At 53.6% G+C, this 104,888-nt stretch overlaps 8 protein-coding genes across 26 annotated transcripts; 3 read left to right on the top strand and 5 right to left on the bottom strand.

Moving 5' to 3' along the window:
* Nucleotides 1-862: 862 nt before the first annotated feature.
* PDE4DIP (phosphodiesterase 4D interacting protein) lies at nt 863-30,123 on the top strand. 10 transcript variants are annotated; one of them, XM_083867655.1, is made up of 44 exons: nt 863-921; nt 1,107-1,285; nt 1,731-1,841; nt 2,261-2,337; nt 3,073-3,196; nt 3,270-3,424; nt 3,697-3,814; nt 9,770-9,889; nt 11,466-11,585; nt 11,826-11,918; nt 12,033-12,248; nt 12,755-12,913; nt 13,294-13,407; nt 13,621-13,758; nt 14,041-14,220; nt 14,453-14,647; nt 14,964-15,107; nt 16,096-16,174; nt 16,690-16,778; nt 16,961-17,077; nt 17,542-17,679; nt 17,997-18,112; nt 18,833-18,960; nt 22,805-22,893; nt 23,015-23,163; nt 23,264-23,579; nt 23,671-23,839; nt 23,960-24,076; nt 24,157-24,631; nt 24,863-25,098; nt 25,323-25,374; nt 25,611-25,828; nt 25,970-26,164; nt 26,688-26,909; nt 27,073-27,204; nt 27,319-27,438; nt 27,515-27,692; nt 27,776-27,900; nt 28,109-28,210; nt 28,380-28,567; nt 28,808-28,951; nt 29,024-29,162; nt 29,272-29,318; nt 29,556-30,123. In XM_083867655.1, exons 1-44 carry the CDS (start codon nt 915-917, stop codon nt 29,586-29,588), a joined length of 6,363 nt encoding a protein of 2,120 aa, XP_083723781.1. In that variant the 5' UTR covers nt 863-914; the 3' UTR covers nt 29,589-30,123. The 10 variants fall into 10 exon arrangements, with proteins under 10 accessions (XP_083723781.1, XP_083723780.1, XP_083723775.1 ...); XM_083867654.1 differs by lacking the exons at nt 863-921; nt 1,107-1,285; nt 1,731-1,841; ... (2 more) ...; nt 3,270-3,424; nt 3,697-3,814 and adding exons at nt 4,831-4,866; nt 5,393-6,353; XM_083867653.1 differs by lacking the exons at nt 863-921; nt 1,107-1,285; nt 1,731-1,841; ... (2 more) ...; nt 3,270-3,424; nt 3,697-3,814 and adding exons at nt 5,190-5,294; nt 5,393-6,353.
* A 191-nt stretch (nt 30,124-30,314) lies between these two features.
* Nucleotides 30,315-38,249, bottom strand: PRKAB2 (protein kinase AMP-activated non-catalytic subunit beta 2). 6 transcript variants are annotated; one of them, XM_083867671.1, is made up of 8 exons: nt 38,193-38,249; nt 35,373-35,550; nt 34,961-35,127; nt 34,045-34,138; nt 33,362-33,482; nt 31,906-32,039; nt 31,539-31,607; nt 30,315-31,200 (listed from the first exon to the last, which is right to left on the bottom strand). In XM_083867671.1, the coding sequence occupies exons 2-8, from the start codon at nt 35,532-35,534 to the stop codon at nt 31,123-31,125; spliced, it is 825 nt and encodes a 274-aa protein (XP_083723797.1). In that variant the 5' UTR covers nt 35,535-35,550; nt 38,193-38,249; the 3' UTR covers nt 30,315-31,122. The 6 variants fall into 6 exon arrangements, with proteins under 6 accessions (XP_083723797.1, XP_083723798.1, XP_083723795.1 ...); XM_083867672.1 differs by having other exon boundaries at nt 33,368-33,482; XM_083867669.1 differs by lacking the exons at nt 30,315-31,200; nt 31,539-31,607 and adding an exon at nt 36,473-36,597 and having other exon boundaries at nt 31,922-33,482; nt 38,193-38,212.
* A 505-nt stretch (nt 38,250-38,754) lies between these two features.
* Nucleotides 38,755-43,159, bottom strand: LOC310912797 (flavin-containing monooxygenase 5-like). Its single transcript, XM_083867658.1, has 8 exons — nt 42,908-43,159; nt 41,614-41,802; nt 41,370-41,532; nt 40,627-40,769; nt 40,210-40,409; nt 39,771-40,120; nt 39,303-39,375; nt 38,755-39,212 (listed from the first exon to the last, which is right to left on the bottom strand). The coding sequence occupies exons 1-8, from the start codon at nt 43,040-43,042 to the stop codon at nt 38,855-38,857; spliced, it is 1,611 nt and encodes a 536-aa protein (XP_083723784.1). The 5' UTR covers nt 43,043-43,159; the 3' UTR covers nt 38,755-38,854.
* Nucleotides 43,160-43,674: 515 nt separating this feature from the next.
* Nucleotides 43,675-48,934, bottom strand: LOC310912798 (flavin-containing monooxygenase 5-like). Of its 3 annotated transcripts, none has more exons than XM_083867660.1 (9): nt 48,728-48,934; nt 47,231-47,450; nt 46,841-47,029; nt 46,597-46,759; nt 46,229-46,371; nt 45,686-45,885; nt 45,039-45,388; nt 44,644-44,716; nt 43,675-44,421 (listed from the first exon to the last, which is right to left on the bottom strand). In XM_083867660.1, the coding sequence occupies exons 2-9, from the start codon at nt 47,360-47,362 to the stop codon at nt 44,076-44,078; spliced, it is 1,596 nt and encodes a 531-aa protein (XP_083723786.1). In that variant the 5' UTR covers nt 47,363-47,450; nt 48,728-48,934; the 3' UTR covers nt 43,675-44,075. The 3 variants fall into 3 exon arrangements, with proteins under 3 accessions (XP_083723786.1, XP_083723785.1, XP_083723787.1); XM_083867659.1 differs by having other exon boundaries at nt 47,231-47,387; nt 48,728-48,930; XM_083867661.1 differs by lacking the exon at nt 48,728-48,934 and adding an exon at nt 47,824-47,954 and having other exon boundaries at nt 47,231-47,387.
* A 1,793-nt stretch (nt 48,935-50,727) lies between these two features.
* On the bottom strand, nt 50,728-53,969 carry PLPP6 (phospholipid phosphatase 6). The gene is made up of 2 exons (XM_083867675.1): nt 53,312-53,969; nt 50,728-51,528 (listed from the first exon to the last, which is right to left on the bottom strand). Exons 1-2 carry the CDS (start codon nt 53,709-53,711, stop codon nt 51,158-51,160), a joined length of 771 nt encoding a protein of 256 aa, XP_083723801.1. The 5' UTR covers nt 53,712-53,969; the 3' UTR covers nt 50,728-51,157.
* A 255-nt stretch (nt 53,970-54,224) lies between these two features.
* Nucleotides 54,225-60,107, top strand: FAM78B (family with sequence similarity 78 member B; the record flags this gene model as incomplete). Of its 2 annotated transcripts, XM_083867674.1 has the most annotated exons (3): nt 54,225-54,487; nt 55,917-56,448; nt 59,010-60,107. In XM_083867674.1, the coding sequence occupies 2 exons, from the start codon at nt 54,225-54,227 to the stop codon at nt 56,437-56,439; spliced, it is 786 nt and encodes a 261-aa protein (XP_083723800.1). In that variant the 3' UTR covers nt 56,440-56,448; nt 59,010-60,107. The 2 variants fall into 2 exon arrangements, with proteins under 2 accessions (XP_083723800.1, XP_083723799.1); XM_083867673.1 differs by having other exon boundaries at nt 55,917-60,107.
* Nucleotides 60,108-61,417: 1,310 nt separating this feature from the next.
* PRDX6 (peroxiredoxin 6) lies at nt 61,418-69,594 on the bottom strand. Its single transcript, XM_083867676.1, has 5 exons — nt 69,415-69,594; nt 67,336-67,492; nt 63,381-63,527; nt 62,609-62,755; nt 61,418-62,034 (listed from the first exon to the last, which is right to left on the bottom strand). The coding sequence occupies exons 1-5, from the start codon at nt 69,504-69,506 to the stop codon at nt 61,903-61,905; spliced, it is 675 nt and encodes a 224-aa protein (XP_083723802.1). The 5' UTR covers nt 69,507-69,594; the 3' UTR covers nt 61,418-61,902.
* Nucleotides 69,595-69,621: 27 nt separating this feature from the next.
* TADA1 (transcriptional adaptor 1) lies at nt 69,622-89,021 on the top strand. 2 transcript variants are annotated; one of them, XM_083867663.1, is made up of 8 exons: nt 69,622-69,729; nt 70,011-70,102; nt 70,944-71,009; nt 76,902-76,999; nt 79,082-79,315; nt 80,285-80,436; nt 81,307-81,469; nt 82,436-89,021. In XM_083867663.1, the coding sequence occupies exons 1-8, from the start codon at nt 69,656-69,658 to the stop codon at nt 82,586-82,588; spliced, it is 1,032 nt and encodes a 343-aa protein (XP_083723789.1). In that variant the 5' UTR covers nt 69,622-69,655; the 3' UTR covers nt 82,589-89,021. The 2 variants fall into 2 exon arrangements, with proteins under 2 accessions (XP_083723789.1, XP_083723790.1); XM_083867664.1 differs by having other exon boundaries at nt 79,106-79,315; nt 82,436-89,019.
* Nucleotides 89,022-104,888: the final 15,867 nt, after the last annotated feature.

Raw genomic sequence — 104,888 nt, 5'->3', positions numbered from 1 at the left:
GATTCAGGGACACAGTCTTTGGGGACAAGGTTTCTGGGGCCCCTACCTGTGGCTTGTGCCACAGGAACATGCTGGCCCTCCTTGGCTGTTGGGGCTCAACCTCGTGCGTGTGGGCAGGGCATTGTGCCCACACTGATGCTGGGGAAAGTGCCCACCTCCCTGCTCATGGGACCCCACCAAAAACCTGTCAGGCTTAGAGTAGAAAAGAAACATTCTGGTTTCTTTAAAAGAAACAAACAAACAAAGAAACAAACCAACAATCTGGGGTGGGATTTTTTTTATTTGTTGGAGTCACCAAAAACCTGTCAGGCTTAGAGTAGAAAAGAAACATTCTGGTTTCTTTAAAAGAAAAAAAAAAACAAAACAAAAAACCAACAAACCAACAATCCGGGGTGGAATTTTTTTTTATTTGTTGGAGTTTCTCTTTTTCTTTTAAATCGTGAAATGACTCACTTCTGAGCTGAAAATAAAAGCAATTACGAGATGGTGAGCACGACAGCACACAGGCATAGGGTCCCTCGGAGAGCAGCCAGGGCCTGCTTCATGCCCCCCGATCCTCCCCTGGGGGCTGTGGGGGTCTGCTGTGGGGGCTCAGGTGGCCCTGACAGGGCCGCTAATGGAGCTAAAGTGCTGCTGTGGGGACACTGCCATCTGCACAGCTCCCAGGGCCTCCTGTCTTTGCACTCAGAGCTGCTGCCCAGCGGCTGCGGGGACACACACATGTGTCCCCACGTGTGTGCAGACAGCAGTGGCAGCCCCCATCACCCTCCCCGGTCCCTCCAGCACAGCGTGGCGTGGCACAAGGGGCCCGCCCTGGACCCCCGATGCTGTGTGTGACACGGCCGTGTGCCGCTCTCCGCAGGGACCCCTGCAGCAGTGACACTGTGCCAGCCGTGGTCCCCGGAGCCAGACACATGGCAGGTAAGGTACCTCGAGAATCCCCGGTACCCTGCATGCCCCGTTCCTGTGCTCTCATTGCCCCAGGGATGGCCAGCAGCTTTCTGGGCCCTGAGGAATCCCCCTGTCTCTCCTCTCCTCGGAGATACACGAGTTGTGGAGCAGCCACTTTGCTCGTCTGACTGCTGCTCGCCCTTGCTCCCTGCCAGCTTCCCAAGAAGGGCTGTGGGGTGAAGGTGATGAGGACCCTGTGCCAACCGAGCCGAGGGCATCCGGTGGCCCGCCGGGTGCCCAGCCCCAGCCTGACCCCTTGGTGCAGACATGTCTCCTCCGGGATCTGGAGATGGGTCCCCTCGCCCAGACACAGACCCTGCGGGACTTCGAGCAGGTGAGATCATGGGGCACTGGGACCCCGCATGGCACCCCAGGGCCCTCGCGACACTGCCGGGTGATTGCAGGATTTATGCCGTGTCCCCTGGACACACCAGCGGGGTGTGGAGCGCAGGAGGGGTGGCGGGGCAGGTGGTGGGGGCAGAGCGAGAGAGGCCGAGCCCGGCCGGGCGCCATGCTCCCCTCACCGGCCTCAGGGCTGCGGCGCGTGGGGCCTCCGGGGCTCGGGTTTCACCAACCCGCTGTCCCCGCTCCAGCGATTCCTCAAATAGCTCTGGGAGGAGGAAAAAAAAGAGGAAAGGGAGAGCAGCGGGGCCAGCGACGGGAGCTGCGGCCGGGCAGGGAGCCTAGCGCTGTGTCCCGGCGGCGCCATGTGAGGGGTGCCGGGATGCCCGCCCCATGGAGCGCTGGCCATGGCTAACGGGTACCGCACGCTCTCCCAGCACCTCAATGACCTCAAAAAGGAGAATTTCAGCCTCAAGCTCCGCATCTACTTTCTGGAGGAGCGCGTCCAGCAGAAGGGCGAAGACAGCCGGGACGATGTCTACCGGCGGGTGAGTGTCTGTAGGGGACGGGGTGTTCCTCTCTTTTCTGGGAGGGAATGGGGTGAGGGGAAGTGCAGCCAAGGGGGGATGCCAGGGAGGGCTTCGAGCACTGGGGCTGGGAGAGCTGCCGTATAGGAGTTTGCCCCTCGTTTCCTTTGACAGGAGTGGGGAGAGGGTTGGGGAGGGTATCCCCAGCCCGGTGGGGTGCCCAGGCTGGGTGACAGTGCAAGTTTTGGGAGCGGACAAATGGAGTAGGCATACCTCGTCCCGGCACCAATGGGCAAAAATACTACCTGTGCCACTCACCCAAAGCCCTGCCATGGCACGGGGGTCCCCCATGCCACTTCTGCTTCATTTCCATGGGCAGTGGGGCTGGGGTGTCCAGGCAAGCGTGAGAGCATCCTACCGACCTCCTTCCTGCTCCATAGAACATTGAGCTGAAGGTGGAGGTGGAGAGCCTGAAGCGGGAGCTGCAGGAGAAGCAACAAGCCCTGGACAACACATGGTGAGTGGGGCTGGCCAAGCCCCTCGCCCCGGGGCAGACATGGTGCCCATGCCCCCCCGCCTGTGGTGGATTTGTGGGCACAGGGACGGGGGCGTGTCTGCTTGCACCCTGCCCATAGCAGGCAGTAGACAGGCCTGCAATGGGGCTGGAGGGGGTTGCAATGGGGCTGGGCACCCACAGGACTCCTCTTACAGCCTTGGCGCCAGCCAAAAATAAAGGACAGCACCTGTTTGGTGGGGGAGGGCAGCGTTGTGCCCAGGGGCCATGACATGGGTGTCTCACTATGGGGCACTGATGTCAGGGGGGCCAGTGGCACAGCAGCTGGTGAACCCCTGATTTTAGGATTGTATGGGGGTGCTCTGGTGGGTCAGAGCCTAAACATGGCCTGGTGCTGACAGAGGAGCTGTGTCCCCAGGGCAGGACATGGGAGGAACCAGGCTGAGGGCACCTAGAGTGGTACAGGTCACCCAACCCAGCTGGTTTGTGGTGGAGGCTGTCACAAAGGCTGTGCTATGCCATGCTGTGCCATGCTGCACACTGCTGAGCCGTGTCATGCCATGCCATGCCATGCCATGCCATGCCATGCCATGCCATGCCATGCCATGCCATGCCATGCCATGCCATGCCATGCCATGCCATGCCATAGCAGGCTGTGGCACACCGTGCTGTGCCAGGCCAGGCCATGGGAGATGCCATGCTGTAGCAGGCTGTGGTACACCATGCTGTGCCTGGCAGGGTGGCTGCAGAGAACCAGACAAGCCGCAGCCAGGCCGCGCTCCGGCAGCAGTATGAGGAGCGGCAGCGGGAGTCAGAGCACGTCTATGAGCTCCTGGAGAACAAGATCCAGCTCCTGCAGGAGGTGAGTCAAGGGATGGTGGGGGCCAGGGAGGAGCCAGGAGCTGCTGCCTGGGGCTCACCTTGCTGCCATGCAGGAGGCCAGGCTGGCACGGAGTGAGGCTGAGCAGGCCACAGCACTGGCTAGAGCTGAGGCAGAGAGATGCCGGGAGCTGACAGGGAAGCTGAAGGAAGCAGCGAGGACGAAGCAGGAGGACAGGAGCAACAATGGCTGTGGCTCTATGACCCAGAGGTACATGTGTCCTCTATGCTGCCAGCCTGTGTACTGTGCCAGTTCTTGGGGACTACCAAGGGGCTCCTTGTGATGTGCATGACTGAGGGGTTGTGCATATCTGGTGGGGTGCAGGTGTCACCCCAATGGGGGAGAGCTTGGCTGTGGGTAAGGGGGAGCAGTCCTGAGGCTCCTCTGCTTTGCCCCAGAGACTAATCTCTGTCAGTTGTCCTCAGTGTCATCCCAAGGCCAGCCCAGTCCCTGAGCATCTCATGTCCTTTTGTCACTTTCAGGAGGATCAAAGAGCTGACCCAAGAGCTGACTTCCAGCAACCAGCTTGTGGAAATGCTGTCAGCAGAGAAGCATGACCTGCAGCAGTGCCTGGAGGGGTCTCTGGTCATGGAGGGGCAGGTAAGTGGGCAAGGGTGGGGAAACCCCAGGGAGGAGGACATCCACTCAGGGCTTGGCTGGTTGTTGTCATCCCTGTTCCCTTCTGGGACTGTGGCCAGGGCTGTGCCATGTTCAGCTTGGCAGGTCAGGTGGTTGCCAGGAGCTGGGAGGAGAAGGGGGGCTCAGAGGACAAGGTATGAGCTGTCAGGGGACAGGCCACCAGCCTGTGCAGTCCTTCTGTGGGTGTTGGTGCCACTTGCTCCTGTCTGCCATTTAAATCCTAAGTCTTAAAATACTCCTGGCAGCCTGGCATGGTGCCAGGCAGGATTTCGGGGCTGTGAGAGATCAGAGCGGCATGTTCCTGGCATCTGCGCAGCTCTGGCCATGCCGCATGTTGATGGCACAGCGCTGTCCCCAGCAGCCACAGGCCATCCGTGCGTGAGCTGCCTGTGTGGTGGTCCTGCAAGGACCCTGCTGTTTGCCCACCGGGTGGCATGGGCTGCTGTGTAGGTGCTGGTGGCACTGTGCTGTGGGGACATGCCCACCCACACTGCCTGCTGGGGCTGGGCACTGGGACATGGGGATATGGCACTGGGGTGAGGATCCGGCACTGGGACAAGGATCTGGCACTGGGACAGGTGCTGACATTGGGACAGGACGTGGCACAGGCACTTGGGGTGGGGACCTGGCACTGGGACAGGCACTGGCATTAGAGGCAAGCACTGTGTGTGTGTGTGTGTGTGTGTGTGTGTGTGCGCGCGCGCGTGTGTGTGCGTGTGCCTCTGGCACTGAGACTAGACCCCTGCGCCGTCGCGATCGATCGCTGTCGTTATCTCTGTCGCGACCCCCAGCGCCGCCCGTGTGCCCGGGCGTGGCGCGTGCCGCCACTGCGCATGCGAACGCGGGCGTGGCAACTACATATCCCGGTAGGCGTTGCGAGCACTGCGTATGCGCGGCAGGCAGGGTTCTGCCGCCATCTTGAAATCTGAGCCAGAAGCCGGGCGCTGCCGTGGCAGGAGCATCATCGGCTCGGGACGGTGGGGCCGGGGCGGGACGGGCCGGGGCAGCCCGCGGTGAGGGGCAGCCCCGGGGACGGGGACTGTGAGGAAAGAGGGGGCAGCATCGGGGGGGTCGAGCTGTGAGGTGAGGGAGCAGCACCGGAGGGGCGGGGGGCAGCCTGGACAAGGGGGCAGCCCAGGTGTGGCTGTGAAGATGTGAAGGACGTGGTGTAGGGTGGGATGTTGAGATGTTTCTGTTGCATCAAGAGTCCCGGCGTGTCACCAACCTAAAAAGAAGAGATTGGTGCGGTGAGACGTGCCAGTGGGGTCAGGGATTGAGGGAGATGTGCTGACCTCGGGAAGGTCTCCTGGGAGCCGGCAGGAGTAGGTTTGGGTGCCGGGAGGGAGGGAGGATGAAGGAAAACTGCCGGATTTGCGGCCGGGAGCTGTGCGGCAACCAGCGGCGATGGATCTTTCACACGGCGGCCAAGCTGAATCTCCAGGTGCTGCTCTCCCACGTCCTGGGCAGGGAGCTGTGCCGGGATGGCAGGTCCGAGTTTGTTTGCAGCAAGTGTGCCTTCATGCTGGACCGCATCTACAGGTTCGACACCGTCATCGCCCGCATCGAAGCCCTCTCCATCGAGCGCCTGCAGAAGCTGCTGCTGGAGAAGGACCGTCTCAAGTTCTGCATCGCAAACATGTACCGCAGGAACAACAACGACTCCAGCACAGAGGACAAGACTGGGGAGGGGACTGTGGACCTTTCTAACCTGCCTGACGCACGGTATGCTGCCCTCCTCCAGGAGGACTTCACTTACTCTGGGTTTGAATACTGGATGGATCAAGAAGAGCATGGTCTGGAGCTGCACAGCTGCCATGGCTCCGAGGGAGCAGGGAGCCGCCCACGGCGCTGTCGGGGCTGTGCCGCCCTGCGTGTGGCCGACGCCGACTATGAAGCCATCTGCAAAGTGCCCCGAAAGGTGGCCAGGAGCATCTCCTGTGGGCTGTCCAGCCGCTGGTCAGCCAGCATGGGCAACGAAGAGTTGTCTGTGTGTGATGTGGCTGAGTCCACCAGCTCCAGGGTGGCTGTGGATGGGGACAGCATGGAGGAGGGCACGCCTGCATCCTCTGTTGAGTCTCTGGACACCACCGTGGAGGCCAGCCCTCCACAGCAGAAGGATGAAGATGCAGATAAGGGGGTGAAAGGGAATGGGAAATGTGACGATTTCTCGGATGATCGCATGACCCCAAGCTCTTCACTGAGTGGGAACAGGCTGGAGCTGGCCCTCAATTTGATCAAGATGTTGGACTACAAACCCCTTCAGAGTCCCCGAGGCAGCCGACTACCTATTCCTGTGAAGTCCAGCTTGCCCTCTCTCAAGCTCAGCCGTGACTTGGCAGATGGCAGTGCTTCTTCTGGCTTAGCATGTGCTAGTTCTGCCTTCCTGAACACAGACAGAAAATCGTTTTCCAGACCTCCTTTGGGCCCTCCCCTGGAAATTTCTGAACTGCAGGAGCTATGGGATGACCTCTATGAGGATTATATGCCGCTGAGGGTACAGGTAGAGGTCACAGTGCTGCCCTTCCATTGAGCATTGTCCTCATGGCCCAGTGCTGAGCCCACTGGGGATTCTTCTGTGCTGAGATAATGCAGACAGCCACGTGTGGCTGAATGGGGGCTAAGAATAGGCAGCTCGGTCCTTTTTAGGTGTGCTGCCTCTCTCTGTCATTCTCTTGTCTCCTGTTTCCTCCCGGTGTTCTGGGAAATGAACCTTCCCTCCCTCCATCAGCCCTCCCTGACAATGCAGCCTGCTAGGTGACTCTAAGCTCTTTGTCATTTCCGTGCTGAGAAAGCACCAGTTTGACTTCGTCTTTAAGCTTAAAGTCGGTGTGGCTTTTATCCACAACGAGAGGGAGTATTTTAAGCTTCTGGGCATGTGTTTCCAGCAGATGTGTTTTCTTTGTGCCTGAGTAATGGTTGGAGTGTGAGGAACGCCTGCCTCCAGCCCTGCCTCTGCAGGTCAGGCCTCCAACCTGCCAAACGTGCAGAGCCGCCCAGGCATCTGTGGCGTGTGCCCTGAGGAAAAGGTGTTTTCTTTGCAGGTGGATTTGTGCCAGAGGATGACTTTAGGGTTGGTATTCAAGATAATTGGTTTATTTTCTGATCCTTTGTAAAGATCTATCAATTAGTGGCAGGTATTGCTGAGAGGGGATGAAAGCTCCTGCTTTCAGGATGCTGTTATCTGTCTTGATAGCAGTCCTAGCTCCAGGTTGCCTCTGTTTCGCTGGCTTTAATGAAGTGTTCTTCAGTATGCAGTCAAAAAGCTGAACTTGTAACTTCTTTACTGCTTTCCATAATGAATAGAAGGCCTCAGTCACCTTCAATTCAGGAATATGCATGTCAGCCTAATTGCATTCCAATTAGCAGCCTTAGTGCTGCTTAATGCTGTAGGTAGCTTGGGGGATTAGGAAAATGCTCGTTTATTACTATGGCAACTGTGGCAGTGCTGAATTGCCCTTCCTCTTTAGCCGGCTGCTTGCTGCCCCATCTGCTCGGGCGTTTCCCGGAGCTGTGTGCTTTTTTCCATAAAAGTCTGCTCGAGCAATGATGCTAGGGAGGAACATAGGAAAACTAGTTTTCATCTGGAGCACAAAGGCATCGCGCTGGCTGCCGGCAGCTGAGGATGTGAACCAGTGCATCGTGTCGTTTGCTGATGATTTTCACTGCTAGGCGTGTGTTTGCAGGATAAAAACAGGCTTTCTCTAAACAGCGTGGCGTGTTTACAGGTTGGCTTTGTGTCACACATGGCCGTCCTTATCTAGGAACTGTGTTTTGAGGGGTTTCTCCAGCCTCTGCCATTCGACCCGCCCTGCCAGGAATTTATCCTGCGGGATTTTTTTACTGCCGGTTCCTCGCCGTGACAGCAGCAGCTCTTCGGCACAGGGTCTGGCTGAAGGGGGAACCCAGCCTTCGTATGGCTTTAAGAGCAAAAATGGGAAGGCAGATGCCGCTAGTAGGTTGAATAGTTCTTGCACAAATGATTTTTCTTTCAGTTTGTAAAAGCAACGCCCTTCTATAAGCCAGGTGCCGCTGCTGTCCAGCAATTCCTGTGCATAAATGTGAAAGGAATATCTAGCATACATATCTAGCACAGTTCTCTTACTCTACTTTTGCAGTTCTTTAAATTTATTCTGGTGTCAGGGCATGTGAGCATGTTGGTACCATCTTCCTGGGGGTTTTCTTGAACCAAAAGTTCCTCCACTTCCCCAGCACAGCCCCAAGGAAGTGGCACCAAACGGATCCTTTGTGAGACACTCCCACAGCTGCCTGCAGTGCCCTCCGGACAGCCGGGCTCTTCCCCACTGCGCTTGGTAGGCTCAGAGAGTGCCATGATTACTATTTCTAAAGAAGTGTTCTGTTGGAGTCAGTGTGTATTGACACTGCTGGGGCTGTGCTGAGGAGAGATTGGCAGTAAAATGCTTGTGCTGGAGAAGTCGCCATGGCTGCAGGGAGGCACGAGGGAGACAGCTTGGGCTTTGGAACTTTGGACTCTCAAGATTGCTTTGCTGTTCCCCTCCCTGCTCTTAGCTCTTTTCAGGTTTTCTGCCTTTCTTCTTTTTTTTTAATGTGAAAATTGAGGAAATGCGTTTTCCTTTTTTTCCCCTGTTTTAATCAACCTATTTCAAAATAGCAGCTGTGACAGATTCTCCCTATCTAACAGCAGCTCTCCCTATCTAACTAATCCAAAGCGTTCTGGCAGAGAGAATTTGTAATCACCGTGACTGTAAGTTTTCACTGAAATCCTAACAGAACATCAGGGTAAAGGGAAGTGTTATTTCTGTCTGTGAGAGGCAGTGCACAGATCTGAGGGGGCTCCCCTGTGCTGCATGGCTTCCCCACAGACAGCCTTTCTGAGGCTCCTGAGAATGAGAATTCAGTCTGACAGAGCTAATTGGAACTGACTGTTCTGGCTGTGCTGCACTGCCTGGAGCTGGTGCTTGTGTGTGTGCTCCAAAAGCCCTGCCACATTTCCATGGCCTCCGAGCTGCATCCCTGCAGCGCTTTCCAAGGCTCCCACCTGGAGTAGGCTCCAGTGCAGTCAGTCTTGCGTTGCTGATAATATTCAGGAATACTGAAGGAGCCCTGTGAGGGCTGAAGAGGGTGGCTGGGTTGCAGTGCTGCCCTAAGGAGTTAACTCACTGGACAGGAGACAGCAAAATTGTAAGGAGGGATGACAAGGGATTAGTGTTGTGCTCAGCCAGCCAGCTCTGGCAGGCCACGTGTCAGAAAGTAGGCTGTTCACGTTCCCAATAAATGGGTATGTGTCATGAAAAAAAATCTCAGCTGTGGCTCTGAATTTGTTCCTGTTTGAAGAGCTGCAAAGTGGAATGGGTGCTGGAGCACGAGAAGTCATGAAGGAGAGCCCAGAAAATTACAAATGGAGGGGTTCAGAGCAGGGGGTGTCTGCTAAGTCATGGCAGGAGGGGAGCTGTTGGGAAGGATTGAAGGTTGTAGGCTTGATAAAGTTCAGCAGAACATGGGAACCATTTCAGTGCGGGTTTTGAAGCTTTTTTTAAAATGCCAGCAGAGCACATGGGAAGGAGAGCAGGTTTCAGGGATATGGCTTCGGTGTGGGGAGAAGATCCATCATTAGCCCACAGACAGTGGTTAGAGCTAAACAAGCTGCTGGGCTCGTGGTGCAGCAGTGAGGAGAGACAGGGAGCCCAGTCAGAGCCTTGGGGCCTCGGGGCACTTGTGGCAGATGAGGCAGAGAGCTGCCAGGTGCCAGCCTGCCACCCAGGTGAAGTGAGAAGGGGCAGAATGATGTCTCAGAGCCAGTTAGAAAAGCACATGGGGTGTGTTTAAACCCATGCTGCTGTGTTTAAACCCATGCTGCTGATGGCTGACAGCTGAAGAGAAGAAACCAGTGCAAGACTTGAGCCATTCTCTCATTTTTTACTGTTTTTCTCCTTTCAGAATTTGCAGGATGAGGATCAGCAGCCAGCTGCAGGTAACGCTGCAGCAGAGGATCACGTGTCTGATGTACGTGCAGCAGAGCTGCAGGGCAAAATCCAGCACTTTGAAGCTGCCAACAAGGTATTTCTTCATGAACAGCACATCCAGTGCTAGTGAGTCTGATGTGGTTAGTGTCAGAGGGTGCCTCCTGGCCTGGCTGGAGGCAGGTACCTGCACCACTTTCCTAGCAAGGGTGTGTGCTGGTGTGTGATTCTCAGTGCTGTTGTCTGCCAGCTTCAATTAAAAGCATTTGCCTTTTTTTTTTTTTCCTGGTGCTGGGCTGTGTAAATTTTTCATTTTCAATTATGCAAATCGTTATTTTGAATGAACTTTCTATTTGCCTGGTGAGCCTTCCAGGAGCTGGTGAAGGAGAGATGCAGAGGGCTGTTTCCCTGTCTCTTGGATTTGTGTGAGCTGAGCCTGGTGTAGGAAAGAGGGAGTCCTGATTTCATTTCTGTTTTTTTTTCCAAGCCGCAAGGGAGATCAACATAGTGGGGGTCCGTGTTTCATTTCTGTTTAAATACTTGGGAAGGAAACATGTATCTAAGTTCTCTTGAGGCAGATCAATATTAACACATGCTGAGAAAGGTATATGTTCTTAATTGTCCTCTTGAACTCTAAGGTAAATTTATATCCTCTGGAAAAACAAGTTAAATGTGGGAAAAAAAAAATGGGATGAAATATTTATTTAAATCTGGGGATGGCCATAAGGTGCTGCAGCTGCCTGGACTGCAAAGCTTGATGGAAATAAAGACCCAATGCTCAGCAAATGCAGTTAGTGTTTAAACAGGTTAGGGGGAGTGTCTCAGAGAAGAGATAACAGGACAGGTGTGTAAACTAATGAACAACAGGAGGAAATTACATGGCAGCACCAGCTCCTTCAGAAGTTGACTCCTGAGTAACTTCATAGGAAGAGATGTATCATCCAACTTCAAGAATGCCAACAGGCAGCATGTTTAAAAATGCTAATAAGCACTTGTTTAACTGCACAGCATGTGCTGTGTCGTGAGCTTTATGGTGAAAGCAGCAAACTGCCTGAAACTGTTTGAGTGGGTGGTGTTCTCTTTAGGGTGAGAGTGTCAAAGGTTTCTGAGGTTGTAAACCAGCCATGGAGACTGGTGAGACGTTTCCCTTTGCTTTGCAGTCGTGCTGTTGGCACACTTGCAGTGGCTAGGCTCTTTTATGCTGAAGCCAGAACTTAATGCTAAACAAGCCACTGATTTGATCAGTGAATGTGTAGCTTTTTCATGCTGATATTTTTTTTTTCAGATTTCTGGGAGGATTTTGGGCTGAAGCAGCCCCTTTCCTTTTGAGGAAACAGAAACAAATGATAGACTGGGAGGGAGGGCTGCTGGGCAGCCTGAGTGAGGCTCTCCTGGAGCATGTGGGAGGCAGTATGATCTGTGAGCCCAAGCCTGAAACCTCTGCCCTGCACCTGAGGGAGCAGAAGCACTGCAATAAGTCCTGTGAAAGACCTTTGTATTTACTCACCGGTCTCCACCCAGCTCCAGCGGTGTTTAGACTCTGGAGGGAGCCACGTTGATCTCGATGTGGTCAACACCAGGGCTGTATGGAGTAAGGAGTGGAGGGAGTCTTAAGGGTGTTTACATAGAGCATTAAGCAGGATTAAATAAACCCAACCTATTTCTGTCTTCAGTTGTTACAGGAAAAGCTGAATGAATTGAATTTCGAATTAAAATCTGTTCAAGAAACATCACAAAGGCAAGATCGTACAATCCAGAGTCTGAACGAGGCCCTGAAGAGCAAAGAGAATAAGGTAATAGTTTAGGGTGGGCAGGGTGGTGCTCCCCAAACCAGGGAACTGTGCTCTAGCCCTGTGGGCAGTGGCTGAAAAGGAATGCTTGAGCCATTGCTTGGCATCCTGCATCCCAGTAAATTATTTCTTGCAAAGCCTCTTTCACATGGTGCTGAGGTGTCGTAATCCAGGCTGGAGGCTTGGGATGGGAGAGTTTGTGCTTGGTTTGCCACTGACTGGGCTTCCTGTGCTTGGACTCAGACAGAGGAGCTGTACCACATCATTGAAGGGCAGAATGAGACCATGGCCAAGCTGCGCGATATGTTACACAGAAACCATCCGGGACAGCTGCAGGTATGTCAAGGAAAACCTCAAGATACATCAGATTTCATTCTGAAGGGATCCTGGTTTTTAAATCCCTCACATGAAGAGAATCTCTGAGTTTCTCTGAACCTTGGTTTTTGGCAGGTGTCAGAAAGCCCACTGTCACCCCAGGAGCAGCAAATGTCACTGCTCAATCTTCAGAACACACTTTTCTGCACCAAACTGGAGGTACAGAAGCTGAAGAGAGCTCAGCGTCAGAAAGAGCATCAGCTGACTGAAGCCAAAAGAGCAACCCAGCTCCTGGAGACCACGATCCACGAGGAAGAGCAGCAGAAGGAGGCAACCTGGAAACACAATCAGGTATGAAGGCACTTAGCCTGTAGCTTTCTAGTTTTACATGACTAAGAAGCACTGATGTAGGCAATATTCTGCTTTCATTCTCCGTTTCTGCTGGCAGCAGACGAGGCACACTTGCCTAACCCTTGTCACATGTGGCAGGGAAAATTCTTCAGCCTCCTTAGTGTCATAGCTGAGGATTAAGAATCAGCAAAGACCCTTGATAGTGGATATGTTGCCACTTGTACGTCATTGGCTGGTGCAAATGTCCATCTCTTTTTGTGATGTTCATGTCTCCTGCTGCACAGCTTAGTTTGATTGACTAAAGCTCTGCCTGTGGCCAGAGCAAGGGGTTTAGATGGATGGGCGATCAAATAAATTCAAGCACCATGGCAGTGTGTTTTGAGATGTGAAAGCTGTAGCATTGCAGAGCATTTTTAGTTGTTCCCACAGCCCATTCTCAGATTCGCCTACTGTTTTATGGTTGTGTTGAGGACTGAATTCCAAGGTATGTGCTTTTTTCTTTGCAGGAGCTGCGTGCCGTGGTACAACAGCTGCAGGCAGAGCTGCAGGACAAGGCTCAGCAACTCCAGACTTTGGAGTGGGAGAAAAGCCGTGAGGTGCAGGCCCAGGAGCAGAGAGTTCAGCGTTTGACTCAGCAGCTGGCTCGCAAGGAGCAGCTTCTGCAGGTGAGATGCAGAAAGATCTGAGTTGAGCATTAAATGGAGTCCCTGATCCTCCTGTGGTATTTGGCCACATAAAAGTCTGTCTGTAGCTTTCATGCATGCCCTTTGAAGAAAGGGAGGAAGGAGAGGATTCTGGGCTCCCAAGGTGAGGAATAAGGCACAGGTATCCACGTACCTCAGCCCACAGCAATGCCTGATGAGCCCTGGGAGGTGCTAGTCAGCCAGCCCCAGGTGCTGGGACTACCACCCTGTAATGTGAAGGCTAGAGCAAACATTGGGTGGAGGTAGTTATCCTAATTCTCCTGTGCTGCTCTTGGAAGTGAGGGAGGTTTTTGTACTGTCAGTTGTTCTAGGAGGTGTGTGTGTGTGTGTGTGATCTCTAGGAGTCCAGGGAGCTTCTGCAATGCCAACAGAGCTTGGAAAAGAGCCCTGCAGCCATGAATGCCATGTTGGAGAAACTGCAGCAGCGTGTCAGTGACAGGGATGTTGCTCTGGAGGTGAGCACATATTGTAGGCAATGTTTCAGTTGTCCCTGAGGCTCAGCCTTTGGCTTACCGTGAGCCCAGGGGTGAGCATATCTTCTGCATGCTCTTCTTGGCTCATCCTCTGAGAGGAGTCCCCCTGGCAGGGGGAGCTGAAGTCCAACATACAGGGAGTGTTGGCTGCAGAGCCCCATCACCCTGTGCTGAATGAGCTCCTCTGTCACACAGCGAGCAGTAGATGAGAAGTTCTGTGCCCTGGAGAAGAAGGAGCAGGAGCTGCAGCAGCTGCGTCTGTCAGTGCGGGAGTGCGGCAGTGACCTGGAGAGGCTGCGCAGCGTCCTCTGCAGCAACGAGGCCACCATTCACGTGAGTGCTGGGACCTGTGCCTGCCCTGGCCTCCATGACTGTGGGGACCTGGTGTTAGACACACCTTCTGTGAATGCCCTGGGGATTGTCTGCAGGTGTTGGGCTTCCTCTGGCCTTGTGTGTGGGGCAAGTTCCTGGGTCACTCTTGTTTCTGGGCTGGGCATAGAGGAAACCTGGAGCAGATGAGTGAATCTGTGTGACTCTGCTAGCAGTAGAGACTGGTATTTCCAGTTTTGCTTAAGTTTCTGTCACTGGTTGAGCTGCTTCTGTTGTGGTACTCAGAGCCTGGAGAGCCTCCTGAAGGCCAAAACCCTGGAACTGGAGCAGGTCTCAGCAACCTGCCAAAACCTCCGCTGGCTCAAAGAGGAGATTGAGGCCAAATCTGGCAGCAGGCAGAAGGAGCAGGAGGGGATCATCCAACAGCTGCAGACCTGCCTCCATGACAGGAACAAGGAAGTGGAGGTAAGGCCTTAGCTTGGCTTCCTGAGCCTTCAGCCAGTTTGTCCATAGAGACAGCGGTCCCAAACCAGAGGCTGTTGCCTGCATCACCTGAAGCTGTGCTCAGTGTTTGGAGATTGGCTGCTTTTGGCATTTGAAGACATCTGTGCCAGCTGATACTGCTCCCTCAGCTACACCCAGACTGGAGAGTCCTTGAACAACTTCCAGTCTCTCTCCTTTGTTCCCCCTTGCTCAGGAACTTACAGCAACTCTGCTGTGCAAGCTGGGCCCTGGGCAGAGTGAGGTAGCAGAGGAGCTGTGCCTGCGTCTCCAGCACAAGGAGAAGATGCTGCAGGATCTCCTCAGTGACCGGAACCGTCAAACCATGGAGCATGATGCTGAAATTCGGGAGCTGCTGCAGGCTCTGAGCACCAAGGAGCAGCAGAGCAGAGTGAGTTTCGTGCAGTGCCACAGTGGGAGGCTGAGGTGGGTGGCCCTGACTTTTGTTAAGCAAAGAGAAGCCCCCTGAGTGGGCTCAGTGATGCAGAGGAGTTTGTTCCTCTGTACAAGAGAGTCTGGTGAGCAGGGATGGGAGGGCTGCACTGGAGTGGGTGTGACTGGCCAGGAGCAGTAACTGCCAGCTTGGTTTGCAAAGTCTCCATCTACAAATAAATACTGAGATGATTTCCCTTAGTCTATAAGGAAGAAGAGGGACCAGGATCCTACCCCTGGTCACGGCCCTATCCCTAATTTTCCCCCTCAATCAGGTGGCTGCAGAGAAGATGGCACAGGCTTTGGCTGAAAGGAGCTGTGAGCTACAACTGCTGCGTCAGCACATGTTGGGGAAGGACCCTGTTGGGACCCAGTCACCTGGTGCCAGGCCACTGAAGCAGGACAAACAACCCATACAAGTAAGAATCATGCACTGTCTTTCTCTTTCTGTGGCCTTGGGGCTTCAGAAAGAACTGATTGCCACAGAAGGAAATCGGAGAGAGAAGAGCACCACAGAGAACGATAGAAATGAAAGTGGGATTACCAAAAAGACTTCCTAGAGGAGGAGAAGAAACTGAGGAGCAGGAATGCTGCCTGAATGTTCTGATCTTGATTTCACCAGCCTTTGTCACTCAGTGTCTCTTTTTGTTTTGATGGAGCAGTAATTGAATCCTGGGGCACGTGAGAGTATGAAAGACATCCACCCTTTGACCTTCCAGCATTGGCACACTCCTTCCTTGGGATGGGCTGCCTTGCTGTATTGTAATCCCCTCCCTGACATTGTCACATTCTGGAGGGGACAAGAGAGCTAAATTTAGGTCCCACTAATTCTTAGCAGAGCCAGCTGGCTGTTTGCTGTCTCTTCCACAATTGGAGTTGATATTTTTAAAGCAGCTTCACTGAAACCCCCTTTGAGGTTGAACACAGCTCTAAGGCTGCATATGCCATGGTTCCTACTTGAGCAGTTGTTAATGGTTTATTGGTGAGCTGTTGAATGTTTTTAAGCAGCTGTAAACAGGTTTCTGTTCCCAGCTCTAGAGACTTCCAGGGATGTGTTTTCCTTCCTGCATGGTCTCTGTGCCATGTCTGAGATAAAGAGGAGTCTCAGTTGAAAGACGGTCTTGCTACAATTGAGTGAAACCTGTTTAATCTTCACTGTGAAGACAGTTGCTGGCAGTAGCTTCTCAGTGCCAAATTAAATAAGGCCAATGCCCTCTTCCCCACACATACAATTTCTGGGTGCAATTCACTTGTTCCTGCTGCCTTGGCTAGATCCCCTTCTTTTTTTCTTCTTCATATTTTAGAGGTGTCAACAGAGCAGCCAGCAGCTTTGCTGCAGTCCTGGAATTCTGGGGAAGCTGTGTGTTCCCCATGAAGATGCAAACTTGCAGACTTTTATGTTTTCAGGAGATACTGCAAAGAGCTTGTGAAGCTACAGTCATTGCTGGATCCCGCCAGGAGGACAGCAGCTGCAGGACAGAGGGAGGTGAGTGTGGGACAGCTTCTTTTGAGGTCCCCAAATATGACTGGGGCTTTCTGATGTGAGGGAAACACAATTACATAGAACTGTGGAAGAGTAGAGAACTTTGAACAAGAGAATTTTGAAATAAAGCTCTGCCTCTGTTCCGGGTGATGTCAGAGGATGGGAGTAAGGGAAAGAGAAAGGTTGCTGTTGGGTTTGAACTGAGCTGTTTCTACTCAAGATCTGGTGACACTGGAGAGTTTTTGACTTGGTTTTAGGCTGAGGTGAGACAAGTTTTGGCTTTTGCCTTGGGACCGGGCCACTTGAACTTTGCCAGGGGCAGGACATCAGGCCTGTGATATTGCCATTGCTTTTGGCTGCTGTTGAAAGATCAAGCAGGGAAGAAAAGCATTTACTAAGAAACAGTGTGATAGGGAGCACAAGCATCAGGGCCCTGTCTTGCCAGAGAGGGACTGTGTGTGATCCTGGGGTCTGAACTGGCACATGGTCTTCCTGCAGTAACCAAGTTGTCTTTGCAGTTACAATGTCAGCAGCAGAACTGGAGAAGGATCTTGTCAATGCCAAAGAGGAGCTGGAGCTAATGGCAAAGAAGGAAAGGGAAAGCAGGGTGAGCCTGTGATGGGGCCTGTGCTGATCTCCTTTGCTTCTGGGAGATCTTATGGCTGTCCCTCATTGGAGGTTTTGGCCCCTACTCTTGTGAGGGTACCCCCAGTGAGGGAGATGGGGCAGTGTCCTGCAGGGGAGTGTTGGCTTTCAGAGATCTCTGAGGGGTTTCCCTTCCCTCTGCAGCGGGAGCTCACTGCTCTCCAGTCTGTCATCGCCACGCAGGAGGAGGAGCTGCAGGTGCAGGCCTCAGATATCGAGTCCTTGACCAGAACCATCCAGATGAAAGAGGACCTCATCAAGGTGAGATGCTGTGCTAGGCTGGATGAGTTCCACCTGGGAAGGCTGCAGAGCAGTCTCTTTATCCCAAACATCCTCAGAACAGTGTGGCTGGCTGGCTGTGGATGCTGTTCCTGCTGGTTGGCCTACAGCTCTCTGAGTTCCTTGGGTCAGAAGGCAAAGGCCCAAAACCCCCAGACTGTTCTTATTTGGTGTTTTGCTCTTTCTGTACCAAACACCCTCCTTCAAGTCCTTTAATCAGAATGCACCCCTCTTGGGTCCCTTCTTGATTCTTACTGAGCACTGTGGTCTGTGCCTAATCCACTCTTGGTGGATTTGGGCATTTTTTTCTTAGAAGAAAAAGTTTGGATTTTTCCAAACACTGGAAACTTCTGGCAGTTGCATTCTAGGCAGGTTTGCAAAGGTCCCGCTGTCTTTGTTACTGATCCCTTCCTCATTGAGCTCTCCTGTTGTTTGTTGGGTTTCAGGATCTGCAGATGCAGCTGGTAGATCCTGAAGAAATTCCAGCCATGGAAAGGCTGACACAAGAGGTGCTGGTACTTCGGGAGAAAGCGGCCGTAGCGGAGTCCCAAGGACAGGAAGTTACTGGAAACAGAAGGCAGCAGGTAGCGTGCCAGTGGGGCAAGCTTGGATGTGTTTGTATTTCTGCTGGTGCTCTGAGGCTTTGTTTTCAGCCTTCAGATATGCCAGGATGTGCTTGTTCTTGGAAGCTGGCTGTGTGTGGTTCTGGGAATACAGAGAAGGTCAGTTCTCTTTAGCACTTTTCCAAAGGGCAGAGTCTTTTGGGAGTCCAGGGATGACATGGACCAGCTTGGACACAGGCAAGAGAGGAAAGGGAACCCCCAGTTTGTCAGGGACTACTAGACACCTCTCTTGATTTCTCTCTCTGTTTAAGAGCGCCACCTTGTCTCTTCTCTCCAAGCAGTTGTTACTGATGCTGGAAGGGCTGGTGGCTGAGAGGAATCGGTTAAATGAGGCTCTCCAGGCAGAGAGGCAGCTCTATGGCAGCCTGGTGAAGTTTCACACGCACCCTGACAGGTAAGTGAGGCTGCCTTGGCTCTGTGCTGCCCTGCTCTGCTGCCAGGGCAGACGTGGCTGGTCCAGTGGGACAATCCCTGAAGCAGGGATCATTCTGCAACTCTGAGAGTTTTCAGTGGGGGAAGAGGGAGTCTGGGCAAAGGATCAGCCAAATACTTCTTTGAGAGTCCTAATTTTAGGCTGCCTTTTTCCCTCTAAGAGGCTGCACTGGCCAGCTTTAATGGCTCCCTAAACTCCCTCCACTGCCATGGAATTTCAGTCTCTGTTCTTGCCTTATCTTCTCCCAACTCAGTTTCCCACCCACACTTGGCCACCTTTCAGAGACTGCTGTCAAATTCTCAACCAACTGTTGGGTTGATAAGGATCTCTCTAGGTGCTTATCCAGGCTGTTGCCTGTCCCCTGATTTAATCCCCTGCCCTTCACAGAGCTGCAGCCTCTGGGATATTTGAGCTACCTGATAGCAAGGGAGCACATAAGTGGAGTGCTTGGGAAAGTACTGCAGGACAGCTGTGATTCCGAGGCCCCTGCCGCAGGCTGGGGCCTTTTTTGGGGGTGGCTGTGCTCTGGGGAGGTTCGAGGTGAGGCAGGAGGTGGCTATGCTGCCCGAGGAGCCCGCGGGGCTGTGCCCCGCTCGGTGCCCCTGAGGGCGGGGCCGGAGCGGGGTGCGCCAGCTGCAGCCTGTCTAACTCTCTTCCCTCCTGCACCGTGTGACCGCTCAGCGCTGCCAGAGACCACGCCCTGCAGCTGGAGTTGGAAGGGGTCCACGAGCTCCGGGAACAGCTGGAAGAAGCTCTTGGAAGAAGCCTGGAGTGTTTGAGCAGGCTGGAGACACAGGGCGCCATAGGAGGTGGGGAACAGGAGCGTGTGAGAGTCCTACCCCAGCATGCCTTCTGAGCACTGGCGCTCGCCCGCCTGCCACGGAAACGGTTCACTAACCTGTCTCACTGACTCTGAGCTTTGGTACTTAGTGATGGTACGATAGAACTGGTGCAGGGCTTTTTTTGTTGTTTTTTTGTTTTATTTTTGAGCTGCTTTGGAATCGGCGATCAGTGCAATCCACCTGTGTCTCGTGTATGTTCCTGTCTGACCCACCCTGGTGGCCACTGATGTATTTGCACATTCAAATCATTCCATTTTAGTTATTCCGCTCTATCTCCCTTCTCTTCCCACCACCATGGGCCAAATAAAGATTCCCTATCTCTGAAGGAAACCCCAGATGTTTTCTATCATCTCCCAAGTGCATGAGTGTGAGTTTTTGTATTCCCTCAGCATTTTTCTCACCCAGTAACATCTACCCCTTGCGTTAATGACAGCTGGCCCAAAGGGAGACGGTGTATATGGAAAAGTGTGTTCCAGAGACGGAGAATTCAAGACCTGGGGACACTTGCCTGGGCCTTTTGCGCAAGACTTGAGCATAGAACCAGAAATTCAGTTTATGCTTAAACCAAATCCTACTCGAGTGCTAATGATTTTACTGACTGGCTTTTTTTTCCTAATTGTAAATTGTTTCAACCTAACTTGCAAATGCCTTCATGTGAGAGCTTCCTCCTCTTTTTGAAAGATGGTTTGAGGGGGCTGAGACCTGTCCCTGTTCCCAGGGTCTGGGCTGAGTCTGCTCCCTCACTTGTATGTGCACATACCCCTTACAAGCTCCACATGCCTCTTGGGCCATGGACAGGACCTTCTTTCTGAAGTGCTGGTGTCTGCCCCCTTGGCACCACTGCATACCTTTTCCATGCCCTCTTCCACCTCCTCTGGGAATGTGGGAGCTCATGTGAAAGCTGAAAAACAGTAGCAACAACCTTCCACTGACCAGGCTTCCCATGCACAGTGGGCTGTGGATCTGCTGTCTTGTACTCAATCGCTTCTCAAAATGACAGAAGCAAATTTTGCACCTCTGACCATCTGTTTGTGCTTGCTGGGGAGGCTGAACTAGGGGCAGGCAGAGTAGAAGAACTCTGTGCTGGGCTGCACACCTGGACCTGTGACTGCTCTGCTGCATGGCTCCTTGTAACTGCTTCAGCTGGCACCGACTGTCCCGTGCCTTGTGCTGCCCTGAGGGCTTCTCCTCCCTGTGCCACACGGGGATGGCAGGCAGCAGAGCTCTCCCTTTGCACGAAGCAGGTCAGCACTCAGCTGCACCGTGACCACAGCAGTTCCCCGTGGCTTGAAGGGACACAGCTGGGAACTGATGGGCAGCTCTGGATTTTGTTAGCTTTTCCATTCTTGTGTTTCATCTCATTCCCTCCCTCTCACTTCTCTGTGTAGTACCATCTTCTCTACATCCTTTTATTTCTCACTTTGTAGAAGCCTTTGTGTTCCTGTTCTTACCTTTCCACTGTCCCTCTGCCATCCTGGCACTGATGCCCAGCTGGCCCCCTGGTTCCTTGGGTACCATGGAGCCCCAGACCCAGCCCAGACTCATTGCATGGCCTGATAGGAGTCTTGGTTGGTGCTCAGGTGTCTGCCTTCTCCACCTGTGTGTGTTTTGCTGTAGATCTATCCCTGCCTCTGTTAGCATCACTGCTGAGAAGTGCCCCTTAGGGGCAGTGTTATCCTAGGCTCAGGTGCCCCAGATTTTCTGGCCTGTTCTTTAAGGCCTCGTCTTATCCCTTATAGTCCCGGCTGAGCATTCCCTGCCTTCTATCACCCTCTGTCAAACTGTGAAGTGCTTTGTGCTGTCTCATAGCTCTTTGTGGAAGTTATTCCTTCCTCTCTGAATTTCCCCAAGGACCTTGCTTCCTGTCTCTTGTTCCCAGCAGTGTGAAGGTTCTTGTGTAGCCAGTGTACCTGGGTGTCCCTTGCTTGTGGCCCATGTACAATTTGCAAGGATGTAACTAATTCTCTGTGCCTTCAGGTGGGCTAAAAACTGGGGGAGTCTGTGGAAAAGTAGAGCTGTGGTTGCATCTCTTGTCTCCTGTGCTGGTGGCACACACAAAACTGAGCAGCCTGGTGTGCTCCTGCTGTGATGGGGGGTTCAAGCACATGGTGACCACCAGCCTGGGTGCAGCTGCCCTGTGTGCACACATCTCTGCTTCTCAGCACCAGCTTCCTGTTCTGCCCCTTGTTTTTAGTTGGTTTGGGGTCCTTCTTCCTTGAGAATTTGGCTCCCTTTTACTCCCCAGCCCTGGAGTGCTGGGAGCTGTGCAGAGCTGTGGGCAGTGGCAAGAAGTGGGATGCTGTGCCCTGGCACAGGAGCTGGTTCTTCCATGTTCCTAGAGCAGCTGTGTGTCACTCTGCTGTGGTCCCTTAGCCATGGTGACTCACCTTGAGAGCCTCAGGCCCTCAGCAAAATCTGCAGCCGACCGTCTGCATCCCCTCACCCTTCAGGGCCCCACAGGTGCTGCTGTCGCCCTGGCTGCTTCAGCAACCAACAGGTTCTGTCCCTGGGAGCTCACAGGGCTGTGCTTTGGCTGTGCCGAGTGCCACCTACAGAAGCTGCTGCTTCCCTGCGGTGCTGCTGTCAGAGCAGTCGCTGAACGTTTTGCTCCCAGAGCAGCATTTCTCCGTGATGGCTGTCTTTGCTCCCTGGGGCAGTGATGGCTGGCTGTGCTCCCTGGGGCGCGGCTGCATCCCATGCAGTGTGATGTCTGCCCAGGTTCAGCAGTGAGGTTTTTCCCAGCATTTTTACCACCCCATGGCACACGTGGGTCTCCTGAGTGTGTCCCCATCTATGAGCACAGTGCCCTGTGCAAACGCCTGCCCTGCTGCAAGGCACGTTCCTGGCTATTCTTTCTGAGAGCCAGATGCATCCCTGCTGGCTTCCCCTTCACCAGGGCTGCTTGGCATGTCTCCTGACAGCATCTCTCTGTTCCCCTGCTCTGCGTGTCTGCCTTACCTGGCAGCTCCAGAGTTGGTGGTGATGGATTTGGCCGCAGGCAAAACAGTTATCTCTCCTTTGGTGCACAGGCAGCTGCGGAACCTGGCCCTTCATAGCCCTAGGAGATAGTCTTGGGCCCTGTCTAAATGTCTCTCCCCCTGGGGAGAAGAGGGATTGGGGATACACCCATCTTCCAGCTCCCCAGACAAGGGGTTTGAGTCCTCTCCCAGGGTTTGGCACCAAGGGGACAGGAGCAGAGCTGTGTGCAAGCAGAAATGCATGACCCCCGCTCTGCCCAAGCCCCCCATGCACTGTGGTACAGGACACAAATGTCCCTTTACCTCTGCAAAGCCAGCACAGAGCTTGCAAGGAGCCCCAGGCCGTGCTTGGGCACTGTGGGCAGGGTGGCTGCTCCCGAGCTGCCCCTGACTGAGCAGGTGATGGTGGGGTGTGCACCTCAATCCTCCCACCGGGTTGGGGCAGTCCAGCGAGGTTCCCTGGCCCTGCTGCTGCTGGCTGTGGCTTGTGAAGTGGCTGCAGGGTGGGTGGTGCATCTGTCTGTGTGTCAGGCAGCAAACACGAGGTGTGGATGGGACAGGAGCCATTGCTGTGCTCCCATCCCCGGGGCTGTCAGCTCCCTCAGAGATGGGCCAGCACAGGGTCCAGTGTGCAGGGAGGGGGTGGCAGCACTCAGGGACAGCAGGGAAAAGTCGGTCCAGCCGGGGATATCCCAGCACCAGGTGTGTACGAGAGCAGACACCTGCCCTGGGGCTGCCTGCAGTGACCATGGGTATCAGCAGGGAGGAGGAACAGAGGCAGTGCTGCCAGTGCCGCTGCTCTGAGCGCCTTGTCGTGCTCTGCTGTCCCCTAGGCCAGGCCGCAGGTACACACACCGATGCCAGCACCAACTTCACCGACAGCATGAAGGAGGAGGCAGCCCGTGGATTGGCAACCCAGCAGGTGAGTCGGGGCAGCGCCACGCCGGGAACAGGGGTGACGGAGCTGGGCATTGCGCCACCACCAAACTGCGTCCTAGCCTCTTCGGAAACGACCCTGTCACCCTCTGTCTTTGTGCCTCTAGAGCAACCCCTGGGCCCGCAAGGAAAATGAGGGCACCGAAAGGAGCACAGGACCCACCGTGCCCGAACGGGAGCTGCGGGCTGAGGAGGAGCTGCGGGAGCTGAAGGCACAGCTGGAGGAAGCCGGCTTCTCCTCTGTCTCCCACATCAGGCAAGAGCCCTGGGGCGCTGGAGCCAGGGGTGGCAGTGGCGGGAGGGGACACCCTACATCCCGGCCTCTAACTGTCCTTTACTGTGCCTTGTGCCCCCAGGAAGGCGATGCTGAGCCTGTGCCTGGAAAACGCGGAGCTGAAAGAGAGGATGGGTGAAGCCACGTCGCTGCTGGAGAGCGGGGAGCAGGAGGAGCCTGGGCTGGGCAGCCCTCTGGCCCCCGAGCCGCGTAGGCTGCAGCGGAAGAGCCGCAGCTCCCTTGGGGACCGCCCGGCCGGAGGCAGCGGGGATGACCTGGGGTTCTCGGCAGAGAGGGGAACTGTGCCCACCAAACGCCCAGCGCTGGAGGCTCGATCCCAGGATGACATGCCCAAGAGACCCTGCCCTGGCAGCCCGAGTGGAGGGGATAGGAGCCATGTAAGTGCGCGGGGAACCGGGATGGAGATGAAAATAGAGATGGGAATGAGGGTGGAAATTGGGGGCTGACAGCGCATCTTCCCTCCTGTAGGTGGAGGGCTCGGTTCCCGGTGGGGGCTGGCCGGGGCTGGGCGCAGAGCTGCGCTCCCAGGTGGCACAGGGCCAAAGGCAGTGCCAGGAGCTGCAGGACAAGCTCGCTGCCTCGGAGGCCACAGTGAGGGCACAAGCTGAGCAACTGCAGAAATACCACGTCCTGCTCCGTGAGTTAAAAGCCAGGGTGGGGTAGGGGTGTGTTCTGAGCCCTGTGCACTGTGCTGTGCATGGGGCAGGCATAGTGAATCCTGCCCAGGGAGCCCTGAGCTGATGGCACTGCTCAGCAGGTGAACCTCAGACACAGCAGCTCAGCAAGCAAGTGCAGGTGGACTTCCAGGACCTGGGCTATGAGACCTGTGGGCGAAGTGAGACTGAAGCTGACCGTGACGAGACCACCAGCCCTGGTAAAGAGAGCCAGGGCTCCAGGGATCCCTGTGCTTTTGCCCTTCTGGTATAGAGAAGTGACACACTGTGCCCTCTGCAGAGTGCGAGGAGCCAGATGTATTCAGTGAGACCAGCCTGGGTGAGGAGCTGGGATCTCCATGCCAGCCAGGGATGTCCAGAGCAGGCAAAACTGCCCAGAAAACCATGGCCTTGGAGGATGTGGAGGCCCTGCACCAGCACATCCAGGACCTCAAGGCTCAGCTGCTCAATGCCAACAAGGTGATCCATAGCCTGCAGCGCCATGCCCGCTCCATCTCTGTCACCAGTGGCTACACCTCGAGCGCTGAGCGGCACCTGCCAGCTCCCAAGGCCTTTGAGTCCCCAGCCCACAGCCTCACAGACGAGGATGAAGGCTGGCAGTCAGATGGCCATGGCACACTCTGCCCACCCGCCCTGCGGGCACACCACGACCTGCAGAGCCTGGTGCACCGCGTCGCCCTGCTCGAGGCACAGCTGCCCGCAGCCAAACATGGAGCCTCTTTGCCCAAGGAGCTGCAGTCTGCCACTTGGCCAGGGTATGACCCTGGGGACTGGGACCAGATGGGGAGATATGGGGATTTCCAGGAGTTGCGTGAGGCTGGTGGCTCCTTGTTGCATGGTTTCCCTGCAGGCAGGTTCCTGGGGTGTTTATGTGGTGGGGCAGAGTCCCAGCCGTGGATGATGCACAGACTCCCTCCACAGCATTTCATCTGTGTTCTCAGGGGTCTAGCTGCCCTATGAACACCCTGCTTGCCCATCTCTCCTAGGAAATACAACTCTTTGATCCAGGCACAGGCTCGGGAGCTCTCCCACTTGCGGCAGATGCTGCGGGAGGCCCGCAGGGTGAGCCGCAGCCTGGCCCAGCACCTGCGGGACACCCTGCGGTCCTTTGAGGATCTCCTTCGTGGCACTGACATCGACTACTACCTGGGCCAGGGCTTTCGGGAGCAGCTGGCCCAGGGCAGGCAGCTGGCTGAGAGGCTCAGCGACAAGCTGGGCACTAGTAAGTACCTCCGGAGGGGCAGTGGGGCTGCATGTCATGAGTGTGTGATGAGTCAGGAAGGGATGCTTTGATGGGTGAAGAGCAGTAGACACTGTCACATCATGTGCTGTGTGGGATACCAACTTTGAGTTGGGCTGTCCTGTCTTGCTATGGCTCTATTTGGCCCAGGCATCCTGGGGCATGGAGACACTGACTGGTTCTTCTCTGGCTTGCTTTTTCAGGAGGAGATCAACAAGATGGGGAGGATAAAACCAGTCATGAACTCCTGGCACAAAGGTACCTGTTCCCAAGGAAGGCTTTGTGGGATGTGTTTGGGCACCCTGAGGCACCTATCACTGCTCTTGGGGTGGGGGCACAGGGTGCCCTTGGGGTCTCTGCCTCAGATGGATGTCCTGGGGCTGCCCTGTGGGCACTCTGTATCTCTGAACAGTCTTGTGGGAACTAGGGGGACATGGCATGTAGGAAAGGGCTGTGGGATGAAGGTCAGACCTGGTAACGGGTCACCTCTGCAGGCTCAGCCGGGAGCTCCAGCAGAAGGAGAAGGTGATTGAGAGCCTGGAGGTGAAGCTGCAGGAGCGCTCTGAGTCCCCAGGCAGCAGCTGCCCACCCTCGGAGTCATCCCACTCTGCCAGCAGCTCATCCTTCACCTCCGAGGGGCTGGAGCCCTGCTCTGATGGGGATGTGGCCAGCGAGTACAGCCAGTGCCACGAGGAGCCTGCCGCACACACAGGTGCTACCTGTAGTGCCTCTGGACACAGGCACTTGGCTTCTTGGGATGTGCCAGGGCCCCCAGAGCCCCAGGAGAAGGGCTTTCTGCCAGGTTGAGCCAGAGCCACCGTAACACCTCTCTCCATCTCTCTCCTGTCTCTAGGCCTTCACTTTGACTCCTTGTCCAAATCTGTTAGTGCTCCCCTGCCTGCCCTGGCCCCTGGGCTGTCCCCCTTCCTCCCTGCTGGGCCCCCTCCTCCTGCAGCCCCACCACTCCTGGGCTGCTGCGGGAATTCTGTCTGCTCCCTGGCTGAGGCACAGCAGGAACTGCAGGTGCTCCGGAGGCAACTGGGAGAAAGTGAGCACGCTGCCTCTTGGCTCGGGTTTGGTCCTGTCTGTCCTGCATGCTGTCCTGTAACACGTCATCCTCCCCCCTCTCTGATCTGCATGTCCTGCCCTTGATCCTTCCCAGGGCTATGGCTTGGAGGTTGGGTCCCACAGCTCTGGCTGGGGAACAATGGGAACATGTGGCTCTCATGTAGAGAGGACCTGGTGGGTTGGATGAACCCATCCAGAGACAGCATTGGCCCTAGGTGTAGACACTGCCATATCCCAGGTCCTCTAGGAAAGGGCTGATTTAGTAGGTGTTGTGTAGGAGTGCAGCTGAGACCCTCCACCTTGTGCCTTGTAATCATCAAGTCCTGGGAGAGCCCCTGCTCCTCACGGGGAATAGGTTTGATTGGGGCAGGAGATCAGCGATGGAGGACACTAGACTGCACTGTTGCGCAGAGCAAGAAGGAGGGAAAAGATAGAGGGATTGTGTTGCCCCATTCTTCCTCCCTGCTCATTGTCCTTCTCCCCACTTTGTCCTGTGTGTGTAGGTGTGACACTGCCCAATGCACCAGCAAAGCCCACAGTCCCACTAGCCCCCCTTGGAGAGGGCAGCAAAGCCCCAGCACTGTTCTGCCAACACGGAGCACTGCAGGGCCTGGCTGAGCTCCCCAGGGCCACCGACACCTGCACCCTCTGGGATGTGCCCTCACCCGGCCAGCTGCTCTGTGGGGCCCTGCCACTGGGGTACCCCTCTGGCCAGAAGCTGACAGGTATGGTCTGTTTTGGAAAGGCAGGGGCATCCCACCTGCCTGTGGGGGAACTAGGCGGTGATCTAGCACCACACCAGCTGTGGGACAGGGCTCTGCTATGGGGATGGCGAGGGGCAGGTGGTACAGCCTTTCCTGTCCTGAGCTGTGTCCCTGGCTGTGACAGGGGCAGACCTGCTGGAGGAACACCTGGTGGAGATCCGCAACCTGCGCCAGCGCCTGGAGGAGTCCATCTGCACCAACGACCGGCTCCGGGAGCAGCTGGAGCGCCGCCTGGCCTCCACCGGCAAGGCCAACGGTACGGCACTGCACGGGGCCAGGGCTGCCGGGGGCCAGGCCTCTGCACATCTCTCTGCTCACCCCGTACACAACGGGGCATTGGGGAGAGACTCAGCACTGGTCCCCTTCACAGGATTGCCCAGTGATGTCTATGCCCAGACACCGGAGCTGGGGCTGCAGCTGAGCAGGGAGAACCAGGCTCTGCACGAGGAAAACCGGACCCTGCGGCTCCAGCGTGACCACCTCTCCCAAGGTAGGGCTGGGGCTGACTCCCAGAGGGCACTGCCTGAGTGAGGTGGCAGTGACACTTCAGTGCTTTCTGTCCCCAGAGCTGGCACGGGTGCAGGAAACACTCCTGGCTGCCTGCTCCCGGGCACGGGAGGCTGAAGCAGAGCTGGGCCAGAGGTGTGGGAAGCAGCAGAGGCTGGCAGAGGAGCTCTCCGAGTGCCAAGAGTGCGTCCAGCAGCTCCGGAACGAGCGGCGCTCTCTGCAGGAGGAAAACAACAGGTAAAGTTTGGGGCATCGTGGCCTTGGGGCCACAGGACTGTGAGGGATGGCTGGCACCAGGGACCCCCGTGTCACCTCTGCAGGCTGCAGCACTCAGTGACGCTCCTGCAGCAGCAGAGTGAGGAGCAACGCCTGCTCCTGCAGACCCTGCGTGCGGAGCTGCACGTCTACGAGAGCCTCTCTGGCCCCTCTGCTGAGACACAAGCAGGTATGGGACCTATGCACAGCATCCCAGCCCAGCTCCCGCTCTTGGGGTGCCTGGCCTCCCTGCAACCCTTGGGTAGTCCCAGACACTTCTGTGGCAGCAGGTTGCACACACTGGCCCTGCTGGCAGGCAGAGAGGGAGGGCAGGACCCCAGCAGCCCTAGGTGTGGAGCCACATCTATCTACAGAGGCTCAGGTGTTTCTTGTTCCAGGCTGCTTCCCATCTCCTCCAGTGCGCGATGTTGGCACTAACTCAGCAGCTCCCCTCCTCTCCCCATTGCTCTCTGGCACGTCGGTGCTCCGACGGATGGATGGTGGGTACCAGAGCCTGCCCATGTACAGGGGCTGCTGAGATCTGATGAACTCGTGGCAGCACCCTTGCTGAGCAAGACTGGAGAGCTCAGGGCAGAATCAAGTGCCTGGGAGGGACAGGGTGGGTCATGAGGGGAGCGAACAGTGGTCCTCACCCAGATTGCTCCACAGAGCCACGTGGGGCAGATATGCTGGTGAGGAAGAGTGAGGGACTGATGGGGGCTCATGTCGTCGGCCGCCTGGACACATACCAAGCCCTGGAGCAGCACATCGTGGAGGGAAAAGCCCTGGCCCGGGAGCTGATGTGTCTCACACGCCCAGCACTTGGGCTGCCCAACTGCCTGCTCTCAGGAAAGGAGGTAAAGCGTGGGCAGGACGGGGTAGGCAGCAGCTGGGGGCCAGACCCTCAGTGCACTGTGTGTTACTTGGCTTCCAAGCCCAGAACCAGCCCTGAGGCCTGCAGGGGCAGCTGGAGGCAGGGAGCATTCCCTAATGCTGCCAGCACTGCCCTGCCACGCTGGGCTGAGCACGGCCACTCCCCGGGTGCAGCGGGATGGGGGTGCCCCAGCAGCACCCGCTCCCGCACCCCTCTCCTGCAGGCCCTGGGATGCACAGGCACAGGGCAGAGGCATCTGTGGGGCAGCGCCAGCACCCTGCATGGCATCCTGGAGGAGTGTGTGTCTCTCCTCACTGCCTTCTGGAGCACTGTGCTGCCTGTGAACCCTTCCCAGCACCAGGGCAAGGTGAGCAGGGGCTGGGGGCTGGCAGGGCACGAGGGCTGGGCACTCACGGCTCATCACACTCTTCTGTCCCAGGAGCAGGTGCTCCAGGATGAGATTGCAGCACTGCGGGCCCGGCTCTCCGAGAGGGAGGATGCTCTGCAGAGCACGGCCAGGCAGCTGCGCAGCACAGCCCAGCTCAAGGACAGCATGGAGCACTTCATTGTCAGCCAGTGTAGGTGCTCTGGTGGCACAGCCAAGCTGGCCTGGTCCCCACATGCCTGAGGTGGTTCTGCAGCACAGGGACCTCACTGACCCCATCTCTCTCTCTCTCTCTCCTGCAGTGACCAGGACCCACAATGTGCTGCGCAAGGCCAGGACGAACCTGGAGGTGAGTTTGCCCTGATGGCTAGTGTGGGTTGGGGTGGGTGAGCCAGTCCAGATGCCCTGGGGATGGAGACAGATGGCACACACCCTGTGGTGGCTGTCATGGAGTGCTGAGGCCTAGCTGGGTGAAACATGTGGGGGACACAGGGACACATTTTCCTTGTCTGTCCTCAACCAGCATGTCTATGTCCCAAGGGCACAGCAGTACTCTTTCTTACTGCCATGTGTTGTCTCTTACCAGGTGAAGGCCCAGCAGGCTCTGCCTGTTGCGTGAGCCCCATGCAGGGCAAGCAGCAGCATGGAAGAGCCCACTGGCTGCTGAGCCATGCCGTGCCAGAGGGCTGGAGAGGACCCAGTCCCTGCTGCTCTGAGGGCTGAGGTGGAAAGGGGTCTAGGGTGTCCAGTACTACACAGTTAGTGGGTTTGGGCTGCTGTGGTGGTTGCATGCCCTCCACCAGCCTTTGCTTGGCATGGCAGCAGCAGCTGCTGGCTTGGGCTTTGTCTGGCCCCTGCTTCAACACTTTCTCCCTTCCACCCACCCTCAGTGATCAGAGTGGGGCGGCACAGCCCTCCATGCTGAGCACCCCTTGCCCTGGGATCTAGTCCCCTCTGTAACCCGGATGAGAGTCCCTGTCCCTGCTTGTGGATGTATGTATATGTATATAGACAGAGGTATTGGAAATGCATTTTGGGGACTCCGGACATGTCAGGGCCCCAGTGCAGGAGGAAGATGTAAGAAATGCTATATTCTGTTCAGTGGCTGAAGAATCCCCAATAAAGGTTTCCTTTGGGTTGTGGTGTTTCTGGCATGCCGGTCTCTGCAGCCGTACTCCCCCTCCCCAAACTATCTGCAGCACAGGGTGCCAAAGGCACTGGCTGTCCCCAGGGTGCTGGCTCTGTGCCCTACCCTAACAACCCAAGGGCAGCTCAGTGCTGCACTGGGAGCTCCCTCTCCTCCTCTCCCTGCTCAGGACCCCCTCTCCAACACCAGGCAAGCAGCACCGCGAACAATAAATACTGTAATAAATAGAGAACCCCGTCTCACGGTACTGCTGCAGCAGCAGGTGGTGCAGCTGGGGTCCTCGAGTGCCTGGCTGGTGCCCCTCTGGCTGTGACAAAGTCAGCCCTGTCCCACAGAAGCAGCTGATGTTGGGGACAGGGCGTTGCAGTCCTTAATGGTGCTCTCACAGAAGCAGGCAGGACTGGCCATGTCCAGCTGTACAGTCCATCATGCTGGCTCGACGCTGAACCTCGCAGAGGGCTGGGGTTGAGAGCCCTCCTCAAAGCTGGGGGGCAGCCCCACAGCCAGGACTGTGGGACAGAGGGCAGGTGCCAGGCTGGAGTGTCACAGAGCCCCTAGCAGACAAGGTGGCCTGGGAGACTCATCACCAGGGCAGCAGTGCAACCTTCAGAAGAATACAATGTGTTCCTGAAGCCTGGACTGGGTGCAGCGCCAGGACCACCTTAAGGCCCTCACAGGCTGGAGAAGACAGGCAGGGTGAAAGCCCTTTTCATGTTGGGCGTGAGGAGAGGCTGTTCCGGTGAGCAGCAAAGTGGTCCCAGAGACTCACAGAAGCCAAGGGAAGCTGCAGATGGGTGGAAACCAAGGGCTGAACCATGGGCTAAACCATGCCAGTAGGATGGGACAGCGTCACAGGCCCCAGTGGCCCTGAGCTTGTTGCCGGGGCCCGTGTCCCTGCCAGATTGGAGGCTGGAGCCAGTGGCCAGTTGTCACACAGTCGTGTGGCCCAGTGTGTGCAGACAAGCAGCGTTTGGTGTCCTGCGTGGGGAGTGCGTAAGGCCCTGGCTCAGATGGGCTTGTACAGCAGCGTGGTGACGTACTTCTTCTTGTAGCGGTGCGTGGCACTAAGCACCATCACGCCGTCCTGTGGGAGGTACAGCATCAGCATGTGGGGCCAGGGCACCCCTGGGGCTCAGGGAGCTGCTCCAGCCTGCTCCTGCTCTCCCCAGTCCCACAACAGGGCAGTGGGGCAGAGCAAGGGCAGAGTCTGATACATGCTCAGCTCCCCCACGCTGCAGGCAGGCAGCTGAAAGGAATTGTCAGAATTGTCAGACTCTGCCCCTGTGCACGCCATGCCTCACCAGGCAGCCAGGTCCATCTCCACCCACCAGCTGAGCAGGTTCTGCTCCCTGCAGGTGCTGCAGGCTCCTGGGAACCACAGCAGCCCTGCACCTGCAGCCTGGCAGCAGCACCTGCCCTTACCTTGATGGAGAGTGCATAAAGATGATTGAGCATGACGTGGTTGGGCTCGGGCAGCAGTGCTGGATCACACTAGGAGGAGAGGAGTGTCACAGGGGAACAGCAGAGCCCTGATCCCCCAGCCCCTGCCAGCACAGGGAGCTGCTGCCTCAGGCAGCTTGAGCTGCCACTGCCTCTGGCTGTTCTGAACAGGAACAGAGCTCAGCTAAGCACCAGCAGGCCAAATCAGTGTGGTAAATGGGAAAAGTGACACTTTTCCTAGGAAATGCCAAGGGCTAGACCCCAGCCAAGGGGAGCCCACGCTCCCTGCAGATAGGACTCCCTTTCCAACCCCAGTGTGGCTCTCTGTGGGCAGTATGCTGTTACACACCGAGATATTGGTGTCCTTGTTGAGGATGACCTGGAGGAGGTGAGGTGGGAGGATGGGTGGGGATTTGAAGCGCTCCTCAGGCCGGTATATGTACATCTCTTGGCCATAAGGTCCCGGTGGGGAGCTGGATAAATCTAGAGAGGATAAAGGCAGAGACATGAAGTGACTGAAGCAGAATGGGTGAGCACAGGGCAGCTCCTAAGAAGCTGAGAAGGATTCAGCAAGGTCTTTCAAGCACAAACATCCTCCACAAGCCATGGGCAGGGATCTATTCTATAGAAACAGCTCAGCCTTTTCACAGCAGAAAAGGCAGCTGGGTGAGCCTGTGGCAATTCCAAGCAGAGCTGTAAGCTGGTACATGCACTGACACAACACAACAAGCACCCCATGTTACACATCACAAGACCCCTCATGCACAACTCTTGGCACAGCCAGCAAGGTGTCGCCTGGCACATTCTCTGCCCTTTCCCAATGCTTCCCCATAAAGCATGACTAAGTCCAGAGGAACCAGCCTCTGAAACGACATAGGAGATAGAGGTGTGCCTTTTGTTTTAGGAGATAGTCTCCACTCTTCCTGTTCCCTCCATGTAGTAAGCAGCTGGCTTGCTCCAGAGCTGTGCCCTCAGCAGCAGGGGCACAGGGAGCAGGTTGCTCTAGGTGCTGCCTGATGAGGAGGTCCAGGGAAGGCAAATAGGAACTCTACACTGAGCAGCTGTTGCAAATATAGGAGGGACCTCGGGAGCTTGTGGTCGCTGAAAGCTGGACTGGCAACATCTCCCAGCTACATCTGATCTGAACATTTGGGAACAGCCAGCCCCCAGAAGGGCTCCATGTCCTTGGGGTGCTGCTGCTTGCTGGCTTCTCTCCAGCAGTGTCTCTTGCCTGGGCTGGGAAAGAACATGGAGCTGAGCTGTATCTGAGATGGGGCTGTACCAGGGACAGAGACACGACTGAGCTTCCTGCCAGCATTTCACACTGAGCCAGCACCACCAGTGCCTGTGTGGTAACCTAACCTGCTGCTGTAACACAAGCAGACAGGGAGGTTTGCAATGTGCTAGCACTGGTACAAATTACCTTGGCATGAAAAACAAGAGTAGCTGCTGAAAATAAACTGGATCCTGCTATCACCTAGCTTGTACCCCAGATCAGATGACTTACAGTTGACCAGACAGAAAGGGCTGATGTTCCTGGCACTTCCCAGTCCGAAATGGCTCCTTCAGCCACACACTGCAGCAGTTCTGCTCTGGGATGGTGCTAGCACACAAAAAGTTACACCAACACAGCCCCTCCAGAGGGACCTCAGCTGTGGGCTGGGGAGGACATGCTGCCCAACACTCCTCATCCCCAGTGCAGGGCCACACCTCTGCCCAGGGGGGCTGTGCCCCCAGAGCAGCAAGTCTCAGAGCAGAGGAGGTGGAAAACAGCACATGCAAAGCTATAATGCCACAAAACTCACCCCGACCTGAGGTTTCTGAGCTTTCCAAGGAATCCACCTTCAATGCATCAAACACCTCAAAGTCAGACTTCTTGACATGGATGAGGTTGTTTATTGTCCCCATCTGGCTGGTAACCACAGGCTGGAAAAAACTGGGATGAGAATGTTCTGGTGCTCACCTCCAACTGAGGCACATTCAATGCTTCCTAGATCCTCCCAGTCCTAGCTGTCTTTGCTGCAACACTACCTCTGAACAGGTGGCTGGTGTCCCTCTCTGCCATGCACTTGTAGATCTGTGCTGTTTCCCTTGAGAGGATTTTCCTTTATCACAGGCTCCTACATCACCTCCTATTTCCATCCTGCTACATGCCCATGGGTAGATGTCTTGTCCTTCCTATGTTGCTCCTGCATGATTCAGTTTGGAGGAGAACCTGTGAGTGCTGACCTCATGGCCCATCTTCCCATTGCCAATTTCCAGTGGGTCTTGAGGGCTTTTTGGCATTTCCCTGCCCTTTCCAAATGCTTCCCCATAAACCATGACTAAGTCCAGAGGAACCAGTCTCTGAAATGACTCATGGGATGGAGGTGTGCCTTTTGTTTCAGGAGATAATCTCCACTCTTCCTGTTCCCCCTCTGCTGCAGTCATATCCTGTCTACTTCCCTGAAGAAGACAAGATCTGGAGGGATAAAGCTTGGAGCATTACCTCAGATGGATCATGGACCCACTGGCCATCCACAAAAAATTTGTATTGGTGCTCTCCTTCTGGAAGGTCCAGGATAGCAACAAAGTCATTGTGGCTGTGCAGAGAGAACAGATATGCAACAGCATCACTCTGTTAATGCTCTGAATGCTGCTCTTCAAGGGGCCCCAGGAACCATCACTGCCAAGCCCCTCTACCCCAACACCTTCATGCAGGGCTAGGCTTGCTCATCATCAGTGAACCAAGGCATGGCCACGACAGGCACGAGCATTCCAAGCACCAGCATGGCTCAAACCCCTGGCAGGCAGCTGCAGGTGGCAGTCCAGCCCTCATTGGCACAAAAAGTGGATGTGACAGACACCCTGTGCAAGACAGGCTAAGAAGAACACATGGACAAAGCTCTTGCCCTGTGCTGGCACAGCAGGACAGGAGAAAGTGGGACAGCTCTGTTTGTCAAGTCTGAAATTGAGATAAACTCATTCCAGATTAATTGCTAGAGTCCTACATGAGCTTCCATGTAAGTCACAAATGTGTTGCAGAACAGCGAGACCACCACTAAGGCAGGAAGATACATGAGGGACAAACAACTAATGCTCACTGGCAGCAGTACAACTAGGCATGGGGTAATGCTGCAGCCAAGCAAGGAGCGGACAGCTTCCAGAGGACTGCTGCATACCTGGGCAAGGCTCTGCTGCCAGCACTGGTTGCTGCATGACATCCAGCTGGGCAAGCAAAGTGGCCCATCCTGTCCTGTCCCTGTTTCACAACTTCCCACTGTCCCTGTAGCACCACTCAGGGAAGGAGCTGTGTATTTGTCTCAGCTTGAGTAAACACAGAAAAGCCAAGAGAGCAAAGGAAAATGTTCTCTGCACTGGAGCAGACATGAACATAAGAGTAAATGACTTGAGGGACTGGCTACCTCTTGATGAGTGGGATCTTGGTGCTCCAGTTGTTGAAGGATCCGGAGATGAAGACCTCCTTGCCTCCGTCAGCCCAGCGTATCACAGTTGGACGAGCCTGTTGGGATGGCTTCACTGACTCCTCCAGATCTGGCTGCCATGACACAAAATCCTTGTCCCCAGGAATCTGGGCAAAGAAAACCAGAGAGATGTGACTGAGACACAGAGACAACTGTTAACACATTCACACAGCTGGCCTCTACACCTGGCCTGTACAGACCACCTGCACATCACACACAGGAGCACCACAGAGCTCCTCCAGCCTCCCAGCTCCCCAGAAACCCCTCTGGGCACAGCTGGGAACACAGCCCCACACAGGAGGTGTGTGGAAGCTCCAGAGGGCAGGCAGGGAAGGGAGCAGCCAGCCCCTACCTTGGAGTCATGGGAGCTGAAGACACTGGGGTCGTCGGTGCTGCCCACCATGATCTTGTGCGGGTGCTCCTTGGCGGGGTGGGCGGCGCCGGAGCCGTCTGAGCGGTGGGACTTGGAGCCATGGCGCTCCCCAGACACCCGCTCGCTGGTGGTGTTCCCCATGGCAGCTCAGCAGCCCCTGAGAGGGAGACACAACAACACTCTGCCTTTGCCCACGGGCTCTGGCAGCACGGAGAGGAGCAAAAGAGCTGTCTCCCAAATGTTCTTTGCCAGTGGAGACAAAGAGCAATCCTAAAAAAGGCTAAAATTAATCCCAAGTTAATTTCCACTACCAAGTTTGGGAGCTGAATTGGAATACAACAAACAAGACAGCTTGACCTAATTGTAAGAACCATCACTCTAGTTAAGCTGGTATTTGTTAAGACTGCAAAACCAATACAACTTCACCTGTGCCCCACATCAGCCCTTGGCAGCCAACAGAGTAGAGCTAATGGGAAAAATAAAGCAAACCTTTATTGGCAAATCAACTGCCTGGCATTAACAGAGCCTCTTTCACAGTCCTGCAGTCAGGCTCTATAGACAACCCCTGACATCCAGCAAGAAAACAGCCAGGGAGTGAAAGTAGCAGCTGTTTTACAGTCCCCAACAAGTCTCCAAGAGCGTACAGGCAGAAGAGCAGAGCCTTGTGCCTCCAAAGGCGACAGGGAGCATTTAAAGTGTCCGAATGGAATCGCCCAAGCTGGAGCTTGTCCAAGGAGTGGGGCTAATGCTGTGGTGTCTGCAAAAAGCTCAGCTCTCAGCAGCATTTACTTATGATTCACCAGGCAAGTCACCATGTCAGCTGCAGCACAGCACAGCAAGGAGGACCATTTGTTGTGACCTAGCCAGCACCTGCCCAGCTGTCTGGAGGGACACAGTGAGGAAAGGGCAGCCCTGGCCACCTCAGTGTCCCTCTGCAGCTGCAGATGGGCCACCATCCCCAATCTCACCCAGCTCAGAGAAAGCAAAACAGGAGAACTGACCAAGCCATCAACAGCTACACATATTTTAGGATAAATAACAAAGCCACTGCAAGCTACACAGGACTTTTCAGGCCTTACCCTCCTTCCAGGAGCCAAGATGGATTTGGGTTCTTGCCCACTTGCAGGTTTATTTTGCAGCTTTCGGCTTACTGTGGGCTCTGCAGAGCAACCAAGGGGACAGCCAGCCTTGCTTCATGTGCTCACTTGTGACATTTGGAGGTTTGTTTAAAAGATCAAGTTATACAAAGGGTGCCAAGCGAGGCTGCCAGCCAAAGCCAGGCTTTAGAACATTATGGAGCAATTACTACAGTATTTCTTAAATCCAGAGGGCTAAAAGGCAGCTCTAGTGGGCAGCTAATCCATACCCCCACCCCTCTCAGTGCAGATGAAATATACCTGAAGATCCAGGTCAGATGAGCTACACCTCTTGCTCTGACATCTTCCCCCTCTGCTCTGAGGAGGCTCAGCTCCTCACAAAAACTGCCCCTGTACCACCAGACCTGCTGTTGAGGAGTTTCCTCTCCAGTATCTTCACTAAGGCTCCCTTACTCCTCATCTACAGGGAGGAAGGGGGGAAAAGCTGAACTGCCTTTGTAGCAGGACAGACCTGGGAGATATGTGCAGGTGTTAACACGTGCAAAGCTTCCCCCTCCCTTCTCTAAAAGGATTCCAAGTCCCTCTGTCCCTTACAGGTCACACTCCCCAAACACTCCCTGAGGTTTATCCCAAACAGTGGCTCCTGTCTGGCGGGTACCATCTGAACCCCCTGCACCCCACACAGGCACCCAGCCTGTGCCAGGACAGGTCTTTGTGCACAGCCTGCAATACTTGGCTTTGCTGAATTAACTTTTACAGCTCAAACCTTCCTGCATCCAGAACAGCCCTTGTAGCATTGGGAGATGGTGTGACACAGGTACATCCAAGTCATGGATGGAAATGCTTCTCAGACCAGAACCCCAGCAAACCTCCACAGCATCTCAGCACATCCACTCCCAGTCTGGCAGCAAGTCCCTGCCAGCCACAGCCCACAGCAATGTGGGTGTCTGCTTGCCCCATCACCAGGGTCCTTGGGCTCCAGACACCCCTCCCCCTTCTCATTTGGAAAATGACAAGTGAATTATACCCACTCCCCTACCCGGGATGTGCCATGCTTGCTGCCTCCCACCCGGCCAGTGCCCGCGCTGGGAAGCAGTGGCAGGCAGCCCGAGGGGCTTGTGCAGGAGGGACGGGTTCTCTGTCCAGCAGCACCGGGAGCACTGGCAGGCATTCCCAGGAGGTTTGCACCTGCGAGGGACGGGGTCCAGCACCTCGCCGGGCTGACACCGCCCGGGGCTGCCGTGGCCCGGGGAAGCCCGATCCGCCCGGGCTCTCCCTCTTTCAGAGACAGGAACCAGAACTGAGCCCTGATGTTGCCGTAAGGTTAAGGGGATGAGCTGGGAAACATTTTCCGGGAGCGGAAAACCCCACTTCGAGCACGCAGGGCTGGGGCTCGGGCTCGGCTCGGCGGGGGCGGTGGCGGGGCTGTCACGGTGGGTTCGACCCGCGGGCACCCGCGGGTCTGCCGGGGCCCGGGGGAGGAGCGGGACACACCGGCAGGGGCCGGGTCCTCCAGAGGGGCTGCCAGATGGGGTCTGCACCGCTGCAGGGTCCGGGACACCGCTACACCGCGGGGACGCGCAGCCACGCCTCACCCACCGCCTCTCGCACCGGCGCCCGGGGAGCCGCCACCCTCACACACACCCACCCACCCGTGACACCCACCCCGCCGTCCCCGGGCCCAGGCCCGGTCCGACCCCACCTGCCGCCGCTGCCGCCCCTCTCTCCGCCTCCGTCCAAGATGGCGCCACCCCCCGCCGGCCGCTGCGGGGCGCTCTGACCCGCCCCCGCCGCGCTCCGCGGCCGCGCCCCGCCTCCGCCCCGCGGCCCCGCCGCCGGGCATCCGCCATGCTTGCTGCGGGCAATGGCGCGGGCGGGCGCTGCATTGCCTCAGCCGCCGGCGGCCATGTCTGTTGCGGGCAGGGCTGAGGCCGGGCGCGGCGCGGCGCGGGGGGCCAGCGGCCGGGCTGCAGCCCGTGGGCCGGCGGGATCCCCGGGACCCCCAGGATGGCCCTCACAGACTGACGCAGCCAGGACCTGTGGTCTCCGATCCCCGCGGCACGGGGACAAGCTTTATTGCCCTTTCCCGAGGCGCCCCGCTTGGGCACGTTCCCAGTTTCCCCACCACCTCTGTGACCTAACCCATAGACAGAGCTTGTGGGGCTGCCGCGCCAGGATTTAGGGAGCTGTTCCCAGAGCAGCCCGTGACCAGACTTGGTGGTAGCACAGCGGGAAGGCGCAAAAGACACAAACCTTCAAGGAACGATTGCCTTCCTCCTCCGGCACAGCTAGAGAGACACAACAGGCATAAACCCAAGGGAAAAGGAGATTGCCGGCAGGACCTGCTGTCTCCTTCCCCTTAGGCTAAGGAGAGAGCGAGACGTAGACGAGAGTGGCCACGATCATGCCGATGCTGAAGAGAGCCGTGAGGACGTGTGGCACGGCGCTGGAGCGGGCAGGGCGGCCGCCGGCCCGCGGCTGCAGGGCCCGGACCACCCGCTGCTGCTGGGTTAGGATGGCGGCCCTGGCGCCTGCCCAGGCGCCCGGGCCCCGCAGCCGGTACTGGTACGGCGTGCAGGGACCGAAGGCCACCTCCATGGCCAGCTTGGGGTCTGTGAGGAACAGGGTGAGCACCTTGGGCTTGACCCCCAGCTGGCAGGCGAGCTCGTCCATGTAAGGGATGTAATCCACCTGGATGGTGTGCCGCTGGCTCTTCACGTACCTGTGGACAGGGAGGGAGGGAGAGCAGGAGGGTCTGACACGGGGGCAGCGGGGGTAAGGGTGGCAGGGCGGTGCTGCGCACGGGCCTTACCGCTCAGCCATTCTCTGCTTGGTTTGTGTGATTTCAGCCAGCATGTCGGTGGGCGGCGGCAGGCCCTGCAGTCCTGGGCAAAAGGAGACTGGAGCTGGAGGGTGGGCTGTGCTCCTGCCATAGTCTGGATGGCTCTGCAGCCCAGCCTGGCCTCTGTTTGCACGTAGGGCTTTTGGGGTGTGCTGCCATGTCAGGAGCAAAGTGGGAGACATGGGCAAAGAAAGTGACAGCAGGAAAGGAAAGGGAGAATGTGGTTGCAGGCAAGAGGACCAGTTAGTGGCCTCCACAAGAGAAGAACAGTACAAGAGTCACAGGAAAATGCAACGCAGTTTTTCCTCATGAAGAAGCAAAAGGAGGATAAAAAGCTGTGTGTGGAGAGGCAGCATATGACGGAATGCCACGAGCAACAACTTAGTCTTGGTGTGGCTGAGAGAGCCCAGCTGCATCCCCCAAACTGCCCTGACTTGCCTTTGAAGACACGGGTGGCCCAGCGACACTGGAGCTCTGAGATGGGCATGATGGCACCCAGGGGCTGGATGAGGCCGATGAAAGCCAGCGTCGGCTTCTCCAGGTCAGGAGGGAACACAAATTTGTATAGAGGAATCTGGTTCTCCACCACCTTCACGCAGCCCTCAAGGAATGGGAATGAGAAGCTGTATCCCGTAGCAAAAACTACCGCATCAATGTCTTCCCTGGTGCCGTCCTCAAAGATGGCAGACGTCTCCGTGAATTCCTGGATGTTCGGCTTCACCCGCACCCTGCCCGAAATGATGCGGTTGGGCAGGTCATCGTTGATGGTCGGGTGCTGGTCAAGGACCCTGGAAGGCACACACAGACCTCATTCAGGCCCTGGCAGGGGGATGGGCATTGTTGGACCAGGTACCTGGGGTGCTGTTGGGGCGCTCACCGGTGCCTGGGCTTTAGGCCATAGAGTGTGTGGTCAAAGCGGGTGTTCAGCTGCCGCTCCAGGAAGAAACTGCAGATATTTGGAGGCAGCAGGTTCTGGAGGAGCTGCATGAAGCGACTGATGTAGCTGAAATCAAAGGGGTACCCACTGCCTGCCACCCGGTGCAGCACCCAGGACCCACGCCTGGTGCTGAGGAAAACCTGGAAGGAAGGTGATGAGACGTGGTGGCATGGCAGCATCTTCAGACTGGGCTGGGCCTCTGCTGTGCTCTGGGGACACCGAAGGCAGCACAGCTGCTGGGGCCACAATAGCCACCCCCATAGAGAGGGGACAGGATGCTTGTGGCTGGGTGCTGGAGGGAGGGGAGCCCACAGGGGATGGTGGGGGATCCCATCCCTATGAGCTCTCCCAGCACACCTGCTTGGCTGTGTGGCTCAGCTCCACTGCGATATCGATGCCTGAATTCCCAATGCCAACCACGACCACCCGTTTTCCTAAAAAGGGCTGAGGGCTCTTGTAGTCCCGGCTGTGCAGGTACTGGCCATCAAACTTTTCCAGCCCTGGAAGAGAAAGGGAAGCCATGCTGGGCTGGGATGTGGAGCAGGAGGGTGACTGTGCCTTATTCAGACTGGTGGTGTGTTTTGGGAACTAGCTAGGATCAGTGTGACCAACAGGAGTCTTGCAGCCCTGGGGTAGTGCCCAGAGAGGTGGTGGCATCATCAGCATGGAAGATTGTCAGCATAGCCCTGAGCATCCTGCTCTGGCTTTGGGACTAGTCTGGCTTGGAGCAGGGCTTGGATTGGAGAATTCCATGCTTACATCCCAAAATTCTGCTGCAAGTGGTGTCTGGGGCCATGCATTTCCAGTAGAGGAACAACCATGGTCTGTGCCATCTTGCCAGACCCTGGTGACAGTATGCTCCTGCCTGTTTCCCAGCCAAAGAGAGTCTCCACAGCTGAAAGCTCTCCAGACATTTTACTGTGGCACCCAGAGGCAAGACCACCACCACTGCTGAGCCCTCCACCCTTGGTGAGGAGGTGGAGAGCCCTGCAGGTGTCTGGTCAGCAACATGGAGAGGGAGCCTGTCTCACGTAGGAGCGGCACGCTGGCAGCAGGCATTTAGGGATGTCAGGGAGCAGCGAGCAGCCCACAGGCAGTACCTGGGAAGGAACTGAGCGGGAGGTGTGCGTCGGTGTGGTGCCCACTGCACACCAGCACAGCGTCGAAGACGGCCGCCTCCTGCTTCCCCTCGCTCTCGGTCACCACCTCCCACTGCCCGCTGCTGGCGAAGTCGGGGCGCTTGGACACGTGGCACACACTCGTCTGGGCACAGGGGGAGCAGTGTCAGGCACCCCGTGCCCCACGTTCCCGCTGCTGCCTCCCCCTCGGCGCCCCGGCTCTCACCCTGAAGCGGATGTGGCGGAGCAGGTCAAAGTGCTGGGCGTACATGCGGAAGTACTCCATGATCTTGGAGTTGTGCATGTAGTTGGGGAAGTCCTCAGGAATGGGGAAGTCGCTGAAGCACATCATCTCCTTGGAGGTGTTGATGATGACGGAGCGGTAGATGCTGGCACGGCCGTCCTCAGGGTGCTCCTGTGGGAGCGGGGCACAGCTCAGTGCTGGGCCAGAGGAATGATGGGCCTCCTGCCTGCCCTGCCTGGCACCTCCCTCGTGGGTGCAGGATTAAGCCACAGATTGTTATAGCACCCATTCCTGCACCCAGCACTCTCCTATGGTTGAGACCTCCCACCCCAAAAAATAGGGATGTCGCTCTGGACTGGTGGGAGCCGGGCAGTGGTGACAGTGGGTCATGGTGGTCTTGTGCCTCAGTTTCCCCACTTCCACTCTGCTCCTATGAGGCAGTGCATTCCCAAAGCTCCCGTGGTGCCATTGCCCTGGCTGCCATATTAGGTCTTGCTGGTTGTGGAGCTAGCTCCATGGTTCCTGCTGAGTGGTTGCTCTGCCTTACCAGGTCTGTGCCTGGGCAATCGGATGCTTCTGCTCTGGTTCTGCCCCACCAGCCCTGTCCTTAACCTATCACAGGTTCCACACCCCACTCTGGCATAGTGCCATCTGTGTCCCCCCAGGGGTCTCCCACATGCATATCAGGGCATGGTGGGAACACTGGTGATCTTGTTGGTGGGTCCATGGGATAAAAGCAGCCTCATTAGGTGGGGGTAGAGACAAGCTCCAGGATTGTTCCAAGGCAGGGAGAGCCAAGGCACAGGGAAGACAGCATGTGGTGTGTCTGTGTGGGCAAGTGGCACAGAAGCAGAACAGGAACAACCATGATTCCAGGAAAGGGCTGGGCAGGACAGGGACAGACAGTGGAGTCAGATAGGACAAGATAGGTAGGAAAGGGGTGAGAGCGACCAAGAGTAAAACAGAGAAAGATGTGGATGAAACTGGGAAGGGAGGGATGGGAAAGGGGAAATCTGAGCTGGGGGAGCAAGTCATGGAGTGAAGTCCTTGGGGAGGCTTTATTCTGCTGGTGAGCTGGAGTTGAGTCCTATAGGCCTGGCACACCAGTTTGCACCACGCTGCCAAATCAGTTTTATTTTCCTGTGGTTCTCCTTGTTAACCTGCCTGCTTTTGCATGCATGCAAAGCAGGGGAGTACTGCGTTGTTCTCTGCCAAGGGCCAATCCCAAACCCATCTGTGCTGCTGCCACAGAGCAGGCTGGCTGCACAGGGCTTACCTCGAAGCGCCAGAGCCCCCCGATGTCCTTGCTTCTCTCAAAGCAGATGGGCTCCAGCCCCTCATCCAGGCAGCATTTCAGAGCGCACAGGCCAGAGGCACCGGCACCAATGATGGCCACTCTCTGGGCAGCCATGTCCCACAGTGTGGTGGTGGCAGGGATGCTGGAAAAGCTCTGGCTGGGAGTTGCAGAGCCAGGTGTGTCCCTCAAGGGAGGCTGCCCAGTGCTGCTCTTTTTGAGGGTGACTGCCCCTGTGCTTCCTGTGGGCGGCTGAGGAGTCACAAGATGTGTTTCTTCTAGACATGATCTACAGGTTTCCTCCACCACCCTGCCACACCTCCTGCCTGCGCCTGACCTCTGCAAGAGGCACATTAAGTTCTGTAAGCGCTTAATAATGCTGACATTGCCCCGGGACTTCCTGGGCAGGGCAGTGATGTGGCTGTGCTTCAGATTTCAGCAGGTTGTGGCATGGAAAACAAACCTAGGGGACCAGACCAGGCATATGATGGACAGGGCCCCCATTCTTTACCCACTCTAGGTCTCCAGCCCACCCAGCCACCCTCTGGAGGGGCTGCGTGCAGGTGACCAGGGTGGCACTGAGCTGTGCCACTGTGACTGCCAGGACCCACTGAGCACTACTTGAGAGAGGCTGTCTTGCTTTGGAACGTGTGTGTATGTCAGCCCATGTAGTGGACCAGTGCTGCAAAGTCAATCTCAAACCCGTGAGCATTCCCACAGCACACAGAGGGTTGTGACTGTGTCAGTAATAGGACAGACGGTTGGCTGTTTATTGCATTTATCCACATAGGAAGTGTGCTGTGCCTTTGCTGCTTAGCTCTGGTGCACGTGTGGTGAAATTGGCATGGCTGGGTTACAGGGGACAGAAAAGCCTGGAGCACAGGCTGGCATTTAGCCTGCAGTGAACTGGTTTTGTCCTCTGTCCATGACAGCACTCCCCAAGGGGAGGTGCAGAGCAGGAGCCCAAGCATTATTTTGGCAGCTGAGGAGGTTCTGTGCATCCCTAGCTCATGGTGTGGCCACGGCTGGGCTGTGCCAGGCAGGAAGCAGGTTTCTGCCACCACTGGGCTGCACAGGCTGCCAAGGGGCAAGGGTGGCCAGCCAGTCCCACGGGATATTGCAAAGCCTCCCTTCCTGCACTAGCAGGGACCTACAAGTAAGCAAAAACAGCTGCCAGGATGGCCACGGCGCCGACCAGCTTGAAGATGAGGGGCACGGCAGGGGCTGAGGTGCTCTCTTCCACATGTCGTGTCTGCAGGGGCTTGAGGATGCGCTGCTGCTGGGTGAGGATGGCCTCCCTGGCGCCCACCCATGCGCCCGGGCCCCGCAGCCGGTACTGGTACGGTGTGCAGGGACCGAAAGCCACCTCCATGGCCAGTTTGGGGTCTGTGAGGAACAGGGTGAGCACATTGGGCTTGACCCCCAGCTGGCAGGCGAGCTCGTCCATGTAAGGGATGTAATCCACCTGGATGGTGTGCCGCTGGCTCTTCACGTACCTGTGGGCAGGGAGAGAGGGTAGGTAGGTGCTGGAAGCAGAGCTGGCAGATGCCCTGCACAGCAGGAAGGCAGTATTGGACAGACTGGACTGTGGGTAGTGTGGCCAAACACATCCCTGCCCTCTGTTGGCACACACAAATGTGCCAGGACGCATGCATGGACGGATGCCCATAAGCAGCTGTGCCGAAGGCAGCCCCTTGGTGCTCCTGCAGGGATCTTACCGCTTTGCCATCATTTCTTTCTTCTGCTCAATGTCAGCCTCCATGTCATGCTGTGAGGGAAGGTCATTCAGCCCTGGGGAAGATGAGACACACCAGCCACTGTGGTGCTGCCCTTGTCTGGGTGCTGTGCCTCTGTCACCACCACCGTGGTATGTGGCCTGGCACCTGAGGCGTGTCTGAATGCCTCAGGATGGGAAGAAGCAGCCCGTGGAGCTCAGGGTATGGATGTCCCTGTGCCTCTCAGACAAGTGGCCATCTCACCGTGACAGCCTCAAGGCAGCCATGCCATCACCATGGCCAGGAGGGCACAACCAGCTGCTGCCTTTTCAACACAGCTGGGCACCATCTGCCCTCACTCCAGGGCTGCGTGCACACGGCAGGTTTGCCTGACTTACCTTTGAAGACACGGGTGGCCCAGCGACACTGGAGCTCTGAGATGGGCATGATGGCACCCAGGGGCTGGATGAGGCCGATGAAAGCCAGCGTCGGCTTCTCCAGGTCAGGGGGGAACACAAATTTGTAGAGGGGAATCTGGTTCTCCACCACCTTCACGCAGCCCTCAAGGAATGGGAATGAGAAGCTGTATCCCGTAGCAAAAACTACCGCATCAATGTCTTCCCTGGTGCCGTCCTCAAAGATGGCAGACGTCTCCGTGAATTCCTGGATGTTCGGCTTCACCCGCACCCTGCCCGAAATGATGCGGTTGGGCAGGTCATCGTTGATGGTCGGGTGCTGGTGAAGGACCCTGGAAGATGCAAGGAGCTGTTAGGGCAGTGGGAAGGGAGTGTTTCAGCTCTGTGTCCTACTCCAGCTGCTGCTCCCTGCTCTGCGAATGCTCATCCCCAGGGATGCTTGGCAGCTGCCCCTGCACTGCTGTCTCCAAGAGTCCTGGAAGGGGCAGTGGTGGCTCCCTCAAGCATTGCCTGGGCACAACAAAACTAATAACCCAGTCCAAGCACAGGGAGCATGGAATGGCCAAGCGGGGCAGGACACAGAGGGAGGCAGATGATCCCTTCTGGGCAGGGGGACTGTTTGCTGATACCTGTGCTTTGGCTTCAGGCCGTACTGGGAGTGGTCGAACCTGGCATTCAGCTTCTTCTCCATGTAGTCACATGCCATGGATGAGGTGAGCAGACCCTGCAGGAATGTCTTTATGCGGGTGGTTAAGATGGTGTCAATGGGGTAGCCCCGATCTCCAACGCGGTTGAGGATCCATGCACCCCGACGGGTGCTGAGGAAGACCTAGACAAGGAAGGAGGAAGAAGAATCGCTTCCTGAAGGCAGTGATGGTCCTGGGAGGGCTGCCCTGCAGGGGACACGGCCTTGCCCTGGGATCACTCTGTTTTTTGCTACCCAAGCACTGGGTAAAGACCCAGAGGGCAGAGGGAGCTGGTGAATGGCATCTCGCTGGGGAGTGGGACCAAGTCTCAATGGCCTGGCAGCTGGGATTGGCTGGAGCCAGCATTGCCAAACACGTGCAGGCACGGAGCAGTACCTGTGCAAATGCCTTGGTCCTGGTGTCCCTGCAGAGCTGACAGTGTCCCACAGAGGCAGTCCTGCCCACTGGGACCCCACTCATACTTACCTGCTGTGCTGTTTGGCTGATCTCCACAGCCAGGTCAGACCCTGAATTCCCAATCCCGATTACAACAACCCTCTTGTTTGTGAATGCCTGAGCATCCTTGTAGTCTCGGCTGTGGAGGTAGTGGCCCTTGAATTTCTGAATTCCTGTGAGCAGGAAGGAGGGATGCTTGGCTTCCTGGTGTCAGGTTGGTGGACACCCCCCTAATGACTGGAGATGCTCCCTTGCCCCACCAAACCACTCCTGGGGAGCACAGGAGAACTCCTGGAGTCAGAGCAAGGCAGAGAGGGGCCAGGAGGGAAAGCAGCAGGGAAAATAGGGACTGGCATGGACCAGCTTTCAAGAGTGTCTTGAAATGTACAGGCCACTACCTGGGAAGGAACTGAGCGGGAGGTGTGCGTCGGTGTGGTGCCCACTGCACACCAGCACAGCGTCGAAGACGGCCGCCTCCTGCTTCCCCTCGCTCTCGGTCACCACCTCCCACTGCCCGCTGCTGGCGAAGTCGGGGCGCTTGGACACGTGGCACACACTCGTCTGGGCACAGGGGGAGCAGTGTCAGGCACCCCGTGCCCCACGTTCCCGCTGCTGCCTCCCCCTCGGCACCCCGGCTCTCACCCTGAAGCGGATGTGGCGGAGCAGGTCAAAGTGCTGGGCGTACATGCGGAAGTACTCCATGATCTTGGAGTTGTGCATGTAGTTGGGGAAGTCCTCAGGAATGGGGAAGTCGCTGAAGCACATCATCTCCTTGGAGGTGTTGATGATGACGGAGCGGTAGATGCTGGCACGGCCGTCCTCAGGGCACTCCTGTGGGAGCGGGGCACAGCTCAGTGCCGGCCGGGGGAATGATGGAGAAGGATGGCTGGGGCTGGTGAGGTGCTCCTTTTCATGGAGCTCCTGTCTCATCCAGAGGATCCCACTGTGGCTGGTTGCCACCCCACCAGCTATCACTGATCCCTGAGGGTCACTTGCTGACCCCAAGCAGACCACGTGGCCAGGAGGGTTTACCTCAAACCTCCAGAGGCCTCCGATGTCGCCGGTCCTCTCGAAGCAGACGGGCTCCAGCCCCTCCTGCAGGCAGGCTTTGATGGCGCACAGCCCGCTGCTGCCCCCGCCGATGATGGCCACCTTCTTTGTCATGCTGCGCTTCACCACCAGTTTCTGCCTGGGGACAGCGTCGGACAGCGGGGCTGAGCAGCCAGGGGTGCGACTGTGCAAGACTTTAACCCTGGTGCACCAAAGAGGTCCCAAGCAAGAAAGGCAGCCCCTCAAAAGTTTGTCTGGGTTGCAAAGCCACTGCTGTCCCCCACCAGGTTTGGATCTGATCAGTGCGGAGTTTTGCACTAGTGTGGTGTACTGGGGGCCTCTGGATGCCCTGAGGAGAGATCCTACCGAGTGTCAGGGAACCTCAAAATCTCCCTGCCCATGACAAGTCCCGGCGATGGAGGTGCCCTGGAATGCTGTGCCCTGCTGTGGGGACCGACGGCTCCTTCCCGTGTGGGTGACAGCCCCTCTGCCTGTCCTTTGCCCTCTCCCTTCCCCGGGAAGATTCCTGTTGTGCTGTCCCGGTGCCGGCAGCTCGGGGGACACCCTTCACCGACCTGCGGCCGTGGGATGAGCAGCCCAGGGAAGGCTGGCAGCAGGCTTGGAGCCGTGCGAGGGTCTCTGCCGGGGGGCTCCGAGCCCTGATGCCGGACCGCGGCCTGCCTTTATGGCGCGCAGCGTCCGAGAGTGGGGCCTCCCCCTCCGTCACTCCTCCCACTGGGAAAGGAAGCCAGAACCCGCTCCTGGCCGCCTGTGTGCCTCCTCCGGCAGCGGCGTCCTAAGGAGTCATCCCAGACTCTGCGCGGGGACTCGGGCACACAGCCGATCCTTGTGGTTGCGTGCTTGGTAAACAAACACTGCCCGGGACTTTTACCCTAGGATTATCAGGATCAGCCCACGCCCAGTTGTCCTGGTACCCGGGGTGACACACGGCTCTTGCTGCAGTGGCAGCCGGCACTGTATTGCCTGCATCCCCTGTGCCCCTGGGCTGGGCATGTCGGCACAGTGTCCCTATAGCCACGGCTCGTTCCTGGGCTAGCAGAATCCCTGGGGCAAGTGGAACCCCGGTGCAAGGAGCACCAGGCTGTTGGGGTGTCCCTGGTGTGAGGGTGGTGGGACCAGTAAGGAAAAGGTTGTCCCTCACAGCAGGAGGCACAGACCAGGTGGATCCAAACTTGCTGCTGGCTCCTGGCACACTCGCAGCCCCTGAGACCTGGAGGGGAAATTTGCTCTTCCATATCCAGATAACTTTGCTGTAGAGCTGAGCAAGGCATAGGGGCCAAGCTCTGCAGCTGAAATGGTTTTAACCTTCTAAAACTCATGGTATGTTTGCAGTAAGCTTAATAAAGCTCTTTCTGTCTCTTGCTGTTGGCAAGGGCTGATCTCTGCCTGGGGCAGAGGTGCTGAGCTGCCAACCCACACTCTGTGCCTGCCTGTCAAAAAGCATCAAAAGCATCTTACCAAGCAAGGGATCAGCACAGGAATGGAGAGGTGGCAGCACTGGTAGTGCTACTGTTCCTGCTCTGTTGTCAGCTGGCTTCTGGCTCTTTTGCAAGCTCTGCACAGACTGCCCAAGGGCAACAGGTACAGGGACCTCTCTGAACTCTCCACCACACTGCTGTGCTATGAGACCTCTGTGCAGGTTGCCTTTGAATTTATCCTTCTCCCTAGGGGCAGCATAGCCCTGGACTTTACCCCCCTGTAGCTGGACTCATACCACAGACAAACTGTGCTGCCAGGCACCAGGGTCACGCCATATTTTGGTCTAGGTTGGTATTTGGTTGATTGATATATATGGAAAATCCCATTCCCCATACCTGCCAAGCACTTAGGATGTAGAGTGTGCACAGCAGTATCTGCTGTACAGTGTCTACTATGGCCTTCCACAGTGGACAGAAATGCTGTGGGACAAGTGGAGCAGAAAATTCCTCTGTCCAACAGTAAGTTGCATCCATGCTTGGAGGAGGAGTGACAAGTGACAAGCACAGAAGGAGAGCAAAGGTCTCTCTGGTGGAGCTGGAGAGAAACAGAAGAGGTGAGAGGGTGGCCAGGCAGCCTGTGACCCAGCAGGGCTGTGCAGTGGTCATGGTGGCTGCTACCAGGACCTCATGGAATGTCATGCAAGTGAGTCAAGAGCAACTTTTTGGCACACATGTGTGAGAGCCACAGATGCACAGGTTGCTGCTGTATCCTCCATGATGTAGAGAGGAAGAACAGCTCTAAGAACAGACTCTCAGACAAAAAACACACTGTGTTTTGGAAAAGGTAGAGCAAAGATGTTTTGGCACAGCACAAGCCCTGCCCACCCACAATGTGCCACCTGCCTGTGCTCCCACACCACCACAGGGCTGGTCTCTGCCTTGGGGCAGGAGGGCTGCCAGAATGTCCTGGTGCTGCTGTGCAAATGCTGGACTGGCCCAGCTGGCTGCCAGGCATGCAGGCAACCCAGGGGATTATTTTTTGGTTACTGCAGCATCAGCCCAGACCTGGAAGCTTCATTGATTCACCCTGGTGGTCAGGGGGTCAGGGCTCAGCTCCAGAGGAACCCTGTCAAGCACTTCCATTTCAGCCCCTGTACAACTGACAGTGACAAGGTGGTTGCACCAGCAGCCATCAGGCTGCTCCTGCACACTCCACCCAGGAGAACAGCACGCTTAAACACTGCCTGGTCTTAATATGACTTAATTGCTGTTTTCCAGAGCCTGAGTGCACTAATAGACCTCAGTGACCACAAAGAGCTTCACCTGGGCCCAATCCCTCTACCCGCATGCCAGGAACACTGTTTAAGCTGATTATTTGAGTTCAGTCTAGAGCCCCCACTCCCTGCCTGGCTGTGGTCCCTGATGAAGTGTGTTCTATGATTTTCTGGCTCAGTCTCAGCCCTAGCTTATTATAGAGGCTCCTTGTGGTGTCCTTCTGCCAGGGACCAGCAACCCTCTGTGAAAAATAGGCTGCCAGTAGTGCCAAGGGAGGAGAACCAGCCTGCCTGGAGCACAGGGAGCTGTGGCAGTGTTTGGCAGAGCCAGGGCCTCTTGCTGCAGGAGGTACAAGCAAGGCTCAGACCTGGGACTGAGGGTATTTCTGGGCTGTGGGAACGGACTGGCTCTGCAGGACTCTCTCTCTGCAGCCTGGAACATGCTATCAATTGCTGTGAATGCATTGTACACCTTGAGAAACTGAAAACCCTGTGGAGAGAAAAAGGAACTGGGAAGCTCTGGACAAGAGCTTCAGCAGTAGACTGTTGCTGGGAGCTGCTCACCTTGTTGCCCACAGGATGATCAACCCTTCAGTGCCACTATCTCCACTCTGGGAGCCATGTGCTTGACATCAAGCCTTAGTACAGCACTTAAATTGAGAGCAATAGGGAAGAGATTGCTTAGGGAGCAAAGCTCTTTCTAACCCCGAGGAGAGACACCCATGGGTCCCCTCCTGGCAGGTATTGTAGAGAAGGCTGTGCAGGGTACGTTTACAACAGCAGCATGATCAGTGTATTTATGGGATACAGATACAGGGGTGATTGTAGAGAAACCTCTGCAAAGCCACAGCTACCACATACACCATGGGCTATTGCAGGTGCCCAGCGAGAACATGCAGATTCACAGTATTAGCAGCGAGCTGCCGGATGGGTGTGCTGAGCCCTCCCCAGGCTCTGCAGACTGGTTTTGGTCACCAGAGAACAGTCAGCACAGACCCTGCCTGACAGCCGACCAGGAGGGCAGGACAGCACCAGACACCTGAGTGCAGGCCCTGGAGCCTGCAGCACCGCTTGTGTAGAAGCCTTGGCCGGACTGATGGGGTTTAGGATGCCAGTTCAAGTGCCAGCGTCCCCTCCCTGTGCGTGCCCAGAACACAAGCACGTGGCCCCTGCCTTGTGCCAAAGGCAGCAGCCGGTCAGTGGCTCCAGAGCGCGAAAAGGGTGGGCGCGGAGGCCGGGGACAACCAGCAGTGCTCCACCACGCCGTACAGCGCGTAGCCCAGCAGTAGCCCAAACAGCACGTCTGTCATGTTGTGCCTGCCCAGCATGACCCGGGAGATGCTGACGATGAGAGCCCAGAGCACCACCAGCACCCGCAGCGGCACGGCCAGGACCAGGTGGCGCAGGACGAAGCGGCAGACGAGAGCGGCCCTGGTGGCGTGGCCCGAGGGGAAGGAGTACTTGTCCACAGAGATGGTGACAAACATGTCCATCTTGTTGTGCGTGGGCCGCGGCCGCCTGACCAGCCCCTTCACCACCGCCACCATCACCAGGTCCAGCAGCAATGCTGGGAGAGACAGGAAGAGGGGGTTACTGAAAGCAGAACCATCAGCTAAGGGAGCACTCAGCCTGTCAAAGCCGCCTGGAGGTGATGTTTATCCCCATGGTTGCAAAACCCAGGCAGGGAGAGCGCAGCATGCAGCTGCTCTTGGCCTTCTGCAGCAGAACAAGCGCATCCTCAACCTCTACTCCTCTGTGCACACCCCTCCTGCGCCACCAGACCCTTGGTCTGCCTAGCATGCACTGCAGGGCTTTTCTCTCTGTGCCAAATCTGATCTTGTCATGACTCGGGGCTCAATCTGCTCCTTAATCTGAAGGCAGCAGAGGCATTAAGTCCCCACAGCTCCCTTCCTGGCACTGCTGATTCTGCATTGCTGTCTGCCCTGGTGACCGGGGTCAAACCGACTGGGTCAATGATCAACCCACTCCACTGTGGCACAGGTCAGTGGAAAATGCTCAGCTGGTGTGGTGCCAGGGCTGTGGTGGTCCAGCTTCTCCCTGCTGCTGGGGTTTGGTTTTCAAGAGATGAATAAAGGATAATTTATGGTGCCTTGCCCCCTGAGAGCTAAAGGCAGTAAAGAAGAGGCAAAGTACCTGTGTTAAGTGTTCAGCCAGTATTTGGCAAGAGCAGCTTCTCATGTAGGGCAGAGGGTGCTTTCTCCATCCCTGTTAGCTCAGCTTAGAACAGCACTCATTGCCAGGGCTACTTGTTCCAAGGATCTTGTGTAAGAGACAACTTCTGTTTGTCCTAAGACTTTTTTCTGGACACCAAATATTTGGGCCACTTCAGTTCATTTCCTTTGGTTAATCATTTAAGAGCAAATTTTCTTTCTTTTTCCACATGTAAAACTAGATCAATTGCTTTTTCTCTTTCTACACAGGATTTGGGAGATTCAAGCTGGACACAAGGGAATCCTCCTTTCCCACATGGATGCTGCAGGTCTGGGGCAGATCCCCAGGGAGATGGGTGGCTCTTCCCCAGAGCACTGAGGGCTGGACAAAGCCCTGGTGCTAGGACAGATCTCCTTGGAGCAGAGGTTAGGCTGGAGGCATCTAGGTTCCTTCCCACACCTGTGCTGTGGGGCTCTAATTTAACTATGTGCTGCTAGATGACAAAGATGCACAAAGCTATGTTTCCCACCAAGCAAATGTCAATCCAAATTCTAAGTGTGAGATCCTAATTATTTGCAACTTAATACAAGAGTAACAACAGGGAATCTGAGAAGGTCTGGTGCTCTGCAGCTATTACAGATTCTAAATAAGCAAAAATAATATACCTAGGCTACTCTGTGTGTGTCTGTGAAATACACCATGCAGCACTAAAATTCGTGCTTTAAACCAGGTTTCCTCACTGGCTGGTACAGAACAATCCACGAAAGCCCTGCCTGCAGGGAGCCAAGGGTGAACGTCTGTGCACCAGAGCAGCTTTTCAGGGAAAGGGCTGGTGTCTCAACACCAGGCAGATGCACCTGGAATGCGCTGTTGTAACAAGCTTGAGGAGCAAAGAGAGGCCTCAGCCGCCAGAGTTTTGTAACTGCAGGAGCAGTTTAGCTGTCGGGAGTTTCCCAGTGCGTGGTTGCATCGGTGATAGATGAGTCGTGCTGATGCCACCACGCCCTTAAGTTGCAGGGTCACTCCCTTTTGCTACCAGGTATCCCAGAGGAGCCGGCACAGGTTGCTCAAAATCAGCCGGTGCTTTCGGGGCTCCGGCTTACCCAGCTCTGCCCCATCCCTCGGCTCCCCTCCCCAGCCGCTGACTGCACAGCCCCGGGGCGAGCCCCCCGCCTCACCGAAGAGCAGGTTGAGCAGCACCTCCCTGGCCGCCGAGCTGTCACTCTGGCAGAGCCCGTAGAAGGTGCCGAGCAGCCATGGGATGCCGTGGCCCGACACCTCGATGACTTTCATGAGGGGGCGGGCGCTGCCCCAGGCCGAGCCCTCTCCAGCGCACACCCCCAGGCGCTTGGAGGCCCAGAGGTCGATGGCGAGCAGGGAGCTGAGCGCGATGCCCAAGAAGGACGGGTTCAGCTTCATGCAGTCCTCCTCGGGCAGCGGGGCGGCCGCGGCGCCGGCGGGCTCCTTGCGGCGGGAGGGGCTGTCGGGGGCGGCGGGCCCGCGCTGGCTCAGGGACAGGAACTCCAGGCGGCCGCCGCTGCCGCCGCGTCGCTCGCGGCTGCTCCGGGGGCTCGGCATGGCGACGGGAGGCGGCCTGCGGGAGGCGGGCGCCAGTCACCCGCTGCCGGGCCCGCTCGGGACCCAGCATGTCACCCTGCCCGGGGGCGCCTCCCTCTCCCCCTCCCCGCGCCCTGCCCGTTATCCCCGCCCCGCGCTACCGCACCGCCGGGGCTTGGTCCCCCCGCTCTTAGCGTGTCCCCGGGGCGTCCCCAAGGACGCGGCGGGCGAAGCGGGCCCGCGCTTCCCCCGCTACCGGGCGGCGCCGGCGCCGCTTCCGCTTCCTGTTCCGCTTCCGCCCGTGACGCGCGCGGTGCTCCCGGCGCGCCCCGCCCACCGGCGCGCATGTGCCCGCCCCGGCCGGCGTACGGCGGCTCGCGAGGGCCGGAAGAGACGCGGCGACGCCTTCGCCCTGCCGGCGCCTGTACGGGCGCCGTGCGGGCGCCGTGCGGCGGGCGGCGATGCGCGGCGGGCGGGCGGCGGCGGGACCGGCCGCCCCCCCGGGCCCGCGGTGACGGCGGCTCGGCCGCGGCCATGGGGTGCCTGCAGAGCGTGGCCTGCAAGGCGCGGGTGCGCCGCGAGCAGATCGTGGTGTCCGACGTGTCGGCCACCATCGAGCCGGCGGCCACGGCCATCGAGGAGAGCTCGCCGGTGGTGCTGCGGTACCGCACGCCCTACTTCCGCGCCTCCGCCCGCGTCCTCATGCCGCCCATCGCCCGGCGCCACACCTGGGTGGTGGGCTGGATCCAGGCCTGCAACCACATGGAGTTCTACAACACCTACAGCGACCTCGGCGTGTGAGCACCCCGGGCGGGCACGGGGGGATGGCCCTGGGGGCACGGGCGGGCCCGGGCTGTGTACGGTGTGGGCTGCCGGTGCGGGCACCTGCCCTGCTCCGCCCGCAGGCACCGGGTGCTGCATCCTCGGCACCGGGAGCTGCACTCCCGGCATTGGGTGCTGCACTCCCGGCGTTGGGTGCTGCACTCCCGGCGTTGGGTGCTGCACTCCCGGCATTGGGTGCTGCACTCCTGGCGTTGGGTGCTGCTCCTCTACCCCACCTCTGCAGCCGCAGCCACAGCCATGCACGGGTAACACCTTCAACCCAGCCCCCGACCCCACAATTCCTGCTCCTCGCGCCCCACAGAGGCTCCTGCACCATCCCGAGGTCTGGACCTCGCCTTTCCGAGGGCCTTGTGGCCGCTGTCTCCCACCAAGCCTCATTTCTTCTTTGGGATTGGGACTCGAGCACGGGCAGTGCTGGGGGAGTTGCCCCCTTGGGTTGTGTTAGAAGAGGGAAAGGATGCGGTGCTGAGCAGAAGTGGCAGCCGGAAAACAGCCTTTCCCAAGGCTGGGCATACGGGGCATTTGTGGGGATGCCAAAGGGCAAAGCTGTTGGCTCTGTGTCTGTGTTTTCTGACTTTGGAAAGGAATGATGCAAGAGGGGAGATGTCCAGAAGGGTCTGCCTTGCAGCTCGCTGGTGGGCTCCTGCTGCTGGTGCCACAGGTCTCTGGGTGCTGGGGGAGCAGCAGGTCCTTGTGCTGCCTGCCTACATCCCTGTATCATGACAGTTTGGTGTGCGTAGGGCACTGGAGCACTTGGGGATGTTGGAGTGAGTGGAGGGATGGCAGAAGTGTAGCCCTAGCCCTCTGCTACAAAGCTGCTCTCTTGTTATTGCCATGCAGGCCTCACCATAGCCACACTGTGTTGGTAGCGTGGCCAGCAGCAAAGATTTGGGCTGAATTCCCCTCCCTCCCAGCCATATTGCAGGAATTTCATCATGCCAGTGGTAGGCATCATTATGGGATTTCATTGTTGTATGTGTCTGCATTTAAGGCATAAAAGCTGCAGACCTCCTGCAGGATGGGGGCTGCTGATGGGCTGCGCCAGTGCCTTGGTCATGGTGCTGCAGATGGTGGGCAGGTAAGGCTGTTCTCCAGCAGAGGAGCTGATTAAGGAGAGAGTGCCCCAAAGAGACTCAGCAGTGGGTTTTGGCCCAGTCAGTTTAATTCCAGGTTAATTAAAATGGCATTGTGTTGGCAGAGCAAAGGCTTGAGCTGAATGTTCAGTTCCCTTTATGGCACCAAAGCTGAAATTGTTCTTCAGGTTGTCTCTGAGAGTTTGCTGCAGGCAGGCAGAGGGTCCCTGTGCTGCTGGCTTCCCCATCCCTTGCCAGGAACTGCTGCTGCTGCCATGTTCCTGCTCATCTTTCTATTCTTCTTCACTAGGTCAAGCTGGGAGCTGCCCGACCTGCGAGAAGGACGAGTAAAAGCCATCAGCGATTCGGATGGGGTGAGCTACCCCTGGTATGGAAACACCACAGAAACCGTGACCCTGGTTGGGCCCACTAACAAGATCTCCAGGTTCTCGGTGAGCATGAATGACAATTTCTACCCCAGTGTGACGTGGGCCGTCCCCGTGAGCAACAGTAACGTGCCGCTGCTGACCAGGATTAAAAGGGACCAGAGCTTTACCACATGGCTCGTGGCCATGAACACCACCACCAAGGAGAAGATCATCTTGCAGACTATAAAGTGGAGGATGCGAGTGGACATTGAGGTGGACCCCATGCAGCTGCTGGGGCAGCGGGCCCGGCTGGTGGGCAGGACTCAGCAGGAGCAGCCACGGATCCTCAGCAGGATGGAGCCCATCCCACCAAACGCACTAGTGAAGCCCAACGCCAATGACGCCCAGGTCCTCATGTGGAGACCCAAGCGAGGGCAGCCCATAGTGGTGATTCCTCCCAAGTAGGGTGTGCAGGTGAGGACCTGGGTGCCCCCAGCCTGCTGCAGGTGAACAGGGTTTCCGAGCCAAAGCAGACTTCTCGGGTTCTCCTGCCTTTGTTGTTGTGGTTGGAAATGTGGCTCCTGCTCGGTCAGAAATAGAGCCTGGCTGGCACAAGGGCACAGAAGAGGGTTTGCTGAGCTGGAGGATTTCCCAGGAAGCAGAATCGAGTACTTGCAGCTGGCACAGAGGCTGTCTGACATAAAGGACTCATCTTTCCTTGCGGGGCAGTGCGAGGAGCATGAGTGTGGTTGAACTGTGCCCGTGGCAAATGCTGCTTCCACCCAGCTGGAGGGAGGAGAGGAGGCTGCTGGCAGTGGGGGCTGTGGCAGTGCCTGTCTCTGTGTCCCTGCTGTGTCCATACCTATGCATTTCAGGTTCATAATCCACCCCTCACCTGCCCGCTGGCACCGGGCGGGAGGGCTGGTGGTGGGGTGGGGAGGGGCAGTGCCAGGGGGCTGGGCAGAGCCCGGTGCTGGCTGGTGCCACTGCCCCAGAGGGGTTTTCCACAGCCCGGGGGCAGCAGGACATGTTTTGCATGCATCTGGGTGTGTTTGGAGTAGTTGTGAGTGTAGGAGATGCCATATCTCTTTTCCGTCTTGGAGTGAGGTCTTAAGAGCAGGTTAGATGTCCTTTTGTTTTAAGGTGCACTAAGTCTTTGCAGCTCCTCAGCCTCCCCTCCCGAGTCCTGCTGACCTTTCTCTTATAGAAGCAGAACCAATTTTCAGACGAGTGAGAAATCAGGAGAAATCTCCCAGCCCAGGTGCTCTGTGTGTGGTGCCCAAACCAGCTCAGAGGTACTCCTGGACTCACTTTACTTCACTGCAGACCACGTTCCCTTGGTAGAAATTGGGTGCTTGCTCATTTTCCACGCAAATGCTGGCTTACATGGAGACCTCTTCCCCAGCCACCCATGGAGCAGGGTGGCTACTGGCTGGGCCACCAGTGGAGGGGATGGCACACCTTGCAGTAACTCCCCAAGCTCTGTGGAAGGCAGAAATTGTGAGTGGAGGCTGTTCAGGGCAGGCAGGGGTTTGATGGTGAAGGAGGAGGTGAATGTGCTGACTGGGGGCTGCCTCCTGCTGCTGGCATGCTTGGGAGGGGTTACAGGGGAATTTATTTGCCTTTCTCCTCACTCCTTGCTGCCTGGATAGCTTGCATCGCCTGGTCCAGGGGGCAGCACGGTACTGTGGGATGCAGCTGGCAGGTCCCAGGCTGTTACCCTGGAGTGGCAGCAGAGGCATGAACATGGCTGTGCTGCTGCTGCTATCTGAGTGCTCCATCACTCCTGGGGAGGTGGTTACATCTTTTGCTGCTTTCTCTGCTCTGTCCTCCCCAGCACGAGCCCTGCAGCTCTTCCAGCTCGCAGCCCTGCCTTCTTCACACTGCGGGGGGATTGTGCTGCCCTGGGGATGCAGTTCATTCCTGCTGGGATGGTCCCATGTGCCATCCCTCTGGCAGGAGAGCCTGGGGAGGAGCACTGGGTGACACTCCTGTGCACCCTGGGCCCTGTAAGCACAGGGGCTCCTGAGGCATCTTAGACCAAAAATCCCTGTGAAATCCCCGTGCTATTTACTGCCCTCAGCAGTGTTTGCTGCTGATCCAGTTCTTTATTTGTTTCTCATATGGGAGCGTTTCCTTTTGATGCCTTGGCGCCTTTCCCTGTGCCAGGGCCTCCTGCTCCTCCCGCCCAGCCTCGCACTGGGATGGGAACCTGCTGCTTTCTGTGCCTATGTCAGGGTTTTGCAGGGGCTACAGCCTTGCTGTGGGGCAGGCTTGGAGGGAGAGAGGGCTTTGAGCTTTGGTTTGCTGTGTTTGCTGCAGCAGAGCTCCCACAGGGAGCTTGCTGGTGTGGAACGATGTCCTGCTCTTGTAAGACTGTGGTTTTGTCCTTGTGTGGGACCGATGGCAGCTTTTGCCATCACTGATGTTTCGTTTCTCAAAAAGTGTGTGTGAAGAGGGGTTAGAAACTTGAAATACAATTTTCCTTAAAGACTGGGGGAGGAGAGGTAAGTACCTTTTGGTTTGAAGTAAGGCAGGTGTATACTTTTGACCCAGGGGGACAGGAATGTCTCTGGCAGCATCAGAGCTAAAATGCCAGAGGATGGGGTTCACCAACAAACAGGTAGCTCCAAGGTGGGCTTCCTGCTGGGGGAGGATGCTGTGTCCAGAGGCTGTGTGAGTCAGCTCCCCAAAACCCATGGGAAATGGCTGCATGCTGCTGTCAGCCCAGGGATCTGCTGTGGCACCACCATAGCTCCAGTTGTCTGGGAGAGTGGGGACACTGCTGCAGGGATAATGTTGAATTCACTGCCACCTTTTGGGATTTGCTGGACAGTCTGAGCCTTGGCACATGGCTCATGCCATGACACTGAGACAGCAGTAGCTGAATTTCTGCCCATGAATGTCTGCAACATCCTGGTGCCAGGGTCAGGCTCCGTGCCTGGCTGTAGCTGTGTGCCTGACCCCAGGGCTGCCCCAGCCTGCAGGCAGGTGTTGGCTGAGCCCCGGGGCAATGCCTGTGTTCACCTCTCCAGGGTCTGCCAGGCTTCCATTCCTGCTCCTCTGACGGCTGGATTTGATGCACTTAACTTGGTTTGGTGTGTGAGTTGTCTTTGTGAACATTTCCCTGTTAAAAAAAGAAGGGGGGAGAAGAATTTTGCAAAAATTGTTTGCAAAGAAACGCACAAACAGTGTTTACAGAAACATGCAGGCATTTTGCATGTTGGCAAAAGGTGTTCACTCCTGGGTGGAGGTGGAGCTCTGGGGCTGGTGGTGCTCAAAGGAAGGACGGAAGGTGATGGGGGAGAGCTCTCATGTATGAGTCTGAGTTTGGCTCATTCCCTGTGGCTGGATGAGCACTCAGACCGCTGGGCTTTGTCCCATGGGATGCTTTCCCTGTGCCCCCCTTCCCCATTAGCACCCTCTTATCTCAGGGAGGGGCCCTGAGAATGCCCACCCTCATGCTCCCTGTGCCCTGAGCCTCGGGGTGCCCCTTCCCCTCCTTCCCATCCTCGGGTCACTTATTTATTTATTTATTTATTTATTTAAGTTAGTTATTGGTATTTATTGACAACTGGAAGTCGGGGTGGGGGGTCATTTCTGCTGCACATTGGGGGCAGCTGGGTCTCCCCCACACCCAGCCTGCTACATTTTGGGGTGCTGCTGGGAGCACCTCTGGGGAGGGTGCTTGTGGGTCCCCACACTCCCATCCTCTTTTTGTGAGGGAGACGAAGGAAGAGGAACCACACCAGTGCCTGCAGGGAGGGCACCTGGTGCTTGCTCCCTCCCTGCAGAAGTTTGGAGCCCCGTGCTCCCTCCTGTACCCATCCCTGTTTACTGACCCAGCCTCCTGGTGCTTCTCCCGCTGGATTTGCTGTTCCCAGTTCCCTGGGAGGGCAGGAGGAGCCAGGATGGATGAATGTCACTACGGAGAACAGACCAAACCAGGTATTCTGCTGCCGCATGGGGAAAATCAGAAAGAGAGGAAAGCTGGTTTTGCGGAGTGCCTTAAACACAAATGACTTTACCGAGTAGGGGGCTTGGACTTCTGTCTCTGGATGTTATTACCAACTCAAAAAATGTTGCATTTCACTTCTCTGGGATTAAAAGAAAACTACTCGAGCTGTACTGGAGCCAAACCTTGTGTTTGCTTGAGTCTCTCTGGGGCCATGGCAGCACTGTGGAGAACAGGTGGGAATTCATGGAATTTCAGTCAGCCCCTGCCTGCCTCAGCAGTGGCACCAGTGGCTGTCCCTGCTGTTTTTAAGCCCTTGGGTCTGGTGACAGGATTTGTTCCACTTTGTCCTGACTTGGAGGTGGCTTCTGTAGTGTCCTGGAGAGGTTGTGCTGGCCCTGCAGTGCTCTTGCCGTGGGGCTGTCTCCTCAAGCTTCCAGAAAATTGGGCAGTTGGTTGGAAAGCTTGGAGGGGGCAGGCGGTCCTTTTTCCTTTAGGAAACCAGATGAAAGTGAGGGAACAGCAAGAAACCCAGGAATTTGTGCAGCCCAGCCATGGGGACTAGGATAGCTGCCCAGCTTGATAAAGCTCAAAAGCTACACAGAAAAAAGATGTTTCCCTTTTGAAATTGTAGATTTCCCCCTCCCCTTTCTTGCAAAGTGGAAGAGGGAGAACAAAAGTTAGCCCAGAGACCAACTGTTCCTGTCTTCCAGTCAAAATAATACATGAGGATAATATGGAGTTTCATAACAAAGGTTCATTTAAAAGCCATTTGGGGAAATACACCAATATTCACTGCATAGTTCCTGAAGGCAATTAAAAATTAATAAACCCCTTTTTAGCAGATGGGAGAGGTAATGAAGAAGGCTTGTGGGTGCTGCCTTAGGTTTAGTCTGGAGGGGGATCTCATTGCATCTGGTGCATTGCTCACCTTGAACATCAAACCTCCCAGTCCCCACTTGCTGGGGGGGTAATTTGTGCCCCAAGACAGCTGATTTCTTTAACAGCTGCTCCTTTTGAGCCTTGTCGGCTGTGCAGAGCATTGAAGGATGCTGGCAGCCACCCTATGAGCTATTCAGTGAGCAGCTTTATTTCCTACTGTTATATTAAAACATTGCTCATCTCTTGACAAATCCCTGAGATGGAGGCGTGGGAGAGCAGGTCAGAGTTTGCACGACTCCTGTCGCACCTGCTCATGCCCTAGGAGCAGGGAAGGACCCTCCACCCAGCAGCCAAGGGCAGGCCAGGCTGAGGCACATTCTTCCTTCTCAGCAGGGGAAGCACAGCAGCTTTGTCAGAGACCATGTGCCCTGGGACAACCTGCCTTTCCAAAATGCCTTCCTTGCAGAGCCAGGACAAGGGCAGTCTGTGCTGCTGCCACCCCCCTCCAGAGCCTGGGCACAAATCCCAGCTGCGTGCCCTCGGGGAACAAGGAAATGCTGCAGGGTGCTGTGGGGGCCAGCAAGGACAGACAAGGGACACAGCGCGTAGTACTGAAAGTCAGTTTATTTGCTGGATTCCCTCCTCCACAAAACCTGGAAACAATCACCTTCCAGCAAGAGATGAGAAAGCAGTTAAGAAGTGAGAGATCTGGCTCTGCAGCTCCTCCGCTACTCATGGGACCAAGGTTAGATGGCTGCTCTGAAAAGCACACAGCAGCTCGGAGCCCCCAAAGCTCTCTGTCCAAGCAAGACACCCCTTCTCACCATGCCTCTCGGAAAAGCATGGCTGGGACCAAATGGGAGAGACACCACAGCAGGAGCCCTGGAGTCTCCACTGCTCTGCTCATCTCATCCTTTCAGGGCTGGTCTGAGGCAGAAAACACCTGGGGTTTAGTTCTGAGGGGATGTGGGGGTGAAAGGGACAGCAGGGCTGGTTTAGCGCTGCACCAGCAGTGTGACTGTTCAAGACTGTGGGTTGGAGCTGGGCTCGGGAAGGCTCCGGCATCCCAGCAGCACAGACAGACAGAGCCCTCACTCTGGCTGCGGGGTGTAGCGCAGGTACTTCTTGCCTGACGGGAGCTCCTTCGTGAAGATTCCTTTGGGGAAGAGCTTCTTGGCTTCCTCCTCAGGTAAGGTGGGCACCACCATGACGCTGTCACCGGGCTGGGGAGCAAAAGGGGACAAATGGGCACCATGAGCAGCTGGCAGGGTTGGACAGGAGTGGCACTGCCTCCCTGTGAACACTTGGCCCTTGTGCCCCAGGCATGTCCTGTGTCTGGAGCCAGCAGTGAGGGCAGAGTGGGAGCTACACCAGGAGACACGGACATGGGAGGTGTCCAAAGGGAGAGCTGTGCCATCTCCCAGCCCTGCAAATGGCATCCCACAGCCATGGCACTCCCATGGGAACAGGGACTGAGGAGGGGGAATTTGAGCCTCTCTGGGATGCTGGACTGGACAGAGCACAGCTTGCCCTAGTTTGCTCATCCCTTCCTATTGTTTAGGCATCCCTGGACGGGTGGTGCTGGCTCCCCCTTGATTCCAAGCCCTGGGGCAAGGTCTGCTTTCCTGGGAGGTGGGTGGGCTTTCCCAACCCACTGGGATCTTATGCTGCAGGAAACAGGAGCCTTCAGAGGCAAGGCTGCCTCCAGCTGCTACTTCCCCCACCCTGTGGGTTCCTCTCCAAGGGAGGCTGGCTGCCATTTCCATGCCTGGCTGTGAGCTTTGGCCTGCTCCTCACCTTCCAGTCCACGGGGGTAGCGACCTTCTTGTATGCTGTGAGCTGCAGGGAGTCCACCACTCTCAGGATCTCATCAAAGTTTCTCCCGGTGGTGGCTGGGTACAGGATAGAGAGTTTCAGCTTCTTATCTGGGCCAAAAATGAACACCTGAGCACAGAGAGACAGTGTCAGGAGCTGGGCACATTTGATTCAGCTCTTCTGGATCTGCTGAGCTCTGAGGCTCCTTCCTTTCCTGGGAGCTGCTTGATCACAGGTGTTGGGACAGGGGAGACACCATGGAGGTGATCTAGAGAACAACTGATGCCCAGGGAATGTGATTTTGCTCTGGGAGCTCCTGTGTCCAATGCCAGCTTGTTTTGCTACCTGTGCCCTTCTAGTGCAAGCACAGGAGGGGAGAGGGGAAGTCCAGCAGATCAAGCACTGACAAAAATTAATTTGAGACAGCCACAACCAGGATCAGTGGGTCACCATGATACAACCCATGGCTCGAGCCCAAGGAAATCCTCCTAGCTCCTGAGGATGGCCATGCCCATCCAGGTAAGCTGCCCCACAACCACAGAGCAGGATGGCAGGCCGTGGTTCTGTACTGCTGGGCAAAAGAAACACGTACAAACAGTGTTTATAGAAACATGCAGGCATGGCGACCTCTTCTACAGAGAAGAGGTGGCCACTGAGCAGAGTGGCTACTGGCTGGGCCACCAGTGGAAGGGACAGCATGCCTTGTGGTAACTCCCCAAGCTCTGTGGAAGGTGCTGTGAGGACAGGCACTCACCACACGAGCAGTCAGGGGCATCCCATCCTTGTCCAGCTCATCTGGGTCCAGCATGCCCAGCTTGACAGCCAGCTCCCGGTTCTTGTCAGCAATGATGGGGAAGGGCAGCTTCTCTGCAGGCTGCTCCCCGTTGTAGGCATTGATGTCCTGCAGAGACAAAGCCATGGGACGTTCCTGTGGCACCACCACAGAGGCACAGGCCAGGCAGAAACAGGAGCTGCAGCTGCTCCTGACTTGCTTGGCCCAAAGGTCTCAGGCTGGGACACCACAGCCAGGGGCTCATGGCCTTCTAGGAAGTTTACAGAAACCAGGTGACAAACCAGAAACCTTTGTGCCAGGGTAGGCTGTGCCTTGTTCTTGGACGTCAATTCTTAGGCTGTCTGTGCTCACACCCTATGAAGCAGCTGCTTTGGCCAGGCAGTATGTATGGAGCAAAAGGGAATTCCTGCCCACGTTAGTGACACAGAGAGGTTTAACCACCTTTCACTGGGAACTGTGCCCCTCTTCCAGCTCTCTCCCAGTTTGGGATCTAGTGCTGCTGACAGAAGTGTCGGTGTCACAGCTGAACTGGACTGTGCTCCTAAGGAATTGTTTCTCTAGTGGCAGACCAAACCAGCAGTGCTACAGCGGACAAAGAAAGGTCCAACCCTCCACAGGTCTTGTGCAAGGGACCAATTCCAATCAGTGAGTCACTCACAGCTTACTTAACTAAAGGCTCTCAAAAAACCAGAGTGGAAGCCTGAGTGTGGGTGCTGGGACACTGCTCACTCCCTTCTGAACCATGCCTGGGACAGAAAGCCATCCCCCTCCACAGCCCTGCAGGCTCTCCCCTGTGACCATGGTTTATGAGGTTACTCCCTGTACTAGTCCAAACTGGGTCTGCTTCACAAATACACAAAAAAAAAGTATTTTGAGCATCTCCAAACCTGGCCTGGACTCAACCAGAGCATTTAAATTATCCCTAAGTCTGCAGTGCCACCCTCACAGGTCACACAGAGCCCCAGCAGCACTGGGAGGAGCCTGCTCAAGCATCAAAGAGCAGCTGCCAGCACAAAGCAAGTAGAATTCAGAGTTCCTGCCCCAGAACAGGCCAGCCTGTTCCTTACACACTTTTCATGCTACAAAGAGACAAAACTGACTGCAATGCTGCTGTGCCGCATTATCAGCTCAGCTGATAACCTCAATGTACAAATCCCTCTGCCTTCCCAGGCTTTGAATGTGGGGGAGCAGGCTGGGCCCTGCACCCCTCCTCAGCCCCCCATGGCTGCTGGTGCTGACAAAAGGGGCTGTAGCCCTGCCCCAGCTGCTCAGGATGCTGCAAGCAGGTCAAGTGGTGCACATGTGGCCAGATGTTTCCAGCTTTTCTCTTTGCTTGTTTCCTCCCCAGCCTTTCTGTGTCACCATGGCTCTGCAAAAAGGGGCCACTGATCATTGATCTTGGCTGGGTTGTGGTCAGGCCTGCCTTGGAAGGGAGCAAGGCATCGGTTCTGTTGTCCTGCAAACCTGCCTTGTCAGAGCAGAGCAGGGAAGGAAAGCAGAGCTGGAGAGTTCAGCCGAGGAGAAATGCTGCTGAATGCTCCACAGAGTCACAGCAGGCTGCAGATGGACATCAGCAAATGAGACCCACCCACCCCTCTCTTTAGAGCAGGGGCTGGAGGATGAAGAGAGTTTCTGAGAAGTAATATCTGAATCCTACAGACTATAACTCGTTCCAACATGCACATAATTTCATGACCTGGGGAGCCCAAGAAAACAGCCTCACAAATCACACTCTGTTGCAATAAAACACCCACAACTTCTTTCCCTAGTTACTAATTTGCTTTCCTGAGTCCAAGCTTAGACCAGACATCATTGGAGTGATTTATTCACCACCAACTCATCAAGGTGCAGGCATCAGCGGCCAAAGAGAGCACTGAAACCTCTGATGTGCACAGCATGTGCCAGCCAGGCCAGCTCAAGGAGCTCAGGCATTTATCCAGCCCTTGGAGAAGCAGCAACCTCCTGACTGGGCAGGTCAGAGGGTGGGATCAATCCCTGGCTGAGCTACAGCTCCCAGCCCTGGACAAAGCCTCTGTTTTTTGGCCAGGGATGGCTAAGAAAAGCTGTGACATCTCTGGTTGGAAAGCAGGGCTGCACTAAGTGACATGAGGATTATTGGCTGCACTCTGGCCCCACCTTTCCAGCCCTATCTGCCCACTGAAATTCTGGCAGCAAAGCAAGCAGAAACTTCTTCATTGTTCCATGCAGGATTTCAGCCACCCCTCTTGCCAACTTGCTTCCTTCCAGGCTGTGCTCCAGGTAAAAGCAGCTTCATCCAGACAGAAAGCAGAGATGTGTTTGGGAATGCTACACAGAGGGTTCTGCCCGAAGTTTTGCTCACTCCTAGGACTTTTAAGTTTAATCCAGTGAAACACAGGCTGGTTGGAACACTCCAGCCTTCTGCAGATTTGTCCTCACCAACGGACCTTTTCCTCTGGAGGATTTTCACCTCTTTCTTTCTGACAGGTGCTGAGCTGGCACTTCCGCACCTCTGTCTCCAAGGCTTCTCCCAGCCTCACAGAAAGCTCACCACAGCTTGAATCACTGCCCTCTCTGTGTTTTTTCTGGAAGGCTTTCCTGCTCTGCCTCCCCTCAGCCAGCATCAAGAGGCTGTTCTGCAACTTCTTCTGGTTTCACCTGAGGTTGTGCAGAATAATTCCATAGGATCAGCAGAGTCAGCTCATTGCTCATCTCTTTTTCAGATCACCTGACTCTGCTGAACCCCACACATCCCTGCAGGCCCTGAGAGAGCTCAGCACTTCCCTGCCTTGCCACAGGTTACTGCTTTCCTGCAAGAAAGAGCCTGCCCTTCACAGAGCTGACTTCACTGAAAAGCTTCTTGCAAATTCAAAGCCTTTGTAGAAGTCAGCACCACCCAAACACTTTAGCTTTAGCCACCCAGCAGATGAGTCTCCCTTACAAAAGCACAAAGCAAACTTTCTGTTATGTCTAATGATATGTTAGTTGCTAATTTGACTGCTGATTTCAGCCAGTTTGAGCAGCACAGAAATCTCATTTACTGGGACTTGTACATTGCTTTTCCCAGGCCTTTCTGAGGCTTGCTGGGACACTGGCCATGCACCACTCAGGTGCAAAGGTCGATTTAAACAATAAGGCAATTAGCTAATTTCTAAAGCCAGTCAGTCATGAAGTAATGTCCAACTGAGTGTAGAAATTTCCCACCTTTAATGCCTCTTATTGCATGTACCTCTCGGCCCCGAGATAATATGTGAGAACATGCACAATTTTAAGAGCTAAGAGAGTGGCAAGTAATTTGCCCAAGAATTTTTACACTCTGGCCATTTCTGTCTGAAATATTCAGTTTAGGTCCCTACCACCTTTAGCCCTGGAATCATTCTCCCTGGCAGCACACACAGGCTGCTTTTGAAGTTTTTCCTTAGTTCCTTGCAAGTTCCTTCACCGAGTTATTCCACTCCCATCTTTTTTTAATACTTCCTCACGTTCACTTTACATTTAACATTATCCTACTTGTGGTTTTATGTTTAACATATCTCTGTTTGTCCTCTGTTTTCTCCTCCCTGCCCAAGCACAAACTGCAACTGCCTTCTCACTTCTGATGCCTCTTTTCCTTTCCTGTTTTATTACAGAACTTCCTGAGGGTCTGTGGATAGGTTGCCTTCCTCTGAGGTTTTCCACATCTTTTAACACTTTCAGCTAGTGGTGGGACAGCAGTAATATTGTTTTCCTCTTGTATCAAAATGCATCAAACACCCCGGACTTTGTGGGGTGCTCCAGGAAGATGGGGAAGACCTTTCCCATTCCTGCTCTGAATTTCAGCACCCCCACGCTTTGGGATGTGACCTGTGTACCTCCAAGCCTGCGTGGGCTTCTCCCATGGCCTTTGGAGTGAGGCAGCAGCACAAGCTGGCCCCTGACACCTCCCCAGAGCCTGTACCTTGCACCAGGAGAGGTGGTCCTGCACGCTGTCGATGGAGAGCGCGATCATCTTCACGTTGCGCTTGCTGAACTCGTGCGCCAGCTTGGCCGCCCGGCCCAGCTCCGTGGTGCACACAGGGGTGAAGTCCCGAGGGTGGGAGAACAGGATGCCCCACCTGCAAGGGGAGGGAAGGAGCTGCTGTGAAGGTGAGCTGTCCTTCTGGTTTGAGCTGCAGACAAAAAGCTGTGCAGACTGCACAGCATGGAGTGCGGGAACAGCTCGTCTCCCTGATAAGGAAATCCTGCCCTGGCAACTCTTCCTTCCCTATACTAGAAACCTCCATGAGATAAGCCCTGCTCTGAGAAACTCCCTGCACGTCTCTTCCCACTCTCCCTCCAGGATCCCATAGGAGATGCTGGAATAGCCCACGGTTCTTGACATGGAGGTGGATGCCATGCCATGTGAGGAAATTTGGGGAGCCATGTGTACGCTCAGAGTCCCCACGTGTGAGGGGATGCAGGTGCCAGCCTGCCAGCCAGGTTATTGCAGAGATGGTCACTACCCCTACACCTCGTCTCCACGAGGAGACACACACAGGGCATCATGCAACTCAAAAGAATGGGACAGGACCAAGCCTTAACCCAGCTGCAGCTGTGAGCTGCTAAATGCACTTCATTAAAAGGTAAGAATTCATCAACTAGCAGGGGAGGCCAGAAGTTAACATCACATTGTGGCTCCTGTTACCATGACACAGCCACCATGCTTTCACTCACAGCTTGGCAGCAATGGATTTTAAGTCTTTAGAGCAGGCAAATGCTAACCCTACACCTCACAGGTATGGTAAGCAGTTCACAGAGAAAGGCAGCAATGCAGCTCAGCAGGCAGCAGGACTGGCTCGAGCAACAAAGTCCTCAGGACTTCCCAGGGACTAAAGCAAAGCTACTCCCAGCACTTCAAACTCCCTGCCAGAGACTTGTTGCACCATTTCTCAGCTCAAATTGCACAGATCTTCATGCACCGATCTTCACCTGGCCCCCAGCACCACAGCAGTGGTGGGAAAGTTCTGTCTGAGAGATTTGGGAATGCAGCTGGAGGGATCAAGTGAGGCCCGCTGCAGCTCTGCCAGAGCCGTGTGACTGCCACGAGTCACCAGGATTTACAGGGCAGTTACCTGGCCAATGGTGTTGTGGGGCTCTTCACACAATAACTACAATCCTTGAATAAACAGCAGCAAACAACCAAGGAGAAAGGTGCCACGCGTGTGATCAGGCCGGAACACCCAGTTTCGGGCGGCCTGAAGCTCAGAATATTCTTTTTCCCCCTTTGCTCAAGCTCACCATGCCGACAGAAGGGGCTGATTCGAGCCTGCCAAGCGCAGCCGGGAGCGAGTCCCGAGCACGCCGTGCTTGTGTTAGGAATAGAGCAGCCCAAGGCTCTGCGGGAACGCTGCCCGAGGCCAGGCGGCTTCCCAGCTCGGCCTCCAGCAGGAGCAGAGACCTTTGTCACCGCACACCTTGGCACTCCCGGGATGGATGTGACACCCGAGCTGGTCTCCAGCACGGCCCTGGCAAGCCCGGCTTTGCCGTGCCGCGGGCTCTGCCTCTCACCTCTCCTCCGGGGAGGATGGAGAGGACGCCAAGGGAAATAAGGGCTGAATGTTAGGAAAAAGTTTTTTACAGAAAGAGTGATAAAGTCCTGGAATGGTCTGCCCGGGGAGATGGTGGAGTCACCATCCCTGGATGTGTCTAAAAAAAGGCTGGATGCGGCGCTCGGTGCGATAGTTTAGTTGAGGTGTTGGGGTATGGGTGGGACTCGATAATCTTAGAGGTCTCTTCCAACCTGGTGATTCTGTGACTGCCTGCTGCGCTCCCCGGGAATCCCGCTGTGTCCGGCCCCCCGAGCTCCCTCCCCGGTTCCACGAGAAAAACCCACATTCGGGAGCACGCCCTGGCAGCGTGCCGCGTGCCCGGCGCGGCGGCACGGGGCTCGCCCATGCGGAAGGAGCGCGGTGAGCGGCCCCGCTCCGCCCCTGCTCCCCGGGACCCCTGGCGGCACGGACATCCCGCCCCCGCTCCCGCCGCATCCCCCAGCGCTCACGAGTCTCCCAGGAAGTCGTGGAAGCGGATGCGGCCCTGCGTGGTGTCCGCCTCGAAGTTGGGCGCCTCGTCCCCCAGCAGCAGTCCCGGCATGATGGCAGCTCCTGGTGCAATTCCCGATCCAACTCCCGGCGCTGCTCCCGGAGCTGCCGCCGCCCCCTCTGCGCCTGCGCGCCGCCCCGCCCCCTCGGCGGGCACGTGACCGGCGGGCACGTGACGGCCCTGAGGCGGCGGCGGGCGTGATGGCGACTTACGTGAGCGAGCTGGAGGCGGCCAAAAAGAGCCTCAGCGAGGCGCTGGGCGAGAACGTGAAGCAGTGAGTGTTTTCGGGGAGCGGGGGGTGTGGGGCTGGACCCGGCTGGGTCGAGGCTGTGCGCCCCTCACGGCCCCTCCCGCTCCTCGCATTTCTGCCGAGTCCGTGCAAAACCCGCTGGGTGTGGGAGCGGCGCCTTTCCTCCGGTGTCTGCTCGTCACCAGAGGTGCTCGAGGAAAGGGGCCCTCAGTCAGGTTGACACAGTGATGTTTATAGGTTGGACTCGATCATCTCGGAGGTCTTTTCCAACCGAATTGATTCTGTGGTTCCCTGCTCTTCCCGAGGTACTGGGCCAACCTGAAGCTCTGGTTCAAGCAGAAGATCAGTAAGGAAGAGTTTGACCTGGAAGCGCGCAGGCTTCTCACGCAAGACAATGGTAAAATAACACCTGGTGTTCGTTCCCCTGCCCTGCCAGGCCTAGGAAGCTCCTCCAGGCTCGCGGTGCTTCCCGAACGGGGAAGGTGCTTGTGAGGAAATTAGCAGTGGCCGGGGCTGCGGCACCAGTGGAGTTAAAATGGTGGGAGGTGTCCCGGCCTGCGTGGGGAAGTCCCTGTGTAACCCCGGCACTGACAGACAGTTCGGCGTTCTGTGAACGCGTTGAAAATTAAAACATGCTGTTCGAGCAACCAAAAGGCCTTTTTTTAAATGTCGCTGTGGAGACATGCTCCTTTTTGTACTTTTTTGGTGCTCAGACTCCAAAGAGGATCCTGTCACCCCTTGATCCTGTCTCTGAAGCTGCTTTCGCTTTCTCTAGTGCACAATTACTCTGTGTTCCAGAAAATCCCTGCAATGAACTCTGTTATTAGAACCTATTTGAGTTGACTTCATCTTTGTGGGGCTGATTCTCGTTTTGGTGGATTTTCCAGCAAAACCAAAAGCACTGCAGTGGGGTGCCTGCGTGGCAAGAGGGACAACTCTGACTTGCTGAATACACCAAATTTGTCAAGTAGCTGTAACACACTGTGTGTGTGTGTGTAACACTGAGAAGTGACCTAGTTGTTTCCGTGCTATGTGTAGTATCTTTTGTGCTGTTGTCACAGTGTAGTAGATTCTCAGCCCAGCAGAAGAAAACTCTCAAAAAAACTTAAATTGAAAATTAACTGAGCAGGTGGGAAGAAGACAACAGTGGGAAAGCTTAGGGAGCTACTTTAGGATGGCTTTGAGGAGGTGCCTCTGGACACTGATGTGCTGCTAATGAGCTCTCTCTCTCCCTACAGTCCATTCTCACAACGATTTCCTCCTGGCTATTCTCACCCGATGTCAAATCTTGGTTTCTGCCCCAGGTGAGTCCTGAGAAGCCTTATTAAACACTTGGTGTAACACTGTGCCCGCCACTTGTGTGTCTGGGGTGTGTGTGCACAGTACCCCACTGTTCTCAGCCTTAATACTCGTGGGATTTTTTTGCCACACAGGTAAAAATGTAGCAAAATAGTGTTCCAGCTGATTTCAGCAGAGATGCTTCTGTGACTAAGCTGTGTATGCTTGGTTAGAGGCTGATGCTGGATTGCTGCCTGTGATAACCTGATTTGATTTCTGTGTTGGGTGTCTGCTGCAGGCTGAAGGGTAAAGGCAGATGCAGCTTTCTCTTTGATGTGCCTTGTTTACGTCTTTCTCTCCCCTCTGGACTTTGTTCCTGGTCATTGTGGGGAGCTGAGTATTTCTGACTGATCTTGATTTCCAGTAGATATCTGATAGAAAAGTGCTTACAGGGAGCCTTGGTTGAGCTATGACCAATTAGCCCAAACTTCTGCAGATGGTTAACATTTTAACTTTGTTAGCATCTAGACTCTAGATGCTAACAATTTAACTTTGTGAGTGCCTAGAATGGCTGTCCTCTGGAAGGGTTGCAGGGTGTGCTTTGTTAGGTCTTCAAAAGAGCTCAACCAAGGGTTGTGGTAGCAAGCGCAAAATTGAGCTGTAATTCAAGATCTGGAACTGCTGTGTAGGAAGGGAGAGAAAATTGTTACACCTCACATGGGCTCAGACCTGAGAGATGAGTTTTTTGAGAGAATACCTGTTACTGAGGGGCCTGCTGTAGCTAGAAGAAATAATGCCTGCGAGATTCATGGAGCCCACAGGTTTTTGTGTTGGAGCTGGTCCTTAACTCTACCAGCTGTGCTAATTAAATGTTAATTGCCCCAACCTCCAAACTTGCCTTGTTTGCTCTTGATTGAACTTCAAAAACCCCTTGTGTGTACTAAACTTGTTCCCTTTACGGGTCTGGACTCATGTAAATCAGAAGACTTACATGAGTCTGAATCTGCTGCTCCTGGCTTTTAACTTTGAGTAATTAATTACAGCTGGATTATGAAAGGAATGCACAGGGAACAGTGATTCTCCTGACTTTCACCTGGAGCAGCTGAGCTAAATGAGCAGGAGAGGGAGACAGTGCCTGTTCTCTGAGCTCAGCAGTGAGCTGCTGTGAGTGTTGGGGTGGAGTTAATAGCTCAGAGGTCTTTTGAGAGGTAGTGGTCAGGCTGGAGCCTCTTGCCATATGACTGAGATTGGGCTTTGCTTTTCGTGCTCTAGGCTCAGCTGTACTGAATGTCATTTGTCTCTTTATCCAGTCTCTTTATGCCACTTAGTTATGGCAGGCAGTCTGGCCAGGACTTGTCAGCAAACTCCCAGGTGTCCCTTTTTCAAGGCTGTTTAGGATTGTGTGATGGTAGAGCCCCAGCCCAGAGCAGAGTGCTCCACAGGTGATTTCCATATGCACATTTTTTCCTGCCTGACCTCTTTAATTTCAAGTCTGGAGGTAGTTTTCTCTTGTCCCATTGCAGCTGCTCTCTTCAGAGCCCTCCAAGAGAACCCTGGTTGTAGTGGTTCAGCAGGTCAGTGGCAGCATGTGGTGATCCAGCTGGCCAGGATCCTTTCCCAGTGCTGGTCACCTCCAGGGCTTTCAGGCAAGCTTTGCCTGGCACTGTGTCCACTGATTGCATAAGCCAGCTTGAAATAAGTCAGTTGAATCACCAGTGTGTGGTCTTAAAGATGTGGTTTGGTGCTCTGGAGCTGAGAGTACATTCTGCTAGTCCCTTCTAGAGCCTCAGTTGTGCTGTCCACAGGTCAGTGCAGTCTCCTAGTCATTTGGGAGCTGGTCTGTGGTCAGGTACCTCTTTCTGGACCACTGACTTTTAGGTCTCTTACAAGCAAGATCTCATTGTCAGCTGTGTGTGGTGGAGGGTTGTACATGCAAGCCCAGGAAAATGCAGTATGAGTGGAATATTAACTGTTAAGATCTAGATTTCTTTTTCTTCCCCTAGATGCCAGTCTTACACCAGCTAGTTTTTTTGTTGTGGTTTGGTTTTTTCCTCTCTCTCTCTTTTTTTTTTTTTTTCCCTCCATGTAAGAATGGAAAGCTAACAGGCTTTTGTCTCAACCACTGTCTTTTGGGTAGAAGGTATTTACTTCATGATTCATGGAAATAAGTAACTTTAAAGAAGTGTTTTTGAGGCACTTGATACGCTCTCACAAGGGTTACTGAAGCATGTATTTTCCACCTTCATGTGAAAGACAAAGGGAAAGAACCATCCTTAAAATGTTATTTTTCAGGAGCGATTGTAGTATTTGTTGAACCATGCAAACAAACCCATCTGATCCCAATTCTGTTGCCTCTTGTAGTAGTGGTTTCACCTGGGATTTAAGGGGGCACTTGGTGATTGTCACCCTTTTTGAGGGCTCTTTGCATTTCCCCCTCTCCTCTGCTCAGGCTGTTGGTCACCCAAACAACTTCAAATCCCAGTTGCACAGCCTCTCTGGCATGGGACATTTAAGGCTTGGTGGTGCAGAGGGAGGGAGGTGTGTTGTCTATTCTCATGTGAAGGGTGACATTTGGGGTCAGCTTTTTCTGGCTGTGTCCCCTCCCCAGTCCTTGTGCACTGCCTCGCTGGTGGGATGGGTGAGGAGCTGAAACACCCCTTGACTCTGTGCTCTGCAGGAATGAAAACGTCCCTGTGTTACCAACGTTGTTCTTAGCACACATCCAAAACATAGTCCTGTGCAAGCTACTGTGGAAAAAATTAACCCCCTTCCACCCCAAACTGGCACACTGGGATTTTTTCTTCCCCAAAAAATTCCATCAAGAGGAACTCTGGTTTAAATTCTTTCTTAACCTTGCACGGACTTGCTCACTAACCTGACCTTGTTTGTTGGACAGTTGCAAGCACTCAGGGTATCAAGGTTTCTTGAGTTAATGTGTATCTTACCTGAACTGTTCCCTCCTTTCTTAGCTAAATGTTAGCGATAAAACTGAGACAATTGCAAACACTTGAGTTAGTGATGTAAGGATTTAATTTATTTTGTAGTAGTCTGGAGCCAATTAAAAGATGGTTCAGCGAATTAGAACTCGTGGAATAACAGGAGCATTTTATTTTGTCAGGTTTGTTCACATGCTTTGCTCAGAGGGCTTTCAGCTGTGAGATTGGCTCAGGTTGCTTGTGTTTGCTTCTCTCCAGAGTACTGAGAAGGGAGAATAAGTAAGAAAATGGGAGTGTGAGGTTTTTTTGGCAGAGGGGAGTCAGCAGAATATCAACCAAATATCAGCAGAATACCTGACCAAAACCCTTGTTCCTGTAAGAAGATTAAAATAAACAACCCCTTCCGAACTGAAGATCAAGTAAACAGGAAATGTGTGTTTTCTCTGTCTGCTTCTTTCTGTGGTGACTTTCTCTGTATCATTGTCCTTTCCTCATGTAGCATATCAGGCTCTGTCTGTTGCCATCATGATGGTGCCATGCAGAGATGTGGCAGCTGCTAAAAAAATGGTTTTTGTCTGTCACTGATCTTTGAAGGCAAAGCAGCAGCCATTGCTGTGGCTTGTTAAGGTCTGATTTCTTTGATAGCAAGATTAAATAAAAGCTGCAGACATCTCTGAAGCCAGCCCAGCCGTGTCATTTGTGGCCAGGAAGGCCAGTACTGGTTTTCTTTGAATGCTAGAGGGAAATTTTGCTTTCTTCATCTAGTACAAGTTGGGTTTGGTAATATGAAAACTTGGAAAAGGAACCAAAAATTCTGCTATGGGCTCATTATGGTGGGGAATAGGGGATTGTATCTCACCTTTTCCTTGTTTTAAGCTGAGTTTGGCTAAGTTCTTGTTAAATGTGCTCATCGAGATTCAATTAAGTTGCATCTTTCAGATCTACTGTCAAAACCTAAAAATTTAGTTGCCATTTAATTTACCAGCTACTGTATTATTATTTAAAATAAGGTATTTTAAAAATTCCGACTTGGCTGTAACCTATTATATCTGTAGAACGTTGTCAGAGAAAAGGGTGTTTTCAATTTCCATCTCCATCCATTGCATTTTGTCTGGTAATAACTGAGGCTGTGAAAGAGCTGTGTGAGACTTTGTAGTTCTCCACAGTGGTTTCCTATGCCCCATTATTAGGGCCTCTCCTGTGATGTATTGATGAGCAGTGACACCAGCCTTATGATTTTGGGGGGGAATTTATTACCTTTTAATTTCTTAAACTGACCAGTGGATTTTGACAACAGGGTTTGTACACTGAGGGCTTCCACCTCTCCAATAGGATGTAGGTGAACTTCTTGGTCAACTTCTTTTTTTAATATAGGGAGAATGTGCCATCTCTCTGTGTGTGTAGGTTGTTTCTAATCCCTTTTTAGCAGATGACCATTCAAAAACTTCACCTGAATCCTCTAGTTGAGCCTGATCCTGTTAGAATTTTTTTTTTCATAGCAGAGGACATGGTACTTGTGCTCCAGCCATGGTGTGGGAAGCTCCCCCAAGACAAGGACTTCTAGCCAGCCTCATTCCTCATAAACAGGGCTGTGGTATAACTGTATTTATGAATTCCTGACTACAGCAAATTAAACATAGTTAATTCTTGATTACAGCAAAGTAAGCATAGACAGCCAGAGATAAACCCACAGATTGGTGTGAAGCTGGGGGAAACTGTGGGAGCAGGAGAGAACCACAGCTGGGTGTTGGTCAGTGCTTATTGAGGCCAGCCAGGATGTGGGTGGTGAGATGTGGAAAGGCTGCTGTCACTTCTTGTCTCCGTCTATAGGAAACGGCAAATTCTGGCTGAGATGTAGCCAGGGAATGTCCAAGACACTGCTGTGCTGTCAGAATTGCCTGGCAGCAGAGCTCCAGCCTCTGCTTCAGAGGCAGCTGAAGTGCCTTCAGAGCTGAGGTGTCCAAGCTCCCTGGAGGTGGGACATGCCCAGGGCATGCCCAGCTCCAAAGGAAAAGGATGCTCACTTGCAGTGCCAAGCTGGAGGAGGAGGGTGCTGGAGGCACACAGCAGAGGCTGCTCTGTAGCCACAAGAGGGCTGTCCAGTCTCTGGGTTACATTTGTTCTGTCAGCAAGCACACACATCCAATGCAGTGCTGTCCTTAGCCAATGTTCCTGAAGCAATTAATTGCTCATAGATGCTGTAAACCAGTCAGCAGGAAATTTGCTAGGTTGTCCTTGCCAAGAGCTGTGGGATTATCAGGAAGTGGTTTGGCCTGCTGTAGCTCAGACAGCATTCACTGGACTTTTGAGCTGATGATGTGACCAAATGTGGTTATTTATTGATACTAAACAGGACCCTCTTTTTCAGCTGTTTGCTCACTGGTCACATTAGTGATGTCCTGCTCCTGAGCTCAGTGGCCTCTGCAGTTCTTCCCTCCTCTCCTTCTCTACAGTGTAACAGAAAATCAGCTGTGATGTTTAATAAGGATCCATGACAAAGCTTGCTGAAATAAAAGGAGAACTGGGGAGTCAGACTGCTCAATTCAGGTGGTTTAGCATCTGACCTTATCCAGGAGTGGGTGAGAGGAGAACCCACCTCCAGGCAAGCTCTTACCTTCCTGATGGAACAAATGGCTTGTTCCTTCCTTTTGGATTTTCTTTCAGGCTGTGCTTATCTCTCTCCTTCCACCATGGGTTTTGTGTGGTGTGTGGACAGAAATTGCTGCATAAGTCATGGGTGTTGTGAGTGAGTCAAAGTAGCAAGGGGCTGACAAAGGAAGGGAGGGGCTGCCAAAAGTGTTCTCCCCTCAAAAGACCTTTATCTATGCTCTGGCTGTGGATTTGGGGTTGAGCCTTAACAGGTGGCCAAATGTTGAGGGTTTCATCCTGACCCTAAATAAGCAACACCGAGTGGTTTTGGGTTTGGTTTGTTTTGTTGGGGTTTGTTTGTTTGTTTTATTTTTTTTTTTTTTCAATTTGTAGAAGGTGCTGGATCTCTGCCATGGCCAGGTGGCTCTGCAACTAAACCTGGAAAACCCAAAGGGAAGAAAAAGATTTCTTCAGTTCGCCAAAAGTTTGATGTAAGTTCTGTGTGAGTTCTGTGGTTCTCTTTACACATCTGCCAATTTCTTAAAGCAATTGATTTACTATTTATTCAGGCAGACAGAATTCACTGTGTGACTCTCAATGTGTTAGAAGCAAGATATTCCTTGGGTGTACTGTTTTCAGAAAGTCAAGTTTTTTCAGAACTGAAAATGCCTTTCAAAGGTGCTGTCTTCTGATAGGTGACACAGAAACGTGCAAGATGCAGTTCAGTTTGCAGCAAAGGCTCTGTACACCCACCCACTACTGTCACACCCCTGTTCTGCAGTGTTTCCGTGCTGCCAGAGCTGTGTGCAGGGGGCCTGGTGTGACACAGATTTGGGATGAGGCACTCTCTTCAACAGGTAGGGTCCTTCCAGGGACTATGATCAGGCACTCTGTGTACTCTTCACAGAGCAGTGTTCCAAAGGAATGCAAGTCCAGCTGAGGGCTCCTTGTATTTAGAAAGTGTTGAATTACTTTGCAGTGCTCACAGCTACAACCTGAATTGTGATGTTCTAGATTCAGTCTGTGTTACCTTGCCTGTCTTAAAACTGTAACTCTTGAGTTCAGTAGATGAGAGTTTGAGCAGTAAGTTGTCATGTAATCGAAGTCTTAGAATTTGACTTACTCACTACCCCAAGGATACTACTAGATTTCTAGTGTTTGTGCACATGTTCAGGAATGCTTGGCAGTAAGCATTGTATGAAGTGCATGTTATGATTAATGGACTTGTCTGGTATTAGTGGAATTCCTGATTAGTGTGAACTTGGAAGTGCTTTGGTATTTTGAAATGTTTCCATTACTGGTCAAAATAACAGCTGTGAATGACCACAGGTCGATTCCAGTTGGCTTCTGCTCTCCCAGACCACATTCCTCCTGAGAGTTGCTTACGTTTTGAAGGTCTTTTTTTCCAGGCATGTGACTTTCTTGTAATGAAAGCATAAATCTTTAGAATTATGGGGAGGGAAACCTGCTTTCACATCAGCAGTGGGTGGATTGGTTTTTCACTCTGAGTTAAATGCCACACTGTCCTTTGACTAAAGCAGCCCCTCTTTCTCCCCTGAAACTAAGATGTGAGAAATCCACTTTGCTGCACATTCATTGTTCATATTTAAAGTACATGTTTGTCCTGGTGCCCCATAAGAGCCTTGCAGCAACCTCCATTCCAGAGCCACTGGAGAGGAGAGGGCCAGGAGTTGTGAGAGTATGATGAGTCTTGTTCCCTTGTGGGTTAGTGCTGGGCCAAGCACATGGCTGGGCTTGAGGATCAATAATTTCCATTTGCTTTGTTCTCCCCTTTGTCTGGGGACTGAGGAGCCATCAGAGCCTTAGACACAATGCAGCCAAGGGTTTGTGCTGGAATACAAGTAGCCTGGGAAGTGCCACCTTCTGGTATGAATTCCTGTTCTGTGATGAGTTTTTTCCCTAAATAACCAAGTCACTCCTGAAAAACAGTCATAATCCATCTCAGTGGCTGCTCTGTAACACAGGTCTGCTTAGAGTAGTGAAAGTATACAGGGAGACTGGAGTATGAAATTTGTGCTGAAATTGGGATAAGTTTAAAGCATTAGAGAAATGTAAGAATCAATCTTACAAATTTAGGATCATAGGTTTTAATCTGGAGGAAAACTGTACAGATAATAAGTAAAAATATACCCTTCTGTACAAGAAATGACTAAATAGATGAGACCTATTCCACACAGAAGGTATCTGAGAGACATGAAAGTCCAGCCATTGGCCTGGGTAGTGTGAAAGGAGATAAAAAGGACAGTCACCGACCACATTTGGGACTCCCAGGAGAATCAAACAAATCTAGCAGGTGGGGAGGTACAGAGCAGACCACAGCAGGTGAGTCTTCATGTGGTGTGTAGAATTTTTTGCTGCAGTGTGTTGTGGATACCCAAACCTCAGGTGGTTTGGAGTGCTACTGGACAAGGGATAGGAAAGGATACCAGCACTGACTTAGCAAATTCTTCAGCCACAAGTCACTGGGGAGGATTTTTATAGATGAATGCTTTCTGACTGGAGAAGGGATGTCCCCTTGATGAACCAAAGGGTCTCAATGAATATTATCTTAGGCTCTAACGTTGTGTCCATGGCAGCACCGATTCCAGCCTCAGAACCCGCTGTCGGGAGCCCAGCAGTTTGTGGCAAAGGATCCTCAGGAGGATGATGATTTGAAGCTGTGCTCTCACACCATGATGCTCCCAACACGTGGCCAGCTGGAAGGAAGGATGATTGTCACTGCCTACGAGCACGGGCTGGACAATGTCACTGAGGAGGCAGTGACAGCTGTTGTCTATGCTGTGGAGGTGAGGCTGGGCTGGGGGGCATCAGTGGTCTCAGGACACCAGCAGCAAAAGGCTCTGTCTGCAGTCTGGAGCATTGTCCCCCACCATGGGGTGGAAACCTGCTGCTCTGATTGTTCTCCAATTGCCCTTTTGCCTCAGAGTAATGTGAGAATGAAGGATCTTGTGCCCTACATATAAAGTCTTGGACTTCTGTCTGCAAGTGTTAGTTTTGATGTACTTGCACAGTACTCCAGGCATGCTTAAGTAGCTGTTGTGGAAAGTGCTCCTGTCACTTAAAAGCAGGGACAGAATGGGAATGCCAGTTTGACCAGTTCTATAAAAAGCAATCTGTTACAGGCACAATGGCTATGAAGGGACAGGATCAGGTGATATCTGCAGGTGGACCACTGGTTTAGCTTTGGCCATCGGTGGTGCATCACTTTACACATCCCAGGAATGACACAGCCATTGGTTGGAGCTTTGATGTGTGGATGGTTTTCTGCACTCAGCCCAAGTTCCCCATCTGGGAGTGAGGCCAAATCAAGAAGCTGTTTGCTTGGTTTTTTTAGACTGTTGCTTCTCCAGCACTCTTCAGGCAAATGAAAAAGATGAGTGAGTGGCTTTTCATTGTCATTTCAGGGTGTGTATTTCAGTTCAAGTGTAACATCTGGTGTCAGTTATGAAATCTTAAACAGAGGTTGGGAATTTCCTAGCATTGAAGACACCCCTTTGACATTTGAAGCAGGACATCACATAGTAAAGTAGTTCACAGGCTGATGCTTACAGTACTCACAATGTTCTCTGCCATGTTGTCTGTATCCAAGTGTTGGATAATGAAAACATCCTGTAGCTTGTCCAGATATTGGTTCCCTTCCATCTTTAGGTTCTTGTGGTCATAGCAGGACTGCTTCTGTCTTGCCAGTTGGTGAAGCCCTTCTAGCCATGAGTGAGTAATTTAGCACATGTCACAGGATTTGTTTTATGTTGCAGAACCACCTTAAGGACATTCTGACCTCTGTGATATCCAGGAGGAAAGCCTATCGTCTGAGGGACGGCCATTTCAAGTATGCCTTTGGGAGCAATGTCAACCCTCAGCCATATCTGAAGAACAGTGTTGTTGCTTATAACAACTTAATTGAGTGGTAAGGAGCTGGCAGCACACTGATAGTGTACATGGTTTTTGCTAGTCTTGGAATTACTCCATGGCTTTCTTCTTTTATGTGTGTTGATGGTGTCCTGCTTTCACACACTAAGGAAGGCATTGGTATGGAGGATTGTACAGCTGAACAGGGAGTGAGAATATGGGGATTTCCCAGCACTGGATTGTAAGGCAGTGTTACATCTCTCTCCCTTACTTCTGCTTGTCCAGCAGTTTATTACTGCTTTTTGGAAACTTCAGTAATTTTCTGCCTTTGTGGAGACACAGCCATTGTGCCACAGGATTGAAATGTCAGTGGGCACCTGCAGGACACTGCCATCCTGTCATTTCCTGCATCCAAATGTGTTAATGATTACTTGGCACATCTTTTCAGTTAGCAGGGCTTCTAGGTTTTCCTGTTTGGAGTCTTAGTGTCAAAAGAGTTTGTGCAGTGCATCTGGCAGCATTTGTGTGTGAGAAGGCAGCTTTGTTTGTCTGGGGCAGCTTCTAGCAGTTGACAGGAGGTCGTGGGTGTTTTAAGATTTGATTGTAGCGCTACAAACAACTCTGCATAACAGCCGGCATTTTAGTTTTATGTTGTGTGTGCCTTAATTTTTATGCTGCGTAGAAACTATTGGCTGCAAGTAACAAAAGTTGCACAACTGAGACCATTTAAGCAGGGCTGGAGCATGCTGGGCGTCAGTCCACACTCCTTGTTAAACTGGAATTTAAAAGAAATTTTTTTTTAGAGCTGAAATAATTTTATGGACATAGGGGCCACAGCTGGTGCAGAACAGCAAGGCCCCTGCTGTGTGACAGCCACAGCTGGTGCTGGTTTTGTGACTGGGATGTTTTCTGCCTGCTCTGCCGCCAGCCCCCCGAGCAGCGCAATGCCCTCGGTGGGTCAGAGCCTGGCCCCTCCACCTGCTCCTGACGATGCTGAGCAGCAGGCAGCCCTGCTCCTGGCCTGCTCTGGGGACACCCTGCCAGCAGCCCTGCCTCCAGTCAACATGTACGACCTTTTCGAGGCACTGCAGGTAAGCTGGTCGTGTCACACCTTCGTGTCACAGGCAGTGCTGCCCTGAGTGCCAGCTGCCAATCTTAGGTGTGGTTTATGTGCAAATCCCCATTTGTTTTCTCTTCCCAAGAGTTGTTTTCTCTTTCTCTTTACTTCTTTGCCTCTGAGTCTTTGGCTTTGATTTGTTCCCACTGTGACTCGGTTTAATGCCTGTTCTGATCCCCTTGGTCACAGAGCTGATGAGGAAATACCTATCTCACAGCTGTGCAGGATGGGTGAACACTTCCTCTGCAGGAAGGCTGCAGTGATTATATCAGAACTGAGCTGGACAGATTTTGAGAGTCCTGCAGCAAAATAACTTACCTGGCATGGCCCTTCTTACTCCTCATGTTCCACCTGGCTACTTAGAGGAATACTTGGTCCTGGCATGCAGGCCACTGCAGTGGGATAGCTGTGATCACCCCAGCCCTGGGGAGGCATTTAAGGTCATCTGGGTGAATTTTCATTGGGGATGTATGGCTGTGGTTCCCTCCCTCTCTGGCAGCTGTAGGGGCATTGCCTACTTTGCATGTCTAAAATTAGCTGTGAGAAATTCCCCTTGATCTCTGCTGTTGTGAACAGGCCCTGGGATTTTGTCTCATAGCTGTGGATACACACCACAGAGCTGTAATCAAACATTCATCTCCTGTTTAGTCAGAATTGTTGTTTCTATGGTTTTGATGACCAGTTATTGATTGCCACCCCAAGAGCAAAATGACTGTTTCCTTACATGGCACTCCCTTAGAAAGTGGTGTAAGAGATGGTTGTGCTGTGCTGGCTGCTGTGGCAGTGCTGGCAGGGAGCAGCTCTCCTTGTGAGATTCCCTTTGTTTCCACTCTGCAGAGCTGGCACACAGAGCATGCTGTGGTAGAGAGAGGTTATGCCCTGGCAACATGGGCAAATATGTATGGAGATGTGCAGCTTGTTTTCCAACATGCATTTCCAGGTGCACAAAGAAGTGATCCCTGCACACACAGTCTATGCTCTGAATATTGAGAGGATTGTCATGAAACTCTGGCACCCAAACCATGAGGAGCTACAGCAGGACAATATCCATCGGCAGCGCCTGGCAACGAAGGAGGGCCTCCTGCTCTGCTAGAGCTGGGCAGCCCTGCCAGCCTCAGGTGGCTCCAGCCTGCTCCTGGGACTTGTCATTTGGATGCTCCTTACAAACCTGTGTCAGCATCTCCAGGATCATGTGATTTATGAGTCAGCTTTTCCTATGGAAATGGGACTAAGTTGTGGGACACTTCTCTGCTTCCCCAGAGTCATGTGCCATGGAGTACTTGCAGCAATGCCACTGAATTGGAAAAGAGAAACAAGACGTGTTCGCAAGGACTGTTTCTAGGGAAAATAAATGTGAGAGTGGAAAGAATTGATTTTAAATAAGGTGTGCTTTTGTCTTCTTTTGTGGGCATGGAGAATCTGCCTCCTTGTCCTTCCCTCTCAGGTAGTTTCCTTCTTGAGCTCAGACTCCAGAGGCCTTGTCCAGCTTCTGTTGCAGCTTGTGGGATCCTTTTCATAAACTGATTATGGGGTGGGCTCTTGTGAAGATAAGCAATTCTCTAAGCTGACACTGTTCCTCTTCTACCGGGAGACTTCTGATTAGAAACTGACAAAACAAGGCAAAAAGGGAATTTTCTTGGTATTGGAGACTCCTTGGATTTGCAGCATGAACAAATGTCTCCTCTCACTTCCTTGTAAAAATATGCAGCCTTGTATTACTTCATTATGAAATTATGCAGCCACACCTCTCCACATGGGAGATGTGCAGATCACTGTGTAAAAGGAGAAATTCCACCTTCTGGGTTTCAGGTGCTCTACTGTATCCCTGAGTCAGCTGTGGGAACTAGCTTATTATAACAAGAAAATGCCATTAAAGTGTCTTAATTGCCACATGACCTGGGTTTAACCTCAAACATGAAGGTATGTACTGAAGTATGACTCACTCACTGTGCCTCTGGATTAATGGAATTGAAGCAGCTGCTTCTGGGGGAACATGAAAGGGGAAGCTCATGGTTCCACTTCATTCTGGTTTTCCTATTTGGAATGTATTTGGATGGGAGGCCTGTCATATTTCTTGTGAAGTTTTCTTCTCTGCTGTACTCCCAGGACTGAGGAGGGTGAAAATCCTGGATGTTTCTTCCCAGTTACTGTTTTTATAACTTCTTTTCCTGACCGCTGTGACTGTTCATGTTGCACCAGCTTTGTAACAAGGGGCTGTGCAGCTGTGTGTTCCTGGCTTTTCTGCATCCCCTTTGGGATGTGCTGTGGAGTCAGGCATAGCAAGAGGCAGTGTCTGGGCAGGTATTGGTGGCTCTCTTTGTGAGATCATTTTAGGATTATGAAGAAACTGGGAAAGGCAAGGCCACACAACTGCAGCAGAGCCTGGCAGGATGGGAGCAGTTGTAGGTAGGTCTGGCAGTGTGTGGTTAAGGGAGGATTGGGGGAGAAAAAATGGATGATTCCTTTTGGTCCTCTTCTTTTGACTGCTTTGTTTTTCTGTATTTAAGCTGGTTAGAGTGAGCCTGAGCTTAAAACTTGACCTCAGTGGCTTTTACATGAGAGTTTTTAAAAGCCGTGTTTAACCTTAGTAATTGCATGGTGGTGAGATCATCAAGCCACCCAAAATGCAGACCGTGAGATGTGGGAGGGAGATTTCCCAGATAGTTGTGATGCTTCTGGTGTAAAATGAAAGCATTAAGCTTGTTTGCTAGAAACTCTGGGGTAGCTCTGAGGATCTCAGATCTGAAGAAGGCACCCAGCCTCTGACAGCATCACAGGTGGGTTCTGAAACAAAATGCTAAGTGTGGCACTAGAATCTCCCTCCTGTTTGCCTGAGCTGTGCTCTGAAGAGCCAAGTCATCTCCTCCACACTGACAGAGTGAGGTGTTTGGTATGCCTGCTGCACAACAAAGGCTCGAACAAGGAATTCATGTCAGCTGCATTGCAGAGATCTGAAAACCAAAAGGCATGTGTTCTTGAAGCACTTTCCCATGAAGTGTGAGTTTTTGTGAGGAAACAATGCTTTATAGGCTTCTTGGGTCATGGAGCTGCAAGGGATCACAGAATATTCTGAGCTGGAAGGAAGCCACAAGGATCAGGAGTCCAACACTTAAGGGAATGGCCCATATCAGACCCATTATGAGCACCATGCTGTAACCAACTGAGCTAGTCCCTGTGACTGTCTGGAGGCTGCTTTTGCACCCCCTGCTGAAAGAAGGGCCAAGCTCAAAATTAGAGCAGGTTGTTTATTTCCAGAGATGAGATCAGAGAAGTGGTGCCATTTCCAGTTCTGATGTGTGGCCATGTAGCCAGTGAAGGTTTTTCTTGGGAGCCCTGCCCTGAGAGCAGGGGGGTGGTACTGACAGGTATCAGTGTTAGGCTGTGACAGGGCATGTCTGTCTTCACTACAGCAGTCAGTCCTCTAAAATGAATAACACTGCTGAACTTCAAAGCAGCACAGAAAGTAGTTTGGCAGGGTCTGTCATTTGCCCCAAGATCCACCCAGAACCTGCCAGCTCTGTGGCAAGCTGAGCTTGAGCAAAACTATTCCTGACAGATGTTGGCTCAGAAACCTTCAGTGTAACTTCAAAGTTATCTTGGGCAACCTGATGTACTTTTTAGTGGCCTTCACCACTGAAGGCTTTTTCCTCTGACCCATGCCTCTTGCTGCAGTTATGTGTTGCAGTTATTTCCTGAGATTTGTTATAGTCATGCCAGAATATGGAAAGACAGAAGGGAAGGGGTGAGACATCACCTGCCAGGTCCTCAAGAGTGAGAATTGCATCATATGCTCTTAACTCTGTAGGAACTGTGCAGTGTACTGAAAGTTGCCACTTTTGGAGTTTCTATTTGCTTCTGTTTCCATTTCTAGATCTGTAGTGAAAAACCACTGGCCACCTCATGAACAGGGGCAAAAAGTGCTCAAGATCTTCACCAGACTTGCTTCATGGCCTGGGTTGGGGTGAGGTTGTTCATCTCATCCCAGAAATAATCAATGTGATCTCCATCCCTGGGAACATAGGAGTCAGAAAGAAAATCTGTTACTTTTCAGACAGGTTCATGTGCCAGACCCGGCTTCAGTCTGACCAAACCTTTCCACTTGGATGCCAAGCAGGATGCCAGACATGTGAATGTAACCATCCTCAACACCCTGAAACAGCCAAACCCTTGCTCCCAGACTTTGACCTTGCCTTGCTGGGGCTGTGTTGGTTATCATTAAAAAGCACTGTTTCCATTTGAATTTCTGAAACCAGTTTCCCAGCGATGGGCTGGTTTGTTGTTAAATAAAGGCTCCCACAATCAGATATCTGCTTCTGTGCAACAACAGCCACTTCTGAAATGCCACTGCGGTAAGAGCAACGAGCCGGAGCTGGGGCCGCTTTCATCTCACAGGAAGGGCTGCTGGCCTTTCCATGGAGCACCCTGTAACCTCTTTGAATCCTTTGAAGGCTTTTAAACCCTGTTTTGGAATGTGTCAGCAGGGTTCCTGCCCAAGTCCTGGCAGAGGTGTGTGTTCTTCCCTGCTCCTGTCTCCATGTGCACAGCTGGCCGGCTCTGCATCTCAGGAGGGGATTTGGCCCTGGCTGAGCAAACTTCCCTGTACTTCTATTTATATCTCACATAGGTGCTCCAGATGGATTTGGCAGAGGAGCAGCAGGTGCTTGTCTGTGCAGTGTAGTATTTCTGTGAAATGGAGGCTTGATTTTCAGATATTTATAGTTTGTTTGTGTATTGTCGATGGGAGCATCCGCTTGATTTTTCCCTAGAGCAACATAAATATTTTAGACTTCTTTCTTCCACTGAAACTTAAATTTCTCACTAAAATTCTGTTTTCCCACCACAAAGAAAGCAAAAGGCATCTCAGCCTGCTTTATTTTCACCTCTGTCTCTGGCCTCTCCAAAATACTCACCAGAAGTTTGCTCTAAGTTGTCAAATATGAGTTTTGGCTCTATAATAAATAGGGTATTGAATAACTCCATAATAAATGACTTCAGAATAATTCTTTTCCACTCTCTGCATTCCCTAAGGACAGAAAAAGGGGGAGCAAGAGCCTGGCTCTGCTGCTGTGCCCTGGGAGTGCCTGGTGCTGGTGCAGCCTTGCTGTTTTTCTGATGGCTCACTAAAGGATTGATGCTGCAGGGTCATTCTCCTTTCTCATGTGTTGGAGATTCATCTCTGAATTCCTCCTGCTCTGCAGAGTGTCTCAGCTGGACTCCATGGTCTCCCCTGGAACCTGTGAGCAAGGGGCTGTGTGAGAGCTGGGCCAGACCTTCCCTGTAGGTAGTAGGTGCCACAGTGTGTGGCTCCCTTATTCTGCCAGTACATCCACCAGCAGTGGAGGGAGGCAAGACAGAGAGGTGTCAGAGCAGAGCTTTGTCTTGGTGTCCCATCTGGAGCTGTCACAGGCATTGCACAGAGCCCTGGGGAGCCATTCTGGGGAACAGCAGTGGCTGCATCTCACAACTCTTTGTGTTGGTAGTGCTAAAAAATGGGGGTAAGAAGCCCTTGGAGCAAAAAAACCCAAGTATTTACTCTGCTGCTTCAAACCAGCTTGTGCACACTAGTACAGCAAGTCCTAAATCCTATTAGCAGAGAGCCAAACCACGTGTCCTTGCCCCTGAGACAGCAGGGCCCTCCCTGAGCAGACGTCCCAGTGTGGTGAGGCTTTTTTTATTATTATTAGAAATGTTGGAAAAGCTAATATGGGAAGCAGACAGGAAGGAAGGATAGAACCCAGTCTCCAGGCCCCAGGAAGCGTTGAGAGTGGCCTTTGCTCAGCCAGCTGGGTGCAGGGAGCAGCACGAGGCTGTGCAGCAGCTCCTGTGCTTTTCTGACCCTCTGACCTGCCCTGTGAAGGATGTGGGGATGGCTGGGTAGCCCATCACCATTGCCAAAACAGTTCTCTTGCAATTTCCTGGAGCTTCCCAGCAAAACACAGCAGACAAGTCTTGATTTAGGGTGTTCTGTCAGAGGAGACCCCTTGGGCCATGGGTGCAGTCTCTGCCAGAGGGACACATCAGTGCCTGTCAGGGCTCTGACAGGAGGCTCCAGCTCCAGAAAATCCATAGTGCTTGGATACTGATGGGAGTTTGTGTCATTTGAGTCTACAGGATGCCCGTGAGTGTAAAAAACCAAGAGAGACAAAGACAGAAACCTGTCAGCACACACAGACACATTGAAAAACCACCTGAGCACAGCCCAGCTGTGGGTGACGGACACCCACTGTATTTGTGCCAGCAGGTGCCACTCTGAAAGTGCTCTGTTTTGAAGGCTCAGCCTGGCTCTTCCCTGTTGCATGGGGGTGTTGCAGCTCATCCCAGTCTCCCATTTCCAGCTCCTGAGGACTTGGTGTGCAAGTGGTGGATATATTTGCTTTGGCATTGTAGGGAGCAAATCCATGTCCTGGGTCCGTGTAAAGTGCCTCCTCCACACCAGTGCTCAAGGGAGGAGCTGACCCTGCACATTGCTGATCTCATTAAAACTTAGCTTACGCATCCATAGCCAAAAAATAAAGGAATAAAGCAAACAAAGTCTCAAGAGCATCATTAATACAGAGCAGCCAGAGCTGTTTGGAAATCACACTTGGAAATACTGATATCGAGTCCCTCAAGACTTGAACCAACTTTGCTATTTCTTTTTTTTTAGTCATTATTCAGTGTCTATAGCCAGACAATTCTGATTAAACAATTGCACTGTGTGAACCTTTTAGGTTTGGCTAATCTTTTGTTTTAAGGAAAATATAATCCCAAGATGAATGGGCTGTCTGGATGAGACACCACAGAGTGAGCTCAGCAGGACTGAGCAGTAACTTGGTGAAAGATAATTCTGACCACCAACCCCTGTCCTGTCTTGCAGAAATGACATGAAAGCGTGAGCAGAGGAAGGAGCAGCCTTCCCAGTGCCCTCCCAACCTGTGGCCCTCAGCTAAACCCTCACTGGCTCCTGGGAAGGTGGTGGTGGACAAGTGGGGCCATGTCCCCAGCATGCCACACTGCTGCTGTCCCAGCTGGCCACAGTGGGGACAGGGGGAGCAGGGCTGTGCCTGCAGCCAGCCAGGCTGCCTGGATGGCAGTGAGCAGTTCCCCAGAGGGTGGGCTGGGCTCACCTGTGCTCCTGCAGCCTGAGCCACATCAAAGCAGCTGAGGAAGGTGCACAATGCAAATGAGCTTCACCTCAGAGCTGCTGTCTAACCACAGCTCTGCCTCTGCCTGGGATGTAGGAATAATCTCATGGGTCCCCTACTGAAGCTTCTTGCTCGACCTCAGAAGTGCTCGAGGTCCACTGGGGCAGAGGTGTCAGGCCAGGCGTGGAGGCAGCATTGTGGAAGCACAACCTGCATGTCCTGAGGTGCTGATGGAACCTGGGAGAGGAGCAGGCAGAGCGCAGCTTCCATGGGGGTCTTTGTTGGCATTGTGGTGAGGACACACATCTCCTCCCCTGAGCACTTTGTGGCTCTTGCTTTTGCTACTACTAAAAGGGAGTATGTGACAAATAAATGGATGGGCCTGATTGCCTAAACACCAGATTGTCCAGGCCATGGAGGAGCATCCTGGCACTCCCAGCAACCCTTCACTCACTGTCTGGTCTAATTCTTATTCCTGTAATTGTATTTTTTTCTGATATTAAACTTGGAGAAAACTCAAAGACCATTAGTCACGGCTTCTGCTTTCTGGGGCTTTCATTGTTTATTTGTTAATGCTTTCTGAAAATTGTAACCACAGGGGAAAATGTGGTCCTTAGCCAGAGGCTGGGCTGAACTGGCTGGGATGATTTTGACTATCGCACTTTTTTGAGAACAAGATTTCCAGTTCCTGCAGAAACATGTCCTTGATCTCAAGCTCCCCTCTCTGCTGGGCTGATATCAGTGCTCTAGGTGTATCCCACCTCTGTGATCCCAGAACCCTCCAGCATGGGAGTGCCCTGGGCATGGGTCTGTGCTCCCTGTCAAGTGTCACAGGTGAGAGAGAGGAACTGGAGCTGCTTTTCAAGCTGAGACTGAGGAGAAAGAGAAGCACTAGGGATTTCTTTCAAAGAGCAGAGCATGAAGGCATGTCTGGGTCATGCCTGAGGCACGTTTGCTCCCTTGGCAGGGTAACACTGCTGCTGCCTTGTGCTGCTCTAGTGGAGCAGGTGCAGTTTGCCCCAGCTTGTTTAAAGTCTGAAGAAGCCCAGAGGCTGAGTGAGCAGCCTGGTGGCAGCCATGCAGGAGAAGGCTGTGGGGAGTGCCCATGCCTTTCAGGAGGTCCACGGAGCTGGGGATCTGGGAGGTTGCAGCTGCTCTCCTGTGGCACAGAGGGGGGTTCCAAAAGCCCCCTTTTGCTGCAGTGCCCAGGTGGGAGGGGGTCTCAGCCTCTCTCTCTGGAGCAGCTGTGTTCCCTGAGCCACCGGTGTCCTTGCTCACAGCAGCAGTCCCAGGGTTTGTCACAGCTGGGCAGTGCCCTGCAGCTGCATTGACCCAAAAAACCCAGGGGCAGGTGTGGCAGCCCCACTTGGCATCATTGCCAAATCTAGAGCTGCCATTCCAGGGACCTCAATCCATTCCAGGGGCCAGAGAAGTGGTGGGCACACAGGACAGCTGGGGACAAAGGCAGAGGGAGGGAGCAGCCACCTCACCACCACCGCTGAACAGCTGTGGGAGCTCTGGGCTGCAAACCTGAGCATGACTGCCAAGAAGCAGCAGTCTGGATGCTGATGCCACATCACATCTCCTCCCAGCCCCTGTGGATGCCAGGGTATGGCCAATAGCTCCTCTCCATGGTGCACAGCTCACTGAGTGGGTACAGTGGGGACATCACCAAGAGTGCAAATGAATGCCCACAGTGCTGTGGGGCCAGCCCATGGTGTGCTGCTGCAGGAGGCTCCTGTCTGTGCTTGGGTCTTCTGGAAATCCCCTGGCACCGTGGTGGCTGTGAGTCTGGCAGAGGCTGAGGTGGGGGATCAGGGAGATCGGGGGGGGGGGGGGGGTGGGGGGGGGCTGTGGCTGCCACCACATCTCGCTCTGTTGGGGAAATTCCTTGGCGGTTTAACAGTATCTTTACATCACCGTTATCTATGGTTTTCTGCTCACTTCAGGAGTGAGTTTTCTATTAAGGCACATCATCTAAAGTCTAATTCCTTCCCAGGATCACCAGGCAGAAGTCCATCACTCTCCAAGCACAGAGGCTGATGTGTGTCCTTGACATGTCCCTCAGTTAAGAGCTTGCTTGCGGAGGGGGTCTGGCATGTCATGTGGCACAGGGATGCTGCTTTTCCCCTTGCTGGGCTGGGCACAGTCAATTACATGTCCATGGAATAACAGAGAGGATTTGGTGCTATCTGGGTACATAAGATCTGTATGTGCCTCCTCCTGCAGTGTTTGTCACAGAATCGCAGTGTCATTTCAGTCGGGAAAACCTCTGAGATCAGCGAGTCCAACCCATGACCCAACACCACTTTGTTACCCAGACCAGGGCACTGAGTGCCATGTCCAGTCCTCAAACACCTCCAGGGGCAGTGACTCCATCATTTCCCAGGGCTGCCCATTCCAGTGTCCAGTCACCCTTTCTGTGTAGAAATTCCTCCAAATGTCCAACCTGAACCTCTCCTGGTGCAGCTTAAGGCTGTGTCCTCTTGTCCTAACACAAATAGCCTGGGAGAGCTGGCCAAGCCCCACCTGGTTACAATCTCCTTGTTGTAGAGAATGATAAGGTCACCTGAGCCTCCTCCAGGCTAAAAAACACTGATCCCTGGGGACACCCTTGATCCCAACTGGATGTGGCACCTTTCATCGCCACTCTCTGGGCCCAGCCATCCAGCCAGCCCTTAACCCAGCCAAGAGTGCTCCTGCCCAAGCCATAGGCTGCAGCTTTTCCAGGAGAATGCTGTGGGAGACGGTGTCAAAGGCTTTGCTGAAATCCAGGTAGAAACATCCACAGCCTTCCCTGCATCCCCCAGGCGGGTCAGCTGGTCATAAAAGGAGACCAGGTGGATGAGGCAGGACCTGCCTTTCCTAAACCTGTGCTGGCTGGGTCTGCCCCCTTGGCTGTCCTTTGTGTGCTCTGTGACTGCACTCCAGGTGATCTGCTGCAGAACCCTGATGAGCACCAGGGCCAGGCTGATGGGCCTGTCGCTCCCCACATCCTTCTTGTGGGTGTGATGCCTTGAAAGGCTGCCTGGAACAGAGGCCAGACAGAGTTAAAGGAATAAAGTAGGGATTTATTCAAAGGCCTTCAAAGGACACACCTTGGGCAGTACAAGAGCCCTCCTGTGGCTACACCCAAGATGGACCAGGGGTCACAAGTCTTCACACTTTTATAGGTTTTGGTCCATTTCCATATTGGGGTTAATTGTCCCATGACAGCTTCAGGTTATGAAGTCCCATCCTCCCAGATTGCTCTCCTCAATTCACTGTTGTTTGTACTTTTTTGGCCTGAAGCTGCAATGGTGTCCTTGGTTCTGGGGCTGGAAAAGGATTGTTTTGTGTGACTTAAATGTGAGGAGAACTTGCTAACACTTTATATGAAGTTCAGAGTTATACACTAATGCAGTACAGAATCTGGAAGACATGAAAGCTAAAACTGAAGGCATCAGGTGGGCCTCACATTGGACAACCTCCAGTCATTCGGGACCTTCCCAGTTATCCAGGATTGATCATAAATGAGGCAGAGCAGCCTAGCAAGCTCTTCCTCCAGCTCCCTCATGACTCCAGGATGAAACCAGCCAGTCCTCCTGAGACTCTGAGCTCAGATTCATGTCAGTGAGTCCCGGAACCACAAAGGTACAGGAGATTCACCACCGTGGGCCCTGCTGAGGCCCTTGACAGCTGCTGTCACAGTCTTGGGCAGTCACATGTGGTGGGAAACGCTCCTCCAAAGCCCGAGGAAATGCAAATACCTGCACGGGGAATTCCCCCTGGCCCACTCCCACAGCCCATCTCTGGTTATGTGCAGTGCACCAAGACTTTGCTGCATGTGTGTGTGGAGAGCTAGAAGTGACACTGGGGATGCCTGGAGGGAAATGAGCTGAAAAGGGGAAACTGCAGTCAGCTAAAGGCTTCTCTGACGGCTCTGCACCCATGAGTAGGGTCCACAGCGAGCCTCATATGGTGGATGCAGGACAGAACAGTTCCCCTTCCACTGCAGCCTCCTTGTGAGCTCATTTCCTGCAGTTTATCTCCTCTTGGGCAACTTGCGTACTGTAAATCATAGAATCATTCAGCTCGAAAAAGACCTTTAAGATCATAAACTCCAGACATTAGCTTGGCACTGCCTCAGAGAAATGTTACATCCAGTAACTCAAATGAGTTGATTTTGCAGGAATGCACCAGAAACCTGAGAAATGCAGAATTATTTCTGCTGGAGTCAGCACCAAGCGGCCCATGTGAGGTGATGCTGACTACTGGCATGTATAAGGCCCAGAGAGCAGATGACATGCTGCTCCCACAGGGGTTAAGCCATTACTCACTGCAGAGCTCTGCTGTCAGTGACCTGGCTCCCCAAACAGGCAGCCCTAACCCCAACCCTGACACATTGGCTTTCCAGCTCTCAGTAGCCTGAAATCCAGTTTATTAACTACATTCCCTCCCTTCCTCCCACACGTCCTCTTGGAGCAAATCATGCTTTATTCATCAGGCGGTCACCAGAAGGCGAGGGAAACTAAATGGAAGATAAAATGGTCCCAAGATTTCTCAACTTGTGCTGATTTTGAGCCAGGGGAGGGCACAGGCAGCCAGCCCAGCAAAGCCATCCAGCCCTGCCACTGCCAAGGTTTTGCAACCACGGGTGATGCTGCGGGGCACTTAGCAGTCATTAATTTGTTTAAGATGATTATTTGCTGGATTAGCTGGCAGACAGCAAATTGCCAAGAGACATTTTGAGCCCAGGAGGCATCAGCTTGAGAAGAGATCTAAAAGAAAACCACAAAAACCTGGACTGGTGGGGAGGAGAGGGGAAGACAGGCATTGTTGGTTTGTGGGGACAGGAACAGAACACAGCTCACAGGGCTCACACCAGTGGTTCCCCTGCCACTCAGTTTTGCTGGAGACATCACTGGGTTATGGCTCCAGGGAATTTTCTCCCTGCTCCCTGCATAGCAAAGATGCTTTTTGTGGAAATCAGCTTGTTATTCTTCCTTCAGCTCTCATGAAACCCAGCAAGCACAGAGAGAGAGGGATTGGTATTTCCTGCAGAGGCAAGAACTGCTCAAAAGTAAAAACTGCCCAAGCAATTTGTGGTTTGAGACAGCTCAGATGCTCTCGGCTCTCTGATCTTCCAAGGCAGCTCTGGCAGGGCACAGACACACAGTTCTGTGTGTCTCAGCTGCTTGACTCCTTTTTGAGAATTCAGAGCAGGGCTGGGGTTCCTACCAGGCTTGGAAGCCACACTCAGGCAGCCCCTGCAGTGAGGGCAGGGACACAGCACTGGAACAAGGCTGTGTCCCTGCTCCTCCTGTCAAGGACCCAGTGTCCAGCACAGAGAAACCCTCTGCCCCAGAAGACTGTCAGCATCTGACTGGTGGGGTTTTGCTTGTTCATCTTTAAAGATTTCAAAAGCCTTGAGGATGCTAGAACTGGGTTGCTTTGACTTTGGGAAAATCACAGCCTTAAGTAGCACATTTTTACCCCAGGTTTGACTACATGCATACTGTATTATTGAAGGCCTACAAAGGACTCTGCATGGGGAGAAGAAAGGACACCAACCCACAACTCTCTGAATCAAACCCCCCTGCTCAGCTTGAGGGACACTCCCCTGAGACAGCAGGGACCAGTTGGCACCCACTGTGTCTGGGGTGTCTGCCTTCCAATCCTATAATGGTTTGGATTGGGACCTTAAAGCCCATTCTGTTCCAACCTTCCTGCTATAGGCAGGAACACCTTCCCCTAGACCAGGTTCCTCCAAGTCTAGGCTGGGGCTTTCATATCTCCTCTGGGCAACCTTTGCCAGTGCCTCTCCACCCTCACAGCAATTTTTTTTTTTCCTAATATCTGGTCCAAATCTATTTTATTCCAGTTGGAAGCCATTCCCCCCTCATCCTTGCAAAAAGTCTCTCTGTCTTTCCCGTAGGCTCATTCAGGTCTCTTTTGCAGGCTGAACAATCCCAATTCTCTCAGCCTTTGGGGAGCAGTGCTGCCCCAGGACAAGTGAAGGGGCTCCCAGGCTCTGTGTCTATGCCTCTGTCAACATTTCCAGTGCAAAGGCACAGGGAGCTCTGCTCAGGAGTGCACATTCCTGTTCATGCAACCAGAGTTAGCCAGAGACTGGCAAAGCTCCTGGCCTGCATCTGCCTCTCTGGCAGCCCCACAAGTCCCTGGCTTTCATTTCAGCTGAAGGAGAACCAGCCAGCTCCATTTGAGAGGTTGGAATTTTTCCTCCCCCTCTGCTTTCTCCATCCCAGGGTGTCTCTGCTGGGGTTGGGCTCTCTCTCCCTGCTGGGCTGGTTTTGCTCTCAGATGTGGCTCTTGGGCAGGAATGGTTGTGCAGCTGGGGCTGCCCATTGTGGTGGGCTCCAGGGAGGCAGCAGACACACAGTCCACCTAAAGATTTCCAGCTAACTTGGGCAGTTTCAGTTTTTCCATCCTATCTCCTTCCCAAGTCATAGCAGTGTTGATGATGTGGCAGGGTGGGGAGACATGACTGCACTGCTCCTGGCACTGTGCAAATGACTCTGCCACATTACCAGCTGAACTTCTCTGGGATTTTTTTTTTTTTTTTAATTTGTTCAGACACTCAATACCAGAAGAATTTTCCCAGGGAAAAAAAAAAAAAACAAAAACCTAACAAAACTGATTTTTTTGCAGCTAAGCCTAAACCTAACCCCAAAGCCACATCAAGCTAATGCTAGAAAGCAAAGGAACCAAAAGGAAGCTCTTCAGACACTCCTAGTGGCACGATGAGGTCCCAAGGAGACAGTTGTTTTAAAAGTCTCTCCTTCACTCCAGTATTCCTGTGAGAGGCAGGGTGGGCCATCAGACAGGGCTAAGAATATCACAACCTTGAGAGAAGTGTGAGTGCCATGGAAAGCCACAGGGGCTTTATTTTCCAGCACTAACCAACATCTGTGCCCAGACCTATACAGCTTTTGTAGATGGCAAGTGTGCAACTACCAATGAGTCATAAACACAAATACTTCTGTCCATTAGCAAAATTAGCCTGCCAGGATTAATGTAACCACAGAAAAATCAGTAGAGAGATTAGAAAATTGACCGGGAGAATCTTTGCCTGAAAGATTGACATGAAAGCTGGAAAAGCACAGCCCAAACCATTTGAGATTGGATGGTAGGTGACAGCTGGGTCTCCCACCACAATCCACCATCACAGCAGGATGGGCCACCAGCCTGGAGGCAGTGGTCTGCCTTCCCCTCTGTCCCAGAGCCAGAGGGCTTGCTCCCATCAGAGCTCACACAGCTTTCAGTGCTTTTCAGTGTGAGAGTGAGCCTGAGTGAGGACAGATTTCCCACCACTTCTGTCTTCAAGCCAAGACTGGAGAAGGTCACAGAGAGCCTGTGGCATTCAGAGCAGAGAAACCCCGCTGGCAGCATGGCTGCCTCCCTGCCCTGGCACTGCCTGCCTTGGTGACCTAGTTGAGTCATGGGGGGATGGCAGCCAGAGACATCCTGCACTGTGGTTGGCACTTGCACTCTGGGGACAGCAAGGGGCTTCTCCGCAGCCCCACAGAGGCAGGGGAGCAGGGCAAGAGGGCACCCTGAGGTGGGACCATACTTGCATCCATTTCATGTCAGCCTGTCCCCCATGCTGCAGTCTAAAAGGTTTTTGTGATTTGTCTTCCTCTGGCCAGAGTGAAGATCGTCAGCTCCCTCCCACCTGATGTGTGGGAGAGATGGCACAAGCTGAAGGCACAAGTTGGGCAGTAAGGAAAGGAGCCAGGCTCTGAGTGAGCTCCTGCAGGGCCTGGCTGGGTGCTAACCCCAGTTCAAACACACTGAGGTTATTCTGATATGTGTTCACTGCTTGCAAGTGCTTTTCTTGCTTGACTTTCAAAGAAAATATATCCACTTGTTGAGTCATTGGTGTTTTATCTGATCACTACCACCCAACGGAACCCACCTCATTTCAACATGGAACACCATCCCCCTGGGGGCAGGACGTTTGACCTCTTCTCGAGGCTGCCTGGACCTGGGGCAGTGGAAGGCAGGCACTACTACCACTGGCAGCACCCCCACGCACAGAAAGCATTTCCTGGGAAAAGCACAGATTTATTGCTGTTCTTGGCACTGAAGGTTGCTCAAAATTGCAAAAGAAAGGCTGAGATGGACCTTTTAATCTTTTTTTTCCTTTTCTTTCCCCCTGAAATGTCTTTTTTTTATGCACACAAATGTGGTTTTTTGCAGGCTGAAGGCCTCTCCAGCTATAAAGGGAGCAGGGCTGGGGCTGGGGCTCTTTCTGTCCGGGGGTTTCTCTGGAGCAGAGTCAGGACAGTGAGGCTTCACCTCGCCTCTGAGGTGCCACAGATGGGGTACATGTGACCCCTGCAGCCATGCCTCAGTGCTGGCCTGTTCCCAAGGGAGCTGGTGGGTCTGGCACCACTGCTCCCTCTCTGCTAGGACAGACACCACCACAGGAGAGGAGATGCTGTGAAAAACAAGGTTATTTGGGGCTCTCTCTCCCATACCCAGCCTTGAAGGGGGCTGAGAACATTGGCTAGGAAAAGTTGTCTTTGGAGAAGAAACTGTTTTGCTCACATCTGAGTTCTCTGTTGTCTGTCTGTACTGAAGATGCAACTGAAAGAATTAGTTTTTCTAGATTCTGTGAAGCTGCAGACACTGGAAAAGTAAAGAATCCCTCAACACGAGATGAGAAAGAGATAAATTATCAAGATGGAGGTGTCATCAAATTCCTGAGTTATAACCCACTGATTTTGCAGTCATGCAATGAAAATATTTCAGAGCTGTTTGATGTCAGTGTGGGAGTCTGTTGGAAGGACCTATCTGAAGGAAAATAAAAGGCATCAAATGCTCCAGGAATCTGTTTCACATGTGAGCTCTGGTGGCCTGATGGGGAGAGGACACTGCCTGGGTTAGTGCACCTGCCTTGGTGAGGAGCTGGAAAACCCTCTCCAGCTGCCAAGCAAAGAGGGTGATCAACCACAGGCACAGGGAGCTCATTGCAGGATGCTGGGAAGAACCTTCTGAGACTATGTAGGACTTGTGGGGTGTCTGGGAAAAGGGATGAACCGAGTGTGGGAAAACAGAGGGAAAGGGGGACAAAAAGGATGTCTGTGCCTGGTCCTATCTGCTTTTCAAACTCTCTTTAGCTGTGTCCCTGCTGAGGGTCTCTCTTTGATGTGCACAGGAGGTTGGAGTACCCGTGATGGGAGGGATATCATGGGACAAAGGATACACACACCTGTGTGCCAGGATGGCAGCATTCAGAGAGAGGGGGTGTGGGTGGATGTGTTGGGTAGCAATCAGTGAACCAGGCCAGCTGGAAACCACGATAAAAGGCTCAGGAGGCAGGAGGATAGAGTGCAGAGACTGTATATCTAAGACCAGCAGCTGAAGGAATTTATATTTTGTGTATGTTTGTTCTGGGTTTTCATCCTGATAAGCCAGGGAGAGGAACAGCCACTGGTGTTGCTTGGGTGAGGATTGTGAGCCCGTGCTGGCGGTGGCACATTGGTATGAACTCCCACCCGATTGCCTTCCTGCAGAGAAGTGTCCCTCTCATGCTCCCTCAGGGAATGCAGGCAGGGGAGCCACAGCCATGCCCCTGAAGCCCGGATATGTCCGTGTGCCCAGGGGACGAACTCGGCTGGGCTATTTTTCACCTGAGGACTAGTGAAAGTGGCAGATGGAGAAGAGAACAGACGCAGACCCGACTGCAAACATCAGCGCAGAGGGGCGGACTGCCCGGATTTCACGCCGCTGGCACCCCTTGCGCTCCTGCCCGCGTCCCTCGGGGCTGGCAGCGTGACACGGGCAGGGAGCCGCAGCCTCGGGGCTGTCAAGGCTGCCGAGCACGGGTGCCGCGGTGTGTAAAACAGAGAAAGCCTCTGGCCGGGGTTACTCATCTGGGGCTCTCGGTGCCGGCCCCCGAGCAGGGAGCGGGCGCACTCATCCCCGGAGCGCTGGGTGCGCACAGCCGCGGGCGCGGCTCCGCGCACCCACGGGCTGCTCCTGCAGCCAGGGGGGCACACGGGCTCTGTCTGCTGCGTTCACAGCTCGGGGAGAATGAAACAGCAGCTGGGAAATGCCTGCCCCCTGCTAGGGGCAAAAAAAATAAAACTGTGCTGCTGGTCAATGTCGTGCAGACAGTGAGGTTTGAAGACTGAAAGCCTCAAGGACTGATCTGTCAGGGGCACCCTTGGGTAAGGGGCCAAGGACTGCCTGATTTTTGGAGATATGGGCCCTTCCCTGCCTCATCCAAAAGTAAAAGTTTACACCTACAGGAACCCTGTTGTGATGAGAATTTTTCAATCACTCATTAAAGCTGGACCTAGATAATTCAGTGTTTTGCAAATAAAAGGATTTAAAAGAGAAAAATGAGCCCTTTTTTCTGTGGGCTGAGATTGGCACCAAGTCTCAGCAACCTTCCCCCTGCAGGGTCCAGAGAAGGGAACAGTGATGCTGCTGGGAAAATCTCCTTCAGGACTTGTGTGAGACCAAGGAGAACATTGAGAGAATTTACAATGGTTTCAGATGGGCATTTCCTAAAATTGAAACAGTTACAGTGGAACTGTTATGCTGGATGCAGGACCTATATTTGGTGGGTTTTAAGTGCTGAAGTTTTTTAATTGCTGAGGAAGTTCTCAGAGTTTAAGGATTAGTGACCATGACCTGACTGTAGTCAGTATGAGCAAAAGGAGGGCAGCCCCAGCCAGTAATACAGCTACTAGGTATTGCAAAAGAGCTAATATAAGTTAGGGGAAATTATGAGCCAAATTGACCAGGTGGAAAGAACAATAGCTAAATGACTGTGAATGGAAAGTTAAAGAACTCTTTAACATGTATTTGAGAGACACCAAAGGAAACAATTTGGCCATAAGCTTAACCTGCCAGCTGTTAGAAATGAGAAAACAATGTTGAGAAAACAGAAAAGGAAAGACTTCACAGTGTTTGCGAAGGTGAAGCATCACACAATCAGTGTGGTTTTATTGACACCAGATCCTGATTCAGTCTCTGAAGTTCCACAAGGAGTGGATTAACTTTTGCTGATGAAGCTGATGGTGAGAGGCAGGTATCGCATGCATCCTGATTAGCAAAGGATGCTAAAATATCATCACAATAAACCACTGGGAAAGGGGCAAAGTGTCTTAAGCAGGAAATGGCACGTGGATCTTTCTCGCTGGGCTTGGCTGGGGCAGAAATCACATCTAACCCTTCTCCACCTCCGTAATGCAACAGTTTGAAGTGAATGCAGGGCCATCACCACTGATTAAAAAGCACAAGTCACCCCCCAAACAGAGGCTGGGCTTTGCAAACAGAGTTGTTGCAGTCTCCAAACTGTCTCTGTCCTAGAAAGGCCACCAGCTCTTAACTCCCTTTCTTCCTACTGCAGTCTCTACCTGCCCACCACCCAATTGCTCATGCTTCAGGTTTTTAAGGGAATTAATAAGGCTAATAAAAGCAAGTACCTCTGTCTGCAAATCTTTCCCCAAAATCTTCTTGCAGTCCCTCTCAGTTTTAAAAGAAGTGAATAGGTTAGAAACACACAGGAAGACTCAAGAGCTGCAATAAAACCTCATTTTAAGAAAGGGATGACTTTGGGACCATCTTTGCTGGCCAAAAAAATCCCACAGGGGTGATTAGGGGAAGCAGTCAGGTCAATGATGGCAGGGCCAGATAGGAAGAGAAACCACTTCCTTTACCCAGAGCAGAGCTGTATCTGGGGCATCAGGGTCTTCATGCCCCTCTCGGGGGTTTCCAACACCACAGGAATGAGTGGGAATGGAGCTGGGCTACCCAGATACCTCTGCAAGAGCCCCATTTCTGAATGTCAGCTGCAGAAATGTCTTTCTTTTCTTGTCACAGACAGTTTATTCTCTGTACCAGAAAAATGTCAAAAGATGTATTTGTTTTTTTCTCTCCCAATATCTTACAGTAGGATGTTGAGTTATGGTGGGATTTCAGGCTGAAGCAGCTGTAAGACAAAGGAAGGAAGATGTGTGTGACTAAGTTCACCTTGACCTTTCAGAGGTGCCACAGTGAATGCTTATGATGCCTTCAGTTTTAGCTTTCATATTTTCCAGATTCTGTACTGCACTGGTGTGTAATTCTGAGCTTCATAAAGTGTTAGCAAGTTCTCCTCACACTTCAGCCACACAAAACAATCCTTTTCCAGCCCCAGAACCAAGGACACCATTGCAGCTTCAGGCCAAAAAAGTACAAACAGTGAATTGAGGAGAGCAATCTGGGAGGATGGGACTTCATAACCTGAAGCTGTCATGGGACAATTAACCCCAATATGGAAATGGACCAAAACTTATAAAAGTGTGAAGACTTGTGACCCCTGGTCCATCTTGGGTGTAGCCACAGGAGGGCTCTTGTACTGCCCAAGGTGTGTCCTTTGAAGGCCTTTGAATAAATCCCTACTTTATTCCTTTAACTCTGTCTGGCCTCTGTTCCAGGCAGCCTCTCAAAGGCATCACTTAGCCCCAACCCTCTCAGCTGATGGCTCATAAGGGAGTCCACTCTGAGGAACAGAATTGCACAGCCAGTCCACAGCAGCTCAGAGAGAGACAGGGCAAAGACCACCACAGTGGAAAATCTTCTGTCACGTCCAAAAAAGGCCAGCAGCTGACCTTTGGAACCTGACAAGTGAATGGTGCTGGCTGCCAGCTGAGGCAGTGCTGGGAAGGCTGCACTGCTACCCCTGGGGGCTATGCTGGAAACCACAGAGCTGACATGGAAAGCCACCAGTAAACACCAGGCTCTTCCCAGACACTGTGTCCACTCACAGATCCCACCTAGCCAGGCACCAGAACAGCTGCCAGCATTGCCAGGGGGGCAGCTCCTCACCCTGCCTTGGCTTTGCTGTGCCGAATGCAGTTCAGCATTGTGTTCTCTCATCCCTTGTCTTGGCCCAGGGACTGTGACAAGCAGGAAAAGTGACTCTGCACACAGCAGCTGCCGAAGGTGTGCCCTAGGGAATCCATCCATTGCTCATCTCCCTGCTCCCATAAAGCAGCTTCCTAGGAAGAACACCCCTGCAGCACAGTGGGATGAGGCACAGTGGGGTTTACCCCAGAGAGGTAATCATGCTGCTCTTTGGGGATATCTCCACATAATCCTGGCTCTGCCTAAATGTCAATTCTTTTGTGATTTCACAGCATTTTCAGCATTTCTGTCTCTAATTTACAGTACCAAAACTAGCCTGGCTAAAATGAATTCCTCCTTACTGGATCAATGCCTTTGCTGTTAGAAATTCAAGAGACACACACACATTAGCCAAAAAGTGGCTGGACACAGGGAACAAGGAAATGCCACATGGAAGTGAAATTAATCACAGAATCATAGAATATGATAAGTTGGAAGGGATCCACAAGGATAATTTAGTCCATCTCCTGAATTTTTTTTAGAGGGACCTCTCTACCTGCCACTTCCAAGAACAACCTTTTAGCTCAAATTCATAAACTATTTTAGCAATGGAAAAATATATAATATTATTCCAGTTTAGGGTGAACTAAAATCAGCCAGAAATCAACAGATTCTTAGTGTGCTGTGAAAGACATTGATGTCTTTTCCTCTGATGATCAAGGCAGACGAATAGTTAATGTGGTTCAGAGATGCTGGAGCGGGACTCCACAAACCTTTTCGGCAGAAGTCCTTGACTTTGACAAATAAATCTGTTTTAATTATAAAATACTTTATTTCTAGAGTGGACAGAGACATTAAACAGCAGTTACTGGGTCACACAAAATTCTTCCCTTCATAACACTTGACTTTTCTCCCCCTCAAAGGCATCCTTTGCTATTCTCTACTGTTTTACTCAATTAAACCATGCCACCAGTTATTCTTGAGGCCAGGACAGCCTTGGTGGAAGACAGGCACCACACACAAGAAGACAACCCAGCATCAAGTATAAATTGTATTACTGGACTGCAGCAATGAGAGCAGAGCACCGTTCTTCTGGTAATGAATTTCAAGAGCAGGCCAAACCCTGAAATTATAGATAAAAGGTAAATGATAGATAAAAGTTACCAGCAAGACCTGAGAGGCCAGATCTTACCTGTGAACATGCCTCTTTTCCTGCTTGGCCTGCCAGAGGATCCTCAAGGAAAAGGGGACACTGCAGAAGGGCAGGTCCAGGGGAGCAAGGTGTATCCTTCCTTTTTGTTAACACACGACCAAAAATCACTCAATCACCTCCCCACGTTCATACAGACCATGCTTCACAAGTATTATGAAAAAAAGAAACAAGGCAACTGCTGAAGACACAGTGCATGCCTACAGCTGCTCCTCTGCCCAAGAGCTTTCCTTACCCCACAGACAGCATCTAGTTTTGTTCTTGGAAGCCCACACTGCTTATTACTTGTTTCCTTTTTCCTTGTAGCTGTTTGCAAACCATTTAATTGGTTCTTCCATTGTTCTTGTGGGAAGTTTAATTTTTCTACATAACTCCCCAATTCCTCCTTTTTGAGGGGCTGAGAGCACTTTTCCTGAGAAATGGGGGTTAAATGAAGGTGGGTGCCAATAAGGGCTGCCCAGTCTTGGGTAAAGGCTTCTGCCCTGTGACTGTCACTCACAAAGTGCTCCCCATGGGCCCTGGTCTGTGCCCCTTCCCAGTGATCTTTGGCACTGCCAGGGCTCCAGCTGAGTCCTGGTACAACCATGACACTGCAGGATTTAACCTTGACTGTAACCAACACACTTCAGCCAAAGCTTTAAACCACTCAGCTCCCCAGTCTGAGAAAGCTCAGAAATGACAGGCTGATTTAGAGATACTGGATTTTTGTCAAAACCAAGCAAAGCAGCACACATAATTGCTAACTTGCCCTAGTTTCTTTCAGTCCTTGCTGGAACAAAGTTCCTGCATGTGTCACTGAGAGGCATTTCTTTGGAAAATTAGCAAGGTGACCAGAGCACCAGCCTGCCCGAAGTCCTCCCACCCTGCCTGCTCACTAGGATGACTTGATGACTGCAAAGAGTTGAGGCAAAACCCCAAGAGAGTCCAGCTTTAGGACCCCTGTGGAAGAGGGACCAAAATAATTCTGATAAACACAGCAGATTTTGACAAATGCTGGGTGTGTGCAGTGAGTCTGTGGTGTTGGGATTCCAAAGGCCTGGAAGGTTTCAGAGGGAGAGCAGGGGCTCTGAAAGCCACCAAGTAGCATGCACTTCCATGTGCAAGGCAGGAGAAGAAACTGAATGCAACCAAAACCATGGAAGAGTCTGTGCAAGGGTGTTTGTGATGCCCCTGAATGTGTTGTCCTTTCTCCTGTTTCGGATACAGTGCCGGGGACATCACTTGAGTGCAGCTTTTGTGCCACCAGTGCTGCTAACGCAGGCTGAGACACTTGCACTGGGGGAGTATGGAAATTACAAGACAATTCCAGAAATACATAACCACAACCATCACTCATGGGTTTTTTTTAGAGTTTTAGAGAGAAAACCAATACAAAATCCAGAGTCAGGGAGAGAGGAGATGGGGAAGAGCTCACATCTGGTTCAAAGGCATGTGTGTAAAATGTGAGAATTACAGGCTTCCAAGGATTTGGGATGCCTTAGCTCAGCATCCTGGCATTTTTGCAGAAACTAAGGAGTGAGCAGTAAGCCCAAGTTTCTTTTCCTGGAGGGAGCAGGTAGGGGCCACTCAGAGCAGCTTTCCTGGGGATCTCATAATCCCTAGACCTGATAGTGCAGTTCCATAGAAGCAAATCCTCTTCACATCCCTCCAACCCCAACAGGCCTCTGCAACACCTCAAGGCACCACTTCATTCCTCTGCAGGACTTGGCCAAGCCTAGGTCCCACCCCAGCTGGTGTCTCCAAGTGCTGTGTAACTGCCAAATGTCACAAAACACCTAACTCACACTCTGCATCCAAGGGAGCTGCTCTGGGGCAGCACCAGCCCTTCTTGCTGTGGCTGCAGTCATATTTGTGGTCAAGGAAGGAGGGTGAGAGCTGCTCCCAGGGCCTCTCGTTGGGCTGGGGCTCAGTCAGGAGCTCTAGCACACCCAGGAGAGTGACCAGAGGTGGGATGGGAACAAGAATTTTCATGCACTGAAAAGTGGACAATGTGGAAGCTGAACCTTCTTCACTAAGCATCCATGACCTGTGGTGTGCTCTCCAGCAAACACCAGAGTGTATTTCTGACCCAATCCACCCTCAACTCAGTGTGGGGTGTCCTCACAGCAAGTCCTACCCGGCTGCTGTTCTCCCCTCTTCATTTGGCTTATGTTCACAGAAAATAGCCTTGCCTGGATGGGAGAACACATGAAAGAACATTGCTCCTGCTTCCT

Source organism: Zosterops lateralis (assembly GCF_965231275.1).
Source record: "Zosterops lateralis genome assembly, chromosome: 9".
NCBI classification, from domain to species: domain Eukaryota; kingdom Metazoa; phylum Chordata; class Aves; order Passeriformes; family Zosteropidae; genus Zosterops; species Zosterops lateralis.
The sequence above is the reverse complement of the archived record's forward strand: the minus strand, read 5'-3'. Positions and strand labels throughout refer to the sequence as shown.

Excerpts from the sequence above, each read along its gene's own strand:
- PDE4DIP (XM_083867646.1), top strand. The coding sequence starts at position 5,205 with ATGAAGGAAAACTGCCGGATTTGCGGCCGGGAGCTGTGCGGCAACCAG. Across the intron at positions 13,759-14,040 it reads GCAACGAGGCCACCATTCAC|AGCCTGGAGAGCCTCCTGAA; the intron begins GTGAGTGCTGGG and ends TGTGGTACTCAG. Across the intron at positions 23,580-23,670 it reads GTGGAGGGGATAGGAGCCAT|GTGGAGGGCTCGGTTCCCGG; the intron begins GTAAGTGCGCGG and ends TCCCTCCTGTAG.
- PRKAB2 (XM_083867667.1), bottom strand. The coding sequence starts at position 35,534 with ATGGGGAACACCACCAGCGAGCGGGTGTCTGGGGAGCGCCATGGCTCC. Across the intron at positions 34,139-34,960 it reads AAGATCCCACTCATCAAGAG|CCACAATGACTTTGTTGCTA; the intron begins GTAGCCAGTCCC and ends CTCTCTGCACAG. Across the intron at positions 33,483-34,044 it reads GGGTCCATGATCCATCTGAG|CCTGTGGTTACCAGCCAGAT; the intron begins GTAATGCTCCAA and ends AGTTTTTTCCAG.
- LOC310912797 (XM_083867658.1), bottom strand. The coding sequence starts at position 43,042 with ATGGCTGCCCAGAGAGTGGCCATCATTGGTGCCGGTGCCTCTGGCCTG. Across the intron at positions 41,803-42,907 it reads GGGGGCTCTGGCGCTTCGAG|GAGCACCCTGAGGACGGCCG; the intron begins GTAAGCCCTGTG and ends CCGCTCCCACAG. Across the intron at positions 41,533-41,613 it reads TCCGCCACATCCGCTTCAGG|ACGAGTGTGTGCCACGTGTC; the intron begins GTGAGAGCCGGG and ends CCCTGTGCCCAG.
- LOC310912798 (XM_083867660.1), bottom strand. The coding sequence starts at position 47,362 with ATGACAAAGAAGGTGGCCATCATCGGCGGGGGCAGCAGCGGGCTGTGC. Across the intron at positions 46,760-46,840 it reads TCCGCCACATCCGCTTCAGG|ACGAGTGTGTGCCACGTGTC; the intron begins GTGAGAGCCGGG and ends CCCTGTGCCCAG. Across the intron at positions 44,422-44,643 it reads AAAGAAATGATGGCAAAGCG|GTACGTGAAGAGCCAGCGGC; the intron begins GTAAGATCCCTG and ends CCCTGCCCACAG.
- PLPP6 (XM_083867675.1), bottom strand. The coding sequence starts at position 53,711 with ATGCCGAGCCCCCGGAGCAGCCGCGAGCGACGCGGCGGCAGCGGCGGC. Across the intron at positions 51,529-53,311 it reads GCTGCTCAACCTGCTCTTCG|CATTGCTGCTGGACCTGGTG; the intron begins GTGAGGCGGGGG and ends TGTCTCTCCCAG.
- PRDX6 (XM_083867676.1), bottom strand. The coding sequence starts at position 69,506 with ATGCCGGGACTGCTGCTGGGGGACGAGGCGCCCAACTTCGAGGCGGAC. Across the intron at positions 62,756-63,380 it reads TGCCCCTGACTGCTCGTGTG|GTGTTCATTTTTGGCCCAGA; the intron begins GTGAGTGCCTGT and ends CTCTGTGCTCAG. Across the intron at positions 62,035-62,608 it reads CTACCCCCGTGGACTGGAAG|CCCGGTGACAGCGTCATGGT; the intron begins GTGAGGAGCAGG and ends TTTGCTCCCCAG.
- TADA1 (XM_083867663.1), top strand. The coding sequence starts at position 69,656 with ATGGCGACTTACGTGAGCGAGCTGGAGGCGGCCAAAAAGAGCCTCAGC. Across the intron at positions 71,010-76,901 it reads AATCTTGGTTTCTGCCCCAG|AAGGTGCTGGATCTCTGCCA; the intron begins GTGAGTCCTGAG and ends TTCAATTTGTAG. Across the intron at positions 77,000-79,081 it reads CAGTTCGCCAAAAGTTTGAT|GCTCTAACGTTGTGTCCATG; the intron begins GTAAGTTCTGTG and ends ATATTATCTTAG.